The sequence below is a fragment of the Bemisia tabaci genome, chromosome 7, assembly GCF_918797505.1.
Source record: "Bemisia tabaci chromosome 7, PGI_BMITA_v3".
Taxonomy (NCBI): domain Eukaryota; kingdom Metazoa; phylum Arthropoda; class Insecta; order Hemiptera; family Aleyrodidae; genus Bemisia; species Bemisia tabaci.
This window is the reverse complement of record NC_092799.1, coordinates 52,407,765-52,522,569: the sequence shown is the minus strand read 5'-3', so window position 1 is coordinate 52,522,569 and position 114,805 is coordinate 52,407,765. Positions and strand designations below refer to the sequence as shown.

General features: G+C 39.0%; 1 protein-coding gene across 2 annotated transcripts; it reads left to right on the top strand.

Annotated features, from left to right (window-relative positions):
- The first annotated feature begins 22,823 nt into the window (after positions 1-22,823).
- On the top strand, positions 22,824-114,483 carry tipE (temperature-induced paralytic E). Of its 2 annotated transcripts, none has more exons than XM_019054853.2 (4): positions 22,824-23,026; positions 95,925-97,038; positions 105,596-105,706; positions 108,880-114,483. In XM_019054853.2, exons 2-4 carry the CDS (start codon positions 95,960-95,962, stop codon positions 108,941-108,943), a joined length of 1,254 nt encoding a protein of 417 aa, XP_018910398.1. In that variant the 5' UTR covers positions 22,824-23,026; positions 95,925-95,959; the 3' UTR covers positions 108,944-114,483. The 2 variants fall into 2 exon arrangements, with proteins under 2 accessions (XP_018910398.1, XP_018910399.1); XM_019054854.2 differs by lacking the exon at positions 22,824-23,026 and adding an exon at positions 87,734-87,843.
- The last annotated feature ends 322 nt before the right edge of the window (positions 114,484-114,805 follow it).

The window sequence follows — 114,805 nt, the reverse complement described above, 5'->3', positions numbered from 1 at the left end:
AGCACTCAAGGATATCTTAAAATGACTCTTTGCACATTTTTTAGCTGTAACTCTTTTAAAACTACGAAACGGAAATGGACAAAAATTCTTAAGCATAGTTTCTTCAACATAAAACTATTACCTACTTTGGAACTCTGTAAGATATTTTCTAATTACGACCGTGATAGAATAGGTGACTTTACAAGGAAAAATATGTCTGAAGATTCTTGTTTCAACCTCAACGTCACTTACTGGTAAGGAATTCTGAATAATTTGTACTGATCATAACATTGATTGGTATTGGCCTGATTTAGATTTGGATGATTCAATCAGAAACATTTTCTGATTCATTTTTAAAAACAACAATCGAGAAATAATGTTATGTGGTCAAAATGAAGTCTCTCATAATTTATCACTATAAGTAATATCCTATTGAATTTGCTTTTGATACGGACGAAGACAGCTAAGGCAACTGATGCGACTCTACTGTTTAATGTTTTCTATGGCTTCGTGTGTGAGAATTGCTTCTCTTATATTAACACGCCTTGCCCATTGGCTTATTTGTCAGCAATGGTTCCAAAAACATTATTGTGTGCATGGAAAAAAATAATTTCCAGAACTCCTAGAAAAGATGATGACATTTTTTCACCACCATCGCCAAATTGCTGTTAAGCGATGAAATGTTGAGTTTATTACTGGGCGGATGACAGAGGAGCAAACATTCCTGCGCAGCTTTGTCCGCAAGCGGCTGTGTGTTGTTTCATAAATCTCATCTGAGCCGGAAAATTCCGAGCGGAGACTAGCTTGGGTCCGGATCCTTCAATTTAGAGGAACATTAATGTCCAAGCACGTCCCATTTAACAGATTCCATGACTTGATTAGACCCACCCGCCCGTCATATTGCTAGTCGCGGCATTTTTTAGTGTCTCTAATAATTGGAATAACAACCAAGGACTAATTCCCCTCGAACCATGAAATAAAGCTCACTCATATGATAGGATTTTTAGTGCCAAGCTGACAAACTTCTATCTGAATTTACGTTCCTTGCCAATGATGGAGAATTTGCAAGGGCCTGAAATTTGATGAATTTAGTGTTACAGTGGAATCTACTGGAGGCAGAACTCAACACGAATAAGTACCCTTGATTCATAAATTGAGCAATTATTAGAGGAGATATGACGAAATAACCGATTCTCCTAAAATATGGGTGTTTAAATGGGAAATGCCGCCAGATGACGTCACAAGGCGGCAAATTTTCTCACTTTTAAATCAATTTTTCTCAAATTTCTCATGTCAGAAACAAATTATGAAAAATGCTGCCAACTCAGCTCATTAGGCACTTTCAGATGAAGCAATATAATTTGTGTGTGCAAATTCTACATTGTTTGCCACGGAGAAAATAGGAGAGGATAGTACAATCTGACGTATATCGGAAGGGACCTTATCTTGAGAAAATCAGCGGAGGAAATGGTCAGCGCTTAGAAGAGGGAAACCGGGTGCTAGGAGGAAGGAGCTAAAATTAATAAGTATTTCATAAATTCTGTTTTAATTATAAGCCCAATAATATATTCATAAAAAAGTTTCAACCAAAGTTTATTTAATTCCTTCATTTACTATAATTTGTGCGGTTAATTTTAAATTGAGGTATTTACATGTATTTCAGTTCTACCAAAAGATTCATAATTACCAATCAATTTCGTAAATTTTATTTTAGTTTTGAAATTACAAGCTACATTAACTGTATAAAAAGAGATACATACTTAAATAAGAAAATATTAAAGTTTAAAATTTAGAAGTTAGAGTAATCTATAATAGGAATTTGTAATACTTGCTATTTTAGTGCCAGCAGTTGTGGTTAAACCTATAAAGTTGCTCAATTTAATTTAAATAAATTATACTATTTATAAAAATAGAGATAAGAAACAATATAAGATATGAATAAGTAATTGAGAAGAAAGGCCTTCTCTCTTCAAAATTCAATGTAAAGAATAAAATAAAAATCGTAAATACTTAGTTTTCGAACTTTAAATTTTTGGTAGGAAAGGATACACTTTTAGACGACCTTAAGAGTATCTATAATTCAATTTTTCCCATTAGAATGTCGCTTAGTCTCTCCTCGCCACAGACTGCCCAAACGACATTCTAACAGCATTGAAAACAGTATGCCTTTAAGTTTAATTGTATTTTTTGGTTGACTCTACAAAGAAACAAAATTAACAGCCACTTTTAGAGTCAATTTCGAGACACAATCACACTTGAGACCTTCTGTCTGCATTTTATGATTTTATTCAAATGCTCAATGTCAAATGTTTCCGTACGCGAGGAGAGACATTTTAATTACAATGGATTCAAAAAAAAGAAAAAACAAAACAAAGAAAAAAACAAACAAATAAATATATAAACAAACAAAAAACTGTCAAACCAAAGCGGAAATATAACAGTACAAAGTTTCGAATTCTTAAGACGAAAACTGTTCGTAAGTTTTCAATCCACAATTTTCTTGACCTATGATCTAACAAAAGCAACTTTACACTCAAAACAACATAAAAATTAACTAAATTGATTGTATCTTACTCCAAATTCAGGTTATTTTTTTTTGAAAATAGAAACACCGTTTTATTTAATACCATTTAAAACAAAACTCTCCGCCTGTTTTTCTGGGTTTAATCTTGATATGACTTGGCTATGTTCCATTCAACTTTGTCTAAATATTGTATGAATTTTTACCACTTTTTAGAACGCTCCTAAGCATTCTTGAACTTTCCCTTTACTTGCTGCTTCAGCTGCTTTCCTGCTTCGCACATTCAGGTTACAAATCCGTTACCACCAATCGAGAACAAACTCTCAGACAGAAACGCGCTCATCAACTCTCATCAAATTGAAAGAGCAAGATTTTAGGCAGTTCGACAACAAAGCCTGAAACTTAATCCTTGTGCTTGTTGCGCCTCTTAGGACGTTCAGTCTAACGTATTGACGATCAGATCGGCTTACAAGCACGCGTTGACAAAGTGGTTTTCAAATCGCGCGCCAAGTGAGGTCGCTTGACACCACGATACATCAGTCACCTTTCCGATTATTCCCCGTCGGGCGGTTCTCGCGTTGAACGGTACGAAATATCGAACAAATCTCGTTGCAGATATATGCCTGTAAGTAGGATTAGAAGCCCTACCAGATCTCCGATCTTAAATGTCAGCTTTTAACACCCTTGTTGAAAGTCTCACCACTTGTCCAAGAACGCTGTCAACCGTAGTTGAGCTGCTCATTTAAGCCTGAAAAACAGCACGCAAGTATCAATGCCAAGGATCCGTGGGGCTTTTTAAACATTTTTTTAAAGTGTTTAATACCACGATGAACGCTTCAGCTATATCTAAAATTTGCTTTCTATGTATCTGCAATCTTCCAAAAAATGTTAAAAAGTCAGACGACCCCATACCTAACGTAATTATTATAAGGCGAGAAGAAATATACATCATTCCCAAATTACTGGAAAAACACGAGGGGAAGATTACAGAAAAACAATAAAAATAACAGAAAAAACCTCTAAAAATTGAATACCTTACATTTTTGTAAATTAAGAAAAAAATCCTTGACGAGGAATATTTACACCAACGTAAAAGGGACACAAATTCATCTGAAGGTTACAAACCTTCGTTCCATTCAATAAGAGAAGCTCTTTTTTAAGCAGAATATAGGACTCGCTTTTTTAAATCACTCGGATGTACCGTAGTACAGCACACCGATCAACCAATGCTATTCAACAGGCAGGCGGTCCAAATATTTTTTTCCTCGGACCCGTTTTTTTTTTGTCTTTGAACCGTTAAACTGTCAAGCCCTGATGGCCATTCATAAAAAAACCAAATTAACTTGCCAGGGGACACCCTTGAGAACATTTACCCGTCAAAACCGTATTATTTCATTGGACAGAAACCTCAAGAAACCTTTTTTACGCTAGAACGAATTGAATCTAGAATATTTTTTCCCGCCGCAACTGTTTATCCAATGAGCGTCTTGCGCTGCTGTTGAGTCTACTATTGTCAATTTCAGGAAACCTATTAAGACTTTGTATTCGGCATTATAATCCGTAAATGGCAACGCATCTGTCTCTCACGCGATGACCCGACCCCTCACCTGGCACTCTCTTTTTATTTGTTCAGCGACGAGAGGCCCGTAACCGGTCCGTTGTGAGGGTAGGAACATTAGGCACCCTATATCCCTCCTTAATGACCCCCCCAGTACCCAAACCGAAATTTTTTTGCCGCTGAAAAATTCATCTGTAGCGTAAAAATTTAGTTCCAGCACAAAATAATGATGAAAACGCAATACAATTCCGGCCAATTATCTTGATTTTAAGCTTACGCACGGTAGTTTGCCGCAAATTGTGGTTGTACGCAAATGTCGCATATCAGTTTAAAATCAAGATAATTGGACGAAATCTTTGAAATTGATTTACATTCAACGTTCATCAATTAATATTTTCTCCCAAATGTCACAAAAAGTGCCAATTGATACAAATAGCAATGACATAAAAATAGTATGTGTCCAACATATCAGTTATTCGGCACGCTTTTCCAAAATATTCATGTTGGATTTGTCTTCTTGTTTTAATAATCAAGCAGATTGTAGCAATAGCGATAACACTTTCTTCCCTGGTTTTTCAAGGCAACTTTGATCAATTTTTGATCAACTAACATTATTCGAAATCAAACACCGGCCCTTACCTCCCACTGTCCCGGGTGTAACTTCAAAAGCTGCAATCCTGTCATTCTTCTATTTTGAACTACTACATTGGCTTACCGAGTTTTTTCTTGTTTTATTTCGGTCGTGCTTTAAAAAACGGTCGAAATAATCCCATAGGTTGGAGTCATTATCCAGGCAAAATGGAAAAGACATTTTTCAAAGTAATTAAGCACACAATGAAAATGGTTTGAAAGAAAAATTTAGATACCCTCTTACTAAAGTCACGTGCAATGGCGAGATCAATGCGCTTCATGCAAAGTCCGAAATACCGTTAGTCCAGTCAGCTATCGATTTCAAAGTGTATTGTGCGCCTGCTGACGTCATATCAAAGCCCACTAAATCCTATTTCTCTGCTGGTCATCCTCGTCGTAACCCACCTGTGCTGCCGTGCTAAGGAAAAACGCCGTATGAACCTTCAGGCGTTGCCATTTTTCCTTTGATATACACAAGAATTCCCCGGTAAACTTTTGAACATGTTCCTTCTAATTCTTCAGATAACTTGTTCGTAATTTTACCTAACGTTCCTAAAAATTCCAAGGAAAAATATTCATAACTTTCCTCAAACCAAACATTTTAGCGAGGGAAATTTGGCAACTCTCGAATGTTCATACGGCGTTCTTCCTTAGCACGGCAGGGTGTACGTTTTTCAAATGATAGAGTCAACTCTAGCTTTACTCCGAGAGAATGGATTCCGACTTTCATTTTGAGAATTCGTAGTTTTATTCAAATTAACGAAGAGATCAGGTTAATGGAGGAATTAATCGAACTTTCACGTGAGAAGTAGGATTTGATGAGTCGTCGGATGGACTACTGGACAAGGAGCAAATTTAAGCATTGAAACATGACATTTAGCTCTCTGTGTCACATTCAGCGATACCTGAGGTCCCCGCATATTAAGGAATGATAATGAAAAGAAACGCTACCTGTGCGAAGCAACTATTCGATCACCGGAGTGTGGCACAGTATCACTCGAAATTGAAGGCGAACTTGTCGCGCCAACTCACTGAGCCAGTAGACCCTGAGACAAGATGCGAATTTGAGCATTTCGATGTTTGTTTTCTCTTAAGAATTTCACTTAGAACACGATTTGTACGACATAAATTACTGAAACCAAAAAAAATTGAAGTTAATTTAACATTGAGATGTAAAAAATGTGTGCGGGAACTTATAAAATGCTGAATTACCCGCCATAGGAGTTTACAGTTTGGCATTGCTAAAGTAACTGCTGCAGAGGGTAATTCAGCATTTTATAAGTTCTCATATACTTTTTTCCATCCAGAATGTTAAATCGCAGGAATATGTGCGAGGCAGGAAAGCTATCGCGATGCTCAATGGGGTTCTCTGGGACCAGAGTGTCTCCAAGGAGACTAAAAGGGAAATTTACAACGTCATCGTGAGGAGTTTCATAACTCACGGGAGTAAGGTCTGGCAATTGAAGAAAAGGACTGAAGACATGCTTAGGGCAACTGAGATGAACTTTTGGCGGAGGTCTGCTGGCATCTCAAGAAGAGAGCGTATCCGCAATGTAAAAGCACGCGAGATAATGGGTGTGGAGAATGACGTCGTGCACGATATCAGGTCGAAAATTCCAAAATTTTCATCATCTCAGTTTGCTACAAAAATCAGTTGTAAAAATCAGTATGCTAGGTTCAAGCATTTTCTCAGTGTTACTCATTATCCTCAGACCAGTAGATTTCCATTAAATGATAGAAACAGTCGAATACTCTTAGCAACATCCGATGGCGTTCATACTAACTTTGAAAGTTCCACTCCTCACAACGTAAAATGTGAACTTTGTGTTTTGTTGCTTCCCTCATATCGCGACTTTTTGTAATTTCCTCGGAGATACCCCTTTAATTTAACTTAGGCAAAATGTCACGACTTGCGTCGTCCTTTTGGATCCACGCCGGTTAGAATCAAAACAGTCCTATTTTTTTGAGTAATCAAACAAGCATGCAAATCGATCATTCCACCCATTGGATCTCCCCTTTAGCAGCCTTCCTCTTCTCATTATGTGGCAATGATGACTGATCATCGGGATTTTGAATTAGACACTACTGACGTTTACGCAGCCACTTGTTTAAATTCGAATGAATGATGAATTTAACCCGTCCTCTTCTTTTGTGGTGTGAGGATACTGAACTCACGATTTAGTAGTAGTAATGACAAGAGATCGACGATAGAGGGGAGTAATGAAACCTAATGCTGGAATAAATTATCATGGAGGCATTTCATAGAGTTTTTCTGAAATTTGATCGGTTGGGTCAATCCCACGGTGACTGCAATATATGAGTGATTGGATTTGCGAGGAAGCTAGGAACTGAATTCAAAATTACGCGATTCATTCAAGGTCCACAAGGCAGTCCCGGAATCGGTATCTAATAGTTGATTATTTTAATTAATTGGGGAACACCAAGATATTCTCTAACGCTAAATTCTTTCTTCGCTAATTAAAATGGCATCGTTGTTCGAAAAATATAATGAATGACGTCATGTCCTTCACTGAAAAAAAGGATTGGTAGAATTTTCTAGAGGAATGGTAACCTGCACCAGTATATAGTAACGTTTACCTTTCTTCTGGCAGACTTGACTCTGAATTGACGCTGTGTGAAAAACAGCGTGAAGGAATGGTGAATTCTACCAATCTTTTTTTTTCAGTGATACGTCTGTACGTCCAAACGTATGGTGATCAGTGGCGTGGCGCGGCGTGCTTTGCGATGTATAGATTGATCTGTCATTTAAACCCACGGAAAAAGATCGATAAACAAGGTGTTCGCAACCAACACCTTAATAATTGATTTTGGTGATGGTGGAGTTGAAAGGAACACTTTTTATTGGACATAGCTGACGCTTCAGTTCGTGCCCACGTTCCTTCACTTTTTTCAAAGTCCGTAATGATTAAACGGAACTGACTGGAAATAAATTAAAGTAAAATGAACTATGAGTTTAAGATTTGCGCGCCGCGAGGTTTTCATTCATTTTATTTATTTGATTTTTTTTTTTTTATTTTCATTAAATATGGCCAGGGAACAAGAGAAAATCAAGATTCAACATATTTAATAATATTTGGAGGACTTTGAAACAACTGAATCAATTAATGTAAAGTGAGTCAGAATCAAAATAAGATCCGTCATATAATGGCGCACCAACCAATACTGTGTAAAATGTAAGTAGCCGTGCTGAATTGGAGTTCAATAACTGTTGCGTCTGTTCAAACTGTTGCGTAGTCCATGCGTGGCGCTTGCCAACGCAACACCGAATTTGTTTACGTCTCACACCACCAGCATGCCGTGCATTTCGACACAATTTCTGCCAGCACCTCTGCAATGCTGTGTGGGCAAGCACAATAATCAACTGTCATGATTGACTGTAATAATTGGTCGTTCACTTCTCAATCGATCAATATCAGTTTGGCGCCAAACAATACATATATCCGAGGGAATAAATTCATCTAAGCCTAGCCTATAGTAAGAATGATCTGCAGAATTATGAAGTTTCCTTGGCTAACATTACTTTAGTCACATTATCGTAATTGTCAACTAAAGGGCACGCCTTCGGGTCGCTACGCGGTCTACCCTTGCAAAGTGCTTCGCGCCCTCCAAAGGTCACTGCACAAATCTAAAGTAATCCAAACAATTAAAATCGGATAATTTAATAGTGGAGGTAACTGGAAAAATTATTCCTCAGAAAAAGTCACCCTTCAATATGTATTACACGGTAGGAAAGCTAATAATTAGTTATTCGTAACCCATTACACGGGTGTTTTGCATTTTTGTATCTTTCATTGAACACGCCGAGACCATTATAGGCTAGTATAAAATTTTAGGTGTCAAAATTGTGTTTGGTGATCCCTGCATACTGATTTAGGTACCGTTACAATTAACTTTACGTCCAAGGTATGTAATGTCAACGTAGTGTTTCATTCGGTGCATGCTACCATTGCACCCGCTCATCAATCTGTACTTTTTCGATCTAATAGTTAACTGTTTACAAAAACTAACGGAAATTACCTTGGAAGCTGGTTTTGCTGAACACAATAGTGGAGATTCACGAAGACTCGGCGATGCGCCGCGCCGAACGTGTTCTAAAAATAGATGTCCGCATGCAGTCGTCAATCGCCCAGCGGGAGTCGCCGCGAAAGTCACCGCGAAAGTCACCGTTAAAGTTACCGCGAAAGTTAGCGACGGCCGTTCCGAAACCCGTCCACTCGACGTCGCTCACATTTTCCCCGAAATTCGGAGCGTAAATACAGGGAAAATCCCGGCCGTGGGCCCGAGCAATATGGCAGTCGACGCTGGCGCCATCTCTGGGCGCGCCGCGGGACAAGCGCCCGTGATCAATACTACTCCGTGATCCCGCTCCGGTCGTTCCTGCCTCCGAGTGTGCATGCACGCTTCTCCCGTCCCGTTGACTTTTCCTACGCAAATATAATAGCTACCCTCCCGTTATAACGAAGAACGCCGTATCAACATTGCAGAGTTGCCAAATTTCCTCGCATAAAACATGTATTCTTGACCAAGTGTATGAATGGTTTTCCCTAGAATTTTCAGATATTTTACATTAAATTGCCAACAAAATAGTAAAAAAAAATAGAAGAAAAATATTTACAACTTCCCCGATAAATTCGTATAATATCAGAGGACATTTGGTAACGCCTGGAGGCTCATACGGCACTCTTCCTTCCACGGTGGTACCGGCCAATGTACACAGTAAGAAAAGGTAACCGACCTATTTTGTTAATATCGGAAGTATATACAGAACGCAAAGTTACTTTAATGTCCGGTCAATATTTTTTGTTTATTTTATTTTTTTTTTTTGGGGGGGGGGGCTTACATTGACCAAATCTTAAAATTGAGAATATACAACCTCGTTAAAAATCAGGAACGAACTGCCAGGATTGAATCAGCAGCTTGATTATTGAAATCTTAGACAAAGTTAAAGGCGAATCAGACAAAGAGACAAATAAGCGATACCATTAATCAAAACGGGTGGTTGTTACAAAAAAAGAGGAAAATAAAAGACAACCTAATAGAGTTTCTTGTGGGTTGCCGTTTTGTAGTCTATTACTTACCTCCTTTCTCCACTGCAACCACCCGCTTCTACCGATGGATCGCTCTTTTTTCCCTATGTGTTTTTTGTCTATCGTTTTGTCTTTAAATTTCAAACATCAACTCGCTAGACATGGATCGCGTCGGTGATAGTTCCATGTGTTAGACACTCGCTAGTCGAATGCAGTCGCAGTTTATGGCATCAAGAGAAACAAGAGTACACCATACTGTCATGCTAAGGGAAAACGCTGTATGAGCCTTCAGGCGTTGCCCAATTTCCTCTGATAAAATACGAATTTATCGGGGAAATTGTAAATATTTTTCTTTAAATTTTCCACACAATTTTGTTCGCAATCCAATCTAAAATATCTGAAAATTTCAAGCGGAAATATACATAACTGTCCTCAAAAATACATGATTTATTCGGGAAAATTTGGAAACTCTCGAATGTTCATACGGCGTTCTTCCTCAGCATGACAGCATAGTCAACTTACTGTTTTGGTCGCTTTAACGAACAATTTTCTCAATTCACCAAATAATTTTGTTTAATCTAACCGAGAAAAAAATAACTCAAAGTAACCTTAAACACGGAAATTTTGTGCTGTTTACTTCTTTTGATTGCATTCTTCGCATTTACGGACACGTTCATACGTGAAATAAATAAATAAGAAAATTACCAAAAGAAACTTCGGTCACGAATATTGAGCTTCAATTCATGTGCACGGAAAAGAAGGTTCAAGTACTTATGCTTGGATATGTAGGTTGAATGCAGTGGCGAAACTTGATTGATGATTTTCGATATTTTTCCATTTGAACCTACGGTAAAGAATCGACTATTAAGGTGCTCGTAGCGAACACCTTGTTTATCGATCCTTTTCCATTGGTTTAAATGACAGTTCAATCGATTTGTCGGAAAACACGCTACGCCACTGATGGATGGTATCATTTTGAATTTGGGTAGGTACCAGCCCTGCTCGGATGTGTGTCTAGTTCTGAGAGTGTAGGGCTAGTATTTACTCAAAATTTAGGTGGTATTATTCTAGAATCTAGCACTGCAGTCGTTTTCTCCCACTGAGAAACCAAGGGTTTCTCTCCAGCTAACCGAAGTCTGCGGTACTAAAAACCGAATTTTGGTTTGGGCAACCGAAGTCTTTGGTGAGGAATACGAGTCTGAGTATAGCCAGAAAAAACTTTGGTGGCCTCAACTGGAGTTAGGCAAAGTCAAGAGTGAAACTTGATGAACGTGAATATCGACTGGGAAGGTTTCATACAACTTGATAGAAGTGTCAAGGGTTGCACAACACGCCAGGATCGGACTGACGCAACTCTGAAGGCGCAGACCCTTAGCCGGCGAAGGGGGCGCAATGTGATATTTTGCTCAGGAGTATGCGGGAACACCCTCCCCCCCTCTATCTCTCTCTATCTCCCCCTCTCTCTCTACCCCCCCTCTCTCTCTCCCTCTCTCTCCCCCCCTCTCTCCCTCTCTCGGAAAGGCCGAAATCTTTTAAAAATCAAACTCTTCTAAGTAGAATTTTGACGATATTTTCAGGTTAAAAATCGATTAATTTTACAAAAGAAAATTCTGAAATAGAACGTAATAATAAAAGTATCGGAAGAATTGTGAGATGAAAAATTTAAAATCGATCAATCAAAGAAAAGCTATTCGGGGCATCCAAGCACCATTATTTCTGGAAGAAACAAGCCAGAGCTCAAGAGATCCAAAATCATGCCTTTGAAAATTGGAAGGTGGAAAATGAGGGTGACAAGAAAACAATAAATACTTCGGACCCTGTATATTGTATAAATAACTGATACAATACATTTTAAATTTAAATTTTCAAATGTTTAAACAAAGTGGGAACAATGAATATCAGGGCCAGATTAAGGGGGTGGCCACATGGGCCGCGGCTCATAACGGCAAATTTTGCAATTTTTTTAAATGTAGGTATAAAAAAAATGGGATTCAGAAAAAAAAAAAATTATCAATGAGAAAAGGGGACAAAATCTCCCTTTTCTAAGAGTATAGTAATTTCTAATTTTGTTGTTTATCGGTGATACAAGAGACAGCATCTTTAATTAGTCGAATTAAGAGAGGGACTGAACAACGAGGACTTGAGATGAAAAGGAGAAGCCCTCGGCGCGGCGCGGCGGTCGGCATGTAACACATATTAGCGCCTACAAGATTGCATGAATACTTCACGCATTGCGTCAGACACAGTGCGGTCAGCGTGGAACGCATAGCGCCTACAAGACAGTAGGAATACTTCCCGCATTGCACCAAATACAGTGCGGTCAGCGCGGAGCGGCGGCGGAAGTTAAAATTATTAAACCACATTTATGTTTGTTCTTTCTTGATTTTTTCGTTCAATGCTTATAAATGGAAGGCCTTGTCCACAAAGAGATAGGTTTACAGGACTTAAATTTCGCTCAAAGTTCCGTGAACTTTCGCTAGTAGTGCTGACTGGGCTTTCGCAAAAAATGTGTCAAACACGAGTAAACGTGTTTTATGCACCCCGCTACCTCCGGCACGTTCACTTGATGGTTTTATTGACGTCTCAAAACGAATGAGAAGAAGGCGACAAAATACAGGCGGCCCATGGGCGGCAAGTAGGTAAATCCGGCCCTGATGAATATACATACTACGTAGCTAAAGAAAAGAAAAATGAGACGAGGGGACAGAATACAGAATACACTTTCCTCTATAACTCCTATTAAAGCTTCTCTCGTTTACTTATAATTTTTAGGCATTTTTTTCTTTACTTATTTTCTTTTCTCCTTGCTTTTTATTTATTATTCTTTTCTATTTTTCTTCTTTTCTTTTTTTTCTTCTTCTTTTTTTCATTTTTTGTTTTCTTTCTTTTCTTCTATTCTTCATTTTCTTCATTATCATTCTAGCAGCCGGAAGAGGGGCGCGCATCTGCCAATGGCAGATTGGCCTTATGGTCAGTCCGACCCTGCAGCACGCAACAAGTAACCGAGAATCCGCCATAAAGCTTTGATGTTTGACTTGTGAAGATTTGTCTCTTTCTCTCTTTTAATGTATCAAAGTCGGATTCTAACTATTCATAGGCGGTTTTCGGGCGGTGTCTTGTGTCTATTTAGAAGTTTCTAAAAATCCATGAAAACTTTTACTGAGAGGATTTCATGAAGTTAATTGAATTTACAGGGACTATGAGTGTGAAACACGCAACAAGTAACCGAGCATGTGACTTGGAGCTTCCAAGTTCGGATCCGGCTCATACTTTTTCTGTTTCCTTCTCAAAACAAAAAATCTACTCTTTACTCTTTTTCGGCATTTTATAACCTCCTGAATCCATCGAACATTTTGAACAAGTTTTATGGACTTAAAAAAATGTTACATCTATGTTCTCGCCTTTCTTTTTGCGGAATGTGGACGCATAATTCTATGGTATATCTCCATTCTTGCCAAATTTTCAACACCGGATATCATAGAAGCAAACATACTTTTTTGTCCGTACATTGTTCGAATTTTGAGTGCTTCACTCAAGCACGGAATGCTCGGTAGGTAGGGGATCAGAGGCGAGATTTTTCGGATGCCCTACACGTGCTATCCGAGCTGTGTGAAGGAGCCATGTGAAACTTATACCTCCGAGCATGGGCATTTTCTTCAAGACTGCTACGGATGCCAAAAGAAATGTCTCATTACCAAAAAAGTTCCATAAATCCCAGAGTTTTCAAGTGCTGAGTTTGTGACCTCGCGAAAGACAACGAGACTTGGACGGAGTACCCTGAAGTTTGAAGTATTATGATTAGTTTCCATATTTCAAACATTGAGTTTTCACCATGTGTAGGCGTTCGGAGGCCTCTGAATCTTTTTCTAGATTTATGTGTAAACATTTGCTCACATTATTTTTTCATGAAGATTTACAATGAACATCTAGTCAAGGTCTGAACTAGAAGAGAAGAGCACATGCTATCTTCTCAAAACTTTACGTAGAGGACGATTCTCACAACGAGAAGTTCGGATATCAGATTCTAAATGAGTTTTAGTGTATTTTCCGAAGAAAATACACTATTGCATTCTCTTAAACACGTGTTTCTACACAGATCAAATGGAAGTTCGATCATACAGATGACATCGTTTGTATTTTTGCCAATCTGCCTTGCCAAGGAAGAACGCCGTATAAGCATTCAAGAGTTGCCAAATTTCCTCGGATATAACGTGTATTTTTGAGGAAAATTATAAATATTTCTCCTTCAAATTTTCAGGTATATTAGATTCAATTGCGACAAATAAGTCTGAAAATTTTGAATAAAATATATTCACAATTTTCCCGGTGAATTCTTGCTTAATTGAAGGAATTTGGCAACGCCTAAAGGTTCATACGGCGTTTTTCCTTAGCTCGGCAACAGTGTACCAATGTTATTCTGAAACACTGATATTTTCTCTAAGAGCTGATATTTAGAATTTCCGTTATGTGATTCATTTTTCTCATGAAATTTTGAAGGGAAAACATGTTGCGTGGTGCTTTCATTCTCACTTCGTCTAAAGGACAATTTTATAGAACGTTGCGCATCTGAAAGAACTAGACACGCCTTTAAAAAGTGACTTGACTAAAATCAGGCGTAGAAGTTTCCGTTTGAATTTTGAGAGGTTGTAAGAAGGGTTTTCGTGGTAGGGAAATTAATGCTTGTTAATTTCCATGCATTTTTGAGGATATGTGAATCGCAAGTATACGCGGAAAAAAATGTCTGCGCCAGAGACACATAAGAGGACATCACACATTTACGTACATTACATATCTTACATTTGCCTGCACCCTTAGTCTGCCCCACCTTCCGATGATAACCCTCGTTTGGCAGGCGTGGGATGTGTAGGTTAAGTTATGCCTTTTGACCCACCCATTGTGTGTATCCAATGCAACATTTTTTTCGCACATCATGATGCTACTTCCAGATAATACGTTATTTAACTAAAAGATGAATTAAAAATTAAGATTCTTCTGTAGAGTTAGGATTTTGCATTATACCTTATTGCCACAGCCATGAGCCGAAACTGTACTCAATGTATCGTCGGTCCCGCCACAAAAAACGTAACTACACTTCAATGTTGCCGAATTTTCCTCGGCCAATTGCATTTTTACGAAGAAAATTTTGGACTTTTCTAACTTGAAGTTTCAATTAATTTAATTCTGATCGTATGCAAAAGTCAGAAACATTTTCGACTGAAATGGCACAAGTAAATTCTTGTAAAAAATTCAATTGGCGACTTCACTGAAAAAAAAATATGGTAGATTTTACCATGCTCTGACGCAGTGATACAAAATTATGATAATAACCACCGGACTCTAAGGTGACATTTACCATATTATGGTAAGTATCACCAGAGTTTTGGTAAATACTGCCATAATTCTACAGTTATTTTCACAAGGTGGTATCACTGCGGAAAAAATCAAGTGGACTTATAGTGAATTTTACCATGATTTTTTTTGCAGTGTTGGAATGGAGTTGAGTTCCTTCATTCGAGAAACGACGATATGTGTAAAATTTCAACGATCTCAATCCGAGACGCATTGTGATTAGTGACAACATGAAATTAAACTTAACCATCGCCGTGTGAGTTTTTATTTTTTTATTATTATTGTTTTTATTTCTATCCCTTTCCGATGACGGCAAACATTATCATTTTTGTGAAAGCTAAATTGTTATTTATCTCTATATTGAAAAAATAGTGTTTTGTTAAACTAAATAATTAATTCAATTAACAATTGTTTTAAAATTTTTAATTATCTTAATAGCTTCAGTATCACGCTTTATAAATTTAAGCTATTAAAACAAATATCATTAACAGTTATCATTTTGAACCTTTAATTTGTCAATTTGAATTATTTTTATTCTAATTTTTAATAAAATTAACCAAACCACTATTTATCATAGATCTATGTGTATAAAATACGAAGTTTCTGGGGAAAAAAGGTCTACATCTCAATGAAAGCTATGAGTCACAAAATCTCCCAGAATCCGGAAAATACTTGAGCATGGTGGAAAATGCACCGATATAAGCAACCTGTGCCAGTATTAGCGAGGCTCAACCCCTCACCGCTTTAAATACCCATTTAATCTCTTCGTGATAATTTAATTTAATGTTCCCCTCTATTATGCATAAAATGATTCAACTTTACCTTGAATATGGCTTTCGAAATACTTAAACTCTATGGCTCAGAGTGTTCGTGACGCGGAAAGAGAAAACTTCCACCAATAAATGGACTTGAATCAGCGAGAAAATACGAAGTTTCTGGGGAAAAAAGGTCTACATCTCAATGAAAGCTATGAGGGAGCCGGAAGCATGGTTAATGGCATTTCTGAAGAGGACGACCTTTTTTTTTAAAAAAAAAAAAAAAAAAAAAAAAAAAAAAAAAAAAAAAAAAACTTTTAACTATGGTGAACTATAGTGATTTTTCTGGTTCCTCTCTGAGAAAAGGATGATTTGGTTAGTGTTAAGCACCATTATCCTTTAAGTGTCACTATGATTGTATCACCGAAAAAAAAGGTGCTGTAGTAACATCGTGGATGTTAAAAAAATGTGCGACAACTCTTGGATGTTGTCATTACCACTCTGGCTGTTAAAGTAACATCCTATAGGATGTCACTATTACATCCTATCATGCTACGTTAACTGCCAGAGTGTTAATAGGAACATCTAAGAGTTGTCGCACATTTTTTTTTAACAACCGTAATATCCGGGATGTTACTACAGCATCTTTTTGTTCCAGTGTAACATTACTCTACTCTGCTGACTGGAACAAGAACAGATTTAATGAATGTCAGAACCCGATCAGAGTGCTGTAATATCTTCAAACTTTTGGGGGAGGGTGCATTCAGGTGGATATCGAGTGCGCATTGACTTAAATAGAATTTCGCTAACCAACAATCATTGCAGTTGGACAGTGTTAAATTCTCACATGGTGAGACATGCAAGGCAACTAATGCCGTATGGGTCCTGAGTTTAAGTTATGCACTCTATGAATACTTGCAAGTGGTTTATATATGGTTTTTAACAAGTTTCTGCATCAAAACAGCACTGATGACAAAAGTATTTCAAAAGTAAAAATCCACTGGTTTTAATCCCCCTTGAATCTGAGTGGCACCTCATTGACAGCATAGAGTGGATCATTTGGAAATCACGCATTGTGCCATGGCGCCTTCAGTTTTGAAGATGCAACACGGACATCCATCAAGCGCGAATAGTTGTATCACTGCCGTCACCAAGTCGCGTCGTTCCCTCCTCGCTGTTTCCATGTAGTGTTGGCTCCGTTTGTCTCCGTTGTAGTGGTGCTTCAAGGGCTGTGTGACCAACACAGCTGAAGATATGTGAGACAGCTGAGGGGGGATGGGTGGGTATTCGGGCTTCGTTTTTAAAATTGTCTCCGGAATAGGAGCGACACCTCATTAGACCCGACTTGAAACTTTTCGTGCTAAAAAAGTCTTGGGCATCTAAGTGTGAAACCAAGACTTACAGTTTTTCTTTACATTTCAAACCCGGGGCAGAACTGTGCAACTTAAAACTATTATTATTTCACATTTTATGGTTCACCTCTTCTTATCATCTTTATCGATGATGAGCATTCACTTATGACCCCATTGTATTTAAATTTCGGGTCAATATTGCGGTTAAGTCGCATATTTTCGGCACTATTCCCTCGATAACTTCGCAAACGGATAGCATCCGTCAAAACATGAATAATAAACAACCTATATTTTCTTATTGAAGTTCCGTTTTATAATCGGGTTTTATAGTGTTGATTGCGAATACTCTAATAACAATTCCTTTCCATACCGCCATGCTATAGAAAAACGCTGTATGAGCCTTCTGCAGGTGTTCCCAAAATCCCTTCTATAAAAAACGAAGTTCCTAATGAGCTAATGAATATTCTTTTTCCAATTTTTCCGATAATTATGTTCGCAATCTCTTCTAAAGTGTCTGAAAAGATCAGGTAAACTATTCATATTTTCTTTCCAAAAATATACATTTTATGGAAAGAAATTTGGCAATTCTCGAATTTTCTTACGGCGTTTTCCTTAGCACGAGAGCTTAGGTAGATATGGTGGATAGGTAAAGGGACTCATGAGAAAGCCCGACATGCCACTGGTGGAAAAAGCCTGGAGACTGGTCTTTGTAACAAAGGTTGGTGCAGATTCCGGGCAAAATAGGCATCTCTTTATGAAGTAGCTGTGGCTGTCAGCGCCGCTGGAAATGAATGATGATCCCGCCAGAGGAGAAATTCAATTCATGGCTTCGGAGCATCTCTGCTTCTAATGCTCGTCAAGCGGTGAATTCTTCGCTCCTTTGACAATCGCCATTCCCTCATGAGCCCCAGGAAGCATGGATTTATATGTAAAACAGGCCTCACATGACAATTTAGATACGCCGTTTTGTCAGAGGGCTGGCGAATTCAACCTGTAAGCAACCATCCACCAAGGAGTTTATTCACCTCGTTATTGGTTATTTACAATCTGTCGTAAGCAAATGCGGCTAATCTCAGCCACTCGAGGTCAACTCTATTTGTCTGTTCAGAAGCGAGACGTAATTTAAGAACTTTCTTTTTCAGGAGAACTTCAAAATTCTTTTGTTAGGAATAAGCAGGATTAACGACGGTCTAGAAAAGCGGAGAAATCAGGGACATTCGTGGAATTTGCGACGACCGGAAAAAATCAGGGCAAATCAGGGCATTCGAGGGAAAAAATAGGGAATTTCTGATAAGTCAAATAATCGCTTTAAAACACGTCTGTGTTCCTCTAATTGGAAATAGTTTCTTCTTTTTTTTGAGGCTTGTCGTTTTTTAACCAGCCACTGAATTCATTTTTCCATAATTTGACCTAGACAAGAAAACTGTATCCAAAGTGTAGCGAAAGTCAGCGTATTTTTTTAAAACAAAACATGTCGTAATTTTGTTCAAAGGCCAGGAAAAATCAGGGAATTGGAACATTTTGGAGTCGGGCAAAAGCGAAATTAGTCAGGAAAGAGTCAAGAAAACTCAGGGATTTGAAGATGACGTAGTTATGGCAATCCTGATGATCCTCAGAGTCAAGTTCAAAAAGACAGTTGGAATTCAAAATGCAACTAATACGCGATTTGTCATTAGCTGTTGCTCGGTATAACTACTATCTTTATTTAGAATCGAGAAATGAACGATTTAAAATTATAGCATTGGCAACGAAAATCATCGTAATTGCAGTGTTCGAGCATACACAGTGAGAAAAATCAACCAACATTTTTTGTGAATATTGGAAGTAGAACACTAAGTAACCAGAACGTGTGGTGGATATTATTTGGTTAGCTTTTCCTCGGGTTACATTGACCAGATCTTTAGGTTGAACATTCACAACCTCGTCAAAAATCAAGCGTGAGCAGCCAGGATCGAAACAGCGGGTTGATTATTGAAAAAGATAGACCAAGTCATAGACAAAGAAGACAAAGGGAAAATTGAGCGCTCCTATTGGTGGAAGTGGGTGGCTGCTATGCCCAGTGGAGATTAGAATTGATTAACGAACGGCAACCCACGAGAAACCCTATGGTTAGTCCATATTATTTTACCTCTCATTTTGTAGCAACCATCCGTTTTAATCAATAGGATCGTTCAATTTTCCTTTGTTTTATTTGTTTGTCACTTTGTCCATAAATTTCAAGAATCAGCCTGCAGGATGGCATTGGTGATATGCCAATGCGCTAGCCATTAAGAGAAACAAGTGGACATTTTAGTCCAAGAGGATAGTTCCCTCATCCCCAGATGTTTCAGAGTAATCTACAATGAAAAAAAGATTGGTAGAATTTACCATTCCTTCATGCTGTATTTCACACAGCGTCATTCTAGAGTCAATTCTACCAGAAGATAGGTAAAAGTTAATATAAATATAGGTAAAAGTTAATATATACTGGTTCAGAGTACCATTCCTGTGGCAGAATTGACTCTAAGTTTGGTAGAATTTACCATTCCTTCACGCTATGTAAAATACGGCGTGAAGGAATGGTAAAGTCTACCAATCTTTTTTATGAGTGTACGGGTTTTGTCAATTTCACCAACAATTTGATGGAACAACAAAGGTATTTTTGTTTGAACTAACCGAGAAAAAAGTAACTGAAAGTAACCATAAACACGAAGATTTTGAATTGCGTAGGTAGGCATTATGCTTTGTGGCAAGAAAACCCAGGATTTGTGCTCCACTGCGCGGTGGGGGCCCTAAGGAGTCCTCATTCACTGCGTTCCTTTTTAATGGAGTCAGAGTGAGGGGAGGGGGAGGGGCAAGGCATCAGCTGCGATTCATACTTGGCGCCCGTCTTTTAATTTTTTATGCATATCAAGTGGTGGTGGAGTTGGAGGCAGAGAAAGCCGGGGGCCGTATTCGGATTCTGCGAGTCTGTTCACAGTGCCCCTCGTTCCTCCGCCATGGACTTTTGAGGAGCACTTAAACGCCAGACTTAATGGAACAGCCCAACATTTGTTAATGTCGTTTCCAGATTCGTTGCCAACTTGTTGTCAGGGTATTTTATTTTCAAGCTCGGAACTTCTTTGAGGCTTTGCCCGACTCGGTCCGATTCTGTCTCATCAATGGGCCCCTAAACAAAGTCTGAACTGGGCTGCATTCAGCAATTAATAGGAACTAAAATTTCTGATCCATCAGTAAAAACACTTATGTGTACGTATAAACTTTTTTTCCTTTCTTTTTTTGGCTAAGCGTCAACTAAGGTGGTTTCGAAAATCTGCGGAAACTGATTTTACGTAGATTGTTTCTAAACTGAGCCTGAAATCGTGTTGCCGAATCGTAAAATGTAATCTAACAAGTGGTGAACATCACACGGTTTCTCTTTAAAATTTTACATCAAAGACGATTCATATGACGGGAAGTTCAAAAATCAAACTCTGAACTAGATGTAAAAAAGTTAGAAAGTTAGATTATACGAATGACGTCATTCGTAAATTTGCCACTAGATGTAAAAAAGTTAGAAAGTTAGATTATACGAATGACGTCATTCGTAAATTTGCCATTCAACCAATGTTAATTGTAAACACTGATATCTTGTTCAAGAGTTAATCTCCAGATATCCCGTTATGTGACTCGTTTTCATCGTGAAATTTTAAAAAAATTATATATGTTACTCAGTGTTTTAATTAATATGCATTTTCTGTAAGCTCACTGTACTACAATTTACAATGAAGAACTAAGTAGCTCATTTTGAAAAAGAAAAAAAAAAGAAGAAAAAAAACATATGCGCCATTAATTTACGTACGCAGATACGTTCTTTTATAACCGAACCGGAATTTGCAGCTCCTTCCTGAAAAATACAATCCAAGTATCTATCCAGATTTAGTCGTTAGTTTGATTAAATTTGATTATAAAGCGATAACATGACCCTGAAATAAAACCACTTCGTAGGTAAGGTCCATGATAACACACCAAGAACTTGAAAGGTGACGACTCAAGCTTACCGGCTTGATGCCGATACTAAATGACCGACTACAAGATTTGAGTGCTAGAACTAGTTTCAAACTTGTAAAGTGGAGTGAATTTCGAGAAATTTTCAGAGGATCCGCACAACCGTTCTCTTGTTTAAAAAAAAGGATTTGCTTAATGACATTTGGACAAAAATTTGCAATTAGGAACAACAATCTCTGGCTCATTCGTTAAAGCACTCACTCGCATAGGGAAATTTATGACAAATGCGTTGTTTCTAGAGTGAATTGAAAATTGTAGTTCCTAACTGAAATATACAGTCTATTTTAAAATGTCTGATGTGACCTAGTTCCTCTTTTCCAAACGTGATCCATTTGACGTATCGGCGGCTTTTACACGAAATTAGATGTCGTAGAGGTCTTTCTGACGTAGAAATCTCAGGAAATAGGTTACAGGAGTTAATTAAGAGACGTAATCGGGTCTCGTTTTTCAAATTCCCTTCCCGAATATGCGCAACACTTGATGGAAGCATGGAGCGGGAGGATTGCGAGTTGACGCCTCGCGCCAAAGCGCCTTCAATTTTGCAGATGCGACACGGACGTCCATCGAGTGCGAATAGTTGTATCTCTACGCCGTCATCAGCGCGCGTTATTTTCCTTATTTCTATATCGTGTGTGTTTCCGTTTGTCTTATTTGTGGTGGTGCTTCAAGCGCTACGTGAGGAACAAATCCGAAGATAAGAGAGACGCGACCGGGCCTCGTTTTTCAAACTTGGTAAGAGGTAAAGGCAATATGAGTATTTTACGAAATAACGTCCAAGTGCAGAAAGTCACGAAATATCTTATTTCTTTAAAACAAATTAAGATACTTCAATTTCTGCCGATTAAGGCGACCTTCATCCAACTACATGTCCGACCTGAAACTCCTAGACGTTCGTATCTCTCTAAAATTCGTAATGTCTTTACCGTAAAACAAATTAGCTCTTAGTTTTTAAGCTTTTTTATGCTTCGTGAATTTAAATGTTCTTAAAATCCTTTAACTCCCTCAGTAAAAAGAGAACAAATTTTGCTATACACTTATTGATGTTCCTATACAAACCTACTTAGAGTAAAAATAAAGTAATTATCTTATCTCATCTTATCTTATCTTATCTTGCCTTCTCTTTATCTTATCTTATCCCATCTTATCTTATCCCATCTTATCTTATCTTATCTTATCTTATCTTATCTTATCTTATCTTATCTTATCTTATCTTATCTTATCTTATCTTATCTTTGCATACAGCAGCCTTATGTTCGTGGGACTTCCTTAGTTTTTTCAGAAAATGTGAAAATATTGCTCTGGGAAGAAATATTGAAGAATTTTGGAGTTGTGGACTTGGCGAGAAAGTTATTGGGCTCTATGACGTAATAGCGTGTGGACGTCTTACGCGGGGCCCGGCGGGAGCTGGCGAATTTCGGGGAGGCCGTTGAGCCAGGCGGGAGCGGGAAGTCTGCCCTCTTGGCGGCGGCGGCCGGGGCGCTGCACCCCCTCGACGCGGATAAAAGGACTCAACTGGACGTGGACGGCGGGGCGCGGGACGCGGTTCGGCGCTGCAGCGGCAACGTGAGGTGACGTGCGCAGATGCGGCGACTCGAGAAGCGAGGACTCGGCTCGGCAGTTACGCCGGAGGTTGCGCGTCGTCATGTCGTAGCCCCTTTCGCCGACCGTCCGACTCAGTGCGTTCTCTCACCCTCCAAAAATGCAGGCTCCAACCCCACGCGCCAGTTGCACGGCACTCCTCCACGATGTGTTCGCATACTCCGCCCAGTAGGATTATCAGTGCTCGAGTTTTCGCTCTGACCAAAAAGGTAATTCTCTCACTTCCTGTGCGGGCGCCCGCCGATTTCCCACTGCTAAGGATCCTAGTTCCACCCATGAAGGCCTTCCTTGTGATTCACTAAAAAAAAATATGGTAGATTTTACCATTCTCTAGCACAGTGATACGAGTTTGGTAATAGACACCAGACTCTACGCTATCATTTACGATAATGCAGTGTCACCAGGAGTCTGGTGAATGCTACCATAATTCTGGTTATTTTCACGGAATACTATCACTGTGTAAGAAATCAAGTAGGCTCAAAGTAGAAGTTACCATACTTTTTTTCAGTGTTCGAGTGCATTATCCTTTGACCAATAAGCAGATTGTTGCTTTATACAATGACACCAAGTCGGACATAACTTCTTGTTTCGAGGTTCTACCACTCGTAACTCTTCAAACCTCCACCGTGTTCGTTGTTGAGCTACGTGTCGAGCGATTTGTTCGGCGAACTATATCGATGAACAAAGTGCGGAACTACGTATCTTCGTTTGTGACGTTTCAGACTTATCTCTATACATTATTATTTGTTTTGAAAACTAGTCAACGTAATTTCTTGAAAACTTCATCAACCTTTCTTTTCTGTTAGCAAAATATTCGCGCAGGTTCTGGGCTGTAAGTTGGCTTATTCTTTTCGAAAAAATAAAATAGAAGCTGTCATTTTGAAGCATCGCAATGGAGGTACGTGGCTTTACGCTTTGGCTACGCTGCCGTGCTAAGGAAAAACGCCGTGTGAACCTTTAGGCGTTGCCAAATTTCCTTTGATAAAACACGGATTCATTGAGAAAGTTGTAAATATTTTTTTACCAATTTTTCAGTTAATTTTGTTCGCAATTTAATCCAAAATATCTGAAAATTTCAAGGAAAAATATGCCCAACTTTCTTCATATATACATTTTTTATTCGGGGAGATTTGGCAACTCTCGAATGTCCATACGGCGTACTTCCTTAGCATGGCAACACGGATATGGTCCTTTTCCAACTTATCTGGCTCACTTCTTGATACGTTGCTCAACATCTTACTAAAGGTATGGTGAGTTGTGTTTCCTGTAGTAAAATATTGAGTGCTTAAGAGTGAGTTCACACCGTGACTACTTGAACAGTAGTGGGAGGTTCCTACTTGTTACTGGTGGCAACTAATTACAACTATTCTCAATTATATTACAGAAGTATCTAGCTTGAGAAAGGCATGCGTTTTGGGGAATATAGGGTATGCTCGTTAATGGGTTGGAAAGGCTCTCCTTTAGACGCCGTGTAAATCAAGCTCCGTGTGGTGCCTTCGTGTGAATTTAATTTCACTCCTCAGCGATTAAGAAGGAACCAACTGATCCCCTGAACCGGTTCCTTTTTGGTAGAAAGTAAGGCTGTATCCGAATTGCGTCCCGAGCTCTATCCGAATTGCGTACGGCGCATATATCGGTAAGGCGGCAACACCGTATTTGAAAGGCGATGTCAATCGATGATGATCGGGTTTGTTCAGTGAAAAATTCCCGGTGTCTTTAAAAGTTAGTATCGATGGCGAAATTATTGAATTTAATACGAAACACAATTACCAAAAAACTTGACGATAACGTTTTGACGAGAAAAAAATTTAGCAACTCTGTAAAAAAAACAGCAGCAGACATTTGTTACCAGTAAGAAAGTAATTTTTCAAGTGAAAGTACCGTGACGGAAGGGCCCTTTACACCCTGGATTATTTGTTTTAAAGTTTATGACGAGACTCTCTTGATCTCCATTCGCCAAACGGTTTTTGTAATATGGGAACTTTATGTCAACCGAACCCTACCGTTCACCGCTCTATTCCTGTTTATTTTATTCTACTGTCCGGACATTGGTATCAGCATGAGAAAAAGGTGAGCAACGTTGTCATTTACATCTTTTTCTTAAGAATCAAATGGACGCGATCTGGGACGCAGTTCGGAGAGTCTCGTCGGAGGCAATTCGGAGTCTTCGGGATGGAATCCGGACTCGCCCAATAGTAAGGCTCATTCCTCAACAATCATAAAAGGACTAACTTACAAAACGTAGAAAATAGATACTTTTTAAAACAAAAATTAAATTCCCTTGGTGTAAGGAAATTAACCTTTACGTCGTTTGAAATGAAATGCTGACCTTAAAAAGTGTTATTCACGGGAATGAAGTTGGAATTCTGCCACTCAAGTTTAACAAGCCTCTTCTCTCCTGATAAAGCTTGCCAAACACTACCCTATAATACAGGGTGTTTCAGACTACCCGTACCAGGCCTTTTTCTCGGTTGGTTTAGGTCGTACGAAGTCGGAGACCGCGGGGTTGAATAGGGAATTGACCCCAAGGAATCCGAATTTCGTGGTCCCGAAACCCCCCCCCCCCCACCCCCCTTTGGGGGTAAAAGGGGGGGGGGGGTCACGATGCTAGAAGTCACGGTTCCCGACCGAATTGCGGATAGATCGCATCATAATTGAAAAGCACGGAAAATTTCACGTGGAATTGACCCCTAAAAATAAAAAATCGGACCATCCAAGGCCCAAAAGCGACCCCCTAAAGAGGGGGGCAGTACCCCCCTCCATAATTTCTCTTTGGTCTCAAAATTGACGTAAATTCTCCAGAAAAAGACGGTTGCTCAGGTAATCGACCTCGAGAAATCCAAATTTCATGGTCCCGAAGCTCCTCTAGCCTCCCTTGGGGGGTAAACGGGGGAGCCCAATTTTAAAAATCGGGGCTCCTTTCCGAATCGCTAATCGATTGCATCCAAATTGAGGAGCAGAACACATTTACATCTTAAGTGACTCCTAAGAGTTCTAATAAACCCCCTGAACGGCAGAAAGTAACTCCCTGAGGAGGGGAGCTTCGCTCCCCCCAAAAATTTCTCAAGATTCCTCTTTGGTCGCAAAATTGACGTCGATTCTCCAAAAAAAGACGGTTTCCCATGTAATCGACCCCGAGGACTCTAAATTTCATGTTCCCTGAGCTCCTCGGGGTCGATTTCATAGGAAACCGTCTTTTTCTGGAGAAACGACGTCAATTTTGCGACCAAAGAGGAATCTTGAGACATTTTTGGGGGGAGCGAAGCCCCCCTCCTCAGGGAGTTACTTTCTGCCATTCAGGGGGTTTATTAGAACTCTTAGGAGTCACTTAAGATGTAAATGTGTTCTGCTCCTCAATTTGGATGCAATCGATTTGCGATTCGGAAAGGAGCCCCGATTTTTAAAATTGGGCCCCCCCGTTTACCCCCCAAGGGAGGCTAGAGGAGCTTCGGGACCATGAAATTTGGATTTCTCGAGGTCGATTACCTGGGCAACCGTCTTTTTCTGGAGAATTTAACGTCAATTTTGAGACCAAAGAGAAATTATGGAGAGGGGTACTGTCCCCCTCTTTAGGGGGTCACTTTTGGGCCTTGGATGGTCCGATTTTTGATTTTTAGGGGTCAATTTCACGTGAAATTTTCCGTGCTTTTCAATTATGATGCGATCTATCCGCAATTCGGCCGGGAACCGTGACTTCTAGCATCGTGACCCCCCTTTACCCCCAAAGGGGGGGGGGGGGGGTTTCGGGACCACGAAATTCGGATTCCTTGGGGTCAATTCCCTATTCAACCCCGCGGTCTCCGACTTCGTACGACCTAAACCAACCGAGAAAAAGGCCTGGTACGGGTGGTCTGAAACACCCTGTATAACCTGATTTTCTGCCAAGGAAAAAATACGAGGGTTCAAAACTCTATAAATATGTTTTTAAATGAAAGTAAAAATATCAAGGTTCATCGAGCTTTGTATTTTTCCCAATTAATAGATAAAATAGATAAAAGAAACAATTTTGCTTAAGCCACAGGGAAAGTTAACTCACACGTGGCGTAAATCACAATATTTGCTTCCAAACATGGCGCTAAGGTCACAAATGTTTTCTCTTTAATGCTTTGCAATAGCCCCCAAGACAAGGTTAGAACCAAACTTAATCAAACATGTACTTATTCAATCTGTAAGGAAGAAATTAGAGTGTATGTAAATTCGAGTTTTTGTTGATGAAATTATTTTCTCAATGTCCTAAATTGATCTTGCCAGGTTTACAAGGATTATGTAACAGACGATGAACGCTTTTCTGTGAAAAACCTAACTTCAGTAATTTGTCTAACGATAATTGTGTTGCCTTTGATGGATTTAAGCTACGATGACGTTGTTTCATACACAGTGGAAAGTTTAAAATGATTAATGAAAATATAACAATAAATGTCATAGCCTTATTTCAGAGTCTTTTTTAGAAACTTCCGATACGCGAATGTATGTTGCATGTTTTGTATTGCTTTGATGGAGGCATTAGACAGTACACAAATTGAAGAATATGATTTTTCTTCAAAATCTTACGCAGAACATTATTTATACTGCAGGAAGTTCGTAATGATATCATGCATGTGCATTCTTTTCCATATCCGAAGTGTTACGTCTGCGTATCAATAATTAGTCCAGATTTTTTGCCCTTTTTGCGTCAATCACTCCCAACGTAAAATGTTAGTTTTAGTTAAAACTAGAATATGATTGTTAAATTTATACCTTGTCTATCCTTTCTTTACAGTCTCTAGTCAATTAAGAAAAAAAAGTAGTTAGGGTAGTATCCTGGGAATTTGCAGGGGCACCGGTTTTTCGTCTAGTTTAATAGTGTATAATTCATCAAAATTTTCGGAATTCAACTCAGCTCTACTAATATTAACCACGTGATTTCTAAAATTATTCTCGCGGTTTAAAACTCGAAAACCTCGAGTAAATCGGCGAGAGGTCTCACCTGGAATTTTCACAATCTCGGAACTGCCTGCAGTATCCTGGGGATTTGCAGGCGCACCGGTTTTTTTCGTCTAGTTTAATAGTAAATTAATTCATCAAAATTTTCGTAATTAAACCCAGCTTTCCTCATATTGACCACGTGATTTCTAAAATCATTCTTGCGGTTTAAAACTTGAAAACCTCGTGCAAATTGGCGAGGGATTTTCAAAATCGTCAGAACTGCCATAGCCAAGCTATAACTTGCTTGTTTCTCGGTTCTCGTAAAGAAATCCTCACTCCACTTCTCCCTGGGTTGTGTTTGTCGGTTCTGTCCGCTGATCCGGCCAGCTTTAATATCATTACCCATGGATAGCGTCTCCTGATTTTTCCCCAATGCTCTTTATCCTGTTTGTTCGCCCTTCGGCTTGACACCTTTCCTCCCTTCGTCCCTTTGGATTAGCGATAACCGTCTTGTCCGCCTTCACCTTTATGTTATTTGTCCTCGACTCACTCGCTCGCCTCCGGAGTAAGGTTATGTTTGCTCCATGCTTTCGTAGATTTTCTTAGACTTAACGTTTGCTCTCACAGCACCGCTTATTTTGCACGGAAATGCATTTTATTTTTATTTATTTTTTTATCTATTCTTTTTTTTCTTATTTTACAAAGTTTACATAAATCCACCAAAAGGGGTTATTGTAATAGTCAGACATAATTACACATAGGAATTTACAGACATTTCTAGGGCTAGCAAGACTCAAAAAGCTCAAATATAGAGGAAGAAAAGACAGCTTTACATATTGCTCCAGTTAGGAGGCACGCACCCCGCCGTTTCTTTCACGAAAGATCCTGATTACCAAATTTTCTCCCGTAAATCGTACTTCTATAAGGAAAATCGTCGGGATTTTTCACTAAAAATTTCACTGATTTTACTCCTGATCTCATGCAAGACCAGGGAAAGTTTGGACATAAACTGCATTGGCAGGATCTTATGAAAAATTAAATTGTTTGAGTCAATTTTGCAACCATGGGTTAAAGTTACGTTACTTGGTTCGGGAAATGACTTCTTCCTTCATGTTGCAAAGTTTCTATTTGCGTTTTCCTTTGGAGCAATTTTAATTGCCCCTTGTAACAGATGAATTCACCCAGTTTCAGCATAATTAAATTCTGCGGTACATGACTCCCTCTAATGTTTATTTTTATAACTAAAAATACAGCCGTATTCAGCCTTCAAACTTGCTGCAAACCTTTTTTTTTCTTTTCTTACTTTCATTTTTTCACAGATATACCTATCAACAAAACTTTCTAATCAGAACGTTGCTTAGTTATTTTGTTAAACGATTTAATACATGATAAAACTAAGCAACACATTACTTAATCAAGCTGATTTTGGTGAGGCTATTTAAGTTTAGTCTAGAAATCGTAAATGTTACGACGAAATTCTCTGCTTTCTAATTGGTCAATATCTCGGCCGTTGCTATCAATACGTTAGACATTTTTTTGGACCCACCCATTATCTAGATCCTAAATAAAACTCAATTGAAAGTTAGGTCACATATTTTGTGAATCATGAAGAGGGTATTCATATCTATTCCTATACAACAGCCGAGCAAGAAATATCCAACTCACGCAACATAATCAAATCTTATTGAGAACACTTTACTTAAAAAAAGACAAGATTTTTCAATGCAGGGGCCTTCCACAAGTGACGTCTGTCACTAGAAAGGAGGGTGCTAAGGCCTACTCTAACGCAAAGTCGAAATACTCGTGGTTTGCGTGGATCGTCTTCAAGATGAACGGCACTTTTACGGTTTCTCTGATGCCCTAATTTTCCATTTAGAGATAAGAGCTTCTTTAAAGTCTAAAAACTTTTTAAAATACCTTCGCCAATACGACCGGATTGACTTCTTTAGCTCACCAAAAAAACATGGACCCAAAAAACATTTTCCAACAGAAAAATCGCGATATTTTGAAATTACTTTCCGATTTTCTACGATTTTTCGGCGATGAAGCCGCTGGGATTGTCAACACCTAAGCGATTATCTTCGATCTTGCCCTAATTTTATCTCTACATAATATTGTGTTCGATAAAATTTGAAATTGAATCTCAATTTATCGCGTTTTTGTTCAAAATTATCGCAATTATTCGAGGTCAAAAAAATCGCGATACATTCTCCGATCAAATCGTAACTTGTCGCGATCACTGCTCCTTGGGGGACGGGATCTTTGCCCCGTAAAAATGGGGTATCTCACTTGTAGACGCACACGAGCCGGACGATTATTAAAATTTATAGACTAAGCTATAGACAAAGAAGACAATAGGGATATGGAGGGATCCTATTGATGGAAGCGGGTGGTTGCAATAGACAAACGTGGTGAGTAATAGGGTAACTAGCGACAACCCACGCGAGAACCGATAGTTAGTCCATCATTTTCTCCCTTAGTTTGTAGGGACTATGACCTTTTTCAACCAAAAGGATAGCTTCATAGTCCCTATGTCTTCTTTGTCTATAGCTTTGCCTACCAATTTCATTTATCAGCCCGTAGTGGGACGATTGTTGCATCTTTATGGAATGACCTAGGTCGATTCACAGCACTGTTAATATAGACAGTTATCGACCGAGGTCATTCGACAAGGATTCAAGAATGGACCCGCTGGATAGCGCTCAGTTGACTCGGTGTTTCCGTGTATTTCACAGGTCTCAGACCCGGAACCGTGCAAAATTGAAGGATACACGGAGTTGACTGAGCACTGAGCAGGGCTCGGAATCACTTTGTCTTGGCCCAATCATCCATATTCATCAAGGCTGGAGCTAATTAAATTTCCCATGGAATTGGGTCAGTTTTGGGGCCTAATTAAGACGGCAGAGGGCGTAGCTGGCGACGAGTCATTTTTCATGGGTTTGATGTACGCGTAGCTTTTAATTTCGAGTATTTGATCCGTGCACACATAGACACACTCGCTGGCGGGCTCTTGTTTCAATCAAGCTGAAAAGCTTGTTAATAGGTGATGGGTAGGAGGACGCGGTGGCGACGCCGACCATTAGCGCGCAGGGCGCAGGGTCCGCAGGGTCATCTCCAGACTTGGCTCACCCTTGCCCACCCACGCGCCGAGGCCGGGCACCGGGATTTTACCATTAATTATCGGCCCCGTCCCCCCGTCTCCGCTGAAACATTCGTTAAGTGCCAGCCCGCCCCCACTGTTGCCGTCCCCGCAATCAAATCTCAGCCCAGGGAGCAATACTTTCGTCCTAGGGAAAAACGCCGTATGAACCTTCAGGCCTTGCCAAATATCCTTTGATAAAACACAAAATTCCTGCTAAACATATGAATATTTTTCTTCCAATTTTTCATACAATTTTGTTCGCAATTTTACATAAAGTTCATGCAAATTTCAAGGAAAAATATTCATAACTTGCCTCAAAAACAAACCTTTTTTCCAAGGAAATTTGGCAACTTTCGGATGTTCATGCGGCGCTCTTCCTTAGCATGGCAGAATAACTCCGAAAATTATGTTTTCAGTGCACTGAAAAAAAGTTACGGGCCGTATAAACATACCGTCTGTTCCGGGCTCAGAGGCCGAAAGTTCCGGGAGCTGGAGCCGTAGCTTCGATTATTTCGGGTGCTACGCCCGAAACTTTCAGCCTCTGGGCCCCGAACGCGGACAGTATGTCCATATAGCCCGTAAGTACGGCTTCCGCGGCCGGAGTTTCTTCCTCCGTGTAGTTCAAGATAGGCCAGGTAGAGTCCTAAACGGGCGGCGTTTAGCAGAAAGGAGCCAAGCCACATCATATTGCTAAATCTAACTGGACAATTTAATCGTTTACAAGAGAAAGTTTCTGCGAATTCCTTTGCAAATTTCAGTGAATTTTCTGCTTAGTTAGAAGCAAATTCCTTAAAACTTTCACGAAAATCCGCTCAAATGTTCTGTTGTAAATAATGAAATTGCTCAGTTAGATTTTGCGACAGCTGATGTGGCTTGGTTCCTCTCTGCTTAACGCGGTTCAAATCAGTGGCGAGGGGTGAATGATCGATAATCGATATTTCCCCATTTAAAGCTGTGGTATAGAATCGATTATTAACGTGTTGGTTGCGAACACCCTGTTTATCGAACCTTTTCCATAGATTTCAATGACAAATCAATCTATATATCGTAAAGCACGCCAAGCCCCTGGTTCAAATAATCTGCGTAGTCTCTTTTACGTACCTTTATAGGAGGAGTATCAATAAAGGACGTTCTTGGACCTACTTGAACTAAATTTTCTCAACTTTACGATTTTTTGCTCATTGAAGATCCATATTTTGAGGAATGCATCATTCGGCCATTTTCGGTCTCTTATTGGGTCTATGACTGGGTTGAACATGGGTCTAAAGGCCGATTTCGGCGAAAAAATCAGATTTTTGGCATGCGGTCTGAAACCCGGACGACCCAAAAAGAGAACGAAAGAATGATGAAGACCAACAAATGATGCGTTTCGTAAAATTTAAACCCTCAATGAGCAAAAAATCGTAAAGTGAAGGAAATCCAGGGTGGGCTCAAAAACGGCTCATCGAAACCCCCTCTAACACGGACCGCGTCTACGGGTTAAAGTTCCTCTTTAGCCGATCACATTCGCCATGAGAGAAATGGAAGAATACCGACTCGAAATAAACAAAAAAACATCGAAAACCGTCATCAATCTTTATCGCGTGCGCTTTCAACTGGAATTTAGCATTTTTGTCCTCCTCATTCGGATAATAAAGTAAAATTAAATGCTTTAAATTGAATTAGCGAGAGAGACCAAAAGCAATTTGTGAATTTATTTCCTGCATCGGATCACGTTTCTCCACGTCTCTCTTTGAGGGACAAAACAGCGGGCCAGTTATTCAAACTGATAGACATTGCTATGGACAAAGAAAATAAAAGGAAAATGGGGCGATACTATTGGTTGAAACAGGTTATTGTTGTTATAGACCGAGGGGGAATGATGGGCTAACTATATGGTCTCTCATGGGCCAGTCTGTGACATGCCTCTTTTGTCCATTGCAACCATACCCCTTCTACCAACTAGATCACTTCATTTTATCTTGCCTTTTTTATGTATCGCTTTGTCTCGCAATTTTAATAATCAGCCGTCAGATTGCCTTAACTGGGAAAAAAGTGGCCGCAGACGCAGAAAATTGAAAAATTCGTACACAGAGGAATCAAAAGCGTTTCCTAGTATGTTTCAGACATTTTTGGTGTGCTAAACGCGATTTTAGTGGGAGTAAACCTTTAAAGTCTGCTTAGTTGGCTGTATCTGTTTTGCGCGACGGACCCATTCCAAATAAATTATCAATTTGCTTGCACTATAAGCTGCAACAGCTAATGGTACCTAAACTTCCCGTAGAAAAAGGTCCTAGATTCATTGAGATAGAGATCAGTTGTGCAAAACTTTAATTAACATTGTTTCTCTCTAGATTCAGTTTCCCTAAGAATGAATGGAGGTAAATGAGAGGTTGAAATTATGGAATCCTGTTTTGTAAAGTTATCTTCCTTTCTCCTGCTGTCTAAACGACAAAACTAATATTAAGTATAAATGGTCGCTAGCAGATCTTCACTGCAAAAACTCTAAATGAATAAAATCAAGAACCACCAATGACTCGTAAAAAATCTACCCGGGGGGGGGGGGGGGGTGTGTTTTAAAATGGTGATTCCTTCGGTCAGGTGTACCTTTAAAATGAGCTCAGAGTTTAACAAGGATTGGAACTTAGTCCATTGCGCCTTCATTGTCACAGGACACTCTCAGCTTCGCCAAAAAAAAAAAAAAAAATAGGATTATATATTGCGTACAAGAACAAACCCAACTCAGCTCCGGCCTTCCCATTCTTTCGAGGACACTTTTAATAGTACCTCAAAAAAGGTCGTCGGTGTACAGTTTAATCGTCGAACAAATCGCCCTCCTTGAAGCTCAACCGAGGGATTTAAGGAGCTACCCCCGAAAAAAGCAATATCCTCTTATCGCAAAAATAATACGGGAATAAATCTTCATTCTGAAGTGCGCGTCCTACATGCAGAAGAGAACAGTAAATCGATTAATAAAGTCGAAAATACGTGTCTCGAATCGTGGCGTTGCAAATCGTCGCTAATGTTTGATCTATTTAAAAGAGAATGATACCAAATGTCTTCTTCAAATTGGCTGCTTATACTTTGCTTGATTTACAAGTACTCAGGACAATTCCAAGGTGATAGTTTAGATAGCTTTGTACTCTCTCACAAAATAAATAGTCGGAAATTTGAAGCGTTGCAATAGAAGTCCATTTTTTATTTTTGTTAGCCATTGATCTGGAAATAGTAATGACACTACGGGGATAAAATTGTAGTTACTACACCCTGCGTTTCAAGTAACAAAACGCATGCCGTGAAAAAATTTGATTTTTGTCATATGAACGTGAAAAAAGGACGAGGCAAGAGCTCGCTCGTAAAAATCCGTAGATTGCACATTTTTCTCATTTTTATTTTTACTCGAAAATTCGAAAAAGTTCATTTTTTGCTACCATTGTTCCCCTTCACAAGGTGATATCAATGTCCGACGACCGATCAATGATGTCTCTTCACTTTAATCAAACACAATCGAGACTCCCCTTAGGTCAAAGGTCAATAACAAGGAAATTTCTGCGATTGAATTTTATTCTCTCTCTTATAATTTTCGACTTTTCCGCAATTCATCTCACTCTATTTGTTTCATGGTCTCACCGAAGACCATCGGATTCTACCTATTGAAAATTTTGAATGCACCTTCGAATAGGCTCTGTTGATGTTTTACCTATCATGGGTATAGCGGTAGCCACCTCCGGACAAAGTCTAAACTCGACAACACTGGAAAGCGTCCAAACGAAAAAGGTGGCAGCCAACCATAGACACACGTAACTCCCTTATTCTGAAAATTGATTAGGTTCGAACTCGACTGCAGCCCAAACGACGGCACGGATTCCAACGATCTTGCTGTCTACTGACGCACCTAAATTGGGCCTACTAAGTGGGAAAGTTTCATCTAGATCCATTGAGTTTTCAAAAAGTTATAAGCACTTAAAGGCCCAAAATGACAAATATTTTTTGTAAAATGGGCCGTTTAGTAGCGGGAAACCGACATGATCACCTTTCACAACAGATTTCTTGCTTACACGGCCACAGATTCTAATGGGACCTTCAGAGGCACTGCTTGAAGATATAAGGATTTCATTCCTACCACATTTAATAGGGTTTCAATGCTCGGATAATTCAGCATATCCAGATACACTTCTCTTTGTCTATTAATGTAAGAACTTTTGATCAAAGTTCCTAATGTTGAATTAAACGCACAATGTATTTTCATGAAGAAATATCATCGGCCACAGTATCACACCATGTATCTCCGAAATTAAGGATGTTGGCTCGTTGACGCTATCGTGAAACAGAAGCCTTTGTGCTTTTACTCATATGATATCCCTACTCAAAACGCAGAACGGGGTGGAAATCAATACATGAACTAAATATTGCTCTGGGAAACCTCTATTTCTGACTCATCCCTGAAACACTTATCTTCACAGAGAAAATAATAGCATATGCGTTGTTTCTAGATAGAGCCATACTAAAACTCACTTAGCGTCTTGGAGAAAGTAATATTGCACATACGTTGTCTTTATATAGAGTCAAAATACTTTCGTGCTAAGGTAAAACGCCTTCAGACCTTCGGACGTTGCCAAAATTTCTTTGACGAATCATGAATCCTCAGAAAAATTCGTAAACATTTTTTTCCAATTTTTCAGAGAATTTTCTTCACAATCTTATTTGAAGCGTCTGCAAATTTCGATGAAATAATTTTATTATTTTCCTTGAAAATAAGTACTTTTTGGGGGTAAATTTGGCAACATTCGAATGTTCATACAGCGTTCCTTAGCACGGCAGCATTACTCTGCCGTGCTAAGGAAGAATGCCGTATGAACATTCGAGAGTTGCCAAATTTCCCTGGATGAAATGTTTATTTTTGAGAAAAATTATGAATAGTTTTCCTTGCAATTTTCAGACACTTCGATCAAATTACAAACAAAATTATCTGAGAAATTAGCAGAAATATATTCAAAAAATTTACTGAAAATTAGTGATTTGCCAGAGGAAATTTGGCAACTGACGAAGGTTCATAAGGCGTTCTGCCATAGCCCGGCAGAGTAGTAGCCAGTGGCGTGGCGTGAATGATCGATTATCGATATTTCCCCATTTGAAGCTATGGTAAAGAATCGATTATTAAGGTGTTCGTTGCGAGCACCCTCTTTGTCGATCCTTTCCCATAGGTGTAATCGGCAGATCATTTGATATATCGCAAAGTACGCCACGCCACTGGTAGTAGCTCTCTATGATACAATATAGTTTAGATGTGGATGTGGCACACACGCTTTCAAAAGTTGTGGGCGGCCGGCAAGCTTCCCTTTTATCGAAACCGAAAGTCCCGGGGATTGACAGTCGTTCATGATACTGTCCCTTGTCACTTTAATGTTGTCACCTTCACTCGCCGAAAACAAATCGCACATGGAGGAGGTGCTCACGGGCAAGAGTGACCTTGTACTCGCGGCCTTGCTTTCAAAACATCGTCCTGATGGTCGTTAACCCTCATGACCCTCCAGGGCTAAAGGGCGTACATATAATGCACCTGAGAAAGTTTTAGGGGCCGTTCAAATATTACTCGAGCCACTTTGGCTGACCGTTTAGCTCCGAACGCTCCCTCTAAGCTACCAGCACTGCCGAGCTAAGGAAGGACGCCTGATGGACATTCGAGAGTTGCCAAATTTCCTTTCATAAAATGTTCATTTTTGAGGAAATTTTTTAATAGTTTACCTTGAAATAATCTTCAGGAACTTCAGATCAAAATGCGAACAAAATTCTTTGACAACTTCTCTGAAAAATATTCATAAGTTTACCAGGAAATTCGTGCTTTACTCGTATCGAAGCTAAGTTGGCAACGCCTGAGGGCTCATACGGCGTTCTTCCTTAGCACGGAAGAGTAAGCTTAATTAAAAATTATTTAATTCTGGCTTGTCCCCATACCCCCATTCGAAGGGAAAACAAGTTGGTTTTTGCAATCGCTAGCGATAGCAATATTCGTCATTGGAACTTTTGCTTCTGGGATATGAAAATTTTAAGGTACAGTTCGTTTGTAGTATCTTCAGAATTGAAGGGGCTATGTAATTTTGTGTCGACATCTCTTTTTTAACATTTTTAATTTTTTTTCTTTGCATACAAGAAAGCTGTTATTTACCAATTATTTATTTTCGTTGGATTATGTATGGTTTTTGGAAGTTAACGCATTTAACTTTCAGTTTCGTTTTTTCGGCGTAAAGTATGATATTTTTACTCTACGCATATGCCCGAATACGCATCATAAAGTGACCTATGTGCTTCCTAAGTTGCCATTTTTTTCATTCAAATAGATGTAACCGAAATGTTAGATGTGTACTACCTATACTACTTTCATGTCATTGCTTTATTTATTTATTTACTTTTTGCGTAGGTATGAATTGTTATTTTTTGCTGAATTTTGGAGAAAATATTGCTTTAAGAACGTGGAATATAAATTAATTTTATTGAAAAAAGAAAATACCATCATTAATTTGGGCGAACAGAGAAAATATACATCAATATTTGGGTCAACATCTCCCTGATTATATAAAGGATGAATATATTAGTATTTCTGTATAAAAAAACTTAGCTTTTGTCTTCAGAGATACGATGATTCTAGCCCCAGTCAATTTGTTTTATTGAAAAAACAAAAAAACAAAAAATAAATAAAAAAAAAACAACTGAAATGTTAGACATACTATTTTCATGTCTTTCTATTTGTATCAATAGGTACTTTTTGCTTAACTTACGAACGTTGAATGCAAATTAACTTTATTGAAAAAAGAAAATAACGTCATTAATTTGGGGGAACATGTGGCTAATTATATGAAGGAGGTATATTCCAGTATTTTTGTTTAACATATTAACTCACGAGAAAATGTTCGTACATTTATCATCTACTATTAGTTATTTTTTGATGATTAGTCTAAAACATTCAATACAACCATTAAAAAGAAGTTCCCATCGTCGGGAACCGAACTCCCGATCGCCGGGTGCCCGCACCTAATCAAAAATACGAGGCGGTTTAGTCAACTAGGCTATAACGGATCCTCGGGAGCGTGCGTAAAAATAGCATTTAAAAGACTCGGGCAATGGGCGGGACTTATCACAAGAGACCTTGACTGCTTTTGAAATATGAAGCGCATATGAGGCGCATTGCTGTAGGAGCCATGGTTCGCACTGTTTTAATGCGTCTCGAGGTCCATCCCAGCACGCATTCCGATCGCGGCAGTTGAGCTAAGGCAATATTTGCGTATCCATGAATTAAATCAATCAATCGAGCTCTGATTTTGACTTCTTTATCCGTAACGAGTCCTCCAGAACAATTTTCCACCTTGTACGATGGTTATTATTTCTTTACTTCTATTTTTCAAATTTGAGGTGGGATAATGGCGGCTTCTCAAGAACACCGAGGTAGGCGATCTTTTGCACCAACGAACAGAAAACTGATGGCGAAAAATAACCAATCAGAACCTCCCAAAAAAAAGAATTTGCCTAAAAACGGAACTTCGTGGTTCTGCGCAGATTTACCAGTCAGACGCGACATCTTAAGGTGGAAAAAAACTCGCTGAAAGCGAATTTTAGCAATCAACACAACTTGACGTAGAGACATGATTGGCTAAAAAATACAACGGTTTTTGATACATCGGAAAATCAACCAAAAACCGGAGACTGGGCGAAACGCTCAAGGTCGCAGAGGTATAGGGAATCCCATAGCGAAAGCAACGGAACGATTGTAATATCATGGGGAACTCCGTTCCCATGACAAAAAAAAAAAAAAAAAAAAATGGCGCATTGCAGAACTCCTGAAAAATTGTTGTGAAAAATAATTTTGTAAAGGAAAATATTAGTTATTTTTTTATACAGAAATCTTACGTAAGATTGGTGCTAGATCCCCTCATCTAAGCCAAGAAACTGAAATTCCCCTTATAATACTCGAACGCAACCCTAGCGCGGTGCTACGCGCGTTACGCATACGATGCAATGCGAGCACTGGAAACCAAAATGCCTTCAATTTTGTAGGTATGCAATTCAGACAACCCTCGAGTACGAATAGTTTCATCCAGGTGCTACTACAGAAAACGCGTTTGCCGAATGGCACACGATCATATTTAGCCATCAAATGCACGACGTTAGGAGGGATTAACCACTGTTAGCCAAGCTTATTGAGCCTTTATTTTGAAATAATTTTTAAAAACGTAATGGTCTCTTAAAGAAGTTAAAAAAATCAACATATCATAACCAAAATAATGGCTTCAATAATAGACTACTAATCCATTTAATGGAGCGATTCTTCCAAAATAATTTGGATGAGAAACGATTTAGAAATAAACTGTTTTAAATATTTTAGCTTCATTTCAAGTGACTTAAATATTACACACATCGCCGCTGGAGTCTCAAAAATATTTATATCGGTTTATGAGATTCAATTTTTCTCAAGTATCTTATTTTCTACTATCTCCTTGATTTACTTTTTTAAAGTTTGTTTTTGCACATAGACAGAATCTGAGCTTTTGAATAATGGGGTGCAATTATCACCCTTTACCGCTTGATTTCACCAAAATACTCGTCCTCAGGAGAGGCTCATTGACTAAATGTCTGTAAATTACAAGTCGTCTTAAGATCGAGTGAAGTCTGATACTCTAAAAATTTTCATACGGAAATCACTTTGATTCTTTCCATTCATGCATTCTCGGAAGACGTATTGTGATGGTTAAATACACTAAAAAAAATTCTCGTCGTTTTTACCACGGTCCGTTGGTACCTTTACCATCTCACTTTTTTTTACCAATTATTGGTGATTTTACCAAGACAGACTAGTGAGCTTACCTAAAAGCCGGTATTTTTACTGTCTTTTTCAGGTAAGAATACCACTTTTAATGGTAATCAAATCCCGGTAACTTTGCCATTTTATCTCGGTAATTCTACCACAGTCGATAAAAAATATTGGCGTTTTTACCGAGGTCCAGTAAAATTACCAAGATAGTTCAATAATTTTACCGAGATTTCTCGGTAAAATTACCAATTCCATAAATGGTAATTTTACCAAGAAAAAACTGAGATCAAATAGAACTCTGAATTCTTGGTAATTTTACCCTTCTCTTAGCAAATACACCGAGATTTTTTTTTCAGTGTAGAGTGTGCTTTGTAACTTCCTGTGGATCTTACCAGAAATAACTCACGACCTGTTGCCAAGCCTACGCCTGCCTACACACATATCGTAAATGCGGAAGGGTTCAAATGCACGCAAGTACAGACTCACTGACGAGTCATATGACTAAAAATGATTTATTTTAGATTGAAGCTAATTCCTAGTTCAGTCCTTCCTAACTTTTTAGTCGGTAGTAAAAGGATTTTTGTGTTCCTCCAAATTTAGATATTTTTTCCATCAAATCCATTCATGGACCTCCGCGCTATAGAAAAACAAAGTATGAACATTTAGACTTTGCTAAACTCCAATTGCGATTCCTATAATTTTGCAACAATGGGCTTCGTTCATTTAAATGCGAATAAAACAATGGATATCTATCAAGCTAAGCCACCTGATCAAGGGTTGACTGTTTTTAATTAATTTAATTAGAGAAAAAATAGTGTTACTGACTTGTCAAAATCATCACCATACCGAGCGTTCGCTTCTTGTAAATACCAAATTTTCTTTAGAAATGCATATCAATTTTTTATTTAATTTCACCGGATTTTTTGGTGGTTCTTTAGTGTGTCGCAAAATTTCAAAGAGGTACCTCTTCGATTCTCTAGAAAAAATGAATATTTCCAAGAAATGAATATTTTCTAAGAAAAAATCAGCCACCTTTAATTGCGGAAAAAAGAGTAGTTTGAATAATCTTTCATCTAAAGCCATAGTAAAACTTGAAGAACATGGAGACATGTTTCGGGTCACGTATTTCCATGTTGATGTATTTTTTAATTTTTCTTGATTCGTCGGGTGATGATGGGGCTACGTGACCCAAAACGCGTCTCGATTTTTTTTCCAACTATTTTCACTCCCAAATCTTTGAATGTATATGTCGCAGGCAAACAGTAAAATCAGGCATTTTGTCAAATGCCTAGGCAAATAGTCAATAATTATTCTTACTCAGATTGAAATTGTTAATCTCATCATAATTTGAGGCAAAATAATTCTTTGTTTCTGTATAAGTAAGTATTATTCGTAAAAATGTGTATCATACAGCAGTCTTTTGCAAGATTTTTAGCTCCTGAACGAATATTTATCTTGAAATTTTCAGCACAAATAACTAACTAACAAAATACAGAAATGTTTAAAATCTTACTATTCAAATATATACGCATCATTTTGAGGAGGACGGGACACAGGGAGTTGGTAGATTTGATAAGTTATTTTCCCCTAAATATAAAAAAATCGTGAGCTCTTGACCGTAAAATTACACAATTTCCTAAACTGTCAAAATTTGGCCATCTGCCTAGGCGTTTGATAAAATGCCTGCTTTAACTAATTGCCTGCGACATAAACACGACGTTTTTCCTGAACACTGGAGTAGTACTATTTTTGAACGTTACGAAGTTACCGCGAATATGAAGGGTAAATAAAAATTAAAATCCCGAAAAAAATTGATCATCTTGGCGTAAGTCTAAAATTGATCCTTAATCTGGTGCACATGAGCCGAACCACTTTTGACGCATGAGAAGGGAAAAGCAATTTGCGGAATCCTCGGCTGAAGTTACTCGCATGGCTTCACTCCTTTCAGATCGGCCAGAATGCGCTGAGGGCGCTTTTATTCCCCATCCCGCGCGGCCACGCGGGCACCGGGAACTCGGTCCACCTGGAACAATACCCACGTAAATATACGTGAAACTGTGTAAGAGCATACGCGCTTTTTCCATACTAGGGCAATGCTTGACGCATTTCCCACCGACGAAATTTTATATTTCCAAGAAGGCGGAAATTCTTCACTTCTCCAGGGATAAGAGGGGTCATGTTACATCGAGCCCCACCTGAGGCTAACCTCTTATTTCATAACCGAATTGAACGCTTTATTTCTAGAGAAGCCTAAGTTCAATGATATACTTGCAGCGGTTACCTTTTTCTTCAAATCACTTAAAAGGGCGGGTGACCGAATTTTCCGTTCATCAATGTTGGCGGATAGTTTAAAAATAGGGGGTACGCGGTCCGCCCCCTCTCTCGCAGTGGTTACGGGACCTAACCTTTGGGGTACTTGAGGAAAGTTTGTAACAGATCACAATAAGACTTGTTTATTTAGATCAAGTTGTTTTTTTTGTTTTGTTTTTTTTTTGTTCTTTTTTTGCATCAGTTTGTGAACAAATGACAAACAGTTTCTTCATTTCGAAACGTTCCAGGGTTTCTTGATTTATATTTTGTTTTGTTGTGGAGCCTTTCCCCAAATTAAGTTGTTATTTCATTATGTGCTTTGGCTGATTAAGTTCAGGTGGTTTAAACCTGGTTAAGGGTGACTAAGCAATCTGTCCGCGGAAGGGTATGAAGACGTGAACTAGTGCGTCTACTATCCCAGCTACGCAAATGGCGCACTAAAGAGGGGATTCCAGCCTTTGTTGACATGGGTGATTTCACGATAACTGAAAAGTTTTGTCGCCGTAACAGACAACACATTCTTCGGCCATATCTTTGGTAGTACTGATAATCACTCGAATTTTTTTGCATAAATCTACACAGTGTTACGTGTTTTGACGCTTTTCAAAGATATATCGCTCTTCTTTCCAATTTTAATATATAAATGACCGAAAATGTGCTGTCTGTTACGCTGACTTCTTACCGCGTAACAGACAGCACATTTTCGGAATTTACATAATGTTAATCGGGAAGTAGAGCGATAAATCATTCGAAAGCGTTATTAATACGTAAACCTTTGAAGATTAATGCGAGAAAATTCGAGCGATTATCATTTCTACTAAACATTTGACCGAAAAATGTGGTGTCTGTTACGGTGACAAAACTATTCCAGGTATTGTGAAACCACCCACATGCTCATTATAACTTTCATGAGATTTTATCTGCAAAGAGACTGGAATCTGTTGTGTTTTTTTTTTTCTTTTGAGCAAAAGACCCATTTTTCAGCCCGGCTCGATGACGATCGCTTCACTGAAAATTGGCGTGGCTCCACTAGGGATCAAAATTCCTGGGAAAAGTTAAGTGCCGGGAACGAAAGCAGAAATTATCAGGGAAATTACTCAGAACATTTTCGGTTGCTCTTCAAAATGCAAGTGATATAGAGTGTGTAAGTTGCAGAAAAGCAGTAAATTCAGGCATTTTATCGAATGCCCTGACGAGGGCCAAATTTTACCAGTCGACTAAGATAGTTAAATAGTTTCACTGAGAGTGATATTCTTATTATTTTCCTAATTTTATGCTGAATAATTCATTGCTCGCGTAAGAGAGATTTCTCCGTGAAAATGTGCATCGCGCCATGGTATTTTAAATGATTTTCAGCTCCTTGGCAAATACTTATCTTGAAATTTTCAGCATGTCATAAAATACGGAATTTTTAAAATTCTATAATTCAAATATATCAGAAGCATTTGAAGAGGAAGAATCAAGGAGAGTTCGTAGATTTGATGAGTTATTTTCTCACAAAATGTTCTCCTGTGCCGTTTTGAAGAGGGAAGCTAACAAACGCATATTTCTTACGCAGATTGTATAGTTAGGAGTGTAGTTTAGACTTTCCAATTGCGTTCATCGAGTTTTTTAGGCGTAATCTATAAGATTTGAATCTTCCTTTTGCTCTTGTTGAATTTTGCTCGCGAGGCTCCAGCAGGAAATGTGTCCCGCAGCATCGCACAGTGGATCGATTCAATTGGAAAGGTCGGACATGAAATTGTTGACTAAAACTGCAAATTTCGATGTTTATTTCGTCACATTTTAAATATAAAGAGGTACTTCTGAGTGAAAATTTCACGAGGAAACCAATGGAACCACTTTTAGAGCCTCAAACTTTTGTATAAACGGAGTTATAAACGTTTAAAGTTTCCGAATTGTGTCCGACCTTTCTTATTGACTCGATCCACTGTGCGTCGCCTGTCAACTTTCTCCTTGAAGTTATACTCCACCGAAAGCGCTCTGGTCCCTGCAGGAACCGAAAATGACCAAAAGACGGATGTAGGTCACAAAGTTATAAGATCAAAGGAACATTCGGCTCGGAGCGGGTTGCGGCCTGACGTCCCGGCTTCAATTATGAATCCGCGGCAAACAAAACCGGCGAAACTCTCGGCGAGGAACAAAAGCGAAGCCGATCCGGTGGAAGCGAGCCTCGTAAAACTTGACGCGCCCTTTGCGCGGAATCAAATTTGACGCGTGTCAAGAACACGCCGAGACTGAGGGGATTTGCGGGACGCGACGCCGCGAAAGCCCGGCAACACGCACATCCAGATTCGAAACCCGGATTACCCAACGCAAATTGAGCCCGTGTCCCGATGTCCCTGCAGCGGCAAGCTTGGATCCTGGCATCCCATTTTCCCGTCTAATGAACGATGAGCTGGAAAGGGAATCTCAATGGAATTTCCCCATTCCCGGGAACTTCCTCAGGAACTGTAACGTTGTAATATATTTGAGCAATCAAAGCATTTTTCGGAGGATGGACTATGTTGATATAAAAATCGGCCATTGTTTACTATCCTATGATATTGGCACATTAGGCAACGCTGAAATTAGGTTAGGGTGTGAAAGTAACAGGCAAAGTGCTCTCAGTTAGTATTCCGTGCGACGAACATCACAACGCCTGAATGCAACTATTCCGGCCCTACGGGTGTCCGTGTAGCATACGCCCGGAATTGAAGGCGTTTAGACTTTACAAGCAGTCATCGCTTCACCCGTTGGGCTACAGTGCGACCGTCTGCACTACGAGGATCCGAAATGACAGAGTGCTTTCAGTCCTTCCTTTGTACTATAGATAGACATCTCTCAAGCGCGAATGTTTGCACTTAGACGTAGAATGTGAGCATCTTTTATGCTTCAGTTTTGCTGTCACGAAAAACTGAGACAAAAGTAGAGATTCCGAGATTACGTCATAATGTGTAAATATCATTGGTTAACAACAAGCCTGTAATGGTTAAAATATAGTCCTGTCAGCTTTGTTCTAAAGCTCTGTCACTTCTCATTCAATTTATTCACAAACGTAGCATTTAATGCGTGATATGCAAACGTGATATGTCTGGTTAACAAAAACCACAACTGTATTCGTTTATCATAGGGTTGTCGGTTTCAGAATATTCTCTAACAGGCGCACTATTTTATAATCATTTTTGATATATGTATGGGTTTTTCTCGGGAAATTTGGCAGCAGTGAAGCGCGTTTGGATTGAGGTTTACCCACACAACTACAATGCATTATAGAGCGGGAATGTATACATTCGAAAAACTGAGGTGGCGAATATTCAAAAACATACTGATGAAGTACAATTTTTGCCGAAGTGCAAATCATACTTGTCATTGAAGACGTACACATACTATGTTCGCTCAGGGGCCAATTAATAAATTCAAGTTATGGCGAGTGCAGGAATGTTTATCTAAGATTTGTTTAACTTAAAAAGCGTTCTACACGACACAAAAATATATTTTCATCTCATTTTTTTTCTTCCAAAGTTTCTTCTTTTCATACTTCCAAACTTAATTAATTTTAGCACATAAAGCATCTCCTTTATATACACATGTACTTCACGGAATACTTCGGCAAAGGCAGAGCTGATTTTGAATTATTTACATTAGGACAGCTAGAAAATTTCATTCAATTAAAACAAATTCAAATTCTCCCATGAGGAATATATTAAATAAGATTTGCATACTCCGCAAAGAAAGCGGTAACATTGTCAGTATCAACGACGAAACTGCTAAAATGCGTATATTCTGTTGCAGTGTTTCAAAATTTCCGCTCAAATTCATACACTATTTTTGAAAAGGAGACCTAACCAACTCTTTGGCTTGAGATTTTCACAAAATATTCATCACACAGAGAGTAAGAGTCGCCCAAGTGTTCCAGAGATGACGTTTGTGAGCTTTCCATGAAGAAATTAAATTATGACAGGAAGCAGGAAGCCTGCAACAACACGAACCGAGATAGTATTTCTGCAGTTTCATTATCGCCATGTGGGCGTCCCCAATGAAAACGTGGCAAGGTGGCAGTCCAGTTTCTGGGTTAAGTAAGAATCGATGGTAAAATTAATAACGCGTTCGCTGGAAGCCACACCATACGTGGAGACCAGGATGCCATTCGGAAATGACTCATTAGCCTGCGTTCAGTGCTTTCAGCAATGACTGAGATTTCATACGCAGCTGTAAACCCTTGTTTCAAATCGGATGGCCTCCTCTTTAAGCCGCCTTGATGTAAATCAATTTGTTTGCTCTGGGGTGGCATAGCAGTTAGTTCGGCTAACTCGCTGAGCCTAGCCATAGCCGTGGGAATTCAATACTGCCTTCCGGTGATTTTGTCGAATAACGTTCGCTTTGCGTCAGCCGCTTCCCTAATAGCACAAGTGGTGTCACAAAATTGGGAGAGGTTTCTAAAATGTTTCGGTAAGTGTCTATATCGGATCTTTCAATTGATACATTTCTAACACAGTTTTAAAATGTTTCAATGAGAGGAAAGTTTTCCCGTATCATTAACACATTTTATAAATGTATTAAAAATATTTTTACGACACATATTAGAAACGTTTTATTGATAGGTTCAGGGACAGTTTTCAAAACGTGTAAGTTATGTCTCATGCTCCGGCATTCGGCAAGAAAATAGAGAGTTGCAGGAAACGTTTCAAAAACGTGTCAAACACCTTCCCCACGTGTTTCGTTGTTACATTTCTTACGCCTATCTAAAATGTTTTTTTGCGTTTCAACATTTTTGGACCACAGATCAGCTTCGTTTTAGACCCGTTTCAGACCCGTTTCAGACACATGGGAACGAATCATCGGCATGAAAATAGAAACTTGCAGGAAACGTTTCAAAAACGTGTCAAACACCTTCCCTACGTGTTTCGTTGTTACATTTTTAACGCCTGTCTAAAATGTTTTTCTGCGTTTCAACCTTTTTTCGACAACAGATCAGATTCGTATCAGACTCGTTTCAGACACATGGGAACGAATCATCGGCATGAAAATAGAAACTTGCAGGAAACGTTTCAAAAACGTGTCAAACACCTTCCCTACGTGTTTCGTTGTTACATTTTTAACGCCTGTCTAAAATGTTTTTCTGCGTTTCAACCTTTTTTCGACAACAGATCAGATTCGTATCAGACTCGTTTCAGACACATGGGAACGAATCATCGGCATGAAAATAGAAACTCGCAGGAAACGTTTCAAAAACGTGTCAAACACCTTCCCTACGTGTTTCGTTGTTACATTTTTAACGCCTGTCTAAAATGTTTTTCTGCGTTTCAACCTTTTTTCGACAACAGATCAGATTCGTATCAGACTCGTTTCAGACACATGGGAACGAATCATCGGCATGAAAATAGAAACTTGCAGGAAACGTTTCAAAAACGTGTCAAACACCTTCCCTACGTGTTTCGTTGTTACATTTTTAACGCCTGTCTAAAATGTTTTTCTGCGGTTCAACCTTTCTTCGACAACAGATCAGATTCGCATCAGACTCGTTTCAGACACATGGGAACGACTCATCGGCATGGATATTAGCACATACAGGAAACGTTTCGAAAACGTGTCAATCACCTTTCCTACGTGTTTCGTTGTTACATTCTTTACGCCTGTCTTAAATGTTTTTCCTCATATGCAATTTCTTCCCGTGTGCTTTCGAAAAATAAGATTTTTTTCCTTCTTCTTTGTTTTTGCCTCGGTTTGGCCTATGTTATCAGCAAAATTTCTATTAATTGAACGTAAGTTCTTCTCACATTTCTGTCTTTCAGAAAATTTTTTACTCTAATGGAAATTGTTGGAACTTTCTCTGGCCTTGATTTCCCTGCAAAATATTATCCAGGACTATTCCACCAACTTGTTACTCACAGTCAGGGCCACATTTTTAGTGACTTTTTCTCTTCTAGTTTTTAAGTTTACTAATCAATAGTTACCTATTTTGAATACTTTTTTTCAAAGTGTACTAATGGTATTGTCTAGTTTCTTAATTCCTTTTGTTTCATTTCATTAAAGTTTTTCTTTGTCTTTTCAATAATTAGCATTTGTCTATTGGAAAATGAACTTTCAACTCGGACCTTTGAAGCTTTTAAAAACTACGTACCTAGTAAAGTAGTGAAAGAAATTAAAACTAACCTTTAGTTCTTTCCTCCTATGGAATCTTTTGAGAACATACAATTTTTAGCCTTTGTACAGCCTTAAAGAGATAGTTAACGTTTTAAGCATTTTTTTAAGCCATCCTTTTGGGAGCAAAATTATTAGATTACGGAGAGATATAATGCTCAATAGTAATATTCTGGATATTTTTTGTGTTCACTAAATTTAAAAATATTGAAGCAATTCACATTCAGTATTATGTCAGAAACTTTGCTCTGATCTATAATGCGGTCTGTTGTAATGTTTGCTGAGAATGTTTCATAGATGTTCCCATGTAGCATTTGGATTTCAAGATTAAGTAAGGAAAGAGTAAATATTACCTAATCATTAGATCAATTTAATGATTATATAAACATTAGTTAACGATTAGGTAATCATTAAATAAAAAATTTTTGAAATTTTTCTTTACTTAATGATTAGGTAATCATTATTTAAACTTTATTTAATGAAGAAGTAAACATTAATTTATTTTATTACTTCAAAATGAATTAATCATTAGCTAATGATTACTTGTTCCTTACCTAATAAAGAAGTAAACATTATGTTATTTTATTACCTAAAGATGAAAATATGTATTAAATAATTATTACTTGTTTATTACGTAATGAAGAAGTAATGGTCAAGATATTTAATTACTTCAACATTAATTAATAATTAAATAATGATTACTTGTTCATTACCTAATAGAAAAGTAATTTTTCAAGATATTTTATTACTTCAGGATTAAATAATGATTAAATAATGATTTCTTGTTCTTTACCTAAAGAACAAGTAAATGTTAGAGATATTTTATTACTTTGAGATTAAATCATGTTTAAATAATTATTACGTTTTCATTACCTAAGGAGGAAGTAAATTTTAAAGAAATTGTATTACTTTAAGATTAATTAATCATTAAAGCATCATTACTTGTTCTTTACCTAACGAAAAATAATTTTTTTTTTTTTTTTTTTTTCTTTTTTTTTTTAAGGTTCATTTGAACGCGTTATCATACATAAGGGTGGTTTTTCCATTTGGACGCAAAATGTTGGGGTCTGTTGCCCCCAAGGAGTCCCCCTGCATAGTTAGGGGGCGCGGCCTTGACTAAGGAAAGGCCCCGAACGTTTAAATTTTTACCTCAACTAAGTACAAAGTTAGAAGGGGGGAGGGGGCTTTCCAGGTTGCTGTTAAGAATGTTTCTAATCACCACCCTGTATATGTTATGCTTCTTCAGTGTTAAATCATCAGCTGGAAAAACTCCTAGTTGCTTCATCTATTTAACTCTCTTCAAACACAGTTTCTTCTCAAAACAGAGACAGAACACAAAATACAGTGGTGTGAGCTGAAGTGTTGCTTCTCATTTGCGCTTTAGATTGCTGACCCTTGAACCCATGCGACAGAGAGGAAAGAGACAAAATGCTGATTACCTCATCTCTTTTTGCCACACTTGAGGCTTCCAAGGTAACTCACAATCAGGGAAACAGCCAGTGAGATACAAAATGTCAGCTCGCGCTCGCACCACTGATACATGCAGATATACACATTGTTGTCAGCTCCTCATCGTTTTAGAGGCCATCAAAACCGAATTTGGAGGCATAATACACATGTGACAGTAGGTAACAAATTTACTCATGCACCGGCACAACCACCCAAAAACTCAGATTTTGTTGAGCGTCAAATCATGATAAAATAGAATTATCAACGTTTCTCTTCTTAAGATTTGCCCACTGCTTGCTGAGACTAATATTGGAGATAACCGTGTAGAATAAGTGGATGACATTGATCAAAACATGGCCAAGTACATTGGGGCATTTACAGAAGCACCTATCCTGCGTGAAGAAATTAATTGCAGGTAATGTTATGTCTGAAATAAGCCAGAAATGTTGGTTCTCTTTCGACACGTAAACTCTGCGCAGACTATCTATGCACATACGCTTAGATTATTCTTTCCTGACAAGACTTCTCATTGTAGGTAAGTAAAATCAGGTATCAAGTTAGGGAATTAATTGAGGGATTACTATCCACCGATTGCATGAAAATTGAAGTCTCTGCAAATATAAGTACAAAGGGTCAATATAATGTCAGCTGTCACAGCCCTCCAGAAGAAAAAAAGAGAAATTATTCACATGGCAAATTACTCACTGGCAGCAGGTAAAGGATGTTTCAATTGCCAATCGTAGACATTTCCGTTTGAACTCATACGAAGAACTGTAATAATAAAATTCCGTGGGGATTTGCTAGCTGTTCACACTGATAATAGGAAGAAATGTATTCAGGAAACGAAGTGTAACACTTCGACTGGTAACGCCTTAAAGCCTCGGTAAATAACTCGGGAAAGCCCCAAACGTGCATTTGAGGTGATACACGAAACCATTTCTTTCTCATTCTCATATTTCCTTCGTGAAAACTAGAGTGTGAAAACTGTAGTGGTCTGGTGAAAAATTGTGGTTTGATTTGTTTACGAATTGTTATCACGAGTTCTCAGTTCAGTTCAGTTCGTGTTCCGGGAACGAAATTCCCTTTTGGTCCGATGATCCGCGTCCGCGTTCCGCGTACATCGTTGAGGAATTTTCAGGATGCAACTTGAAGGAGCCGTTAGCCTAGCCGTTACCTCGTTGTTACAGCCTGAGACGATGTTGGTCTATTTTTCCAGTCTCTCTTCAAATGCAGCCTCAAAAATAAATGTAAGTACTTAAAGTTTGTTAGTATATCATTCAGGAAATGTAGATCGACAGATCCTACCCAAAATTAATGATCTAAATCAACTGAGATCTTCCTCCCTCCAGCAACGAAATTTCTGTTCTCACTTCCTCACATGAGTCACATGAAATGACATACCTGTCACAGTGTCATTATTATGAGAAGAAAAGTCGTTCTGGAAAACATGGAGAGGGCAGGTATCGTTTAGGACTCACTGGAAACCATGAAATACTTTTGTCTCACAAGTTGTAAGTGGTAAGTCTCCATTACTCTCATGAGACTACACTGCAGTGATAGCGAAGAGAGCGATAAGTGCAAACTAGGATGAACCTCAAAACAAAGAAAATCATGTGCTAATCATGGCTCATGCAGAAATGCGCTTATGGCTCTCTTCGCCATCACGGCAGAAAGGTGTGCAAATTTAGACCTTCGTCCCGATTTGACCAATGTCCCACTCAACAAGTTGGGCCAAGCTCATCTCGCCATCAAAACATCTCATCACTTCTTAATTATTAGGTCATACCTCCATTTTCACACGAGCCCTGCAAGTACGCACCAAGCTATATGAACATTATGTCTCAGTACAATACAAAGTTGCGTCCATTTGTCCTAGGAGTGATGATATGTCCCGTTCTCTATTATTTTTATTACCCACACTACCTGGTACGTTTTCATTAGGTTGATCCAACACATAACCTCTTCTAATTCTCTCAGTGAATGTAAAACGATACCTCTTGAATATTCAATACATCACTTGCGTGACTCAGCACTGTCAGTGTAAAGGACCTGCAACTATCATAATTTGTTTCTGTGACATATACAACTGACCCATTTTACTTTTCTTAAAACTGAGCTTCTGCATGTTAGAATATCCAATAGGGATTAAAGAGAAACGATGTTCCTGTGAGCCCTACCTCCGGCTCTTTGTCCCTTGATTATTTACTACCACCAAGGCAACGTAGACTGCCGTAGAAATTAAACATGAGCAATCATCACATCGGAATAGCATTTCATTAAACTGCGTGTAAGGACCAAGATATGAAAGGACCCAAGCGTTCAGAGCGAACCAGTTTATCGTCTCTCAGGCTCCGTTTTACTTGTACTGAATGCTAGAGCATTATTACACAAATGAACTAGAGTGCGGTAAACAGAATGTTTGTTTTTTCCAAGAGCACAATAAATGAGAAAAATCATGTTACATTGCACTAACCTAAATTTTGGGAACGTTGTAAGGTAAATTTTCAAAGAAATATGTGTTAATGATGTAACAATTTCAATTGTTGCGTTTGATTAGAGGGGGAGAAAAGAAGATAATTAAAGTCCGATTTCGGATGCCTACTTTTTCTCAGTTTAAATATTTGCCGAGACTGGTTGAAAATAAATTGTTGGCAACTCGATTTTGGTAAGTGTTCCTTACCTCACCTTAACTGTACCTCACTTAGGTACCTGTTTTCTACTTTAGACAGGGCAAAATATTAAAATCCTCAGTTTCAAGAGAGTTCTGAAAAAAATCTAATTTTTAAGAAAAATTCTTTGGTATCAACAATTGAGAAGTTACACCGATTTTTAGTTTTTGAAAGAACTGCAATTTTATGATTATTTTAAAATATCATTCTAGGTACTTAAATGAAACAGCTTGAGATCTAGGTAATTTTTTTTTCAACGGATAAAATTTGCACTTCAATTATGAGTAAAATCTAAGAGCTAAACAGTCACAAGTCACCTCATTGAACTGTCACCATGCCTTGTATAATGCTGTTTATTTGTCTGTTTTTCAGGTTTTTGAAGGGCTTTCTGCACTTCAGCTTGCTCCCTCTTTCTGGATTTCTTGCATTCTGGATTAAGAAAGCGGCTACTATTCTATGACATGGCTGTCAGTTTCTCACCTGAGCAGTCATCCGATAGGAAATTAGCAGCGACTAAAAATCATCTGGTTTTGAGAAATTCACCATGAATCGCCTCAAAACAACATCATCAAAAGAAATTGCAGTGTGTTCAGAGAAAATAAACATAAGTAGCAGCTATAGTTTTCCTAAAAATTCTATGTCTGACCGGAAATTTCTTAAGAAATTTGAAGTGGTGTGAAGTTCGATTAGTTACCTTAATTATTAATTATACCTTAATATTCATTGCTCTAATCTAAAGGAGAAAATAAATGAAAGTGAAAGTGCTGTGTTCCAAGTATCATGAATAGCATCATTGGTGTTTTTCTTCAGGTTTTATTTTTGATGAAGGATCAGTTGAATTTGGTGAGTCAAATCTATTATATTTTCCTTTTGCATGCTATTTTGCCACAGGAAACTGTCAATAAATAAAATAAAATTACCTAATGCCCTTGTAATTGAATCAATTCTGCCTTTTTCCCTTCAGTTTGTTGGCTCCTTGAGTCTGAAGGATGTACGAATTTATTCTGAGAAACAAGCCTGAAACGGGTGGTGTATATCACCCTGTTAAATTTCACCATAAAGTACTGCAGCTAACAGGCCTCGTTCCGACACTGAAGCTGCAGTAATATTACTTAAGAAAAAAAAGATAAGGAAGGAGCAAATGGAAATTTTCAGCTCTGAAGTGATGTAAGCTTCAATTGACAATCAATGCATGAATAAATCGTCACCTTTCGGCCAAAGTATCACAAGATCCATGCGACGTTCAAAAATTTCCGCCAACATTTCATTTTTTTACAGAGAAATTTTCCGACAAAGCTGTCCAAAAATTTCACTAAATTTTCTTAGTGCTGCTGATAAAAATCAGTGAAATTTTCAAACAGATTCAACAATTTCTCTATAAAAAAATTAAATGGCAGCAGAAATTTTTAAACCTTGCATGGAGCTTGCGAAACTTTGGCCGGAAAGTGGCGATATAAACATTAGCTAAAATTTTGATCCAGAAATGGACACCTCAGAATTATATCAGTGTTACTTAATGCATAGTAAATCGTTAGGTAATCATTTGGTAAAACTGATTTTTAACCTCAAGTAACGATTACTTAAAATCCTTCTCAAAAAAAGTGACAGTTTTACTCAAAATTGATTAAGTATTACTTTATCGTGAAGTAAACGTGAATTCACCATTACTTTAAGCTTACTTCAAGCTTACTGCACGTTTATTACTCCCTTACTTAATCTTGAAATCCAAAATGCTACATGGGAATTGTTGTTGATTTGTTGATACATGGTTACATCACATTTTTTGCCACTCAATCATTGTTTCCAAGAGTTTGAAACGCTTGTAGAACCTAGATATAGACTTCAAAAGGATAACAACTTTTTTGAAACATGCGTTCAAAACTTTGAGATAAGGCACCAAAAATAATAAAAAAAAAAAAACCATGTATTCTGACTGCTGGGGCAACAACTCAGTATGAAAATATTTGTACTCTAAATTTTGCTGACATGTTTCCAAGTGATGATATATGGGACGTTTCTAAGATGGTGTGGACGATTAAAAATTTCTAAAACAATTTCTATGTAAAAAATATTTATTTGTCAGAAAATAACAGAAAAGACAAGTTGAGATTTGAAATGAAATAAAACCTTAAATGTTTTCAGGATACGTCTCTAGAACATGTCCCCGCAACCTTTAAACCAGTTGCATAGAGAGGTGTCAATCATGGTTGACCCCTGTCTATGCAACTGGTTTAGAGGTTGCGGGGACACGTTCTAGAGAGGTATCCTGAAAACATTCAGTTTTTCATTTTTTGATACGTTCTTTAAACTTTTGAAACTCATGTCTGAAACATTTCTGAAACGATTTTAGATTTTGTGACCATTAAAAAGTATGTGTCACAAATGAGTCAAAAACAAATTTGAAAGGTTTTCAGGATAGATCTCTGAAAGGTGTCACCTGACACCTTTAAAAGGGTGACATAGAAAGGTTTCAGGCACGTTTCTGAAACGTGATTTAAACTTTTTCAGGCGGAAGTCATGTCTGAAACATTTCTGAAACATTTCTGAAACAATTTAAGATTTTGCGATCTGTTTTAAGGAGGTGTCAAAAATGTGTCAAAGAGGTACAGCCTTCCCTGACCTGAGTCTGAAATAAATTGAAAACGAATCTGAAAGGTTTTAAGGACACATCTCTGAAAGGTGTCACTTGACACCTTTAAAAGGGTGACATAGAAAGGTTTCAGGCACGTTTCTGAAACGTGATTTAAACTTTCTAAGTATCTAAAATGTTTCAGTGAAACATTTTATAAATGTTCAAAGGTTTCATTGACACCTTTTAAAAACGTTTTTAAAACCAGATGTGCTATTAGGGTTGAGTTAATGAGCCTAAAATATTGCAAGGAACATTGACTTTGTTTCTCCCGTGGCGGTTTTAGGTTTGGCTAAACCACTATCGATTCTCGCGCGTTGGTAGTACCTACTAATTTACCTCCATTTCAATTCACTTTAACTATTGATTCTAAGCGAGGCGACTCAGCTGCATATAAGTAACAGGTTTTACGTATATTCAAGGGGAAAACCTAAAGACGGCAAGAGTTACGGTATGACGAGGAAATTGCTTCTCAGCTATGCTGCTCTCTTATTTTGCCGAAAAATTATACGTCTAAAAATAACGTTCTAATGGAAAAAAAATGTTATTGAGAAAATTGATTTAATACTGTCCGAGCAGAAAACATTATTGAGCAAGTCCTCTGTTTATCCTCAGCAAATATGAAGAAAATTTAAATGATCATACAAAAAAGCATCATTAATCGGTTTTGTGTTAAAGGGTGTATGAAGTTTACCCTTCAATTTAAAAAAATACCCATTTTATGTTAGGCAAGACGGTCGTATGTATGCAATATTCTGTAGGTTTGCCTATACGTTTCCAACAAATAGTAAATAACTAGGGGGCTGTGCCCCCTGGCCGCTACGCGGCCCAACCCCCAGAGGACGCTTCGCGTTCTCTTAGGCCCGCGTCGACAAAAGAACGACCAAAAACATGTAAAGATTTTCATACCCGACTCTCATTCATCCAATCTCCCTATGGCCGAGAGCAATTGGACCAATAAGAGTCGAATAAAAAAGTCGGCATTTATTTCAAACTTCTCGCAAAGACTGAAACGAAACGGAACAAAGCGTTTCATCGCTGTTGGATAGCCTGTGCCAAAGAAGCATACCTTCTATTCACCTACCCTACTAACAGACCAAGATTAAACATTTCCCGCTTACTTCAATTTTCCGCTAAATTTAAAATTCCCGCCTTTTTCATTGGCGGGAATTTCAAATTTTGCCCCCCTTTCTAAGCTTTTTAGTCTCCTCTAATGTTAAAAAAACCTGGGCCCTATTTTCAAACTCTGATTACAGCGGGCTCATCTAAGGGCTATCACCTGTCGATAACCGCAAAATTCGTGGAAATCGGCCAAGTAAAACGCTCAAACGAACTATGACAAAAAATAAAAAATTACATTGTTTAAATGGGAGAATTCGCAACTTTACCATGTAATATAAAAAAACCTGGGCCATATTTTCAAAATCTGAATAGAGTGGGCTCATTTAGAGACAATTGCTTGTCGATAGCCCTAAAAATCATGAAAATCGGCCCGGTAGAACGCTGGAACTAAGCGTTACCAGATACGCAAATTTAGGAGGTCTCGGAGCTTATATATATGAAGGGGTCAGTTGTGCTGGTCATGGAATCGTGTTTTGGTGCTTAGTTCCTGTAGGTGAGCTTTAACTAATAAGATCTGTCGAAATCGCCGCTTTCTAAGTTCAATATCAACCGAGGTATCGCCCTTTGAAATGGCGGATTTTGCCGTTATCCACGGCGGTAGTAACACCAAGAGTCCCTTTATGCTGAGAGTCATGACAATTTGAATCCATTTATGATTGGTTCCCGTATTTTAGGCCTCCACAGTGTCACAAACGGGAATAAAGATTACATTTTCACCAATTGCAAAGATTATAATCTGGAATGGACCAGGGAATTACGGGTTCGGCAAGGAACAAACGGAATGAGAGGAGGAACGGAGAAAGGCATTTGAGAATGGGCCGATCAAAGATTACGAAAAACGTTCAATTTCTGTAATCTTTATTCCCGTTTGTGACATCCATGAGCCGACTTGTCTTGACTCTCAGTATAAAGGGACTCTAGTAACACCCTTGATTTCTGCCACCTTACTTCCATCCCAGTTTCACTTTGAGTAACCACTGCTAATTTATGTCTCTCTAACTATATGAAACCAAGGTGGAAGAAACCAAGAGATGTTACTATCACTTCCGCGGTGGGTGACATCAAAAACTGGATTTTTCAAAGGACGATATCTTGGTTGATATTGAACCTGTAGAAAGTTGTGATTTGGACAGATGCCATTATTTAGCGCTCAGCCGATAGGCAGCGCTTTTTGATTTCGACTTTGGCTCTGGAGTACTAGTATACTAGTGCTAATTCGTTTGAATGGCGCACCAGCTCATCGATGTGTAGGCTTTTTTTTGGGGGGGGGGGGGGGGTCCAGTTTTAAAATAAATAAAGCTGTGAAAACCGTATTTTACGCTTTTAACGTAATGCGCAGGTAGTTTCGATCGTTTGTCTATAAGAAAATTTCTTAGCGGTAGAGTAATTCTTATCGAAATTGATCGTTGAACTCAAATGAAGCCTAAAAAAAACGCGCCTGATGAGCTCAACGGTGACTATCATTTTCGAAAAACGAAAAAACGCGTTTACGGTTTACTTGGTAACCTTTGTTTGCTATCAGCTGATGTTTTATTTCCATTACCCAGCCAAGTCGACGGAGTTTATACTTCCTTTCTTCACTTAATACATTGACTAACACCTGAGCGCTTTTCTAATACGACAGTATTAGAACTTTCCCGCTTGTTTTAAGCGAATCTACCAGAAACTAACACCAAAACACGATTTTATGACCAGCGCAACTGACCCATTTCCAGGTAAATTGTCAGAAGAAAATCGCCTTTTTACACAGAACAACAGTAAGGGCAGTCCTTATAGGCGGGATAATGTGACTAGGTGTCCGCTGTTTTTTACTTTTTTGGAAGTAAGTCAATCTATGCGCATTTACCGTTCTCGCCAACCCTCATTATATGGAATAAGGCGAAATTCAGAGTTTTAAAGGAGTCATTCAGTTCATGAATTTCAGCAAAACATTCATACGAAGTATTCACTGTGCTCTGAGTGGACATAACTACATTGAGCAAAAAACTTCGGTTCATAAAAAACCTCAGAGTTTTCGGTTCAGGTGATGGGAATTTTCGGTCTTAAGAATCTAATTCCGGTTCAAGTATCCTACTTTCAGTCGGTCATGTTGCAATTAATATTGTTCCACTCTAAACCGCGGTTATCTGACCCCAAGTTCGGTTTTTATGACCTTTCAAAAACTTAGATTACCTGGACCGAAAACATGTGTGTGCCCGCATTACAACAAAGTTTCGGTCTTATAACCGATTTCTCTTTTTTCACCGGGCAGTGCCTCTTGTAGACGGTTCAAAACAGAGATACTATACATGAATAAAAAACAAATCCACCACCCCAATTGACTGTTCCCAGAGATCACACGTTAGAAGCAAACGCATCAGGAAAAAAAAATTATTTTTCTATTCATGTTTCGGCGAGTGAAAAAAATTCCTGTACGGACATCAGGAGGAGGGGCACGAATTTCCTGCGTTCCGTGGAAAAAAAAAGAATTCTTTCATCTCAATTTTTTCGAGTCGGGCGCAATAAATATAAAACCGCAGAGAACAGGCTGTAAAAGAGCTGGCTAAACGGTAACTGCGTCCCAGATACGAAGGTCTGAGAGCCGGAGCCAGCTCTCTCATACGTGACTTGATAAGCGGGTTCTTTACAACTGTTGTAAACGCTTCGTAACGAGGAGGGGAGCCCTGGGATATTGCGAGGGAGTCGGTAATTCCAATCGGACGAACCTAACTCTTGACCGGAGAGACTCCTTACATCCTGGGCATTGGTCCTTGGTGATCTCGTGGTCAATGAACGATCGAGGTTGCCTATGTCTTCAACCGGCATTTTCATGTTGGACGATGATGTGGGCGATTCACTCTCTAGTGCAACCTAGAATCTTATTTTTGTAGACATAGCAAAGAGTAGAATACCTGCATAGGAAGAGTATGGACAACTCGAAAATTTGGAAGTTAGGTTTGATCAGATCATGTAACTCTTGGGGCCCAAAAGGACTGCCAACTTAAGACCCTGAATTATCCAGCGGTACTAACTTTCATAATTCTAACTACTCGCCGTTCCATAACTGATCAAAAATCATAAAAGCACGTATAAAACTTTGATTTCGCATATATTTTGTTAGTTTCAAAGTCTTAATCCTCAAAGACGCTTGTTTACAATGCGCTGTCGGCCGCATTGATCAATATTTCAAATCCATAGGTTGGCAGAGGCACTTTTCTAGTGATTTTCGTTTTACACGTTGTCGCCCTTTTCGGCCCTAAAAGTTACATAAATCGAGTTGTTCATACCCTTCCTATAAAGATACGCTAGCGAAGAGAAAACAAGAGCCGCAACAAGAATTGAGGGGCGAGTGACACCAGTACCATAGACGTGGCGTGCTTTGCGATAAATCGACCGATCTGCCATTTAAACCCATGGAAAAAGTTCGCAGCGAACACCTAAATAATCAACTCTTAACCATAGCTTCAAATAAGAATATATCGATAATCGATCACTCATGCCTCGCCACTGAGTAGCACCCCCTACTTTTACGAGCCGCTTCTGATTGGCTAATGCAAGTGGTGCCCACTCTCTGTGACCCTTATGGAAAATAACATGGGGATCATTTTCCATCGAAAATATATCGAAAACAAAGGAAAAATTCATGCGTTGAAGATTTCAGAAATTTCCGACGCCAGACTCCACCGACTCAGCCAACCTTCTAACACAAAAAATCTCATTGCCGATCTTCCGATTTCAACATCAAACCAATGACTAAAATGTTCCTAGAGGCGTCGTCAGCTAGGTTGACGGTTGTTAACTTTCAGTTTGCAAGCGTTTTCACGTCACTACTATCCACATGAAAACATCCGACTCTCGCAGAAGCAAGAACACAAGCTTACATACGTTTTTTAATACTTTCAAACCTTGTAACACCTTGATTCTTAGCCACACAGAAACCACAACCACATAAAAGTCGCGAATCATAATTGATAGGTAGTTTTTTACGACACGATCCTGAGACGGATGTTTTCAAGGTGGATAGTAGCGTACGCCGCTTTGCGTAGAGACCCAACTTCGTCGTTGGCGCTTGCTAACCGAAAGTATACAACCGTCAACTTAGCTGACGACACCTCTAAATGAGCGCTCTTTCGCAAAAGCGAGTGAATTCACGCAAAAACTAAGTCAAATATGATCCAAACAAACGACGGGTCGTAACATAAATAACAGATAACTCTGTATAATTTGAATTAATAGGTGACCTGAATCGATGGCTTTCCTTTCGGGCCCTGAAAGTTCCATCACCTAACTTCAAAATTACCGACATGCCCGTTCTATTGTGCAGTGGTATCGATAATTCAATTTTGAATTTTTCCAAGACAACATCCTCATCACAAATCCTGTCAACATAGTCAAGCGAAGCGAGTTATTCTCCTGGCAGAAGCACCAAGTCTCCCTCCGTGACTTCTCATTCATTACTAGGAAGGACTCCAATCCCCGCGCCCTTTTCTGCCGTGCTGAGGAAGAACGCCGTATGAACATTCGAGAGTTGCCAAATTTCCCTTCATATAACATGTATTCTTGACTACATTCATGCACATCTTTCTTTAAAACTATCAGATATTTTAGATTAAATTATGCACGATATTATCTGAAATTTTGGATAAAAAATATTCACAACTCTCCCCACAAATTCGGTGTTTATCGAAGGAAATTTGGCGACGTCTGATGGCTCATACGGCGTTTTTCCTTAGCACGACAGTATTCCCATACGCAGACCCGGCTCCGACCCAATTAAAAGCAAAAGTGGCGCCGCCTCGGTGCCAGAACCTGTTTTTCTTTTCACCGTGCGTCGTCGGACCGAGGGGCCGACGGGGGGGGGGGGGGGGGGGGGGGGAGGCCCTGCGAGAGGGACTGCAACCGAACCGAACGAAGCCCCCGTGACGTGGGTGTCATGAGTGCGGCGGCGGCGGCGGGCCGGGACACCGGGGGGGGGGGGGGGGGGGGGGTTCGCGGGGAGTCGCCAGATCGATAAGGGACTTTTTCATAAGCGAACCAGGTTGTAAAGCGTCGGCAACCCGGTCTCGCGGCGCACGGTGGATCGAGTCAACAGGAGAGCTCGGACAAAATTTGGAAACTTTAAACGCTTATAACTCCGTTCATACAAAATTTTGAGGACTCAAAAGTGGTTCCATTGGTTTTTCCGTGAAATTTTCACGCAGAGTCGCCCCTTAAAATTTAAAATATGACGAAATAAACATGAGCATTTGGAGTGTTAGTCGGAAATTTCATGTGCGACTCCTCTGATTGATTCGACCCACTGTGCGGCGCGGCGCCTCGGGCTTCTTATCTCGTGCCGGGCCGGGCTCCCGGCTCTATCTCGCCGATCACGCTCCAGGGACCTGATGGGTCAATCCTAGACCAACTCGAGTACTTTCCGTACTCAGAGTATCGACACTCCAGGATCCCTTCCTCATTGGCTCAGCCGTCTTGAGGGGCCGGCCCTGAATTCCGTAACGCTCTAGGGGAAGGCGGGTCGAGAAAAGCGTTACGCCGTTTCGTTTTTACGTGTCAAATGACAGGGATCCACGTCACTAAGGCGTTACAAGAGATGAGGGGGGAGAGGGGAGGGGTCGAATATGCCGAAAATGTGCGTCACGTATCGGAGAAACCGCCCTCCAAGACTCCATAGGTCTTTCAGGGATGAGATATCTACGGCGTGGGTCGAGTTCAGCATAGAGAAACTACATTTTTTTCTTTGTTCTTCCAAGGGGGGTTTTCTTGTTGTAGAATTTCTTTTCTTCTGTTAAGCAGGAAAAGTTTTTGTTTAAAATTTTTAATTTTATGAAATTCAGCAATTTAGTTTTGTCCCTGGCAGAAATTGAAAGTTCAATAGTATTTTGAAACCTACGGCTTTGTTACAACCCGTATAGCCCGACTACAGGATTTTGTATCTCCTTAGCCTGGTCATAAGGTTTGTTATTTCCCCTATAGCTGGGCTATAAGTAAATACCTACAGCCCAGCTATACGGGCGATAACAAAAAAATCAACAAAAACAAATAAAAACAAAAAACAAAAACAACAAAAACCTAAAACAAAAAAAATCAAAGAACAAAAAAAACACGATACAAATCTTAAAAAACTCGCAATAAAAATATTATAGCCAGCCTATTCAGGCCATAAAAAATCTTGCGGTCGGACCATGTTCCATCAGCAAATCTTGACGAGGGATTACTCCTGATCATAACAATATTTTGTCTCAAAGCATAGCTCCCTTCTCTTAAAAAAAAAAAAAAAAAAAAAAAAAAAAAAAAAAAAAAAAAAAAAAAAAAAAAACGGAAGAAAGTGTAGAGAAGAGGAGAATGAAAGAGAGTCATTTAAAGAGAGGAACCAAGCGTGTATTCAGTTCATCCTCAGATCTGAATTCGGTCAAATCAATGCACAGAAAAGAGCCAAATGCAAAGTGATTCTCGGGGAGTTTGGCGGTGCCCAAAAGCGCAAAATTCAACGGCTCAAACCCCACACCCACATGGAGAAAAAAGCTTCGTGCATGAGACCCGAAGTTGAGGTCATATGGATCTCTGAAGTTTTCTGATCACGCATCAGAAAACTTGAGGTCGAGCTGCCGAAGTTTGGGTCAGACATCGAGGCAATTCGGTATGTACCGGAGTACTTCAGATGTGTGACCCGAACCCTTCGTTATACATATATCGAAGTACTTCAGATGTCTGACCCGAACTTCGGCAGCTGGACATCCAGTTTTTAGATACGTGATCCGAAAACTTCAGATATCCATATGACCTCAACTTCGGGTCCCACGCAGGAAGTTTTTTCTCCGTGGCAAAAGTGAGAAATACATATCCCAATAGCGCAAAGTGAGAAAGTCATGACTCATCCTTAAAGCGCATGTCCGTAAACTAAGGAAAAGAATAGGGAAAAAACATACTCATGAATATATTTAATAATTTAACCAAGTTTTAACTTTAGGCTTCGAGGAATGTTTAGTGAAAATTTTGCGCTTAAACGTCAAAAATACTTTGCCAAACGGGGAAAAATACCAAAAAAAAGAGGAATCGTCAGTGATGGTTAAAAAAATTGAACACATCTTGCTCAGATACCTAAATTTTTTGAGATTTTAGAGATCGACTATGTTGTAATGTATTAAAACAATCAATGCATGTTTTAAAAAAATGGACAATTTCACGATAATCAGCAGCATTTTACTTCATCACCATAGACAACGTTAGAATTAGGCTTAGGTGTGAGAAAAACATGCTAAGTGCCCTCTCCTTAGTATCACATGCGGGGAAATTTGGACGAATTTCATCACAAGGCGTGGATGCAACTATTCGGGCTCTGTGGATGTCCGCGTTGCATATGCATGGGAGTGAAGGCGTTTTGAATTTCTAGGCAGTCATCGTTTCACCCGTGGCACGCGGCACGGCGGGCTGTGGAGTGTGGCTGTCCCCTCAGGATCCAATATGACCGAGTGCTGCCAGTCCTTCGTTTGTGTAGCACACAAAGATATCTCTCTGGCCCGAATCCTTGCTAGGATGTAAGAATCTTTTGTGCTTCAGTTTCGATGTCGCCATGTTGATCCGGAATTTGAGAGCAATTATTAGTGTTCAAGAGATGCCTTTGTAATTTTAGGAATTAAAGAACCTTTGTCCTGATAACATGTCTGAATGATTGATGAGTAGCTTGTTAAGTAAATAATTTGCCTAATGATACCTAATAAATGGACTGCATTTTGCTATAAGGAACTACAATTTCTGGCTCATACATAGAAACACGTATCTGCATAGAGAAACCAATGGCACATGTTCCTAATTCAAAATGTAGTCCAAATGTTGGAGTGAGCGCTTTGCCAGCCGACAATATGCGAATCAAGTAAGGTTTGCCAAGCCGAAGGCTCAAAGTTTTGATCATCTTTCATCATTATGCATATCTGAGTTTTGACTTCCCAACAGAACTTCTACAGTTCTACACTACGGGGAAGATGACAGTGCAGGGTCTCTAAAATATATTGTCTCTTTTTGGGACTAAAAGAAATGACAAAGCTTGCAAGCGAATGAACTCAAACGCCAGAAAGTAACGTCTTATTCACTTGGTGTGCCGTGCATTAAACTCTAATCACAGAGGTGGATTTGTTTACTAAGTTTTAAAACCAATCCGACAAATGTATACATTATGGACAGTTGATACGATATTTTTCTTCGTTTCATTCAAAAATTTTCGTATGTTGGAGTTTTTTTAGGTAAAGTGCGTTTAAAAATCAGCATAAAGCTGAAAATCTCAATACAGAGGGGAAATTCTCATATGAGCACAATTTTCTGCTAAAAAGATATGCTGTTTGATGCGTTTCGGCCTTGTTGGGCCAATCCTCAGTGCAGCGCAGCCAACTGAATTTCCTGCTACCAAGCTCCGAGAGGTCGTGAAAACCAACCCGAATGGTCGTAACTAGTGTTGCACCAAACAGCATATCTCTTTGAGAGAAAATTGTGCTCATACGAGCTTTTTCCTTTTGTATTGAGATTTTCAGCCGTATGCTGAATTTTTAACGCACGTTGGCTAAAAAAAACTCCAACACACTGTCTTACGACCCGTGCGTCCACCGCAATCAGTTTCTGAGAATTTATTTTGATTATTTGGATTGCATTTTGAAAAAAGGTACCAAAAGCATTCCAATGTTGCTGAGATTGTGCAACTTTTTTTCCCTCGCTGATAATGACTGGTCGTCGACCCAAATTGTATATTTACTCCCCAATAAACCATACATTGAAAACGAAAATTACCTTTGTGAAATCAATGTGTTGCGTGATATCAGTAATTTTACCGCAGTAAATGTAAGATGCACCACCCCAGCAACATCGGAATGATCTCGGTTCCTTTTTGCAAAGTGTAATCCATTCATTCAGGGAGAGTGCAGATAAAATATGCCGCTCTCTGAATGTCCTGCTAGATTCAGGTTTTCACTAAGCCTGGGGTCAAATGATAACAAAAAAGTGTTGAAAGAGTTTTGACCGCAGTGAGATTTCCTTGAATCTCAACTTTTGAAACGGTTTCAGACAAACTTTAATCGATATTTTGGCCAAAAATTACACTCTAAGCCGGTGTCATTCGTCTTGCCTGGAAACTATACAAATCTCAAAGTTTGCTTCGTCTAAAATGGACGATGACAGCCCCCATGATAAGCCTAAAAGCGGTGAAACAATCAGGAAGCAGCACAGATATGACAATATTTTTCCTACGTAGGTGCTCCGGATCCAAGGAAATCTGGCTGCCACTGTCAAATATCATAGCGGGAGGTAGGAGCGCTGTGCGAAACTTTCGTGAGAGAGTTTTGTATGTAGTTGAACTCGTGAAAGTCAGTGGTTTGGAAAAACAATGCCAGGAAGTATGAACATGAATAATGTTTGAATCCATGCTTGCGCGACCCCGCGAGGGAGCTGAACCTTTCAGGTTCTGAGGTGCAGATGCGAGGTATCAGCTGAGAGCGCGCTTCACGAGTGGATAGAACTCTCGTCGCGTAGAGCGCGCTTGGCACTCACAACGTTTGTTTCCTTCGAAAGTTCAAACATGAGGTGAAAATAATGGGTTCGTATCACACAAATACGACACAATTATAGTATGTTTTAGTTCTCTATCCCTTTTTTAAATCGCCAAAAAGTTTAATGATATTAATCCGAACGCCCTGTAAGTTGCAAATTGAAAAAAGTAAAAATCTTTGCCTGGATATGTCATTTCAACGAGTATACGAAAGATTATTACACATATTGCATCAATAAGAACTGCAAGTGAAAAACTTAAAATCTCACTCTTTCATCTTTGACACAATTTACTCTTCTAATGAACGTGCCTCCGTGGACCATGGTTCTTTCCTTGGTACATTGTTTTTTTTTTTTTTTTTTTTTTTTTTTTTTTTTTTTTTTTTTTTTTTTTTTCCAGGGAAGTTACACATCGATGGTGATACTGCCAGACCACGTTCCTCGATTGCGGTGTTTAGAAGTCTCCACTCTCATATTTTTTTATTGAAGGAGACCAAATCAATATCGTTTCTTGAAATTTTCAGAGTTTCCTTCGCACAGAGAAGAAACGAACATGGAATTTTTCAAGAATTGACGTTGAGTACTTTTCAATTTAAAAATGAAGTATGACAGAAAGTCCGCAACGTCGCATACCGAGGTGCGTGGTCTGGTACGTTCACCAACGACATACGAATAAGGATAAAAAAAACCATTCTGAGATTGTTGTGCATTCATTTAATCCAACAACAAGCAAAAAGGTATTGTTTATTTTCTTTATAACGTGTTATTCTATTTTTAATCACTTTTGACCTATCTGAGACGAAATTGGACGTATTTATGCTAAAAGGAGATATGTGCAAGTGGAAAGATGGGGTGTGCTCGTTAGTTGGGTCATAAGAAACAATGTAAAAGTGGATATAGCTCCTTTTGAGAAAATTGAGAAGCGGGATTTGACATTAAATCAAAAGGAGCTAAACGCCAAAATATGCTAACTCATGAGCCGCGGGCATGGCAAGAGAGCGTTGTGCACAGGGCTCACGAGTTACAGCGCCCCGACGACCATCTCCCCGTCGTTAGAGTGCGCACTCATTGCCGCTGACGTCACTGGCGCTTTATATTCCCCATTCATTCTTATGGCCCGACCACTAACGAGCACACCCCATCTTTCCACTTGCACATATCTCCTTTTCGCATAAATACGTCCAATTATTTCATCGCAAAGCAGAAATTCTTTTCAAGCTGCATCCGGACCAACCGTAAAGTGATCTTGCGTAGAAAAAGTTTTACGGCAAAAAGTTTCAAAAAGTTAAACAGATTTGGAGAGATTTCACCGAAAGTATCAACGTTTCGAATAAACTAATTTTATTTTGAAACAGTTTGAAAGATTTTCCCTCCAAAAATCCGGGAGAGTGTTCCGACTCAAAAGTGGTGCCAAATGCGCAGCACGTACTTTTTTAACACGTGAATTACATGTAGCCGTGTATTAGTACCCCATGAATTTGGCAACCCCCCTTATCTCGAGTTTGAGCCTGTGAGAAAGTTGGGAAGAAAAAATATCATTGGTGCCTGATAGCGCTGAAAATGCAGAATTATTACATCAAAATCAATTCAAAATATGCATATTTTATCACAAGTCTTGGCAACCATGGAGAGTCTAGTTTGGGGGAGGGGGCGCCGGTTTAATTGCGCGGAAACAGGGGCGAGGGAGGACCCGAACAAGCTCCGTGGCGCCTATCGAGTTTTTAGTTGCGTAATTTGCGGGGGCGGCACGGGAATTGGGAGGGGGGAGGATGAGAGAGGGGGGTCCCAGGAAGCCCCAACAGCGGCCCGCAGCCGAGAGGATTTCTACTGCCATCGCAAGATAAATTGATGTCATAAAGGAAGTGGTTTTTTATTTTCGTTATTATTCGAGTGTTTATGGATATCCAACAGCGAGTTCGAGTTCGCTCCCGATCATCATCTATCGATTCGGCGAGGCGCTGCGAATCGTGTGATCCGCGTTGTGTTCGCTCGAATATTCTGCAAACTTTCGGAACAAGAATTTTCACCTCGATACTTTTCAGACTTTGCGAGAGTTCACAAGAATAGAGCATTTGCAGGTGTCTTAAATGTTGCTATTTTCATCTTTAAAATTATACTGCTAGGAGAACTGAGTACGAGGATATCCTTGGTTTCTAAATTGAACAATTATTGGAGAAAATATGAAAAAATGACCTAATCTGCTAAAATATATGTGTTTAAATGGAAAATGCCGCCAGATGACGTCATAAGGTGGCACATTATCCCCTTTTTAAATCTATTTTTCTCAAATCTCCCATGTCAGAAAAAAAGTATGAAAAATACTGCGAACTCAGCTTATTAGACACTTTCAGATTAAGCATGTGTGCAAATTCTCCATTCGTTAGAGTTTATGGCACCTTATTGAAACACCGGAGCAATGAAAGAAATAAAAATGCCGACATAAGAACCGAGAAACCGTAGAAACCGACGTAAATCCCCGAGAAATTCCAAAGGAATTCCAAAATAGGCGGATCCAGACACCTCAAACAGGAGAGGAGGCGTAAGGGGTTCCGAAGGCCTCCCCTAGAAAATTTTTAAAGTTTCTAATGTGCAGTTTGATTCAATTTCATCATGAATAATTATTGAAAGAAGCGTCTTTCCTATGTTCTTAGTTATTTTTTCATTTTCGTTTTCTTCCCACTTTCTCTTGGACGAACGGGAGGGCGCACACCCTCAATGCCCCCCCCCCCCCCCCTGAATCCATCTATAAATTCTAATGAATGCTCTGCAAAATTTTGTCTTTTTCATAGAATTCGGGAAAATTCTCCATAAATTCCTGTAATTTTGCATTTAGGTTTTGGTTAGTTCTTAAAATTTTATATATTTATCCGAATTATTTCAGATGATTCATTGTTTCCTTTTTTGAAAATCAGAGGTATTCGTAGGGAAAGAATCGCATGCCAGGTTTTACCTGAAGTCATATAAGAGTAAAGGAAGTAAACAAAAACGGAATCGGCTAAATTACACTATATCCTTACACAATGACAGCATTTCTCCTGAATAGGCGGAATTTGCCTTTGAAAGATCCTGCTTTTGTATTACTAATCACAAGACCATTCGAGTATGAATATTCTTCAGGAATGAATTCAATACTGATTTTTTAGGGTTTATTTTTCCGTGAATAGTATGGGCTAATAGATGCGACATATCAAACCCTATTTCTATTGCACCGTATTTTAGACTTATTTATTGGCTGTTCATTCAATATATCGCCATAAAATTGCACCGCTGTTAAAGAGCGGGGCGAGGCAATGGATATAAAAACAGTCCATTTGTCATGGGTGGAACCATTGAAAGTATCGAATACCTATCGAATAAAGTCGTCACTATACGAGTCCATACTTACTGATACTGCTGTGGGAAGCCTTTGCGTCGCGATTATCGCTTTTGTCTCGTATCAAATCCAGTTGGAAAAAGGAACAAACTCCTCTTGAGCTCGCGGAGCCCAGGATTAATGCTAAGTTCAAATATTGTATCTGTTCTTGATGCTTTCCGCGCCTTAGGGAATTTCAAAGGAGCATTAGCCGAGCTCTGCGGTGTTACCAAAGATCTACACAAGTTCAGAAATGAAGTTTTCAAAAATTCAACTCAGTATTGTTTGAGGGGAAAATTTTATTGAACAATCCCTTTGCAAGAATCTAGCATGCACGTTCTGAAGACTTTTAAAAATCGTCTGGGTGATCGGAAACCAAAATCTTTTTCTTCAACTATGAAGGAGAACTCATTTTTTCCATAGGGAAAAAAAAGCCGTATGTGCTACCTCTTGTGTGCATGATTAAGGTTAAGGTTAAGTATGCATGATTAAGGTTTTAACGAATAATAAATACATTTTCAAGTTATAGAGAGCGGTTGAAAAAGAGCCAATATGCTCAAAATGTGGTTTTCATCGTGAAAGAACAACTACATTTCAATATTTCCGAATTGTCCCCATATGCAAATTGCATTTTTACCAGAGAATTTCGAGTATCTCTAATTGAAAATTTTACTGATTTTTCTTCCGATCTCAGCCAAAAATTGGAAAAACTTTCGACAAAAATTGCTTCAGTAAATTCATTTACAGAATTGGATTTTTTAATGGTTCAATAGCGCTGGTCTCACGATCGTGTTTTGATGTTTGATTCTTGCGGATCATCTAACCCTCTATTGCATACATACACATATATTTAATTTAACTTATTTTCTTTTTTAAAAAATTCTGTACGAGCGCAACAATGTTTCTGAATGCATTTATGGAAGCCAAAGGTTGAAAACTATTGGATAAAAATGACGTAACCCACTCCAATGTTGCTAAATTAGGTTATACAACGTGTTTTTTTCGGCAACCCCGGGCTGCGTAGGACGGCTCTAGCAACGCATTTTCGGCGCAAAATTTAAGTTGGTAAGAGTGGTTGTATGACACTGAAAAAAATATGCACACATGCAGCACATGTCATATTTTTTTAAGTGACAACAGGAAATATTAGATGCAAAATTGTTTTTTTATAAATTGATTTAAAAGCGAACAACATATACGTGATCTCATGCAACTAACTCTGGCGGCGAAAATGTCAAGTTACATATATGTCATTCCATGCAACCGATTGTGGCCAATAAAAATGAATATATCGACGGTGAAACTACCAAACCACGCATCTCGGTTTGCGACGTCGCAGACTTCCTGTCATACTTTGTTTTTTAAATGAAAAACTACTTAACATCCAGTCTTGAAAATTTCTGTGATTTTTCCTCTTCGTGCGGAGAAAATTCTGGGAAAATCTCAAGGAATGATATTGATTTGGACCACTTCAAAAAAATAAAATGTGAGCGTAGATTTTTAAACACCGCAAACGAGATACGTGGTTTGGTAGTTTCACCGTCGATATGGCTAATCTTCACCGATAATGTGATTTATGCTGGCAAAACCAGTGTTCTTCAATATCTAATCCCTGGCAAGACTGAGGTTTTCTTTTTTTTTCAATGAAATGTACTTCGGCATGTTTTTCATGTGACATCTATTTTTAGGGTTTTCACCAAAGTTGCATAGAATCACATATATGTAATTTCCCTTTTTATTTTTTATATCGAAGTTGCATGGACCTACATACATGTAACTACCACTTTGGGGGCCATTTCGGGGGTGGGGGGAAAGAGCCCCCTCCCGCCAAAAAAAAAAAAAAAAAAAATTCGAGACACTGTTTTTTTCAAAGATCATTCAGAAAAATTGTATTATTTCAAAATCCGTGATCCAAAATTAATTCATGCATTAGAGGGCTAAAAATAAAGAAATTCGTCTTAAGAGCAGCTTTCTACGTTCAATTTATTATCCGAGGTATAGCGCTTTGAAAAACTCGATATATGACGTCATTTACCGCTCTGGTGACACCCTTGGTTTCTACCACCTCGTTTTCATCCAAGTTTTATGTGGAGTAACCGGTGAAAATGCGTGTCTCTCTGACAAACGAAAGCAAAGTGGAAGAAATCAAGAGTGACAGAGGTGGATGACGTCATAAACCGTATTTTTCAAAGCGCGATATTCTGGTTAATATTGAACGTAGACTGTTGCGGTTTGGACAGATCTTATTATTTTTAGATGTTTCATAAGAATCAAATACCAAACCACGATTCTGTGACCAGCGTAACTGACCAACCAAGGAGAATTCAGCTGCTTCGTCAGCATCATTCAGCTCATTTAATAACTCTACTATTGAGGAAAACTCGAATTTGACAACTTGGTCGTTACGGCCGTTCTCTTGGGTAGCATGGGAAAGTTGATAATATTTCTGTCGAAGCTTGGGCGTTTTGGCGTAGAAATCACGAGAGGATTAGCACTCGAATTGGAGACCAGCATCGACTTGAACTCCAACATAGTCATGCCTTAGACCAATTATTGGTCTTGATTAAACAAGATTGATCTGCCTGCATTTGCGGGTGAACCTCGGAGAGCACGAATGTACACGAGGCGCGTGGTCTGCTTTGAAATGCAGATACGCTGTTTATGCTTAATGACGTCCAATTGCACTCATAAGATATTCACGGGAGGCAGAGAGGCGTAGCTGGTAGTGGGAGAAGGGAAGGGGAGCAACGATGGTCTTGCGCCGTCATCAGTGTTGCAACATTTACGTAAAGCAGAAATACAAATGATTCTCATTGGAGAGTACAAATTTACTTGCATTCGGCCTTACGGAAACATCGACGGTGAAACTACCTAACCAAGTAGGTATCTCGTTTGCGGTGTTTGGGAATCTCTTCTCCCATTTCATTTTGTTCATGGAGAACAAATCAGTTTCATTCCTCAATGTTATCACAGAGTTTTCTTCGCACCGAAAAGAAAAGTTACGGAATTTTTAAAAAATTCACGTTGAGTGGTTTTCGATGTGAAAAATAAAGTATGACAAGAAGTCTACGACGTCGTTGATTTGTCGAGGTACGTGGTCTGGTAATTTCAACGCCAACGCATGAATAAATTTTAAAATGATTGAAAAAATAATCGAGCTACAAGCCAAAAATAAATTAAGCAAATAATACTTCAAACTACATAAAAATGAGAATTAATAAAAAACTTACAGGAAACAAAACAAAACAATTTTTTTTTATTATTATTATTAATTACCTACTTCCTTCTTATCACTGCTATCACTCTTCTTTTCTCTTGAATTTTGTCGTATTTTTATTTTATTCCAAGGTGTAGTTGCAATAGATATGTATTTTCGCTTTCCTTAATTTGCTAATAGTTTTGTAGCTATTTTATATATTTTTTAAAATTTGTTTTTGTGAAATGCACTTTTTGCACTTAAAAAGACCGCAGTTGTTGGCGGCCGAAACGTTTGTTTTGTTTTGTTTCCTGTAAGTTTTTTATTATTTCTCATCTCTATGTAGCTTATAATATTATTTCTTTAATTTATTTTGGCTTGTAGCTCAAATTTTAAACATGTATTGGATGAATTCAGCCAGAATTTGATCACATTTTGCAATTAGGAACTGCAATTTCAGGCTCATCCATAAAAACACCTATAAACACCCATATACCTGCATGGGGGAACTTATAGCACATATGCTGTTTCTAACGCGAGCGAGAAATTGTACTTCCGCAAATGCGGTCCAATTATCCTGACTGCATGTCACACTGCCCGATTTCCTCTCGTATTAATTTACGTTAATTTTTTGCATGTTAAAGAAGAACGATATTATGTCTTGAATGTACATGTCCATGGATAATGTCTAGACCACTAAGAATGTACTCATGACATCTCAAGTTAGAATGCTCCTTATTTTTTACATAGACCAATCACACGAGAATATAATGGAAAATTGAAAGCACTTCCAGTGAATCTGGTTACATTAGTCCAATTGCAGTTTAATGAAGTCGTATAAATGCTAAAGGTGGGATGTATGAATGCTTAAACCATTTTCAAAAATTCAAAACTGATCAATTAAGGACAAAACGATGGATCCATCTTGGTCAGGATAACTTTGGGACATACTTGGCTAAACGGCTTGCATGCGAGTTTCCCTTTCCGCATAAAACAAACCTGTCTACAGGAGGGCCAAAAACACCTATGTGGCCTGCAGTTTATTGAAATCTTCGGTAAATTATTACCGGTGCTTTTTTTTCAGTCTTTTGTCGGAAATAGTGACGCCTGTTGACATTCGATTTGCGTCTATGACTAATATATGTTACAAGTCCTGAAATATTGTAGCACGAATGAATTTTTCAGTACCCTCAATGCAAAAACACCTTTATTAGTGAATGAAGTCCGATTCATCATAGACAATTCGGGATTTTGTTCTTGATTCAATAATAAGGTAGGCACAGAGTATGTTCCATGAATTGTCTTCATTTCCTATGCTACCGAGCTATTAATACACATATGCAACTGAAATATGAAAAAAATTGAGTCATTTTCTCGAAAAAGGTCTTGAGAGAATATCATAGAGTAAGGAATATGGTCGTTTTAGCTAAAGATGGCCAAGAAAAGGGTGGCAAGTCATTTTTCCTAAAATATTGTTTTCCACTACAAGTTTTCCTAATACTTTTTTCCCACTCGTTTTTTGTCCCATCCTACTTATTCCTACTAGTGAGATGTTCTACTGGCTTTTTTCCTAGGGCCGTTTGTCCTAAATTTGGTTTAAAAAAACAACATAGGCACCTCACAAGTTAAAGTTGTGGCCGCATACCCAAAAGCAGTGGAGCTTCATCCTCTTCCTTGTATTGAGGGTACAGAGGGCTCAGACTGTGGTGTCTCCTGTTCACGCGCTTACATTTGGCTCGCTAAGGAAATTTTACACTCTCCGAAACATTTCACTCTGCTCTACTCATGTTCACGTCTAAATTATTGTTGAATTATTGGGACAAACACCCTCAGGAAAAAAGCCAGTGGAACGTCTCACTCGTAGGACTTACTGTAATGGGATAAAAAATGAGTAGGAAAAAAGTATTAGAAAAACCTGATGTAGGAAAATTTTTTTTTAGGAAAAACGACCTAGCACCCAAGAAAAGTACATAATAGAGGCTAAAGCATTGTCGTATCTCGACCGATAGCCAAGACGTCGTTGGTATTCAAACGCTAGGATGCAACTATTCGAGCATAAGCTCTAATAATAATCTAAATAATCGAACATAAGCTCTAATAATAATCTAAATAATCGAGCATCTGATAATAGATTTGCGTGATGCGTGTGATAAATTGAAGGCGCTCTAATTTGTTAACGGTCATTGAGACAACTTAGGGCGACCTTGTCTTGTGCAATTCCAAAGCTGTTTCAAGACTTTTACACAATAGCTTTTTTTTAATATTTTTTGTTGTGGTAAACAAGATGGATTAGTCGACTAGATCTGATATTCAAAATGGAGACAGAATATTTTTATCTTTAACCGTGACTTTCAGCGAAAATTGTCATTCTAGAAATTTTTCCGTTGTGAACTGAGGTACTTTTTCACAATGGTCATGAACGGCAACGTCGGAATGCAATTAAGCTCCTCCAACTCATCGTTTCCGGGACGAAGGAACGTAACTCCATTACGGGGTTGCCGAATAGATTGAGAATATTTTATTTTTACAAAAATTAACCTGTGGAATGTGAGTGTACATTTTTTTTCTGATTTCCGCATGAGATCCAGGGAAAAATCAGTGAAAAGTTGGGTTAGAAATCCCCCGGATTCTTTCGGTATAAATGTAATTTCTAGTGGAAATTTGGACGATACTGAAATGAAGTTACGTCCTTTCGTAAGGGGAACGACGAACTCTGCCGTGCTATGGAAAAACGTCATATGAACCTTCAGGTGTTGCCAAATGTCCTTTAATAAAACACGAATTTCCTGGTAAACCTATGAATGTATTTTTTCCAATTTTCAGGTAATTTTTTCCACCATTTCATCTTGAGAGCCTGAAAATTTCAAGGAAAGATGTTCATAACTTTTCCCAAAATCTTTTTCCTTCAAGCTTTTATCGAAGGAAATCTGGCAACTCTCGAATATTGATACGGGGTTTTCACCTAGGACGGCAGAACTGTGTTCATTTAAGCTCCTCCTCTTTTTTTTTTTTTTTTTTTTTTTTTTTTTTTTCCAAACAACTATTTAAGCTCCTCCTCTTTGGCGGCGGTGAAAAAATGAATGTTCCCGCGGGTGAGAAGCGGCAAGAGCGCATCGTCTGCCGAGTCTTTGACCTACATCGAGACCCGCTGTCGATAGAGGGCGGCGGGCGAGCGGCGAGGGCAACTCGTAGACGATTTTAGGAAATCAATTCTGGCCCCGAAAAAAAAGGAAAAACACGCATTCCGCATTCCGTTCCAACGCCTCCTCGCTAGGCTTCCGCGCTCACATTCGTCACCCGCGATAAGTGCTCATCAAAAACTCTAACATGACACATCCCTCAGTCTTTTTTTTATTTTTTTATTTTTTTTTTTTCGGGGAACGTAGCGCGATGAACTGCCGTGCTAAGGAAGAACGCCGCATGAACATTCAAGAGTTGCTACATTTCCCTTGATAAAACATGTATTTTTAACAACATTCATGCATATTTTTCCTTGAAATTTCCGAACATGTTAGATTAAAGTGCGTACAAAGTTATCTGAGAATTTTGGAAAATAATATGTGCAAATTTCCAAGTAAATTCGGTAATTATAGGAGGAAACTTGGCAACGTCTGAAGGTTCATACGACGTTCTTTCTTAGCACTAGAATGAAGTGTTACTAAGGGTTCCTCCGTATTCCCGTCCTAAGGAAAAACGCCTTATGAACATTAGAATGTCGCCGAATTTCTCCTCTTGAAACATTCATTTTGGAGAAAAGTTAGACATATTTGCACCGCATTTAGCAGAAAGGAACCAAGCTATGCTAGCTATTGCCAAATTTAACGGGGCAATTTATTTTTACAAGAGAACGTTTGTGTGGATTATTTAGAAAAATTTAAGGACTTTGCCTCGTATTTTGTAGAAAATTTACTGCAATTGGCACGAAAATCCGCACAACCGTTTTCATTTGAAATTTTCAGATATTATAGATTAAATTGCGAACAAAAGTGTGTAAAATAATTGGGAGAAAATATATTTCAACGGTGTAAGTCGGCAATCACATAACTCGGTTTGCAACGTCACAGACTTCCTGTCATGCTTTATTTTTTAAACGGAAAACTACTCAACGGCAATTCTCTAAAACTGCCGTGATTATTCTTCTCCGTGCGAGGAAAATTCTGCAAAAACCTCAAGGAATGATTTCAATTTGGTCTCCTTTCAAAAAATAACATAGAGACGGAGACTTTTAGACATGGCAAACGAGATGTATGATTGAAGACTTACGCAGTCGATGTTAACTTACCTGATAGTTCCGTATTTTATTAAAAGTATTTTGGGAAGGCCTGAAGGTTCATTAGGCGTTTTTTCGAATGACGGGAGCTTTGCGTGCTGCACTCGGTTACGCAAGGCGTGGCAACCGCTTTCAAATTGCTCGGCTCTCGACGCACACACGCACGAGTCAAAAACAAGATGGGAAGTGGTGTTGAAAGGAGAATAAATGGGTGTGTAATATGTGCAGATGGAGGAGGGTGAACAACGAAACAAAAATAATTCCACGCCCGCGGGAGATGAGTACATTATTCGAATGAATTTAAGCAGGCTCCACGAGAAAAAAGAATAGCCGTCACGACCAGCGGCTAATTAAATCTGCGCCGGTTGCTGTGCGCTAGTCACAATAACTACCAGCTTAGTTATGTATTTTGTGGGTCGATTTTTGAAAATCTGCAAATAATTCACAAAAAGTTTCGGGGTGTTACGAATACACAGTTTAGTTTCCGGTTGAGAATCTAAAGAAATTTAGACAATATATAAAATTCAGCTCAAACAATTGCACTGCGTTTAGCAGAAAGGAAGCAAGCCATATCAGCTGTTGCCAACTGTAACCGGGGAATTTAAATTTTTACAAGAGAACGTTCAAGCGAATTCCTCAGAAAATTTCAAGGACTTTGCTGCGTAGTATGCAGACAATTCACCGAAAAATGCATATAAATCTGCACAATCATTTTCATGTAGAAAATTTAATTTGACATTAGCTAATGTGGCCTGCAGCCTGATTGTTGAAATTGTTATGGTTTGTCGGGTGGATATGGATGGCATAGGTGAAATGGCGAAGCGTGGTTGGGATTATGTCTTATCGCTGCTTTGTCATGCTTTGTCGTGCTTTGTCGTGCTTTGTCGTGCTTTGTCGGGTGGAATGAACGACATACTGTCGGAAACTTAAGAGGTACCGTTAGCTTGTCGTGAGTTCAACCCGACATAGACACGGCAAAGCAGCGATAAAGACATAGCCGACCAATCACGCTCCGCCTTTTAACCTATGTCATCTATGTAGTCCCGTCAAACAAAAAATTTCAACAATCAGGCTGCTGGTTCCTTTCAGCTGAGCGCGGTCAAATTTTGATTAAAATCATTCATTTCTAGCCATAGCCACTAACCATAAGCCACTAGAGGAGGTATGAATTACGAGGACTTTAAATAATAGTTGTAATTCAACCAAGGCGTATTGTAATTCACGTTTAATTTATGAATGAACTTATTTTAGGATCGAAAGTTCGTCAACAATGGAACGTGGGAGATGATTGCGTCTGTTTTCACCCCGGGAACGCATGGATAGTTTAGAAAGAGGAAGCTATGGAATTGGATGTATTTATGCTAAAAGGAACTATGTGCATAAGGTTTGCCTGTAACAAAGTTCCTTTTAGCATAAATACGTCCAAGTGTTAGGAGAGAGAGGAGACAGACGCCAATTCTTGACGAGCCTAGTTGCTCTGAAGGTGGAAAAGAGATGGACAGCCTCTAGTTCTGCTGCCAGCAAAGTTGATTGATGCGATGTAAGTGAGAGGCTTTTGAGCGATTCATTCCGAGGATGCCGTGCAGCTGTTTGAGAGACGAGTCAGTTTTGATCGCTTACTCGGCCACACATAGATACTTTTTCAATGGCCCAAGACTCGACATTATTTCCTTTATTTACAATTATATGGCGCTTGATTGATAATTCAGTCTCCGGGTTATTTGTACAACGAGGATAACACAACGTTTCGTAGGCTTCATACTCCGTATGCTGTATATTGTGTTTGCACGCCGACACTTTTGACGCCGAATTTTTGTCACATCAGGTGAGCGTATACAACGGTGCGCAAACTCGATTTTCCAGTTTTACCTGTAAATGATCTATTTAGTGGGTTTTAACTCTTGAATGCAACAGACCTACTCTTTTTTCACACAGTCTCAGATGATAGTCAACCCAAAAGCCCCCCAGCCCCGTGATTTACGATTCCGAAGCATTGAATAAGGTGGTATCAGTATTGAAAATATTCAATTGTCAATTTTTTACAACTTTTTTTATCCATATCGATCGAAGCCGTGTTCTTGGGCATAATTCGTCGTTCCTCTGACGACGGAACGTATCTCAATTCCTAGGTTGTGGAAGTGACCGAGTCAAATCTATGGGCCTGTTGTGAGGTACGGGGATTTGCGGATTCAAGACTGATTCCAATGGCAAATTTCACGAAAAGAACGATGACGCCATCCAATAATCTTGAAATCACCTCCCAAACTAAAAAAAAAAAACTGTTTTAAAAACCAACCCATTCAGAACGCGGGAACGGATGCGGTACATTCGTGACGTCACAGTTCATGACAAACCTGGTCTCTTCATCAAGCGGCTGCCAATTTCTTATGAAAAAATACATAGTGCACAGAAGTATGTACATTGCAATGAAGAGATCAAAGGCGTCATTTACTGTTACGTCACAAAAGTACCAAATTCGCACCCGCGTAAAAGTGACCGCTTTGACAATCCGAATTTTGGGGTATTTTCAAGTTGATTTTTCGGGAGTTTCCGGTTGTCAAAAAGCTTCGAGAAAATCCCTATGACGTCAGGATCCTCAGTCCTTCCGACACAAGCAATGCAGGGAAAACTGCGCAACAGGAAATTTTTCACAAGAATGTACCTAAGCAACATTTTGTCTAAAATTTTCCTCATTTTTGCATGGGATCAAAAGGAAAATGAGTGAAATTTTAGTTAGAAATGCCCCAAATCTCTCTTTATAAATTCAATCTGCGATGGGAAATTTGACAATATTAAAACGTAGTTACGTTCTCTCTTGGGGAAAACGATGAATCTTCCTGAGCGCATAGACTAAATTCGCGTGCATTGACTCACGGCAACAAGCGATAACTATTTTAACTCTGGTGTAATGCGTGCGGTATGACACCGAAAATGAAGGCACTTCGTACTGCCGCGTCGCATTTGTGACTTTGCGTGCATTCTCAAGTTCGCTGTCTATGTTCTCGCGTTTGTTCGTTTATTTAAATCTTTCACACTTTTCAAGATACGTCCCAAAAAGGTCTTTTTGAAAAACGCTAAAACGCATTCAAGAAAACTGAATAACACGGTCGTTCCGGTTTTCTTTTCGGTTGAGAGCTCACCTCTGGGAACACGGATTAAGAAAGTAACATAAATTCAGTTACCGAATTCTTTGAATGGAAAATTAATCTTATTCAGAGATTTTTTCAAGCAAGAGAATGTTTCATTTTTTCCTTTTCAGCTTTTTATTTGTAAATTAAACCCAAGATTTCTTTCCTTCCCCCTTTTTCTCAACGCGAAGGTATACTTTTCCTTACAATAAGTTTCAGGACAAAGTTGAAAAAATGCCTTTTAGATCCGCCGTCTAAAGAGATAGATGAGACTCAAAACTCGGACGTAGTTAAGCAGTTGAGCACTGAACTTCAAACAAATTGAAATCAGGTCACTGATTTGAAAAGTAGATTATTTTCAAACTTAGAGCTTAACATTCCATTGCACCACAATAGCTTCTTTGAAGTAGCTGAAAGTTGCAATAGTCCGAATATTTTAACTATTTATTTCTTTTAAATGAAAAATTACTTTTTTGGAGTATCCGTGAAAAATATTATCCAACATTTCCGAAAAAATGTATCATTTAAACATTGTGGGATTGAAAGCGTCGCATTTTCACAAGTCAACAACACTGTTCCTCTCCATTTAAATCTTATAAAAAGCCTATTTTAGATGTATCAGCTCTTTTAGATACATACAGATTGATTTACGCATATTTAAATGGAAAAAGCCATGCCAACTTGGAAGAATGGAAATTTGCAGGTACCTTACGTTTTGTGAAAATAATGCTTAAGGGGAAACTCCTGGGTGAATCAAACACGAGGATACCATTAATGTATAAATTGAACAAATGTTGAGAGAGATGTGGCCAAATTATCTAATCTGCTGAAGTACACCTGTTTAAATGAAAAATACCGCCGGATGACGTCACTAGGGAGTAAATTTCCTCAATTTAAATTTATTTTTTTGGTATTTCTCATATCATAAAATTGTTTTAAAAAAAAATACTGCGAAATCATTTCTATAATGGCTCTCAGATGAAAAAAAAAAAAAAAAAAAAATTGGGCGCAAATTCTCCTTTGACTCTAGAGATTTGGCATCATTCAGATGCTCACGCGGTATTTTCCTTATCGCAGGGCAGCAATGGTTAAGTAATTTTCATTTTCGCTGAAAAGGCACCATCGTAGGTTCCACTCACTTGGTTTGGGAGACTTCAAGGATGGAAAACAAATTAATCTCAAATTAATTTTTTAGACTCGAGCCAGATAAAGAGGGATTTTTCAAAGGCCTGGCCCGAAGAGACGCTCCGAGGACACTTCATAAAAACCTCCTGTAAAATGGAGAGAATGTAAAACAGACCGCATTGTCCCTGTAATCCCCCATTGTCGGGGACTAAGATTAGTCGAGGAAAATAAGACGCCGAGTATTAAAAGAGGGAAAATGAGTGCGGAGCTGAAATGAGGAGGGAAAAAATTTCCATTGTTGCCGAGGATTTTGTGTTTCTTTCCCACAGTCGAACGAGCTGAAATGGACAAAGGGGAAGTAAAAAGCGTGCTGGTAGTGCCAACGCAATGTGTTCGAAATATTTCCTCCAGTGTGCCCTCTTGCCAGTTTTTCGTTCGTGGCAGAATGGCAGATATACTTCTTTCGGGTAATACCATTCTCCCTTCGTGTAACACTCTTTGGACGAATTTAACCCGAAACCAGCCTAATTACATAATTAGACGTTACCTAAGTGGACCACGTTAAACAGAAAGGATTCAAGCCACATCAGCCATTCCTAAATTTAATTGGACTATTTATTTTTTACATGAAAGCGATTGTGCGAAGTTTTTCGCAAATTTCAGTGAATTTTTTGCATAGTATGAAGCAAGTTCCTTGAAATTTTCAAAGAAATCCGCATAAACTCTCTCTGACAAATAAATGAATCGCTCAACCAAATTTGGCAACAGCGAATACGGCTCGGGTCTTTTCTGCTAAACGCGGTCCAATCTTTTCTGATATTTTATTTCTCAAACAAAAAACGAAGCAACTTCAGTACTTCAACTTTTGATCATGTATTCTTCATAATCGTCAGTAATGTATGTGAAAGTTTAAAGGCACCATATAGTGTATTTTTCCACCAAAAAAATAAAACATAATAGAAAATTAGGCGGCGTGAAATGCAGTTAGGCTTATTCCGCCTGATTCCGTAAATTTGAAATCATACTATCTGCATCATAATTAAATTAAGAGGAACCTTCTATCGGCTCCCGGTCGAGTCATTTATTTAGTCCTTAGTAGTCAAAGATTGGCATTTCTCGAACAGCTAATTTCGCTCAAACTACGAGTAGCTTATCTACATTAATTCTAAAATTTAATCCGCCGTATCCATTAAAGCAGTGCGGTATATTATCTTGTATGCTTCATTGTCAATAGACTCCTCCTGATGCATGATTACATCTCACATAATCATCAAAACTAAGGTAAACATTTGTAACGAGTAAATTCACTGTTGACGATACATCGCTGGAAAGAAGGTCGCTTGGATCTAGAGTCTAGTCTCTTAAAAACATCGACAAGAAAAAATACTCTCGATTTAACATATGATTTCCTCAACGAAACGTTTGAAAATCTACCCCTCGAGAAGATTATAATTACAAATAAAACAATTTATTGAGTTATTTTAGTTATGTTGAATTATTATTAAGTAAGAAAACGATACTGTCAAGTCAGTCCAAACCAAAAACGTCGTTACCCTATACTCTAGATTTTTTTAAAAATTAGAGGATCATTAACGTTTCACCTTTAAACCGACCAAAATAAGTAGAGAAACAACGTCAATCAACCATAAATATGCAGGCTCCACCGCTCAACAACGCGCTTTCACTGTAACGTGAGGAAGCGACTTCTTCTAAGGCGCTGCATACAACTATTCGTACTCGATGGATGTGCGGTGTTGCATACGCATTCAATTGGAGGCGTTTTAACTTCCGTTGCGTTCGCAACGCAACAGTAAGCCTAGGTCGGCTCCTGTTTGATCGATTTTCGTAAAATTCGGTATCCGAAGATATTTTTCAACGGGAAACTCGAATTTTTGGTCAGATTTTCAAAATTTCAAAATCCAAGATGGCGGCCCGGGCCTAAATTGCTAAGTCGGCTCCTGTTTGATCGATTTTCGTGAAACTCGGTATCTGGATGTATTTTTCAACGGGAAACTCGAATTTTCGGTCAGATTTTCAAAATTTCAAAATCCAAGATGGCGGCCGTGGCCTAAAATGCTAAGTCGGCTCCTATTCACTCGATTTTCGCGAGACTCGGTATCCGGAGGTATTTTTTCATACGAATCTAATTTGAGGCGTTATAACTTCCGTTGCGTTCGTAACGCAACAGTGACCCTAAATGTGCGGATTTTTTTCCTGACAAATGTTGATGAACCATAAAATTTAGAGGATCATTGACGTTTCAACTTTTTAACCAACCAAAATGGAAAGAGAAACAACGTCAGTCAACCATAAATATGTGTTGTAGCCACGGCTGGTTCCGGTCTCTTAGAAAATAGATAAATTATAAATTAACCATAAATATGCAGGCCCAACCGCTCAACAACGCGCCATCACTGTAACGTGAGGATGCGAATTTTTCTAAGGCGCTGCATACAACTATTCGTACTCGATGGATGTGCGGTATTGCATACGCATTCAATTGGAGGCGTTTTAACTTCCGTTGCGTTCGCAACGCAACAGTCAGCCTAGGTCGGCTCTTGTTTGATCGATTTTCGTGAAATTCGGTATCCGAAGATATTTTTCAACGGGAAACTCGAATTTTTGGTCAGATTTTCAAAATTTCAAAATCCAAGATGGCGGCCGTGGCCTAAAATGCTAAGTCGGCTCCTGTTTGATCGATTTTCGTGAAACTCGATATCCGGATGTATTTTTCAACGGGAAACTCGAATTTTTGGTCAGATTTTCAAAATTTCAAAATCCAAGATGGCGGCCCAGGCCTAAATTGCTAAGTCGGCTCCTGTTTGATCGATTTTCGTGAAACTCGGTATCCGGATGTATTTTTCAACGGGAAACTCGAATTTTCGGTCAGATTTTCAAAATTTCAAAATCCAAGATGGCGGCCGTGGCCTAAAATGCTAAGTCGGCTCCTATTCACTCGATTTTCGCGAGACTCGGTATCCGGAGGTATTTTTTCATACGAATCTAATTTGAGGCGTTATAACTTCCGTTGCGTTCGTAACGCAACAGTGACCCTAATTGTGCGGATTTTTTTCCTGACAAATGTTGATGAACCATAAAATTTAGAGAATCATTGACGTTCCAACTTTTTAACTTCCGTTTATTTCCTTTTTATTTTCCGTTGTTTCAAACAAAGGAACACAACTCTCTCAGTACGCAATGTTTCAATATATTTATATTATGAATGAAATTAGCCCATGACGATCAACAGAAATGACTTCCTTGCCTTCTTAGAAGCACTTCCCTGTAGTAGAAAGATGAGATAATATTTGGCTCCGTGTTGACAAGCTCGCCTGGAGATGTTTGCCTGCCCAAAGTTGAAAAACATTAGAAATTCGCATAGAAGACCCCTCAAATGAACTGCATTTTGAAATCAGGACAAGGCATCATCGCAACGTTACGTTGCTGAGATTCTTCTTACGATTGCAACGAATTCTTTGAAAGTAGATCGATGCAAACTGATGTGGCAATTTTTTCAAAAAGTAACAACTCTTTTTGTAAACTGTGAAATTTGCTTGAAATGCGCTTAAATTTTCCACATTTTGTCCAACCTCTCTTATTGACTCGATTCACTGTGTGACGATGAAACCGCCAAACCACTTGTCTTGGTTTCCGACGTTGCAGACTTCCTGTCGTTGTTCATTTTTTAAATGGAAAGCTGAAAATGGAAAAGTCAATTATTTAATACTCCCGTGATTTCATGTGAAGAAAATTCTGGGAACACTTCAAGGAGTGGCGCGAATTTTTTTTTTTTTTTTTTCGAAACAAAATGGTTGCGAACATTTTAAAACACTGCAAACGAGATACGCGCGGGTTGATTATGGAAATTGATATACAAATGCTTTGGTCAATGAGGGAGACAAAGAGAAAATGGAGCGGTCGTATTGGTAGAAGCGGGTGGTTGCAAGTTGCGATGGACGAAGGTGGAAAGTGACAGACTAACTAACAGCATCTCACGAGATACCCCACTGTAGGTCCACCATTATCCCTTTACAATAAGAACCTGTTTCAACCGAGAGGATCGCTCAATTCTCCTTTCGACTTCCTTGTCAATTCCTTTGTCCATCGATTTCAATAATCTGCCAGGTAGTTTGGGATTTTACCGCCCATTCATAATCAAACTGTTATTATGGCTTTTTTGGACGAAACTAAAATGACTAAACATTGGACAAGATACAAATTGAAAACCGCCGTTACTTGTTCGCACTGGGGGAAAAAAAAAAAAAAAAAAAAAAAAAAAAAAAAAAAAACATTGGATCTACAGTCCAAACTCTTAAAAACATCTAAAAGAAAAAATAATCTTGATTCCATCAGAATCTAGCTTAAATCAAGAACCAAGCTTCTTAATTGAAGCGACTCTAGATACAATGTGTTTTTTTCCCTGAGCGCTCTTCAAATGTTACTTAATCGGATTTTCGCTTCAATTGAGAACCAAGCCTCTTAATTTAAGCAGATTTCCTTTCAATTCGAGCAAAAATCCGATTGAATCAAGAGTATTTTTTCGTGCCGTTGTTTTCAAGAGTCTGGGCTCTAGTTCAAAGCGAATTTTTTTTTTTTTTTTTTTTTTTTTTTTTTTTTTTTCTGTGCAGATACCTCGTCACTTTACCATTTAGTTATATCTTAAAGACTGGGAATGTACGTAGAAAATCACATTTGTCGTGGTTTGGTCACGTCATGAAATATTGACCTCCCACCGGTCGAATCGAATGTTGTCCCTTCGTTTGACGAAGGCGTCGTCGTGCCGCGATATCGATGAAGGCGCGTTGATACAACTATTCGAACTCCGTGGACGTGCGTGTCGCATACGCGATGGACTGAAGGCGCTTTGTACGTCCATGCCTTCATACCGACCCGCATACAGCCGAAGCGCCGCTGTAAGTTACATTTGAGACCGTGTTAGACCTTCGCTATGGTGCGCCATTGGAACGCGTTGCCATTAGTAGACTAAAATACAAGAAACAGGCTGAATTCAAGAGGCGCTTCCTGACGGCTGATCGCTCGAACATTTCCAAAGATTTTTTATTGTTCCTTCAAAAAAGTGTTTTTCTTTTGTATTTTTCGAATTTCATAATCGAAATCCATGCCAGTGAGTTTCATATTGCTCTCGTATGGAGCAGCAAGGCATCTTGGGTAGGCGGTTGCTCGGGTGAGGCGCGGTTGCCATATGTAACGTATACAATTAACTCAAAATTACTGACAAGATACGGACGACTCGAAGACACTCTAACGGAAGAGTAAACATCCCCGGGATATAGGTCTTGAGCCCGACGAGCGTGATGCAGCGTTACTTCTTGGAATGATTATAATAACAATATTTATCCAAGATCCGCCCCTCACCACCTTTTTCCATCCTTCACCACCGTTGCCGTTGTGACTGAGAATAGCTACAATTTTCCAGTTATTCATACGTAGTACAAATCGGAGAAAATCCAGGGTGGTATGGAAGTGAAAATTGATACCTCCATTTCACCTCTCAAGGGCTCATTTTACCTTCTCTCTCTCTCCCCCCCCCTCTCCCTCCCTCTCTCCCCCCCCTCCCCCTCTCACCCCCCCCCCCTCTCTCCCCCTCTCTCCCTCCCCCTCTCCCTCCCTTTTTCCCAAATAAAATTGATGAACATTATTTTTTGTGAGTTTTCTCTCTCCTCCTGCGAAATTCTGTGAATATCCAATTGGAACATTGAACAATAATGTTTATCGGTTTCTTTCTAAAATAATAATAATAAAAAAAAAAACGGACGATCGTTAAGATACTTGTTACGTGGATTTCATCGTTGATATGAACGATTTTAGATTCCGGAGAATATTTTTTGAGGTTTCAAAATATTAAGAAGATACAAAGCACGAATTTCAAGAGCTAAGCATGCACTTTTACTACTTTCGAAACCTTTTTACTAATCCACCTTCACACCAGGCACGTATACAAGTAGAAAAAACAAGGATGAATGAATGTATCCTTACGAACAGTTGGACTGCACTTTGCAATTCGGACCCATAAATTCTGGCTCATCTGAAAAAAAACTTGTGCGCTTAGGGAAACTAACGGCACATACGTTGTTTTTAAACCAGGCCGGAATTTATAATTCCTAATTGCAAAATATAGTCCAGTTGTCAAGAGTAAAGTCATTTTCATTGTAAGTTAATTAAGAGAAATAGATTTTAATGAAATAAAGTCCTACAAAAATATGCAGCAATTGAATTTTTCTTCTACCAACGTTTCATGATCTGCAATTTCAGTCAAAGTTACCATTATTTGTCATATCTGTTGGAAACATCCGGAAATATTATCCTTGTTTCACCATTTTAATTATCATAATCCCCCAACTTTTAGTAAATTAAGAATCTGGCAACACAGCCGAGCATTTAAGGCGTCGAATTTCAGTGCCTTTACGACGGACATGATCAAAACCTATTTTTCCCCCCTCTCGTTATTTTTTCCCGCTAACTTTTGTTTGTTTTTAGGCGTGCGCGGCTGGGAAAAAATTCCCTGCGTCGAAATAAACGCATAGAGGGTAATTCAGGATTAGGTTCGAATATAATTTTATGTAAAATCAGCAACGGACCTTCAACCAAATAAATAATTACTCTACCTCAGCTCAATGGTAGAAAGTTTGACTTCGAGAGATGAAACTGTAAGCTCTTATCTCACACGGGTGCATTTTTTCCTCTCCTTCTTTTTGCCGTGCAACGCATAAACGCCGTAAACGCTATTTTACATTTTTCAGAAACAATATATCATAGCAGAAAAACTTGTGTACTTCAGGACAATGTTTTCATAGAATTCTTTTGCAAACACCATTAAGAACTTAACCTGAAAATTTAAGGTGCATAGGTAGAACAGTTTTTATTTTATAAAGTGTTAAGTTCCAAAAAACGAGGGAAAATCTTGATGAATTTACGGTGTGATTGCTTAGCACGACAGTTTTGTGGTTACATGGAGCGTTGAATTCAGCTGTTTGGATGTAACAGTGACCAATTTTTGAAATTAATCATTTCCTCATTTGGAGGAAACGATGCAACAGAGCAGCTCTTTGACTGTATCAATGACAATTTTTTAAATTAATCATTTCCACGTTTGTACGAGACTAGGCTAGAAATAATGTCCCTCTATTTTTGCACAAATGCACTCACAGTTACCCGCGTTAATTAAGACAAGTAGAAATCGCTCATTGTTGACTTCGTTTAGGACTCTCTTTATTCCAACCGACGCGACCGAACGTAGCTTAGTGCACTCTCATATCGCCAATTCTAACAAACAACAGAGTACACATGTTTTGAAAGGTATTTGCTCATTTGTAGTTTCTTTCTTTTTCGTGCCTTAAAATTTCTCAAAATCTTATCACAATGTGCACAATATATTCGTATAAGCATAATAATTAAAACACGAACACATATAATAATAACACGGGTAATTTATTTTGTATCCTGTATGTTTTGCAAGGACAGTGAATTGAAATCTTTCGCGATGATTTACTTACAAATCTGCTGGATCATAACACCAAAAAATGAATTTTTTTCTTTTTTTTTAGTCACATTCGGTTATGTAAGAAAATAATTCTTCTCAGCTAGGGAATGACAGTTAACTACCTTGAATAAAAAAAATTAAAATATATGATTCATATACACCCCGTGTCAAATCATGTGATATAATTATGATTCTATTGTGGGTCTGCTGCACGCAAAAGACACAACCAACTGAATACATTTTTCAGAATTAATTCGCTCAAAAATGACGTTAGGCACATCAATGAAAAGAGAGAGAAAAAAAAATTAAATCCTGTCCTTAACGAGAAATTTTCGTAGTTTGTAACACGTTTTTTCAAGTTTCTCACGTCTGCGAGCAGTTTTTTCTCAGTCACCACTTACCAAGTTTACACAGGTAAAGGAGTAAGAAAGAACTACCCGAAGTGCATAAACTATTGACTAAATTTTTCTGTTGTATGATTTCATTTCTTTTAAAGCCTTTGTTACCTTTTTCTTTATTTATTTTGCAAAAACAGAGACTTTGAATCAATTGAAATCTTCTGCAAGGAGAGATTATGACAGTCTGCAAGACTGTTTATAAATTTAGGTAATCTCTCTCTCTTGAGCAAACTGACTGCCAGCCACCAAGAAAAACTGCCTTCAAATGCGGTAAATTTGAAAAAAAACGTGGTACGAATCACACAGATTGCTTGCTAAGGAGTGGATTTCAGACTTGTTTGATTTGCCCAACGTGATTTTTGACCGAAATTTTCCTTGGAAAATGTATTCAGTTGCCCGTATCTCTTCCTTGCAACACACCCATTTTGACCATATTCTGCAAAATTTTAATGAACCTAGAATTTTGACACACGTCAATGTATAGGTGTTTACTTATATACCTCAACATTTTGGAAACGCAAAATATTTAATATTTCGTGTTTTACTTGAACATTGTGATGGCTATGACGATAACGTATATTAAATTTTGTGTAGGAAGTTATGTAAAACACAAGGCCAATGTGTTGCGAGAATCTTTATGTATCATTGAAATTCTTCGGTTGTCCCAGGAAAATTAATTCTTGTAACACTTTGGTCTCGTGTTCTTGTGTTTTACATAACTTCCTACACAAAAATGTATTTTTCAATCATACTGTGATATACTATCGTGCTAAGGAAGAACGCCGTAAGAGCATTCGAGAGTTGCCAAATTCCCTTCGATAAAAATGCTTATTTTTTTGGAAGATTTTTAACATTTTTCCTTTAAATTTTCAGAATCTTAGGTAAAATTGAGAGGAAAATATTCATAAATTTACCAGAAAATTCGCGTCTTATCATGGGAAATTTGGCAACGCCTGAAGGTTCGTACGGCGTTTTCCTTAGCACGGAAGAATCACTCTATTCCTTTCTTAGGTGACTCCATATCGCAAGTGGTGACTTACTTGAATATTTCTAACATTTCCTTATTCTTAATGATGTGATAAAAGTATCTAGAAACCTCCGTTAATCACAATGTAAACCTACGTGACCTCCTTGACGAAAAGAACTGCTCGCGGAGCGACCACAAATACAACCTCCCGTTTCTTTCCATTCAATTCGGTTCGTATTAAGAACGAAAGTGCGCTTGGCCGAAAATGTCTAAAATTCCCCTTCTCTCTGGAATACTTTCCTTGGAAAATTTCCTCTCCTCGGCGGGAAGGCTGCGGCCTGGGTAGCGCTGTAATGCCGGAAGCCGCCGAGCACGGCGCTGGGTTCTCCCGATGAAAAATGGCTGCATTAGACTTGAAAAGTCTCGGAATTTCGCTTCTCGTAAGCCAGCGCGCTCCTCGCTATTAGTCTTTTGGCTCGGCTATGAACTTCACGGATTATCCCTGCTCATCCTCCACTTCCATCGCTCGGCTCCTAACCTCCAATCCCTCGCGCGCCCGAGCCCGAATCTTTGTAACGATGTCTCTGGTAAACCCTCCCCTTCGCTTTTTAAAGTGGAGAATCGGAATCGCAAAACTTACAACTTCTAGGGCCACCCGTGGGCCCGCTTGTGCCGCAGGTTGCTCTCAGTAGAGTATCCACACTGTCGTGCTAAGCAAAAACGCCGTATGAACCTTCAGGACTTGCCAAATTTCCTTTGATAAAACGAAAATTTCCTGGTAAGATGAATATTTTCCGCCCAATTTTTTAGGCAGTTGAGTCCTCAGTTTTACCTAAAGATTTTGAAAATAGGTATGAAGGAAAAATATTCATGATTTTCCTAAAAAATACAAATTTTATCGAAAACAATTCGGCAACTCTTGAATCTTCATACGGCGTTCTTCCTTAGCATGGCAGTACACGTCATTTGCCTACACAAAAATGTATTCGCAAATTAACATTTCATGGTTTAAAGACCCATTTTAAATAGAACCTTTCCAAGGAAGTTAGAGATAGAGTACCAACATTGAGGAGGGGGAGTATGGAAATGCCGGTGATTTTGAGGTTAGACGATGGAGCTCTTAAGGCCCCAAAAGGGAAACCTATCTATGAATTCAAATTATCCAGAGTGATTTATCATTACAATTTGACGGTGTAAGTCGGCAATCGCATATCTCGTTTGCGGTGTCTGAAAATCTCCGCCTCTATGTTATTTTTTAGTGGAGAAAAATTTACCTCATTCCTTCAAGTTTATGCAGAATTTTCTTTACACAGAGAAGAAAAATCACGCCACTTTCAAGGAATTGCTGTTGTGTGGTTTTCCGTCTAAAAAATAAAATATGACAAGAAGTCTGCAACGTCGCAAACGAGTTATGTGATTGCCGACTTTAACCGTCGATATTTAGGGACAGTATGGACTTATCGAAATATGGAGCTCCTACGGCTCAAAAGAACAGCCAACCTTCGAAAACGAAAAATGTCACTGCCAATCTTCAGATTCCAATATTCAATCCAAATGACCAAGAGAGTTCCCAAATGAGCGTTCTTCCGTAAAAATGAGGTAAATGTATGCAAAAATTAAGACCAATGCGTTCTTTACCAACGACGGAACATAACAATGCGACGGTGAAAGTTGGCAATCATATAACTCAGTTTGCGACGTTGCAGACTTCCCGTCATATACTTTGTTTTTTAAACGAAAAACAACTCAACGGCAATTCTTCAAAACTGCCGTGATTTTTCTTCTCTTTGCGAAGAAAATTTTGCAAAAACTTCAAGGCATGATGTCAATTTGTTCTCCTTTAAAAAATAATATATAGGCACAGATTTTCAGACACCGCAAACGAGGTATGTGATTGCCGACTGACACCGTCGAATTGTAATAATATAACACTTTGGATAATTTGAATTCATTGATTGGTTTCCCTTTTGGGGCCTTAAGAGCTCCATCGCCTAACCTCAAAATTACCGATATTTCTCAACCCTCCCTATGTAGGTACTCTAGCTTTGATTCCCTTGGGGAGGACCTATTTAAAATGGGTCATTAAACCATTAACAAATTTTAAGTAGCGAATACATGTTTGCGTAGGCAAATGACGTGTAGAGCACGATGCGAACATCAAAAACAGAATAAATTAACTCCACAAAAATGGCTTCGACAGATCGGGCCTGGGGGTTGGGGACACCCCTCCCCCCTTCGAGTCGTAAAGCACGTGTGGTTTGTCAATCGATTCACGTTTGTCGATCGACTCATGGCTTTTGTCGATCAATTTACGGGTTTGTCGATCAATTCACGGGTTTTTCGATTGACTCACGGCTTTTGTCGATCCATTTCCGGGATTGTCGATCCATTCACGGGTTTTTCGACCGATTCACGGGTTTGTCGATCGACTCACGGGTTTTTCGATGAACTCACGGGTTTGTGGATCGACTCACGAGTTTGTCGATCGATTCACAGGTTTGACGATCGATTCACGGTTGTCAATCGAATCGGTGTCGATGGATTCACTTTTTCATTTTTCGATTGAATCGGTGTCGATGGATTCACTTTTTCATTTTTCGATCGATTCATGTAAATCGAATCGACACCGTTTTTTTAATAATTTGTCGATGGATTCACGTTTTCATTCTTCGATCAATAAATTCATGTCGATCGAATCCATCCCCTCTTTTTACTGACAATCTGTAATATCAAAATGGCATTTCGAAGTTAAATTCATAACCAGGTCAACGCAATAGCAGATTCTTCGCTCTCTAAATCCGCTTCAATTCAGTCAATCTAACGTCAGGAAACTTTGTGGATTTCCAAGTCATTAAGGTGACGCGAGAATCCTGAATTTAAGAAGGAAGCAATTATCGCCATAGTTTTAAGCAGTGCTCATCAAGAGCTACTTTGCATTTTTACGGTTAAGTTTCTTTCGCACCCACAAGAATTCCGCCGAAACTTTTCCTGTTCTCCATCAACAGTCTTTAAAAGTTTTTGCCGGATGAGTTAATTGCTTTTCTTTCACGAAGTGAAGATGCACAAGTGACACCGTTAAGCACAGCATTATAATATTCTAATTTGTAAAAAAGAAAATGTGGGAACGATTGAATTGCACCTTAATTTTAATTCTCACTTATTCCTGACGGATTCCTCAATCGATACGTTTTAAGACAATGTAAACGGTCGTGCTAAGGAAGAACGACGTATGAACATTCGAGAGTGGCCAAATTTCACTTGATGAAACATGAATTTTTGATGACATTCATGCAAATTTTTCCCTGAAATTTTCAGATATTTTAGATTAAATTGCGTCCAAAATTGTCTAAAAATTTTGGAAAAAAAAATTTCACAATTTTTCTACTAAATTCAGTTTTTATCAAAGGAGACTTGGCAACGTGTGAAGGCTCATACGGTGTTCCTCCTTAGCATGGCAGTATATACTCTCTATTCTAATAAAATCATTTTTAAGAACGCTCGATGGACAGGGTGAGGCAGTGGCTTAAGACGGTTGATGGGCAGGAGTGAGGAAGGGGAGTTCAAAGGTCAGAATTTTAATAGAGTGGGTTTTTACTTTCAGAGGCCTTTATTTAGTGATGGTTAGCTATATGTGACCCTGTCAAGGTCGACTTCCAAAAAAGGAATCAAAATTTGGAGTAAGGAGAAAGTCATCTAGAATATTGTTTGGCGGGAAATTTTTCCTTGAAAATCGTATTGTTTTTCAATTAAAATTATTTGCTCATTAACTGCAAACGGGCGATTTTGACAATTTCGCTGGTCGCGAAGCGGCCTTTGGGGCGAAAAAACTCCACAAGTTTTGATCACATTCAAACATTGATTTTTTAAAATAGTAATACTGTAGGGTAAATTTTACCAGACTTCTGGTAGTATTTACTATAATCCTGGTGAATGCACATAGATGTACGGTCTTCGTTAGCATTTAGTCTGTTGATGAATATCATACTATATCTTTGAAGCTCAAACTATACGTTTTTTCAGTGAAGGCTGCCGCTGATAGCCGTCTACGCATTTAGAATTCTTTTAAAAAATGTAGTGAATAGAAAAAAACTGGGCAACGCTGTTACACGCAAGGGACCTGTTTTTATGGTCTGCAGTGGTACTTTTTTCTGCATTCTTAGTTAATCTGGATACTAACCGCAATCACGCAGACGATTATCGCGTTCATTGCTTCCCGTCGCACAAGAAAAAAAGCTTTTGGGTGATGTCGCGGACATGAGATTCTGGACTAAAAATACGAATTTTGATGTTTATTTACTCATATTATTTTTCATGCAAGCTTTTACAAATTAAATAATCAATGGTACCACTTTTAAATTTGTACCTTTCATATTGACGAAACTTCAAGATTTTACATGTTCCACAGGCCGTCCAAAGTTTTCCTGTAGCTTACTCTACCGTGCGTCGGTTCATGAACGGAAGGTAGACGTGAAAATGCAGAATGCAGTGGCTAATTCGCGTGAATGCTCATTTGGTTTTCCCTTGTTTTCTTGCCAATTATTTCACTTTCCTAGCTTTTCCTGCGCATTTCCTTTCCCTACGATCAGACTTCCTCTCCTCGGCTCGAGCCGCTGTGCTGAGGAAAAACGTCGTATGTACGTTCGAATGTTGCCAAATTTCTCCTGATAAAATCCTTATTTCTCTATCAAGTTTTGAATATTCTTACTAGACATTTTTAGTGATGCTTACTTACATTCTAAATACAATGCTTCGAAAAATTCAAAGAGAAACATTTCTAAATTATTCTAAAACCTTTCTATCATCATGCAAAAGCTGGCAACGCTTGAATGTTTATCCCTCATTTTACCTCAGCATGGCGGTGAAAAGCTCGAACGTTTTGCAGTGTTTTGAATATTTTGTAATTATTCTTGCATGTCGTGGCACAGTCTAGATTACGCCTATAATTTCTTCGTAGAACTCGCTTTCGATCATTATTTCAACGTTGTTCCTTCACGTAGGAAACAAAAGCATTTTATTGGTATGTACTGCTCACGGGAAGAAAGACTCAGTCTACTCAAAACTCGAAATTAAATTGATGAGATCAGAACATAGAGAATAACCAAGAAATATTTTGGAATAAGAAGTGTCCAATAATTTTAAACTAAATTGGATTAACTGTGGTTTGAATAATACGAATCCGAAGAAATGATGTCAGAAAGTAAGTTCTTTTTCACAAACTTTTCAAAATTATTTTCAAGATATTCGACTCATGTAGCACCAAGGCGTGTATTCATAGTAATTGAGGGGCTCGGAAGGCTAGTGGGATTTCAAAATTGGACGTATTTATGCTAAAAAGAACTATGCGCAAGTGGATTAATGGGATGTGCTTTTGGAAGCTGCATAAGAAACAATTTGAAAGTGAATATAGTTCCTCGTAAGAAAATGGAAAAGCAGGATTTTCAATTGAAACAAAAGAAACTGAGCGCTAACTCGTGAGCCGTGGGCATGTGACAAGAGCCTTGTGGACAGGGCTCATAAGTTTATGACCGTGTCGTTGATCGTCGTTTCTCTCGTCGTTGCCGCTGGCGTCACTGGCGCTTTATATTTCTCATTCATTCTTATGGCCCGACCACTAACGAGCACACCCCATCTTCCCACTTGCACATAGTTCCATTTAGCATAAATACGTCCAATTGAGGTACTAATAAATTCAAATTAAACTCGTCGTAAAATATATTCTGTGAAAAATTCACCTCTGAAATCCAATTTTTAAGTATCAAAAAATGAGTTTGAACTTTTTGTTTGCCATAGCACTCCAAGTAATTTTGAAACTTTGTAAGCGTGTATCTTAAAATAGTAGAAATTGCACTGATTCCACTTGCCCCCCCCCCCCCCCTCGACCCCCTCAATTCGTCGTCTCCGGGACGAAGGAACGTGATTCCATTCCAGGGTTGCTAAATTGACTCAAAGAATTCAATTTTTTACAAGAATGTGCCTGCGTAATATTCGTGGAAAATTTGTTTGATAATCACACAAGATCCGAAGACAAATGAGTGTAATTTTCGTTTTTATATCCCCAAGATTCCCCTCGTAAAAAGGGAATTAGGGCGAGGAAATGTGGGAATATTGAAATGTAGTTACGTTCTTTGATGAGGAGAAGAACGAGTTGGATTTCATTTTGCAAAAAAGGAACCGAGAGCATTCCAATGTTACTAGGATTGTGCAACATACATTCTTTGCAACAAAATCACTGAAATAATGAAAGGAAATCATATTTACAAGGATAATTGTCCTCTTGAATGCATAGTATATACTGAGGGTAAAGATAAAATTTGTATAGATAATGAGTTTAGATTTGGAGGGTAAATAAAGTTGGACAATGTTAGTGAATTGGAGTGCTCCTGGTTCCTTGGGTGCAAAGTGGAATCCAGTTGTAGACGGTCGAGAGTTTTGAGTGAAGTTGTATTTACTGTGGACGGTTGTATTTACTGTGGACGGTTGTATTTACTGTGGACGGTTGTATTTACTGTGGACGGTTGTTTTCTGTTGACAGGTGGTGGGCATGCGGCCTAGGTAGGCTGGGGCGGCATGGCCGGGGAGTCGACCGCTGGCAAGCCCCCAGAGCCGCCAACCAGCAAGGAAAAGCTCCTCTTCTACACGACCGGGTTCTTCATCCTCCTCGGGATCTTCAGCCTCTTCGGCTTCCTCTTCCTCGTGCCTTTCGTCATCGAGCCCGCCTTCACGACCATCTTCGCCGCCTTCGACGTCACGCCGGCCATGTGCGTGACCCGCCACGTGGAGCGCATGCGCGGCGTCTCCAACTGCTCCTGGACCTCCTGCCGCGAGGGCTGCACCCGCGAGGTCTACGAGTGCACCCAGATCCGCGTCAACTACAAGATCACAAAGCCTTCGCCCACACCCCCACCCCCGACCGCCACCCCCACCACTCCCGAAAGTGCCTTCGACAACAACTTCCTGGACCGGCGTCGGCGGCGGCGTCGCCGCTTGCTGAGCATGCAGGACTACGACTACTCGGACATCCTCGGCCACGAGCTCCCGGCGCCGGACCCCGACGAGGAGACCCCGCCCACGACGACGGACGTGGCCGACCCCAGCGACTCCGAGTGGTTCTTCGTCGGCGCCAAGCTCTTCCCCAACGTCAAGGGCTGCGGCTACCCGCCGATGCTCAACTGCACCGTGTTCCTCAAGAACTACTCGCAGCTGGGCACCAACTTCTCCTGCTTCTACAGCACGGTCGACCCGGGGATCGTCATCACCCAACTGGACATGCTCCAGGTCTACCGGCACCTCCTCTACGCCCTCGCCATCCCCATTCCCTCCTTCATCGCCTCCGTCGTCTACCTCACTCTCGCCTACCTGTACATATATAGTGAGGACTCGGCGCCGCCTCCGCGACCCCCGCGGAAGAGGCCTGTTGTCGAGGCCTCCCCGCTCGCCCCCCTCTCGCTCAACCCCGCCGCCTCCGCTTCGGGCTCTGCCTCCCTGGACCCCCCTCCGACGACCGGTGCCTTAACGCCAGCTAGCGAAGTATTCAGAGACGACATGGCTAGCTTCGGCCACCAGCTCAAAGTTGCCATGGCTGACGACTTCCTCAGCAGGGACAGCCTCGGCTCCATCACTTTCGTCAACTCGTCCTCCCTGAACGGGTAAGCCTCCTCCCATTTCTCCCTAGTCCACTTTTCCTACTCTTTTCTTCCACCACTCTGCATGCAGCCTCATTGTTGAAATTTTGTGTTTGTCTGGAGGAAATGGATAACATAGGTTAAAGGGTAAAGCGTCATTGGTCGGCTATGTCTTATCGTTTCTTTGTCCCGCTTTGTCGGTTCAAATGGACAACATTCTGTCGAATACTCAACAAGTGCCGTTAGTTTTTCGTCCATATCAACCGACAAAACATGACAAAGAAACGATTAGAGAAAGGCGACCAATCACGCTTCGCCATTTAACCTATGTCATCAGGCCCGGACTTAGGGCGTGTGCAGGGCGTGCGGCGCACACGGGCGCCAGCCTTTGGGGGCGCCACGACAGAAGAAGAGAGGGAAAAAAAGGGGGGAAAGGAAACGGAAAAAAAGGGAAGAAAGGACAAGGGGAAAAAAGGAAAAGGAAACAAGGTTGGGCAGTGAAAGCAAAGAAGAAGGGGGGAAATGGAAGGAAAAAGGAGGCAAGAAAAGTGAAAAGAGAGTCCGCGAGAAAGGGGGGGGGGGCATAAAAACCATAGACAAAATATAAAGAGAATTGCTGTCTAAAGGTAAATTTTCAGGACAAAAACTCCACCTGGTCCATAGACGGTCAGGCGCCCCTTGACCCTAAATTTGCGGCTGTACAGAAATACAAGAGTAGGCATGTAGTAAGGGGGCGCCATAAATCCATCGAACAGGAGCCGACATAGCATTTTAGGCCACGTCCGCCATCTTGGATTTGAGAATTTTTAACATAGTAAAAATTCGAGTTTCGGTCGAAAAATACCCTCAGACACCGAGTTTCAAAAAAATCCATCGAACAGGAGCCGACATAGCATTTTAGGCCACGTTCGTCATCTTGGATTTGAGAATTTTCAAAAATCGACTAAAAATTCGAGTTTCCCGTCGAAAAGTACCCCTGATCCCGCGGTTCACAAAGCTCTAACGAACAGAAACGGAGGCCAGAACCGGGGCTCATTTTAGGCCACATCCAACATTTTGGAGTTGAGAATTTTAAAAAATTGACTAAAAATTCGAGTTTTCCGTTGAAAAATACCGTGTGATACCGCGTTTCACAAGACTCGAACAAGCAGAAACCGAGATAGCATTTTAGCCCACGTCCGCTATCTTGAATTCGAGAATTTTAAAAAATGGACTAAAAATTCGAGTTTCCCGTCGAAAAATACCTCCTTACACCGAATTTTAGAAAAATCCAGCGAACAGGGGCCGAGAAAGCATTTTAAGCCATTTCGGATTTTCGAATTTTGAATTTTTTGAATTTTGACAGATTTTGATTTAGAACGCGTGATCCCCAAAATCGAAGCTCAGATTCGGATTCCTCGTTAAAAATCGATGCGATTTCATGTATCATACCCTGACACCGAATTTCAGGAGAATCCATCGAACAGGAGCCGAGATGGCATTTTAAGCCACTTCAGTCATTTCAGATTTTCGAATTTGGAAAATTTGACTTAAAACGCGTGATACCGAAAATCGAAGTTCAGATTCGGATTCCTCGTTAAAAATTGATACAATTTCATGTATCATACTCGAGCATAGCGTGAAGGAAAGAAACGTAACGTAGGCATACTGATTCGAGCATATGAATGCAACGTGGCAACATGGGTAGTGCTCAGTGGGTCAGCGGAGGAGGAAGAATAAGAATTTATCTTGAGGAATTTCTCGCGACGAAACCGAACGCTTAGCCGGCGCTAAGTGGCGCCTCCTCGTTCGGTTTCACTCGGGCGACAGGCGGCGGCGTAGTTCAAAGGGGAAGTACGACAGAATCTATACGCGTCGTTAAACCTTTTTCCTTCACGCTATTTTAACATAAGATACATGAATTCTCATCAATTTTTCACGAGGAATCCGAATCTGAGCTTAGAATTTGGATATTATGCGTTTTAATTTATTTAAAATCGTAAGAGAATTTACAGAATTGTCATTGATAATTGATCACACATTAGTGTTTTTTTACGTCATTAAACCTCTTTCCTTCACGCTATTCTAAAATTTTATGCATGAAATCGCATCAATTTTTCACGGGAATCCAAACCTGAGCTTAGATTTTGGATATTACGCGTTTTAATCTATTTAAAATCGTAGGAGAAATTACAGAATTGTCCTTGAAAATTGATCACGCATTAGTGATTTTTTACCCCGTTTTTCTTCTACGTTCACGTAATGAAATTAGATCAACAAATGACTCATCGACTAGTCTAGCCTAAGCCCCCAGAATCGGTCTAAAGGGCGAACGATTTTATCAGATAAGATGTGCGGTCCTAGTTTCCGGGCAATTGCGGTTTGACGGAAGCTGCGATGAGGAGAAACGGAAGATATGCGAAACTCGGGCGGATATTAAGTGAGAAACCAGGTAGGGGAAAGGCTTTCTTCCCGAAAAGTTAGTGCTCGGGCCAACTTACATGGTCACTGGAGCATTGTATAGCAGGTTGTGGGAAACTATTTTTTTGCAGCAACAACCAATTGGATCGCATTTTGCAAAAAGAAACTAAGAGCATTTCAATGTTGCTGGGATTGTGCAACTTAGGTACATTCTTTGCAAAAAGTAAACTTTGTGACGGTAATTTTCGTCTTGAATTCATAGTTTACCGGGAGTAGAGGTGAAACTAGTTTAGATGATCGTTTATGTTTGCAAGGTTAGCGACATTGGAATGCTCTTATGTCATCCATTTCCACCCGATAAACACAACATTTCAACAATCAGGCTGCTGGGGTCTTAAATTTAAGTCCTCCCAAATATTTACAATACCAATCGCATTTTATGGACGTATTTATATCAAAAAGAACTACGTTCCTTCTTACAGAGGCCTTGTGATCCTCGAGAATGCATACATGATAAGGCTCATGTCATGATGAATATTGATCCATTTGATTTAAACCTGTCCACTTGGTTTTAATTCTTATGATCTTTTTGTTTGTTTTATCCTGATTTTTGTTTCCTTTGCTTTAGTAACTCATATACCGCTTGAGGCAACTTCTGAATACCAATGGAGTCCTTCCTAGAGTTCAACTTGACGTTTTAACTTTGAGAATAGAAGCATTTTAGCTCTGAGAACACTGCAATTATTATTATTATTTTTTTTTTTTTTTTTTAGTTATAACAAGTGGAACAAGATTTTTTGGATAAAACTCCCCCTATTTTTCATCTAATATTTGACGTGAAGTAATTCGACGTTTCCCTAAGGCACCTTCTTCACCCCCCCCCCCCCCCCCCCGTAACGAAAAAGCGCCGAGTCAATAGTTTTCTACCTTACGTTAAATCCAACTTTTCTCAGTTTGCATCAGGATTTTCATTCACATTCAATACTCAACGAACATTTCATCGATCATTGTTAATTAATTTGATCTAAAGTTTTGTGAAAAGTTAAATAAAAACAATTATTTAGTTTATGTCATTCATAACGATGGACGAAAAATATTTTCAGAATAAAAGTGACCGTCTGCCAAGGACCAATCTCTTTCAGCAGGCAGACCTCTTCCCTGTCATAAACGTCGGGGACATTTCGTCAAGTGCTGCACGAATCGCTACAATAAAAATCAGTGGCAAAGCGTGACTGATTGATTACTGATTTGAAGGAACGGTAAAGAATCGATTATTAGGGTGCTCGTCGCGAACATCCTGTTTATCGATCCTTTGCTATGGGTTTAAACGGCATATCAATCGATACATCTATATAAGCACGCCACGCCACTGAATAAAATCAGTCCTCAGACGAAAAGCAACATCAGAAAAACGCGACAGTGCTAATGAGCAAAAAGAAATAAAACGACGCACTAGAATGGGCGAGCAATGTGGTTAGAGTAGACTGCAAAGTTGCCGCATTGTTCCCAAGTCGGGTTTTCGGGTCGTAATTTTCATCTGTAATTTTTTTTAATTTCGTGACTCTGACAACACTGGGAGACTGTAAATATTGACGAGATAGAATTACCTCTTAGTGGTCACGGTTCGGAGGTTGCCTTTTGCGCCCCAAAAATTTCAATCTTACGTGAAAAAAGACACAGGGAAAAAGTGCTTAACCGCATCTGATAACGTTGGTCTGCATGATCATTACGTTGTTGCAAAATTTGCTAAGTTGGTTGTTTTCTCTGTATTTATAGTACGTTACTTCATACGACACTGTTCGATCGTTTGGCAAAGGGTTTTTATTTTCCTTGTCGTATGTCGTGTAGCGGTTGTTGGGTGTCGAATTATACGGAATGTTAAACATTGAGGATTAAGGGTAGTTGCGTTTTTATAGCCACCGCCCTCATAAATGTAAATGGAGCAGAAAAGGTTAAAATTGCCTTTGATTTAATAGTTTTGCTTGTGCTTTGTGTCCTATAAGATGCCGCAAAAATGCTACTAAAAAGCTTGGCTACATAGCGTAGCAAACTATTACAAAGAAACTGCAGTTCTTTTTGATATATTATATTTAAAAAAAGGCTGATGCAAACTTTTGCTCATTGTCGGTTCTGGAAAGTTGGCAACACTTTTTTTCCTCAATTTAAATCTTTATAAAATAATCAATATCTTAGTGAGGCAAGCTGCCAAAAATCAATAATCTCAATGGATTTAAATGACGGAAAAATAGTGTTGTCCCTTTGCAAAATCGCCTCTTTATTTGCTAAAATTAAACGAAACATCCCTCAAAACTTACGTTGAACTTATAAATCAAAACTACGATTTAAAACCTGTAGGTGTTATTTTTGAGGTATACCTCACAAGTGTATTGTACTTTGCCATAAGAAATAACTATCTGTAACTCGTTTATAAGTGCACCCATATTCCCGCATGTGCAAGGAGACTGCCAGTCTGACTTTGTTGTGTATAAAAAGAAGTCTGAGAGCTCTGACTGTCGACCCAGGCATTTTTAGTGCAGTACAAAGCGAGTGTTGAGCTTTGCCTTCCGATTTTACATTAATTTACAATTTAACATGAATTTACATTGGCGTGGAGATCAGAGGATGAATGCGTGAAAATAAACGCGAGTGTTCGATGTTGTTCAAGAATTGTTTGCACTTTACAAATGACAAAAAATAGTGGGCTCATTTTAATCCGAGATTAGCCAAATTGCGTCAAACTCAATACCCGGAAACAGTAAAGAGACCGTTCCTTGTTTAATCTTATCCATCCTCCATCATGTCGCTTGACTTTCTTTGATGCTGCCAAGATCCTTTGAATTCAGGTGGAATTCTTTGGCTGACGGATAAAAATTAATATGAAATAATACCAGCTGGGAAAACTTCAAAGAAAGTATGTATTTCTTTTTTCCGTAAGATTCTCACAGTTTCGACGAAACTTGCAAAGGTAATATATTTTAAAAATCTAGCATTAGTAGCTAACTTATCGATTGAGTAAAATGTACTTGCGAAAGTGGACGCTCAGATCCACCCAGTGATGAGTTATAGCCAAAAGAAACAACTTAAAACGGGACTAAGGCCGCAAATAATGAACATAAAATAAAATAAAAAAAACCCGGGACGTTTCGCAGGGATCGCACCCGCATTTTCAATCGGCAAAAAGAAAATTATAAGAAGGACACTATGAGCCTCACCGTTGTTATTGTGAGACTGATAGTGCAACCAAAATAAACGAGAAAGCGGAACTTGAAACAAAGCACATCGAAGCAGAGATTACTCAGGTGTTCCAGCTCCATCTAGGCCCGAAAGGAAGAACTGGTGATAAATGCTACTGAGTCCATCCACATCAGTGCGGTAATCACAAACTGTACTTCTATTCTTGAGGATGTGAACCATCTCAAGTAGGACCCTCGGAAAATAATGCTTCTCAGAAGCTAAAACTTATTTAAGAAGCATTATTTTCCGAGGGTCCTACTTGAGATGGTTCACGTCCTCAAGAATATAAGTACAGTTTGTAATTACCGCGCTGATGTGGATGGACTCAGTAGCATTTATCACCAGTTCTTCCTTTCGGGCCTAGATGGAGCTGGAACACCTGAGTAATCTCTGCTTCGATGTGCTTTGTTTCAAGTTGCGCTTACTCGTTTATTTTGGTTGCACGATCAGTCTCACAATAACAACGGTGAGGCTTATAGTGTCCTTCTTATAATTTTCTTTTTGCCGGTTGAAAATGCGGGTGTGATCTCTGCGAAACGTCCCGGGTTTTTTCTTTTATTATATGTTCATTATTTGCGGCCTTAGTCCCGTTTTAAGTTGTTTCTTTATAAATGTTTCGGGCCGATTAAGTTGTTTTTTCTATCGTTATAGCCAAAGATACTTACCATGGTAGGGCTTGTCGGCCTACTATGGTGTAGTGGTTGTAGCGCTAGCTCTATGATCGAGAGGTCCTAGGTTCGATTCTCGTCCAGGCGATCCGAGTTTGACGGTCCTAAACAGTGGTTGCCTGGGGCTGGTTGTTAGGGATGGAGGGGGACGGGACTGAAGCGCAAGAGTAGCGCTTGTGGGTAGTAAAAAAAAAAAATGAAAAAAAAAAAAAAATAAAAAAAGTGAGCCTTTGGATAAGAAGTCTTTACTTGCCAAAAATCGCCTAACAATTTACTCATCTCAACACACATCTGTCATCGTTAGGCGAATTGTATTTGATTTTTTGCTCAAAAAGTAGCCCACCAATCATCGACAGGCAAAAAGTATCGGTGACCGCCTAACCTAACGTTTGTCTCAGTTCGATTACATTGATGTTAGATTGTTAGTATGGGGTCTCTAACTCAAGAGGCATGCTACCTCTGAGGTATCGCACGCTTGCGGTCAGTCAGAACGCCTTCAATTATTCCGCTATGCAATTTGGACATCCCTCGTACACGAATAGTCGCATCCTAGCGCCGCGCCGCGGCGTGCCTTCACGCATTGCGCAATGCCTGAGGTATCCTTGTAGGTTTGTAGGCGCTGGCCGGATGCCGCGGTGATACGGCGACAGCGCCGTCGCATTGAATGCACCTGCACCTCGTAAGCGCTCAGTCTTTTCAGCTCACTCGAAACGCTCATTATTTGGCAGATTTTTATCGCGGCAAATTCCTCATCAATCATCACTAAGCGAAAGTAGCGTTTATCTTCAAACTTGACTTCTGCCTCACAAGGGTATCTTGCTTAGAATATTAGCTTCCAAAGACCCGGAAATTTCGCAATTTTTAGAGTATTCCAGTCCTGAGGTCATTTTAATTTTCGCATTTTCACTTTTATAACTGCCAAAAATAAAAGGATAACATTAATTTCCTCTTCGCAGCATAAAATAGAACAATAGAGCTCACCAATGATCTATTCAATGGGACTCAGAGCAGCGCTCTGGTGGCTCGAATTAGAAATTTATATGGTGGGTTGATTTGCCATTGGGTCTCTAGCACTACAAACGAAAAAAGAGAGAGAGAAAAAAATTGCCAAGACGTCTTGTCCCCGAGACCTGGGAGGATATAGTGGGGTCCTTTAAATTTATTTTTTCTGGGTACGTGTTGCAAAAAGAAACCAAGTTTTTTCGGGAAAAAGCGGCTTCCTGGCATTGCAAGTCATTTTTATATCTTAAAAGGATTCATATGGGAATATTATCCCTGCGTAGGGACACCAGGTGACAGGGCGGCAATTCGAGTCTTCCGACATGTGCATCTAACCGCTTCCGCTCATCGAACTTGACAACCGCTCCGTAATCCGGACCATCCAAAAGCGGAAACGCCGAAGCAAATAAAACAAAAACGGAGCGAAATTCGTCGGGGACGACGAGCCAATAAAAATAACGGAAACACGTTACCGGCGAGCTCGCTTCGATGATACGCCGCAACGAATTTGAATTTGATTCGCGAGGATAATAACGCCCAAGTGGAAGGGAGAGGGGGGTATTCACGGTGGAAACTGCCGTCGTCATGTCTCAAAAACCGCGCATTTGCTAGTAAATAGCATTTGAGTTGCGTTGTTTTGGCCTTGGCAGTTGGGGGAGGTGTCGTTTTGATTCAAAATTGAGCCTCGCTCTTTTGAGGGGAGAGGGGTGGCACGAGGGATTCTAGAATTACAAAGGGAGCGCTGAGCGCCCGCTCAACTGCACTCAAATCTTTAGGGATGCTTTCATCACCCCCACCCCCGAGAGAGGAGGGATTTTAACCGCTACGTTAGGAATTTTTAATGGGACAGGTGGGACGATATCGGATTTGACGCGCGAGCGATCGATCTTGTGATGCCTTTTGTCTCGGTCTCTATAATGTACAATGGGATTGTCCCTGTTTTAAAAGACGCAGGTATGGGTTCTAGGCAGAGACAAATGTGATGCGGTGAGGCAAAATTGTCCTTGAGCTGGGAAAAAAATAAATAAAATGAGATAGCTATTTTACGGCTGTGACGGGTTGATGTGCATCATTTAGCGGAAAGAATATACCTGACTGCCCAAGAAATTGACCTACTAGGAGCATTTTAGGGTTAGAGACGGGTAAAAACTTGTGGATTCGCACGGTCTCCATATTGTGTTTAGGTCCTCTTTGAAAACGAGTTTTCAATTGAAGTGTGAAAGCCTTATTTTTACATAGCATGCCAGTAATTATTCTTCCTTGTCTGTTGGTTCTTTCAGAGACGATGTGGATAGTTTTGGGCGCCAACTAAAAGCGGCGATGACTGAAGACTTCCTAAGCAAAGAAAGCCTAGGATCGCTATCGTTCCTCAACTCATCCTCTGTCAATGGGTAAGCTCTGCTGCGTCCACAGGTCGTCTTCTATCCCGGCGATCTTTCTGAAACTTGGAGCCGGGGGGGGGGGGGGGGGGGGTCGACAAAAATGTTGAATTTTCTGGCATATTTTCAAAATTTAAAGGTAGCGAGAGAGGCCTCAAATGGAGTCGACACCTTCGAAATTTGCAAAAACTTTGCAAAAGAGTTATCTATTCTTTTCCTGTTTAGAAAATCGATGCGTTTGGATCCTAACCTAACTTGTTCATCCTTTGCTTTTTTTTTTTTTTTTTTTTCTTAACAGCCTTTTCCCCAAATTAAGTTATTATTTTACAAACTTAGATTGCGATATGGTCGCTCTTTTACTTTTTTGTGTTGATGCTTCTTTTTTCATTCGTGTATTTACTTTTATATTTCCTCTCTTTATTTTCTCTTGTGATCATTTGGAGGGATATAATTGGACCGCGTTTAGTAGAAACGAACCAAACCACATCAATTATTGCCACATTTAACTGAGCAATTATATTTTTTACAAGAGAACGTTTGTGCGGATTCTTTTGAAACGTTCAAGGAATTTGCTTCCTATTATGCAGAAATTTCGCTGAAATTTGCAAAAAGAAAGATTTTCCACAACAAATCATGTACAAAATTGAATTGCCCAATTCCATTTTCCAATAGCTGATGTGGTTTGGTTCCTTTTGGCTCAACCTGGTCCAATCAAAATTCATAATCTCTACGTCATAGACGCAAAAGCCCAAAGGTGAGCAGATGGTAACAGAGATCGTCAGTCAATTTGTTCTAGCGCTTTTTCAACTCTTCGGGTCCGTTTACATTGAGGGCTCAAACTTTCAGATTCGTTTTTGTCCTTTCGAAGGTCCTACTCATACTTCTATTCCTTTTTTTTAAATCAAAGCATACACATGGACTTTAATGATCCATTAGAATAAGATTTTTGGTCATAATTACCTAGGAAAAATGTCGGCGGATTTTAGAGCTGTCGTATTGGTTTACGCTCATAAAATAAGCAATGAAAAACTTGCAACGTCGCAAATTGAGGAATGAATGTTTTTTACCTCACCATCGGTGATCCAAAAAGGTGTCACTGCGGAATGCGCACGCACTAGATTGTTATCTCAGCGGTAATCATGGCCCTCTGCCATCAAGTCGAAGCGATGCTGCACAAGGCGCTCTGAGCAACTATTCTATCACTGAAGTACTGCACAGTATCAGACGAAAATGAAGGCGCACTAACGTATGCAAATTGACTGCTATCGTCTGCCACTGCGTAGAGTCTCACTGACCATACGATGTGCGGCTCCTGTTTGATCGTTTGTTGTAAAGGACCATTTTTAAAACCATGCATGATTTGATATTTCATCATTATTTAATTCAAATTGTGATGAAAATGTGGTGCCAGAAATGCATCCAGAATATAGAACATTAATGCACAGAAGCGTGATATGGTGTAATAAACTATATTTTTGTTACTCGTATTTTGGATGATCGTTGACAATTTTAGTTCGTAAATTTGTTTCTAATTGGTTGAAAACATAACAAAGCAAACATGTAGGAGACTGCTCAAGTGGCTGTTTTGATTTACACGAGATAAAGAAGTCCCTTTCTCATAGTCAAGGGTAAATTCGTTGACTCTGACACTCGAACTATTCGTGATATTTCGTAGTTGATGACGAGGGACTTATCAAGATAACTCGATCAAAGAGTATTCGGTCCCCATTTTTTTCATTTCATTTTTGTATTTTCTGTCCTCTGCAACAAAAGGCAGAACTAGTGTGTCACTGGTCCTCACCGATTCATGAAAATGGACCTTTCGACGAGGTTCGAATTAATAAATTATGATACATTTTGGTTCTCAACCAGAATTTCACGCAAAACTAGATTCTTGCATCGGAAATTACTGAAATCAACTCTTAACCAAGATATCAATTTTTTTATTCTACATTGGTTACAGGAAATTAAAAATGTCCGGTCATAAAAAGTGGGTCACCCTCCGTGAGTCAAATCGCGACTTACAACGGTTTTGGTCTCTCAATTGAGCATTGTCATTTAACGTTCAAAGTGTAAACCATTTGCTGTGGCTGATCCAAAGATTCAAGATTGAGGTTACTGAATATTCGTATCGCAGAGACTTGCCACGGTAACGTTTAATGTGCGATTTGACTCACATGGACCATTGCGTTTTCATGAGCGGGAGGTTTGAATTTACGTGTCGAGAAACATTGAATATCTTAGTTAGGAGTCAATTTGAGTATTCCACGTTGCGCGAATCGTATTTTACGTGAAATTTTGGTTAAGAAACATGTATAAGAATGCTTAATTTCGTAGCTTGTACAGTCCATTGCACCGTGACTCGTGCAATTTTCAGGGAATCACTCAACAAGGCACCAATGACTCTCATTGTGAGGGACACCTGACGTTAAAGAAAATTAGCAAAAAAGTGGCAACATCTAAGCGCGCCCTTTGGACAGCTCTGTCGTTGGATCGCGGTGAAGACTTAGACGCTGCGAGAAGAATTTGGGTGCGGGCGCGGTACTTGGAGTGTCGTATATGTGTTTATCGTTCACTTAATATGGCCGGTGTTGGCTTTAAACGGGCGCTTTATCTTTCGGCGCAGCCATTAACCTTAACGTTTCCAGCTATAAATGTAAATAAGTGCATGCAACTTGCAATGACCGCGAGGGGGCACTCGTGTGCGCTCGGACAGCGCCGTAGCCCGCCTTCAACCCGCTTTTTTCCTGCATCATGTTCACCGCTAATTCAACACTTACAGAACCGTTCGATAAAAAGTGAATTTCATTAAAACGAGTTTTATATGTTCAATATCAAGGAGGATGTGAATTCGATCGACATGAATCGACACAAGTCCTCAAAACTGGGGGCTGATCCCATAAAGTTTTCATCTCCTGTATCTTTTTCAGAGAAAATCACAATTTTTCCTATTTCCTATGCTGTCTTTTTTTAATTTTTTCCAACGCGATTCCTCAAGAATGCTCATCGCTCAGAATGTGGTGTGTGATCTGTTCGTAACAGAACTTTTGTCTCTGGTAGTAACTTTTAGTCTACCTCATGTTTCTCTCTCACTCCCCTATAATAGGCTGTGAAAGTATTGTTTTCCCTTGAACGTAAGTCATTTTTGCTGAGTAATGTGAGGAATGCGTTTGGTATTTTTTCAGAAACTTGAACAAGATGATGACGACGTGTATCTTAACTCCTCCTGGGCCGATAGCGGAGCTCTGAAGAAGTCCTTCCACGGGCTAAGCAATGTCTCGTGGAAACCGAAATAAGGCTGCTTGGTGCTGCCTAGTTGCTTCAAGCGACTCCCTCTTCATCGTAGCGTGGCTTAATTTTTTACCGCTTGCTCAAGCGACCCCGGTCGACTATTCCGGCAGAAGAACCAAAGCAAAAACAGGGCCCTCTCGGCTCATAAGCAAACATCTTGCATCATATTAGTCAAGTCGGGCGTGAGTAGTGCTTTTACGAGCAGCTGAATGTTTCGCCATCTCCCCGTAGTTCGAATTTGAAAATGGACAAGATCAGTGGCGTGGCGTGCTTTGCGATCTATCGACAAATCTCCAATTTAAACCGATGGAAAAGGATCGATAAACAGGGTGTTCGCAACCTTAATAATTGATCGTTTAGCATAGCTTCAAATGGGAGAAATGTCGATAATCGATCATTCACGCCTCGCCAATGGACGAGATAAACCCGCGAGGGGGAACAAAAGTTGGATTTTGGACAACATCCCTGTCGGATGGTGATAATTTAAATGAATCATTTCCGTTCCGTTAACTGCTTTTTCACGGTCAAATTATGCGCCATAGTTTGTATGATGATTTCATGAGTGCCAATCGCAGATAATTAAATGGGGTACTCTGAGAAATAGCCTGATTTAGAAGATTTACAATTTTGTGCATACTTTTGAGAAGGATCTTTCGAGTTTCCAAACTTTTGAATACAAATATTTATTAAATAAAAAATGTTCGTGACTTTTTTTCTTGGATAATTAGTCCTGATAACGTTTCATAATCTAAAGATTGAACTTTTTTCGCATGAATAGAGATTTTAACTTTTAGATACATTATCATTCAAGCGCTAGAAATCATTATTTTAGCCCTAAAATAATTTTCACTGACACGTTCAGAGCATTATTCTGTAAAAAATTAGAACATTTTTTTAAATCTAAACTAAGAGAGATTTTTCCAGGCAGTAGACAATATCTCTATTTTGAATTTTATCCTTCAACTCATATTGCAGCACTATCAACGATATTGCTTTTTGAATATTTATTGATGATTTTAAAAATAGTTCAAGTCAAGGAGGCCCATGGATCATCATTACCCATGCGAGATAAAATATTCCTAAAAGAAAGTCATTTAAATGGCAGATTGCCTTTATTTTGTCCAATGTGCTATATTTGTTGCTCCTCGGTAAGTGCTCTTTGTTCTTTTTCAAATTTCGTGCTAAAGTTCGATTTCGGAAACATCCGGTTACTCTAGACTCTATTTTTTCTCGTGATAGCATGCTCCCGTTTCACTTCCCTCGCATTTCATTTGAATTACGGCGATTTATGCAAGTTAGCAACACCGGGTTTTATCCATTCGAATGCATGAAAAACGATCGATACTTATCGAGACAAGTCGTTTCACATGGGTTCGATTTCTTTTAATGGATTCAAATGGAGAAAAAAACAATGTTACGAACTTTAAGAATCGGCATAGTATCGGAAAGACGCGATTTATGCATAGCGAATCAATATTTCATGAAACATATTCATCCATTTGATTCTGTGTACAAAATGCTTATTTTATGCAAAGTTTGGCAGTACGAGATATAATTATTCTGGCGGCGAGAGGGAACTTTGTCCGTCCACAGGGAAAACTGGAATCCAAGTGGAATGTTTTCAGCCACGTCAAGATTAAATACGAAACTGCTAATCCAACCAATGGTCGTGGAATGAATTCGGATTGAGCTCCACTAAAGAGAAATTATCCCATTCTACCGGAAATATGTATTTAGCTTTGGGAATATAAATTGATTTAGGATCAATACTATGAAGTTAGAGAGGTTGAAGCTGAAGTATCAACTTTTTTCTAACCTTTCTGAAAGCCATTACTCTTAAATTTTGACTAAGGCTCTATAAAATATCTTCTAATTTTAATATTCCTGTGTGTGTTGGAGTCTTTGCCAGCATATCTCTGTGGCTCTGTTCATTTTACCGGAAAACACTTATTTCTTTTCAAAATTCTCTTGGCACTAAAATTGAACTGATATTAGCGGACAACAGGCTCAAATCTAATATGCGTCGAAGAGTCTCTAGTACTAAAGATCAGAATCGTAGGATCAGGGGAAAAATTATTTTTACAATTTAAGAACCCAAATTCTCAAAACACAGTGTAGATTTTTTTTTCTTTTTAGTGGACCTCATCCTATTGGTGTAGGGGTCTTATAAGCAAAGTGTGTCGTGGAAAACCTTTCCTTTTATTCAAGGGACAACATTTGAAGCGACGATGTAAAACTGTATGATTAGAAATCCAAATTCAAAGTTAAATTTGATCCAAAATACCTGTTCTGCGCCCTTTCTAAGAGTCAAGGTTTCCATATAATCTATTTATCAGAAAAGTAATCTTGATTTGTCAAGCATTATTTTAATTGAAGCGAGCGACTCGATTAAAATTTTGAACAGTCCATGTTCAACAAGTGGGTGAACGATTTTTTTAAATAAAGACAAACTAGACTTTTTATGAGAAAAAAACGGATCGTTTTGGAACATGCAAATCCAATTCCTAATTTTTCCATTGCTCTTTTGATTTCATTCCCTTAAGTTCCGGTAGGTTATTCAACGGCACATCACGTTTCAAAATATTTCAGCGCGCTCAAGACACGCTGGACACATGTATAATTGAACTTTGCACATTTTCGAATTCTATGTCATCGGTGACAAAATACAAGTCCATTTTCATGCTCGAAATTGTCGGGTCAATTTTGCTACAAGTTTTTATGAATTTTGATCAAAGTTTTAAATATCTCCATAGTTACTCTGTACCTTTTGGTGTAATATCTGACTTTTCAATTGAATAGCATGGAAACGTAGATTGGAAATGTAGATTTACAAAGAATCTAGTCCCTTGCCCTCTATCACTAAACCTGTTTTGTACTATATGAGCAATTGAAGCATTCTTCAAACCCTCACCCGATATGACGCGTTTAATTTTAAGGTGTACCCATCTTTGAACGGTTTCTTCTCTTCTTTGAAAATCTAGTTTTGACGAGAGGAGAGGAGGGATCAAGTGAGTCAAAGAGAAGCATCAGAGAAAATACTTCTTTTTGTGAGAGAATCTCTATAATAAATTCTTTTCTAGCAGAACAAATTCTGCTTTGAGTGTTTCCCAACTGTGGAATCAAAACCTAACACTATCCTATCAGCGCTATCAGCCGAGCACTTAAATTCCCTCCTTACACGAAAAAATGTCTTGTTACGGACCGGGGAGGGGTAGATTATTACCTTTAACCCTGAAACACTCATTCAGTTAGGTTGCTCTCTTTGTATTATCAACAGAAAATATCAATGTGAAAAGTACAAGTATAGCTCATCCGCCCATTGGACAGTCAAAAATCTCAACTACTTTCCTAGATTTTATTTCAGGCATTAGTTTACATTCAATTTTGGATCATGCAATTTAAAGTCTGATGATTTTTGCGCTTTTATATAAATATATCTGAGAAATAAATTTTAAAGTGTTATTTTGCTCTCTTCCGGGATATGTATCTTTCTTTTACAACCGTTTTTTCAATTTTGGTCTTTTTAACGGCAGAACTGTCTGCTTTTCAAATATTCCGTCATGTTCTCATGGCGTCACTTTTACAATAGGCACACGAAAAGTAACAATGATATAAACTATGCATTTCCATTAATTTCACGCATTTCTTTTATTAATGTTTTGTAATATGTGACAATACTTACAAACGATCCTATGCATTTCAATTGTAAGGCATGCACACTAAAAAGAAACTTTGTACAAATAATGGCATCATTTTCGCCTCTGGTACATTTATAAAAAAACAAATTATTTGAATGATTTTAACCTAAATGCATGTTCGAGTAATCAAAAATTAATACCAAAATTACTCGCTTCAACGTAGCTAACTCACCTTTAAATCCAGTATAGTCTAAAATTTTCTCTCTCCCCAGCTGTTTCCCATTGGATTAAGGTTTAAAATAAGAAAATAAAGATCACTTAATTTATTTTTCAAGAAGAATTTGTAAACCCTGCGACTAGGACTTACTCTCTCTACTTACGCTCTCCGAATATACAATGTAATCGCCTGTAGTGGTGTGTTAAAATTTAAATGGGTAAGTTTTGAAAAGGCACATCATCATTTCCATAATGAGAATTCTGTATTTGTTAGTTTCCTTCCTGCCAAATTTACGTTCCATGAAGAAGCACTTAATTTCATTGTTTAAGAATATTTTGAGCTTTCATCTCGTTAAAATTACAGAAATTAGCCCGTCTGAAAATTGTATCCTACTCGCTCTAAAAGAATCACGTTGTAAGATCTTTGACAAGTATTTTTAGTGGCATTTGAAAGATTTGAATGCATTTTAAGTCTGCATACTTTTTTTTACTCAACTTGGTGCTTCTGAAGTTTTACTTTGGAACAAATGTATTTGTATTAAACAATATACCAGCACCGCTCCTATTTATTTTCAGATTTTGCCATGGAGAAAATGAATACAGGGAGCCATCTCAGTCAGGACAATGAAATTGATGTGCGTTTTTAGAACTCAACCATTACTGTAACGCCTGCAATATACAAAAACGTAAAAATTAGAAATTGGACAGAGTGTGAATTTTTTCACAAGAAAGGGTTAACGGATTTTTAAAAGGTTTCAATTTCCATGAGGGTGTACTTTATAGTTCATACATTTGGGTTCGCATGTTGTTTTTTAAGGTTTGCGTCTTTATGAATATTCAACTAAGATGATTCAAGCTAATTTCTTTTTTGGAACTTAACCGGCACTCATTATTTCCCGTGCTCTGATGCAGCTTTTTACAGTTATCTAAGCAGAGTAATTAGATTTTTTGCAAATGAAAAAAAATGGTGAATAAATGCAAAACATGCTCTTCATGCATTAATTTTGGTCTGTCCGATTTCGATACATTCATATTCTCAGCCCGTCACAATTTTCTAAGCAATAATAATTATGTAAAAAGCATAGCGTATTATCCCCTTACTAAATCCTTGAGGCCCAAAGTTACATTACTCTTATGACTGAAACTTTATAAAACTTTGTTCATAAAATGTCTGTACATACTTGAATAAATCGTTGAATTTTTCGAATAATATATAATTTCGTAGAGTGAAACCCCCCATGTATGATATGTAAGTAAATGAAGAAAGTAAAGAGCCAGTAAAATTTATAAATCCGTTTTGAATTTATATTTTATCTGAACAGATGTATAGAAATCATTATATATTTGAACCATTGAGATGGATATTCTAGACATGACGTAAAAACAGTAAATCACTAGAATGACAAAGATTATGAAACGGTTGCGACCGAGTGTAGATTCATTTGTAAATTAACAGGCAGAAGAGTAAGGGTTCAACACAAACCAAATGATGTTCTTTTTTCTCCGAAAAATGTTTGTAAATATCTGTTATTCGCTTTATTGCTTCGTTTTTTCTGCTGTAACAGTGGACACTATTATTTTTATTACCGATAGTATCAAAAATTTTGTTAATTACGAAAAAAGATCGTTCGAGCTAATAACAAATTGTTCTTTTTTAACGCAAACAACTCCTTCACCTAAACGTCTACATTTTGTCGAGGCATGGCGGCGCAAAAGAATTGATGCCCTCACGTACAAACTTCTGGAGATTTGTTTTACCATTTTCAGAATCTTAACTTGCAGTCAAAGGTAACATTAAATTGCCACCAGATCACGAGAATAACAGTGGTGCATCATGGAAAACTATTTCCATAAGAAGATACGATTAAAACCCTCATAAGATTCTTTTATCATTCCAAAATAAGCGTCTATGCGACCGAAACCAACCAAAATCGAATCGTTCATTAAAAAGAAACTCTTACATATA

Coding starts and splice junctions, on each gene's coding strand:
- tipE (XM_019054853.2), top strand. CDS start 95,960: ATGGCCGGGGAGTCGACCGCTGGCAAGCCCCCAGAGCCGCCAACCAGC. Junction 97,039..105,595: donor AACTCGTCCTCCCTGAACGG/GTAAGCCTCCTC, acceptor TGGTTCTTTCAG/AGACGATGTGGATAGTTTTG. Junction 105,707..108,879: donor AACTCATCCTCTGTCAATGG/GTAAGCTCTGCT, acceptor GTATTTTTTCAG/AAACTTGAACAAGATGATGA.